At 41.3% G+C, this 144,179-nt stretch overlaps 1 protein-coding gene across 2 annotated transcripts; it reads left to right on the top strand.

The window, feature by feature from the left end:
* Positions 1-30,754: 30,754 nt before the first annotated feature.
* LOC126100207 (uncharacterized) lies at positions 30,755-125,386 on the top strand. 2 transcript variants are annotated; one of them, XM_049910769.1, is made up of 11 exons: positions 30,755-31,176; positions 36,074-36,185; positions 69,224-69,317; positions 71,416-71,470; positions 81,805-81,945; positions 98,772-98,934; positions 99,062-99,158; positions 111,601-111,784; positions 119,403-119,536; positions 123,800-123,997; positions 124,159-125,386. In XM_049910769.1, exons 1-11 carry the CDS (start codon positions 31,062-31,064, stop codon positions 124,210-124,212), a joined length of 1,347 nt encoding a protein of 448 aa, XP_049766726.1. In that variant the 5' UTR covers positions 30,755-31,061; the 3' UTR covers positions 124,213-125,386. The 2 variants fall into 2 exon arrangements, with proteins under 2 accessions (XP_049766726.1, XP_049766725.1); XM_049910768.1 differs by having other exon boundaries at positions 30,764-31,176; positions 111,598-111,784.
* Positions 125,387-144,179: the final 18,793 nt, after the last annotated feature.

Raw genomic sequence — 144,179 nt, 5'->3', positions numbered from 1 at the left:
CGACGGAGGGTGGATGCATGTATCCTTGCTAACGGAGGACATTTTGAAAATTTCCTGTTACAAAGTGTTTGAAGTCACGCTGGTACGTTCTGTTGCTGTGTGTTTCCATTCCATGATTAATGTGATTTGAAGAGAAGTAATAAAATGAGCTCTTAACATATAGTAAGCGTTTCCGGACACATGTCCACATAGCATATTTTCTTTCTTTGTGTGAGGAATGTTTCCTGAAAGTTTGGCGGTACCTTTTTGTAAAACCCTGTATAAATAATTTATGAGTAAAAGAGACCACTCACCAAATAGAAATGTTGAGTCACACACACACACACACACACACACACACACACACACACACAGTGCAAACGAGTTTTCTTTCTTTCTTGTGTGTGCCTGTCATGACTCAACATTTCTGTTATTCGATGAGTGGTCTCCATCACTCCTAATTTATTCACATTATGTAAGGAGGGGAAAGTCACACTGGCCTTTGGTTGAGAGGACCGGGAAAGACCTTTGTCACAGGGTTTTTTACCATTTTTTTTATTTGTGTTCAACCAGTCACCATTTTTAAGGTTTTTATCTTACTGTATCCTTTACTGGGGATTATTTCATCCAATGACTGTTTGTATTGTTTTAAAAAGTACATGGAGAAGTTGTATTGGTTTTAAGGCTGACTGGCCCACAAAAAATTTTTGTTTGCTCTAATAATATAGACTGAGTACACAAAACCCAGTCTACTACTACTCAATTGACAAAGAGGATATTAGAAAGTTAATTGAGGTATTTCTGCAGTTATTTTAATGCCCTCCCTTTTCTGAAGCTTCACAAACATCTTCCCAGATGTGTCATTTTATCATAGGACATAACTAAAATAAGGCTTTCATCAACATAAGGTTGGTCCGGACACCACAGTGCTTGACTAGGCATACTCATATTGGAGGTGGTATTTCATTACCTTCCTCCAACCTTTGAACTGATTACCCAGCCAGTTAATAGGGGGAGCTACAGTTTGACATGGACTCCAAACCAAGCTGCAGCTCTAATTTTTCTCATTAACAAATGCCAGAGGTGAAACAAATGATAAGTGACACATAAAAATCCTAGAACTGAGTGGAAGTCAAACCTGGGACCTGTACATACAAGCCTTTTGAATAGATGTTCTTCAGCTTGGCAACAGCATCATTCTTTGGCACTGACTTTTTCTTATGCTCGACTGCCCCCACAGACATTGTACGGAAGCAAGTTGGTACTGCTCTATTGAAGTAATAATGTCCCAATCTGGTTACAATTCCCTGAAAAGTCATCCCCGAAAGAAAGCTCCCAAAATGGACAAAAGGGAGAAAGTATTAGCCTTTCAAATGCTGAGAGCAAAGGCTCAATGAATGAGTAAAGAAAATGGAAATAGATCATAGCAAGATTCTGAGTTCTTTCTTCTACCCCAGCCCTAAGAGAATGAGCAAAAGGAACAAAGGTAGTAGCTTCCACACAGTGAAAGGTGTTCTTATCACAACTTATTGTGTAGGCAATGAGACCCCCCCCCCACCACCACCACCTTTTTCCTCCAATGTGCCATCTAGTTCTAGACAAGACCTCACGTTTCACAATTGGAATCTATAGAGAAGAGAAGACTGGGTTTAACTGAGTTTTTCACTCCAGTCTGTTCCCTAGTCCATCTGTCTCTTTTCTTTCTCTCCTTACAATTCCCAACATGCAAATTTCAATCTTTTCCAATTGTTTCCACATTAAGATCCATAATTTACTGCCTTAAGTCAGACTGTTTGGAAGCTTTCCCCTTTGATACTCACTAGAATCTTCATTTTGTGAACACTATGTAGTTTACTAAACAATGTAAAAAATTTTCATGCTTCTGTTTACTTATTTTTCTGAACATCCAATTGTTTAAGTATGATTTGAGGTCTACTATCAAACTCAAGTTTCAGTTCAACTGCTTCAGGAAACTGGATATTACAAGGGTCGTTCAATAAGTAATGCCCCACTTTTTTTTCTCAGAACATATTTATTGTTAAGAGTCAGAATTTGGTGAGAACATACATCAAAGTCTTGTCCATGTCCTATTCTCTACTTAGTCTCCATCATGTTCTATGGCCAACATTGCGGAAGAGCATGTATTCCCTGCTGCATGTATTCCCTGCTGGTAAAAGCTCTTGTCCTGTAGGCTAGCCGTTTTCACTATGTGGCTGACACTCACATCATCTTCAAAGTGTGTTCCCTGTAGAGTATCTTTAAGTGGCCCAAGAGATGGAAGTCCGAGGGTGCCAGGTCTTGACTGTAGAGTGGATGAGGCAGTGATATCCAAACCAATTTGCCGATGTGTTCCCGGGTTCTCAGACGTGTGTGTGGGGGGTTGCATTATCATGTTGGAGGAAGATTTCTGCTGGATTCTTGTCTGATCAAACACTTTGGAAACAATTCTTAAGTTTATTCAGAGTCTTCATGTACGCCTATGAATTGATGGTTGACCCTTGTGGCATCACATCCATGAGAATGATGCCATCCCAATCCCAGAAGACTGTCACCATGACTTTTCAGAGGGGTTGTCTTGAATTTCTTCTTTCGTGATGAATGAAGATGATGCCACTCCATGGACTGTCTTTTTGTTTCCGGCGCAATGTGGTGCACCCATCTTTCGTCCCCCGTAATGATTCTTGGCAGAAAGGCCTCTCCATTGGTCTCAAAATGCTCCAACAATTCAAATGAAATAGCCTTTCTCTGAATCTTGTGGTCCTGTGAGCATTCATGGAACCCATCATGAGCCCCTCTTTGAATATCCGAGAGTCTCGATCATTGCAGATGCCCTTCCAATGCTGGCCAACACTTGTAGGGCCACTTGTCAAGCTGTGATGCGCTGGTCAGCATGAATAATGACATCTGCAGGATTCAGCATTTCTGGAACAGTGCCTGTGACAGTACGTCCTGAGAGTGGCTGATTATGGAACTCTGTTTCTGCATTTCATGAGGCTGTAACTTCCTTTAACCATCACCCAACTGTACTCTTATCAACTGCAGCATTGCCATACACTGCACACAAACATTTATGGATGTTCACCACAATTTCTTTTTTTCCACACAAGAATTCAATAACGGCACGCTGCCTGTAACGTGAGTCGTATGCAGACGCCATTTTGATGCCGTACTATAGCTCTACCTTCTGCCAGAACTCTTTGTAACTTCACCGGCACACAGAACAAATATCAAATGTGAAGCACCAACAAGGATGTTTGTCTATGCTTATTAATGGCTTTATAAAAAATGTAGGGCATTACGTATTGAATGACCCTCGTACAATAACTGTAAGTATTTCAGATTCTGTATTATGTATCACTACCAGTCAGTTGAATTTGTACAATTTATTTTTCATTATGCTGATATGTATAAAATGAAAATGTATCATTCAGGGCACTTTGGAATAACATACAGAGTGTATACGACCCGGGACAACCGGGAAATTCGAGAAAAACCCGGGAATTTTTCATTGTTTTAGCTTTCAGTTACGTTTTTGTAATTTTGACTGGTAATAATTGACTCTCTAGCAAAGAATGTTACTATATCCAGCTACTGGAGAATGATACTGCAGCAATAAAATATAAACGAGAGAAAAAAATAAAACTTAAGTGGCAAAGAAAATGCGCAATTTACAACAACAAAACTCCGTGCACGCACAAGCTTCTTCAAATAGCAAAACTATGTTGAAGGCCATAGGGCGAAGACTATGTAATTCTTCGTAACAATAAACTGCTTGCTATGAGCATGACTTCACAACTGTTCACGTTAGGTTCGTTTGACAAGTCCAGCGGGCTGATGCCCATGCGCAGTTGACCCGCCTACGAGCAGTACCTTCTCCGCTTCCCGCTACTTGAAGTGTGGCTGTTAGCTGTATAGGCATTAGCAGCAAGCAGCCAGATGCTAACGAGACATTTTTTCATGCGCGCCCCAGCTACCACATTCGCTCATGCGCAGAGTTGTCTGAGTTGTAGTGTGGAGGGGATTAGTCTCCATGTGACCCGTGTTTACGTTAAGTGATTTCGCTGCTTCTCTCCGTTTACAGCTCCCACGTCAAATGAAAACAAAACGGATTTCTATCAAGTGAATTAAAATACATTCACATAATTACGGAGGGCAAAAATATATTTTTAGTTTCAGTTTTCTGATTTTATTTTATTTCCAAGTTATTAGCAGTCAAGCATTAATCGCCTTGCAGAACAATGAAGTTATTTTTGCCAGTTTGCTAAAGAAATTTGGCTTTATTAATCTTTCACCTGAGGCAATCATTTTATTCGAAACGAAGTGTTTCATTCTACAGCATTTGTTAGTTCTAACTGTTCGCTAGCCATGTGTGGCATTATGCCATAATAAAGAAACAAAAATGAGATGGTAGAGCACTGGTACTCCAAGAAAATTTACATCCCAAAAACCACACTGAAAAAATTAATGTCAGATGAGACCTACTTCATTGTGAATCTGGAAAGAAACAATGTGCACTTCAAGCCAAATTATGCATTTTAGCATGGTTTACGAAATTCCGATGCTCTTGAGAGTATCCTTTGATGCCCTGTTTCTTTTATATTGTAATGTAAGCTCTCTTAGTGCTTTATACTTATTTACATGTGGGCTTCCTACACCACTGCAGCTGCTCATGCGCAATAATGCCTGTTTTCTGGCACTCTCTGGCAACTGGTAAATCGAACCTATGTCTAACAATCTCCAGATAGTATTGTAAAAGGTGGTCCGAAAAGCATTACTTTCAAAGTAAATTTCTTTTCACGCAAGATGAATTATGTTACGTGTGAGAAAGTAGGATGGATTTCTAAATCTCAGAGCGGTTAAAATTGAGCAGTTTGAGGACCAGCCACTTACAAGAATTTCGAGCCCAGACATTTGTCATAATTTTGAATTTACTGGCACATTTGTGTGATGAATCTTAAAGTATAACACACGCAAAAAAATATCAATATTACATGTGAAAGCTTAGCTTTTCTTGTAGCTATCCTATGTACATTAATATAAACCGTTAACTTTTTCTCTTTTTGTGTTTGCGCTACGTAACCAGTGATCTTGCTATTGGCTGACTATAACACGTGTCTTATGCTGTGAATATCTGCTGTCATCGGCTGACGAGATCACGTGGCATGAGATACTGTACGATTGGCTTACGAAAGGACATCGCAACCTCGGTTTCAACGCTTGGGAAACTAATGCGCTGTTTGGTGCAACGAATTTATATTTTCGTAATACGAAAATATGCAGCGTATGTTGCTGCAAATCAAAGGTCTTTCCAAAACTTCTCTCTTTTTTTCATTAAGTCTTTCCAAAACTTATCTCCCCCCGTCTTTTTTTTCCCCCAGGGAAGTTCTACACGAGTGTACAAAACGTTAACCATTCAAAGAATTGATAAGTTTTACAGGTCCGAGGGAAAATTTACGGAAAACCTACTGTCATTTAGCATGGAAAAAGTGTATTTTCGCCCGGGAAAAAGCATATTTTTTAAACAGGATATCTGGGAATAATCCGGAATTTTTTTTCCTTGTCCCCGTACACACACTGACATAGGTGAGCAAGATGTAACACACTACAGCAGTAGAGATAATAGCACTCGCTCTTGTTGAATATATTACAAATATGGTCCTAACTTCTCATTCTTGTGTGGTAAATCTCCCCTAACCCATGGTTCTGGGTGACTTTCCCAAAATCTACCTCTTTTCCTATACCTCTCCAGTTCTTTTCCTTCACCCTCCTTCCCTCCTCTTCAATCCTTCTGCCTGAAGAAGGAACCACTGGCTCCGAAAGCTTGCTAATTACATCAGTCTTTTATGTTGTGTTCTGCTGCTTCTTGGTGAATAGATTTTTTATCTATCCAATTAAATAAATATGGTATTCAGCATAATCACTGGTTAAACTGGGTGAAGTTTTGGAACTGTGAAATACAGGCAAAAGTGTATGAGGCTATTAGAGGTTAGAACAAAGGAAAGGTACATTTTAATGGGATGTTTCAATAGAAATGGTTAATCCTCAAAACAAATAAATGCAAAAAGGAATTGTAAAATTATTTAGAATATTTTCAGTAAAACCACCAACAGTACCTCCATTTTGACAGCTGTCGTCCCTTTCGCACCAAAAAATCCCTCCCATATAGCTTGGCCACCCAGGGACAGCATAACTGCATTGACAAAAACTCCCTTGCTCAGTATGCTAAGGGTCTCACTAAGTCCTTCACAGGGTGGCACTATCTCCCAGACCTAGTCCACAAACAGATCTCCCCTACCATTTTCCCTCACACCCACAACCCTCCCACCATCCCCAAGAACCAGCCACAAAGGAGTGTCCCCTTCATCACCCTAGACCAGAACAACTGAATCAAATCCTTCACTAGGGCTTTTATTACCTATCTTCGTGCCCTGAAATGAGGGACATTCTACCCGAGATTCTTTCCACATCTCCCAAAGTGGTGTTCCACTGTGCAGCCAACATCCACAACATCATAGTCCATTCCTATGTCATTCCCAATCCCTTGCCACAAGGATCACATCCCTGTGGAAGACCCAGCTACAAAACCTGCCCAATCCACCCACACAACACTTCCTGTTCCAGTCCTGTCAGACCGAGCGAGGTGGTGCAGTGGCTAGCACACTGGACTCGCATTCGGGAGGACGATGGTTCAATCCCACGTCCAGCCATCCTGATTTTGGTTTTCCGTGATATCCCTAAATCGCTCCAGGCAAATGCCGGGATGGTTCCTTTGAAAGAGCATGGCCGGCTTCCTTCCCCGTCCTTACCTAATCCGATGAGACCGATGACATCGCTGTTTGGTCTCCTCCCCCCAAACAATCCAATCCAATCCAGTCCTGTCACAGGTTTATCCTACCCCAACAGTGGCCAGACCACCTGTGAAAGCAGCCATGTCATTTACCAGCTCTGCTGCAATCATTGCACAGCTTTTTATATGGGTATGACTACCAACCAGCTGTCCACCAGGATGAATGGCCACCACCAAACTGTGGCCAAGAGCACAGTAGCCCACCCTGTGGCACAACATGCAGCTGAATATGACATACTTGATTTCAATGGCTACTTCACTGCCTGAGCCACCTGGATCATTCCCTTTTCTGAACTGCGCAGATGGGAGTTATCCTTACAACACATCCTCCACTCCCATAACTATCCTGGTTTCAATCTATGGTAATAAACTATCCCCACATCCTCCACCCAACAGTTTCCATCCCCTTTCTCCCATCAGCTCCTCCCCATTCCCATCTTCCACCCTGTTTATTTGCATCCCTCTGCCAATGCTCTGCCCATCTTCCCCACTCTTCCCTTTTTTGTTCCTTTTCTCCCACCTCCCTGCCTCACAAACTCCTGATGCTGCACCTGTTGGCAGTCTAGTCCCTGCACACTCCACCAGACAGCATTTCTCTCTCCCCACCTGTACACTACTATCCCCTCCCCTTCCTCACCCTCTCCAGATTGCTGCTTGCATACTACATGATAGCTGCAGTCCAGCTCGAGATGTCTTCTTTACCGTAAACAGCAACCTGTCCTTTCCTACATTGTTGATATTGCTACCTGGAGCTTCCATTGTTTCAAAATATTGATTGTTATTTTTCCTCTTTCCCACGCATTTTATAGAATATATACTCGAACTGCTCAGCATTGTGCTCTGTTTGGACTTAGGTTTGTATGTCGTCATTGTTCTTAAGTGAAGCCACTTATTATTCACCATTTTTATAATCAGTATAAAAATTTAGAGTGGACAGTTATGTGTGTTACCTGACTCACTCACAGGCATTATTTTCATGAAAGTAGTTGTTTCACATTATCTTATTTGTTATAGTATTTTGATTCAGTGTTTTGTTTTTCATTGTGGCAAAAAATATAACTCTGTTATACAATAGAGTGGACACATCTATTCATCCCATATTCTGAAAGACAAAAACCAAAACATATAACACTCAGCTACTTACTATTGAGGCAGTAGGGAGATGACTGGGAAGTTGTAATGTGGTAGGTTTACAAAATTGTACATACAAGGTGTTTCGTAAGGAATGACCTGATTTTGAATGGTTGTAATTACGAAACATGGGATATGCTGGCTAGAAAATGTGTGTTGTTTGGCAATAAGATGTGTGTTGTCTGAATGGGTGTAGCCTAGAGGTTCAGAAAATTGCTGTTAGATGTCAGTCAGAAGGCATTTTGTTTACTACACTCTTCAGAGAGTGAGTCACTGATTCCGGCCCAGCAAGCTTTTTGTCGGCGTTTTGGGTCTGATCCACCTGCACCCAAAAACATTCCTTGTTGGTATCATCAATTTGAAGAGACAGGATGCTTCTGCAAAGGTAAGAGTCCAGGTCGATGTCACACTTCTGATGACATGGTGGAATGAGCTATCTTCAAATGCTGCAGAACTGGCTTTTTCCTCAACTTCAGAAGGACTCCGAAGATTGCCAGACGTCACCCCATGTGATTTTTGTCTTGTGGGGATATGTAAACAATAACAGCCGCCATAACTTCTGTAAAAGCAGATATATTTTGTAAAGTTTAGACAAATTTAGCTATCATGTCCATGGTGCTGCTGATTGAGCATTTGTAATAGCAAAGCTGAAACTTTGATTTTATGAGTATTTTGCAAATTTCCCCATGTTTGCAGTATGTAGCCATCAATAAAAATGGAGCTTTGAAATCAGGATATTCTTTTTGAAACGCCATGTATTTAAAAAGTGCTTTGTTATCAAAAAACAACTAAAAACTTGACAATTAATAAAATACCCAATTTAATAGTGGGATCACTGATGACTGGCAAATGAGGCAGTTAAACCCAAGGGTCACCACATCAGTATGTACAATTCTTAAGATGCATGGGTGTAAGGTGATAATTTAAAAAAGAAAGATCACTGCAGCTTGGAATAAAATCTCCTTTCTTTCCTCATCAAAATAATGTAACGTAGTAAATAGTTGCAGCAAGAATTATTAATTTCCATATGGCAATGCTCGTTAACAATTATGGGTCAAGAACATCAGTTGATCAAACAAATAACTGCCTTTGCAGCTGCACAAATGGCTTAAGGGCCAATGATTAATGCCTACCACAGCAAAGCCCTTTCAAATAATTAACTTTTAAAAATAAATTTCATAAAGGAACAAGAAGTCTCACCCCCTAAAGACTAGCTTACAGCAACATGGACCACTCTTAGGTAAACAAAATTTCACTACTCAAAAAACTTTAGTAATATTTACGACATACACAGGATAACACAAACAATGACTGGCGGCCAAGTAAACTAGTTTTAAAATTGGTGAAGGTGCTTTAGGATTTATACAGAATTTGGTTAAGAATATAAGATGCCCATTAGTAATTACATTACACAACAGAATTAAAGGATGACTTTTTCAAAACCCTGTAATTGTCTCCCTTTCAGATGCATAAGTTTGAAATTTGGCTCAAAGGTACATACAACCTTCTTCTGTAATGGTGCAAAATCATGGCACCCTGCATCACCCTCAGGATCAATGACACTTCAAATAGCAAATCTGTTCATCACTGTTGACGTGTGTCACAGTGGGAAGGTCGTCAGAGCCCCTCTTAACCACATTTCCTCCCTTCTTTTGTCTCATCGAAATGGAGGTCAGAACGGTGACTCCCAGTGTTGAAATTGCGGTTTTCTTATGAGTGGCTGAGGAAAATATTTCAGACACCCTGCCACTCAGATTGAAACAAAAATGCCTCAGAGGCTGATAATGAAACCACCCCTTTCCCAACCATTTTAAAACTGACAATTTGGTGTGATGAGCAGCAGGAAGACATTCTGGACAATCTTTGATACTGCTGACATCTCCCTAAGACTTAATCCTTCTACAAGAATATTGTGGGCTAGCAACCCTACTGAACACGACCTCACCCCTTTGGAGGCAGTGTAACTACAGTTTTTGCTCTGGTGTACGGAGAGGAATCAGAAGGGACTGTTCAAAACCATTCGACAAAATTTGAATATGAGTCAAAGCAGCAAATGTGCTTATGCTTTTTCAGTGTTCCTGTTTCACGCTGTCCTGTGGCATGATCATTGAGGAGTGAGACATTAACACATGCATGAATAAAATGGCAAAGTGTCCCTCCAATACCCCTCCAGTTTGGCAAAACCCTTGGTGGCACCTGATCACATTTATAGAAAATTTAAAAATGTGACTTTACACAGAAACCCTGTGAAGTAGTACTAGGCCCCTGCAGGTAGGCAACTACTTTGCAGCTTCGATGCCAGTCGCTTGTACAGTCCCCTTGCACGTCCCACATACCCACTGTCTGGCCACAAAGGCGCACCCTTTTAGTGACTCGGAACCACCAGGGCCTCAAGCAACTGAATCACATGCTCCGCCAGGGTTTTGACCACCTCTTGTTGTGCCCTGAAATGAGGAATATCTTCTCCACCTGTCCCACAGTGGTATTCTGTTGCCCATCAAACCTACCCTACTACACTCCAGATCATATCTGTGCAATGGACCTAGATGGAAGACTTTCCCAAACATCCTCCGACTACCACCGACACCAGTCCTATCACAGGCAACTCCTATCCCATCCAAGGCAAGGCCACCTGTTAAAGCAGCCATGTGATCTACCAACTACACTACAACTACAACATTGCTTTCTATCTGGGCATGGCACTCTACAGGCTGTCTGTACACATGAAAGGCCACCACCAAATTGTGGCCAGGAGACAGCTGGACCACCCAATTGCTGAAAATGCTGCCCAAGACAATATGATTCACTTTGATGACTGTTTCACAGGCTGTGCCATCTGGATTGTTCCTACCAACACCAAGTTTACTGAATAACACAAAAGTGGGAACTCTCTCTACAAAAATCTTTCATTTTCTTAACCTCCCATGGCCTCAACCTTCTCTAGTCCCCATCCTCCACTTACCTATCCCCTTCCCTGCTCCCACTCAAGCACTACACATGCCTTCTACCCCAATGCACCTACCAGTCTTTTTCCCTTTCTCTTCTTCTCTCCATCGCCCCCTCTCCCCAGAACAGCCTCCTGACAAGCAGTCCTATTCTGTGCCCACCACATCCCTGATTGCTCTCACAAGTAGCACAGCATCTTATCTTCCCTCACAGTTACCCTGACATCTCTCCTCTCCCTGCCCCATGCCACCTCGTATCCCTACCACCCACCTTGTGAAGATTCCTGCTCATGTCAGACATAGCCATAGTCAGGCTCCAGCACCTGGAGTCAGTAGCTCTCTCTCTCTCTCTCTCTCTCTCTCTCTGTGTGTGTGTGTGTGTGTGTGTGTGTGTGTGTGTGAGAGAGAGAGAGAGAGAGAGAGAGAGAGAGAGAGAGTTGTGCTTGTGTGAATGTGTGTGTTGTACTTCAGAAGAAGGACTTTGAAAGATTATGTGTTTCAGCAGTCTTTTTCATTGTTCCTGTTTGCAATTCAGTGTGTCCTCTATGCAGTGAGTTGCAAGCTACTCTTCCCACATTGTTGAGAAAAGAAATTTGTTTTATTATTGTGTTAGGGAGGCAAGAGTTTGAAAGCAGCAACTGAAGTTGACTGTGTGATCGTGAGAAGCATACTGCATAATATAATGGTTCAACTTGTCCTTATTCCTACTGGTGGGCAAGCATGTTGGTGTTGATGCCTACACAAAAAGCTGTGGTCTGAGTGTGTAATGTCAAAATTATTTATATGTGGTTGGCTGCCTTCACAGTTGACCCTCATTTTAATCAAATAGGATACACCACTGACATGAATGGAGTAGGATGTTCTGGCGGATGCACAGACCACATTTTGTACCAGACTCTGTGGCATGAATATGACGGATGTAGAAGGGGTTTTGGGGAAGGATTTGTAGAAGGTCCCAGAATTACTCCCTCCCATTAATGTCAACGGAGTGCACAAAACAGTAAGAGAAATTCCAGGGTGGAGCACTATATTAGATAAGGGAAAGGCAACCACTCACCTGTAGCAGACCGATGCATGAAGCACAGAGACACACAACAGGAAACAGCATTCACACTAGCTTTGAGCTCTTGCTCTTTTTTTTCCCCCGCAAAACTACACACGCTCACGTACAAAGAGACCCATACACACTCTCCTGCTGTCACAGCAAGACTGATAGTTGATGCTTGGCATTGAAAGCAGTTGCCTGAGCTGGTGGGGGTGGAAAGAAGTTAGGAAAGGATGCAAAGAGGAGAGTGGGTATTGGGAAACAGAACATATAATACCTGAAAAAGGAAGTTGGCTGAAGCCAGAAGTAAGTAGCAATGAAATATTAAATGTTGAAGAGGATATACAAGCAGGGCACCAGCTCTGACAGCATGTTTATTGCTGTAAAATAATTGCCTCGGAGTCCAACAATATAAATTCAGAGTGACTTGGTAATCAACTTTGCACTTGGCCACAGCTTGGAGGTAATGGTGACTATTCATTCGAGCGGACATTTGGTTGTTGGTTGCGCGAGCATTAAAGACTATGCTGAAGTTATAGCAGAGCTGGTACACGATATAACTGCTTTCGCATGTGATCCTGCTCTGATAGGCTAGGATATTCCTATTACAGGACTGGAATAGTGTGTGCTGTGCGAATTCAAAGGACAGATCTTTTATAGAGAGAGGACAGGTGGCAAGGTATTGTGAATAGGTGTGGAACAAGAATAGACCCGAATATTTTGTCTATGTTGATCCATTGTAGAATCAGGATGGTGGCCAGTCATATACAGACAATCAGATATATCAATCCTGCTGTCAGCTGTCAAGCCTTCGAAGTAAAAACTCAACATGAATTCACAGAATCCAGATATTGATGGCTCCAGTACACAATGATTGATATATCTTAGTGTCTGTATATGGAGTGCATAGGGGTCTTGAAGATGGCATTATTGAGATGCTGAAACTGGTTGTCTGAATAAAATAACTTCTCAAAACATACGGCTGTTTGGCTATTTTCCTTGGTAAAGAACATTTTGTAGATTGGATGGGTGGTGGAATAACATTCGGGAGAGGTGGGAGGAATTGTGGGTAGAATGTTCCTCATACCCAGGCACAATACTAGGTAGTTGAAATTCTTGCAAAAAATATAGTAAAGCTGTGCTAGTCCAAGGTGATAATAGGTACTTCAGGAGAGCTGGTTCTTGAGAATGGTTGTAGAGTTCAGCATCCCTGCCTGTGGACATCATGATGGAGGCAGGTGAGATAGCATGGTTATCACAGCAGAGTAGTGCAGACAACTGCCAAGGGAAGCGCACATGATGCACTGTACAGGTAGACCTGATAGAAAAGTTTACCTGCTGGCAGGTGTAAGTCGGGTGGGGCAGTTCTAAGGCACAGTGGCAGACCTTGCCTTGTGCCTCAAGTGATGTGCTGTCTCCGTGTGCTCAGTCATGGCCGTCCGCACCTGCCATGTTTTGTGCATATATACTTGCATGCCTGTTTGTGGTACTGGACTCTCTGCTTCACCAGAGATTTACTTACACAGCAAATTTTCATTTCCTCTTGCAATTTTCTGTTCCCAGACTTGTTGTTGAGCCTCCTTCGGCCCATATAGTACATTGTGCCGACAGTGTTGTTTTGCAGCTTGTTATGACTGTGCAGATACTAAAGTGATGAAGAAGGACATTCTTTTCTTACACATGTGATGCTGCCCCCCCCCCCCCCCCACCCCACCCCTGCCCCCATTTTCATAGAGTTAATTTTGGACCACCATGGGCTTGACATTTCTGCAATGCAGGCAAAAACAGTTGCATCCACAGAAGGAGCAGCAGCATGCAGGCACTGCTAAACCAGAATGTGGAATTGCTTTGTCCCCATGCCACATAAGTAGCGGGCCAGGTACCTGCTGTATAGCTTTCTTCCCTGCCCATGACCATTTCCCAGTTTTTATGAGTCTGCAGAAAGGTAGGGAAATTACATGTCACTTCTTGCTGCACTGCCAGTTAAGGCATATTGTCAATCCTGTCAATAGAGTCACCTTGTTATTGTCCAGCAATGTGGGTTATATGAAGTTGTGCAAAATTTGAAGCCCTCAACTGAGCCTGAGAAACACCTATTTGACAACCTTTGTCTGTTCGTACAGTAAAGCCAAATGGTGGCAGCACAACTGCTGTTTAACCAGTATCACAAGTACCTTGGGCAGCCATACACAACCTGGATTGTCAATTTACAGGGTCTATCATGCAAGTGTCATTTTGAGTGTCCCAAATGTGTAACTTATATGTCGAATCACTAATTCGAGATGTGACTGTCCAGTTAGCACCTGTTCCTGAAGTCCAAACTGGGGGTCGACCTTGTCTGACCCTTCTCTAATCAAGGTTGCCCAGATTGTGGAATCATATAAGCTTATGACAGTGACAAGAGACATCATTTCTGACACCTGACACTTGGCAGGCAAACAGCTCTCGTTACCCCTCAGAGTACCCTGACCAGCTTCGTCTCCTACAGTGCCGGTGTGTGGATGCCTTTGATAACAGTGCAGTGGTGTCATGGTACTGCCCATCTTTGCCTACTTCAAGCAAGGCGGGTTTGCATCCATTGCAGTATCATGATTCCCGCTCACAATGGCTTCCAGGACCTCAGCATCACTCGCCTTCTCTTCATTGGCTAAACTAGTGGTCCTGCCCCAATTGTCTTTTGCTGCATGTTTGACAAGACTGCCCACACGTGGAGACCATATGTGGGGTATGTCGAAAAGTAGGCCATTTGGCAATTCTTTGTGACAGTCAGTGAGTCGTGGGTCAGTCATTGGCTACCTGTATGCTGAGGCTGTCTCCAACACCACATACATGTCATCCCAGTATATTTTTCTGACACTGGTAGTGGATGGGTGACTGGTCGAATTTAGACACAGGAGTGATGCTTAGCCTAATTAACTTAGACACACAGGCTCTCGAGCTGCTTGGCATTGCAACAGCCACTACATTAGGTTGTGTTTTGTAGCAAACAGTGTATTCCTTACTCTGTCTCATCACATTACAAGAATTTGGAATGGCAACTTACATTGTTAGTGGTAAAATATTTTTGGGTTGGACACTTTTTCTGATTTTGACTTCCAGATAGTGGACAAAGTGCAGTTAGTGTCACTGTCAGTCCCCTTTCAAGATTTGGACTCCTTACTGCTATTTTACAATCTGCTGTATGAGAATATGTTGGGCTGGGCAGAAAATTTTGAAGGCACACCGCCGTTGATGGTACCTAAACTTTATCCGCCATGCCCCATTCCCTTCTCTATGCATGACAACATGAAAGCAGAGTTGCAGGCAAGGCATCATTTCTCCAAGCCACCCCTTTGGTGGTGATTCAGAAGCCAGATGGCACCATGCACCTTTGTGGCAACTTTTTAAACAGCTGGCCAATGTGTGACGTGTTGTGGATTTGTATCTCATTCCACAGCTAGAGTTGTGGGCAAAGTTGTCAGGGGAGACAAGATTTTTTATGGCTCGAGTTGTGCAATGCATACTTGCAGTTGCCTTGGTTGCAGCTTCTCGTAATTTCTTGCTACTCAGCACACTCCTTGAGCTTTACAGGTTTAATCACTATCTTTTGGAATGTTGTCTGTGGCAAGAATTTAACAACGATATTGGTTCAAGACATTCCCTGTTGCATAAACTACCTTGACGATATCTGGGTGACAGGCTCTATACAGGAGGAGCATTTATGAAATCTACAGTCAGTTTTTCAATGTCTTTTGGGGAATAGACTTTATTGCAAACTGGAAAAAGGTGCTTTCTTCTCCAAAAAGGTGCATTTTTTGGACATGTGCTTAGCAGAGATGGCCTTACCCCTAAGGACAAGCATGTCAGAGCCATTGTCAACCTGCTGACACCCAAGAAACTGATGGAGCTCCCGTCTTTATTGGATATGATTTCATATTATGCTAAGGTCATACCCCAGACCATGAACATCTGTCAACCTCTTAACCAATTTTGCCAAAAAGGTATTAAGTATGTCAGGTCTGTGAAATGTCAATGGGCTTTCCAGGCCCCCCAAGCAATATTTGCAACCTGCTCCCTGTTTAGCTTCTTTTACACCAGGTAAGCCTTTAAGCCTGGCCTGTGATGCATCACAGTACAGCATTGGTGTGGTTCTGTCCCACTGGAGCCTGGATGCACCTAGTAGCCCATCACTTACGCATCAAAGTCTCTTTCTGGCAACACAGTGTAATTATTCACTGGTGGACAAAAAGGCACTGGTTATCATTTTGGGGAATTAAAAACTTCCATGTTTTCTTCCATGAGTCAAAATTCCCACTGATCAACAACAACAAGCTGCTGGTTTCCTTACTTAACCCTCATGCAAGCTACCAGATGGTACTGCCCACTGATTGCAGAGATGGGCCCTCTTTCTCAGTAATATTGCTACAACATTTGTTAGCAATCCACCACCCACCACACAAATGCTGATAAACTATTACCGTTGCCACTGGGGCTTAATCCAGAGTCTGATCGACAGGAGGATTTTGTGTTCGCGTTGGATGATGAATTACAGCAAACGTTGTTGCATTTTTCATTGACAGCGCAAGAGGCCACAACTGTCATAGCTGCCAGCCGGTTTTTCTTGAAGATCATTTCAGCTGTCTAGGTGGATTGGCTAGAGTGCATCTCTCCAGATGTGAATCCAGTGTAGTGTATTTTTTTCTCCCCTGTGCTAAACTCGGTGTTGTCCAGTAGACTCTCATGGTTACCACCTGCTGCATGTGTCGCACTGGGGTATGACTCATATGAAGGCATGGGCATCACAGCCTCTTTGCACTCTCTGCCATCTTCCCTTTGCCTGCGGCCTCAGGCCCCACTGAGGTTTGCTCCCATTCTGACCAATGTGGAGCCCATCGACTTGACCTACCCTGGCTCTGCCCCCCACCTCCCCCCCATCTCTGGTGCCTGCGGCCTCACCTCTGTTGCTACCAGTGGACCAACCATTGCCTCCACTTCCCCTCCATTCCACCACTCTGGTGGAGCCAGCAGCATTGCCATTTCTCCTTTGGTGGTTGGTCCACTGCTCGGATCTACAGTGCTCTCTCCAGTTCAGTGCCAGAAGCTGCGGCCCAGCCCTGACCATTTTCAGCCCTGCTTGGCCCTTTCAAGGGGGAGGGATTTAGTAAACCTGCCAGTGGGTATCACTACAGAGGCAGACGACCTGGCATGGCTGTCATTGCAGAACAGTGTGGACAAATGCCATGTGGGGTGGGGTGGGGTTGGAGGGGGGGGGGGGGGTAGCTGGGCAGTAAGCCTGGCAGGGTAGTGGCAACACTTCAACACTTGGTTCAACCACCAATGATCTTGCCTCATGCCATTTGCTGTTTCCATGTGCTCTGTTGTCAACCCCCCCCCCCTTCCCCTACACACACACACACACACACACACACACCTGCTGTGTGTTGTGCTTATCACTGTACATGTCTCTACACAGTTTCTGACTATCTGGTTCCCTGTACATTGACTTGCACAGTAAGTTTTCATTTCCTCTTGTGGGATTTCTTTCCCCAGCTTATTCTTGAGCCACCATCGGCCCTTACAGTACCTTTTGCTGAAAGTGTTTAGCAGTATTGTTGTGCCTGTGCAGATACTAAGTAGAGTTAGGGGCCCCAGTGCAGATACTAAGTAGGGGCATGTATGGTTAATGCATGAAAGATCTGTTGGTAGACTGCACTTGAAGGCTAGCAGCTAACTGTGAAGGTCGTAATAATACCTTCAACTTACTAGGCAAAGGATTTCTTGTCACTGCAGATGTGTCATCCATGGGCAACTGAGCTATATTTTGGTTGAGGGAATCTTAAGGCAAGAGACAGTTCCTTTGAAAAAGACATGGCAGATTACCTTCCCCTTCCTTCTTTAATCCATTCTTGTGCTTCATCTCTAATGACCTTCTTGTTGATCCTAATCTTCCTTTTTTATATGGAAGAGACTTTTTAGTGTGCAAGGGATAGTAGATACCAAAGTCGGGGGCTTGATATGGACAGAGGCTCTTGTAAACCATAATAGTAGTCGATGTCAACATCCAGGAAGGCTGGACTGAGGATGAAGAGAAGTGGATGGGAGAGAAGCTATTGAGGCAGTGAAGGAATGAGGACAGAGTGTCCGACACTCAGTGTAGATCATGAAGGTATAATCATACAAGGACTTGGAATCTGAAAGGTTTCGTCTAGATGACTCATAAAATAGTTTGGCATAGGGGAGTGCCATGTGTGTGCCCACTACCCTGCTACAGATTTATTTGTATATCTTCCACTTAAAGGAAAAGTAGTAATGGTTATGGATGTAATTTTGTGTTGTGTATAAGGAATGAGGTGGTGAGTTTGAAATCAGAACAATGGGAGATCATTATTCGATGATGGCAAGATGATGAGCATGGCAGATTTTGGTGTGTAGCTAAATGACATTGAGAGTGACTAGTAGGTATCTAGGTGGTACTGGAGTGAGGATGGTTGAGGGACAGTTAAGGAAATTGTGTGTATCTCTGATATGGGAAGTTAGGCTGTGTGCAATAGGTTGAAGGTTGTAAAGGTGTTGGTCATACAGACTCAAGATTTTTCTGTGGAAGCACAGTAAATATGGGCAATGGAGCAACCACTATGCTGGGGTTTATAGTTTTTAGGAACTGTGTAGAAGGTGGGTGGGATAGCTGTAGTGAAGAGTGAGATGGATTTGGTGTGTAGGTTCTGGGATAAGTCAAAGGATTTGAGTAGGGATTGTATATTATGCTGGACGTTTGGGATGCGGCCACTGTGGCTTAGCCTGTAGATGGAAACCACCTGTTAGGTAATCACTGCAGTGTATCATGACAGGGATGAAGCCTTTTTCTTTAGGGGACATTATCAAACTGGATCTGTGAAAAGGGCAGTCCTTGCTGTGTTGAGAGGTTTGTGTTGTTTGCGGGGAACATAGGAAAGAAGAGTGAGCCTAAGCTGTAGGTAAAGAATTCATTTAAGGGAACCAGGGGTGGTGAGGTGGGAGTAACGTGGAGCCACAGTTGGACTGGGGTATGCACTGGTTTATTGTTGGTTTTTGATTGGTACAGTTGGTGGCAAAGAAATGTTTCCACTGTTGGGATCAAGAGGAGAGTAGCTCTTTGATGGGTTCAACATAACTGAATTTGTGTGTGGAGCTGAAAGTGAGATTTTGGTTTAGAACTTAAACTTTCGAGGGATTGAGGGATTTGTTAGATAGGTTGCCAACAGTGTTTTTGGTTTGTTTATGTTCAGGGTTTTGTGGGGGGTTGGGAAGGGGCTGTTTGGTGCCTGTTATCCCTTCCACACTAAAATGTATCTTCCACACAATCTGGTCATCTGTGGATGGCACATCTGCAGTGACAATCCATTGTCCAGACAAGTGAGCTGCAAACAGCTCTCATATGTGTTATCTGCACATATCCCTGATACTCTGAATGCACCTGTGAACCAGCTGCAAAGGAGTGTCACCCAAAATTACTCTGGACTGGACCATATCCTTTTTCAAGCCTTCAACTACTTATTACCAAGTCCAGAAATGAGGAACTTCCTACCTGCAACCCTTCTCACCCCTCCCAAGTTCTACACTACTGCTAGCCCAATTTAAAATGTACCCTGGTCCCTTATGTCACATCTGTTCACAACCCTTTGCAACATCTTTCATACATCTTTGAAAGATCCAGGTGCAACATTGTCCTCTGCACCCACCCAACACATCTTATTCTGATCTTGTTACAAGCATATCTTATCCTGCCAGAGGCAACATCATTTATAGAAGCAGTCACATCATGTACCAGCTCTGCTGTAACTTCCACACGGCCCTTTATGTGGACATGACCACCGATAAACTGTCCGCCTTAATTGGTGGCTACCTCCAAACTGTAGCCAAGAGCTGAGTTGGTCACCCGGGGGTGGAGCACACTGCTGAGCAAAACACGCTCAGCTTCAAAGGCTGCTTTCATCTGTGACATCTACACCCCCAATTCCCTCCCCAGTACCAACTTCTCTTCTGAACCATGTAGTCAGAATGGTCCTTACAACATATTCATCCATACCACAATCCTCTTGGTCTCATTAACCACTGCCACCTGTCCCACACCCACCCCAACCTCTGTACCAAAGCCTCCCACTTCCCTCATTCTGCAGTCACATCCTGCTTTCCACATCCTTTCAGGATATGTTTACAAGTGTTGGGTTGTTGCTGTCTTTGCTATAGTAGGTAGCAAGGAAATAAAGATTATTCTAAATTGCAAGTGAAGATTCCCCAGGCAACTTATTGAGTACAGGTATGAACTGAGTGAAGCAAGTTTTGGCTCAGTTTAGGTCAGTAGTGTAGATGTGAAGGAATACATTCCACTATAGGAAAAAGTTTTATGTTAAACAATTTCACAGAATTCCAAAATACATAACAATATGAAAAAGAGGTGAAAATGAAATGCTCATAACAGAAAAAGTCTGAAAACCTGGAATAGAAGACATGTGACAACTTAGTGGTCAAGGAGAAAGCACTGGCAACAAAAGCATAGCTATGGGGGGTAGCCGCACGATCTAGGGCATCTTGTCACGGTCCGCCCAGCCCCCCCCCCCCCCCCCTGTCGGAGGTTCGGGTCCTCCCTCAGGCATGGGTGTGTGTGTTGTCCATAATGTAAGTTAGTTTAAGTAGTGTGTAAGCTTAGGGACCGATGGCCTAAGCAGTTTGGTCCCATAAGATCTTACCACAAATTTACAGTTATTTACAGAAGCATTGTTGAGTCAAAAATGAATAGCAACAGAGATCAAGGAAATCAGAAACAGTACACTGCAAAATATAAAAGATGATTTGGGATACACACATGAGATTGTGAAGTTGAAAGCAAATTTATATCAACAAGTTCATTAGCATGCTGCTTGTGCACTGCTACAGAAACAGATGCAGTGATCTATGTAGTTAAAGGTAATCTGTACAAAAATGAATTCATATCAAGTAGTGCCATAACAGATGAGCATGAACTGTTGCTGATAACTCATTTTCAAGATGAATTTAACTGAGAGTGGCCATTGTATGTGAGAATGAAGTTCCTGTCTGTGATGAGCTAAAACACAATCACATTTCTGTCTGTATAAACTGTGATTCCAGAATCACATCCTTTCAGGAACTGCCAAAACAGTGCTGATTCTGCTGTAGAATGAAAGATTTGTTCTGGCAACAACCATTAGGCTGTGGTTAAGCGATTTCTCCACAATGTAATGAACTAACAATATAATTTACTCCACGAGTGCTAGTCCAGCGAGCTAGGCATGAGAGTTCATGTGAAGTTTGACAAGGAGAGCTCATTTGGTGAGAGACTGGCCCATGGGGAGTAGTGTCCTGGTTTGAGTGCCTGTTCAGTACATAGTTTTGATTTGCCAAAAAGTTTCAAAACAGTTAAGACTTCTCATAAGATCTAACAGTATAGCTGTTTGTCTGGGTGCACTACACCCAATGTTTTACCCCTAATGAGACAATGTTTTGATGCAGTTTTTCAGCAGTGCACTTATCCACAACCAGCACTTGAAAGTGTGGACTACATGTGTCATGTTGCCATACACGAACATAAAACTAACACTTAGCAGGGAATGAAGTGCAACAATCACATAGGATCAATCATGAGTAAAGCAGGTATCAGGCTTCAATTTGTTGGTCGAGTACTAGGGAAATGCAATCAGTTTACAAAGGAGATTGCTTACACAACCACTCTCTGGAGATAGAGCCAATGATGCTGGTTGTGCAAACAGCACATGAAATACACACCGATAGCTTGTATAGTGCAAATAAAAGTGTCTGATGAATGGAAATGCAACCACCTTTTTTTTGTGGACTTCCGAAGTCATTTATACTGAGGAGTAGCGTTTCAGTGCTCTCTAATGAAAGGAGAGTGAGTCTGGACGGAATAATGTCGATATATCTCAATGTATATTTACGTCCGTCATGGCCTATTGCAAAATTATGCACAGCAGAGCGAAACACCCCCCCCCCCCCCCCAGCACCAATCGCGCCGTATTTGGGAGGGGGTTTGTCATAGGCTGTCAACGGCACAATTCTATGCCCTCTACCCACGCGAATTAAAAAGAAAAAATACAAAGGGAAATACAAACAAAATTTGCTGTTTAAAATTAAAAATCAAAGGCGGACAGTTAAACGGAAATACATACATTTTAAAAACACATTGCAGGATGGCCAAAATTCTTCTCAGCAGGTCTAGGAGCAGACCACGGTTATAAAACATTATCCTTGCTTGGATTCTGTCGTCCGTGCGGCAGAAAGAATAAACAAATGACGTTAAGACAGAAGAATGACAAGAATGATCTCTAGAAGCAATGTGTTTGGCGCCAGTAAAACACCTGACTGCGCATATTCCACTATTCTGAAAGCAGCTGTTAAGACGTGTGATGGCTTGCCTACTCAGATATCACTTGCTTATTCTCAGTTCACGTGCCTTCTTTATTGATTTTTTTTCTTGTTTTACATTTGCCAGGAATTTACTTATTTTGTACATAGTTTATGCTATTAAAGAGTTGAATACAATAAGCAGGTTCAAAATCGGACTGAAGATAACAACAACGCTGTTTAAATAGAGTGATATTCCTTGCTCATTACGTTAATTAAAAAAACACAGTTCCTATTACGTAAATAATAATACAGATTGAATACGAGAACTCTTAAACAGGGGCTTACAGGAATTTCTCGATTTACATCCCTTATGATCCTAATGATCTTTTTTGTGTTCTGAAAACTCGCTTAACTGTTGTATTACCCCAGAACATGACCTTATAGATACTCTTAATTGTTTTTTCACATGACATCTGAATTTCCGATAACTTGGAAGCTAATGCGCTATATAGCAAGCTATTAAAAGTAGTTTCATCCTTCGCAAATCGAACCATCGTTAAGCGAAAAACAGTTGCTTACATGGTACGCTTTCTTCTGTTATTTTATTTTTTTCCCCACTGCGATTGCGGCACGCCAAGTGGCCAGAAAGTTACGCTATTGTGTTCGGCGAGATCTTGTGAAAGCGAAAGCGAATGGGAATTGTTTACATTGGTCTGTAGAATGGATTTTACAAACGTGAGCGTCTATAGCGCAATAAATTTCTGCAACAACGAGAGGAGGACAACATTTGTCTTCTTTTTACCCTAGGAGGTGTAGACTGCTGCTTTACAGAACAGTTTATTTACGATTTTCTTGTAACATTTGATATTTACTGGTGAATGACGTGTTCTTTAAGGGAAAAAATTGCTAGTAAACAGCAGAAGATCTGACCTTTCGCCAAAAGGCGTTGTATACCTACTAAAAAACGTGAAGTTATTTTCACTACAATTCCAGTCAAATCAGAGAATGTGGAACATAGAAACGCTTATGGAATGCAGCCCTTACATTATCTACCGCAGCAGATACGGTACCACAACTATAGCTGAAGGAAAAACCATGTAGACATAGGGCCTAATAAAAGGGATCCCCAACAGAGAAGAAACCAGTTTCAATATGTTGCTACATCTGACTCACGAAAGACAGTACCTAATCTTAGACACATTCGCTTTTTAAGCAAAAATAGTTACATTTACAAAAATATTTGTGTGTTAGAAAGTCAAGTGAAATGTAAGACTGTGTGAAAATGGCTCAAATGGCTCTGAGCACTATAGGACTAAACTGCTGAGGTCATCAGTCCCCTAGAACTTAGAACTACTTAAACCTAACTAACCTAAGGACATCACACACATCCATGCCCGAGGCAGGATTCGAACCCGCGACCGTAGCGGTCGCGCGGTTCCACACTGTAGCGCCTAGAACCGCGCGGCCACTCCGGCCGGCCGACTGTGTGGAACATTAGGCTTCCTATGAAGTTGTTACAAGTGCTTCTTATTATAACAACAGACAACAAAAAATGAAATATATTCTTCTGATGCCTGAAATGTGTTTTTTTTCTCTTGTTTTACTCGGAATAAGTTGCAATTATACACACATTTGCAAGTGTTTCATCACCTATAAATTGTAGCTTATGCCACTGAATCAGGGAGATTCGGCTGTTTTTACATGTATTTCAGGATCATTCATGTGTCTTTATAATTTGCTGATGCTTGGAGCGCAAAAATGTAATAACTATTTCGCTAATTAACTATAAAATAGTTAAATGCATGCTTTGATTCTTCTCGTCGCTTGGGGCGCTAGTCTTGCACCATCTGTCAGAAGGAAACAATTTTCACAGCTATACATATATTTACATACACACAGTGGAAACTATACTGTACATTAACAGTATTCCTATGGCAAAAGAAAATAACTGGAGCTATTAAAGGAATACTGAATGTATGATTGCATTATATAGGCCACCTTTTTTACAATATTGATTGATTACTATCGTATGCTAAAAAAAGTCTTATCTCAAAAGCAAACAAAAGTTGGGTAAGTACCACAAAGACATAATATACACCGACATGACCCTACATATGGCGGCAGTCTAGATTTCGTTATACACTCCTGGAAATGGAAATAAGAACACCGTGAATTCATTGTCCCAGGAAGGGGAAACTTTATTGACACATTCCTGGGGTCAGATACATCACATGATCACACTGACAGAACCACAGGCACATAGACATAGGCAACAGAGCATGCACAATGTCGGCACTACTACAGTGTATATCCACCTTTCGCAGCAATGCAGGCTGCTATTCTCCCAAGGAGACGATCGTAGAGATGCTGGATGTAGTCCTGTGGAACGGCTTGCCATGCCATTTCCACCTGGCGCCTCAGTTGGACCAGCGTTCGTGCTGGACGTGCAGGCCGCGTGAGACGACGCTTCATCCAGTCCCAAACATGCTCAATGGGGGACAGATCCGGAGATCTTGCTGGCCAGGGTAGTTGACTTACACCTTCTAGAGCACGTTGGGTGGCACGGGATACATGCGGACGTGCATTGTCCTGTTGGAACAGCAAGTTCCCTTGCCGGTCTAGGAATGGTAGAACGATGGGTTCGATGACGGTTTGGATGTACCGTGCACTATTCAGTGTCCCCTCGACGATCACCAGTGGTGTACGGCCAGTGTAGGAGATCGCTCCCCACACCATGATGCCGGGTGTTGGCCCTGTGTGCCTCGGTCGTATGCAGTCCTGATTGTGGCGCTCACCTGCACGGCGCCAAACACGCATACGACCATCATTGGCACCAAGGCAGAAGCGACTCTCATCGCTGAAGACGACACGTCTCCATTCGTCCCTCCATTCACGCCTGTCGCGACACCACTGGAGGCGGGCTGCACGATGTTGGGGTGTGAGCGGAAGACGGCCTAACGGTGTGCGGGACCGTAGCCCAGCTTCATGGAGACGGTTGCGAATGGTCCTCGCCGATACCCCAGGAGCAACAGTGTCCCTAATTTGCTGGGAAGTGGCGGCGCGGTCCCCTACGGCACTGCGTAGGATCCTACGGTCTTGGCGTGCATCCGTGCATCGCTGCGGTCTGGTCCCAGGCCGAGGGGCACGTGCACCTTCCGCCGACCACTGGCGACAACATCGATGTACTGTGGAGACCTCACGCCCCACGTGTTGAGCAATTCGGCGGTATGTCCACCCGGCCTCCCGCATGCCCACTATACGCCCTCGCTCAAAGTCCGTCAACTGCACATACGGTTCACATCCATGCTGTCGCGGCATGCTACCAGTGTTAAAGACTGCGATGGAGCTCCGTATGCCACGGCAAACTGGCTGACACTGACGGCGGCGGTGCACAAATGCTGCGCAGCTAGCGCCATTCGACGGCCAACACCACGGTTCCTGGTGTGTCCGCTGTGCCGTGCGTGTGATCATTGCTTGTACAGCCCTCTCGCAGTGTCGGGAGCAAGTATGGTGGGTCTGACACACCGGTGTCAATGTGTTCTTTTTTCCATTTCCAGGAGTGTAGATTGAATAAATCTTAGTAGTTTTAATTTCACTTTGATGAAGATGTTAATGAGCTACCTTTACCAAATGTGTAGAAAAATATGAGAGTTTCATGTCATACACCAAACGCTAACTGAGAAGTGTTTGTGAGTTTTGAAGATTTTTTTATTTGGTTTAGACCAACAATTATACAACATTAAAATAATTTATTGGCATATATTAATAGTTACATTTAACCCTCAATGTCCCAGGTGTGGTCTCTCAGGCATCTAGCGTTTATTGTTACTCTGTTGCTAATGCATAATAGTGGTGTAGGAGATTACAGTGTTGGGCAGTTGCTCTTTCCCGAAGTTCCCGTGGTTTCCTTTGTTAGTAGCAGCTTGAAAATCACGTGGAATTATATTATTACTGCTTTTTTCGTGCTAGCAGTCTCTGTGACCGCAGCTTGGACTTTGCGTTATGGATTCAGTAGCAGCTCTACGTCTATTGTTCATGTTTAACGGACCCTGAGTTTGGGGATGCTGCTTTAAAATGATTTGAGGACAGTTTAGGAAGTGATGTTGGGTCAGATAGTGACAACGAAATTGAAAGTGAACACAATACGATATAGGGACAGTGCGAAAGTGAAGACGAATTTACTTTGCCACCTGCGAATTCCTTGAATGAAACAGGTGATCAAAGTGAAGAAGACAGGAGCCTGCAGACTGAGTATTTAGCTAGACGTTCTGCTGCAAATACGTTAGATCGAAACAAATATCCCTGCTCGTCGAAGCCTCTTCCAGTGATTGCAAATGGCGTTATTTTTCCACATGTTGGACGTAAGTGGGATGAATGCTTTTGTCCTTCGCAGATCCTACAAAGACAATACTCAAACTCGTTGGTGGCACTGTAGATAAAAATCTAGTCAACAAATGCCATATACCCCATGAATTAACTTTGTGCATCCTTTGCCATGTTTTGGGTGTAGCAGAATCAAGAGTAGAAGTCGTCGTAGAACGATTGGAAAAACGCAGAGCGTGCTCCACCTGTGACCCAAAAATGAAGGGAAAGACGGCTTACATTTACTATTGTTGCAAGAAGCCAATCTGACCCTCTACAAATATTTCCATCAGGTGCAAAGAAAGCTTCTGAGAAGGAAACTAAACACCTAAAAAGTACTAGTTCAATTTTAATTTTTTGAATGTTTTGTGGGAGTTTTTGGGTTTTTATTATTAGATGTGTAATAAACAATAAAAATATAGCAAAAATTAATATTTAGAGTGCAGGGTATTTGAGTTTTCATAGCATTAACATTATCATGTAATATTATGTTCATTTTGCTTGGTTTTCTGTTTAAATGCATTTTTTTGTAAAAACAGACTTTAAAATTTATTTGAATATATATTTTTGTGTGGTATTAATGTAACCTTTTATGTGAAAACTGAACTGTTCCATTGAAATCGCAGAAAGCAATTTGTATGGCTATTTAAATTGTGATCTCTCAAACCCCACCTGAGACAGCGTGAGACCAAAAACTGACCTGTGAAGCTGAAGATTGAAATGTCTGTACAAATATACACTCCTGGAAATGGAAAAAAGAACACATTGACACCGGTGTGTCAGACCCACCATACTTGCTCCGGACACTGCGAGAGGGCTGTACAAGCAATGATCACACGCACGGCACAGCGGACACACCAGGAACCGCGGTGTTGGCCGTCGAATGGCGCTAGCTGCGCAGCATTTGTGCACCGCCGCCGTCAGTGTCAGCCAGTTTGCCGTGGCATATGGAGCTCCATCGCAGTCTTTAACACTGGTAGCATGCCGCGACAGCATGGACGTGAACCGTATGTGCAGTTGACGGACTTTGAGCGAGGGCGTATAGTGGGCATGCGGGAGGCCAGGTGGACATACCGCCGAATTGCTCAACACGTGGGGCGTGAGGTCTCCACAGTACATCGATGTTGTCGCCAGTGGTCGGCGGAAGGTGCACATGCCCGTTGACCTGGGACCGGACCGCAGCGACGCACGGATGCACGCCAAGACCGTAGGATCCTACGCAGTGCCGTAGGGGACCGCACCGCCACTTCCCAGCAAATTAGGGACACTGTTGCTCCTGGGGTATCGGCGAGGACCATTCGCAACCGTCTCCATGAAGCTGGGCTACGGTCCCGCACACCGTTAGGCCGTCTTCCGCTCACGCCCCAACATCATGCAGCCCGCCTCCAGTGGTGTCGCGACAGGCGTGAATGGAGGGACGAATGGAGACGTGTCGTCTTCAGCGATGAGAGTCGCTTCTGCCTTGGTGCCAATGATGGTCGTATGCGTGTTTGGCGCCGTGCAGATGAGCGCCACAATCAGGACTGCATACGACCGAGGCACACAGGGCCAACACCCGGCATCATGGTGTGGGGAGCGATCTCCTACACTGGCCGTACACCACTGGTGATCGTCGAGGGGACACTGAATAGTGCACAGTACATCCAAACCGTCATCGAACCCATCGGTCTACCATTCCTAGACCGGCAAGGGAACTTGCTGTTCCAACAGGACAATGCACGTCCGCATGTATCCCGTGCCACCCAACGTGCTCTAGAAGGTGTAAGTCAACTACCTTGGCCAGCAAGATCTCCGGATCTGTCCCCCATTGAGAATGTTTGGGCCTGGATGAAGCGTCGTCTCACGCGGTCTGCACGTCCAGCACGAACGCTGGTCCAACTGAGTCGCCAGGTGGAAATGGCATGGCAAGCCGTTCCACAGGACTACATCCAGCATCTCTACGATCGTCTCCATGGGAGAATAGCAGCCTGCATTGCTGCGAAAGGTGGATATACACTGTACTAGTGCCGACATTGTGCATGCTCTGTTGCCTGTGTCTATGTGCCTGTGGTTCTGTCAGTGTGATCATGTGACGTATCTGACCCCAGGAATGTGTCAATAAAGTTTCCCCTTCCTGGGACAATGAATTCACGGTGTTCTTATTTCAATTTCCAGGAGTGTATTTAAAGTTATCCCCAACATACCAATAGCATATGGCATGGTCTGCTACATTTATTTTGCGAGAAAAGCTTCAGTACCGTAATATATTTCTCAGTAGTTAAATACTCCTTGATGATCAATTTGACCATGTACGTTACAACATATGTTGACCATTGTTTAAATTTTAGTGTACTTCTACAGCAGGGTCACACACATGCATTACAAGAATAGCATTCACACACTTTCTTTCTGTAAGACGAAAGTTCTTAAGCACAACTGAAATGTAACTAGCACATTATTGTTCCTTTTATTAACAGTCAGCAGTTTTATCATACTCGCTAATTTGTTTAGTGCACATAGACATTTGATGGTTCAAAATGAGGAAGTATACACAACTTTTATAGATACTAGTATGCAATCTTATCCTAACAGGTGGCAAAGTTAAAAGTAACCAGCCTCCCATTTGAAAGCGAAAGAAGAATGTCGACTACTGGAGTGGATTAAACCGTTACAACAATGCACAGTTTTATGCAACAATAGGTTGTTTGCATTCTTCTGTCAGCATTTCAGTTTATTTCATCGGTGAAGTCAGACGTTTCTCTTTGCGGTCTGCAAAAATGACTTGCTTGATAGAAAAAATAATTGAAACTGTTGGAGCATGTGTGAAACAGGTTCGATTAAGGAAACTCGAGGAACTTTTGGGGTATAAGCATCCGGACAGAGGGCTACCAGCAAAGAGAGCAATACAGAGTCTCTATAAAAACTCGTGCATCTATGAATCTGTGCGAAATGTAAATGGCAAAATTCCTTCAGTTCGCATACCAGACCTTATTGCAGACATTCACTGAAGGATTATTCAGAGCCCAAAGAAACCTACGCGTAAACTGGCCCAAGAGGTAGATGTGAGTAGATGAGTTAGCAGTGGATATTGAAAAGTCTTAATTTGAAGCCATATTGTGTGGCGGTTGGGCAGTAAATACGGGAGGATGACATTCAGAAACGTGTAGATTACTGCACATGGCTTTTGAATAATAGCAACGATGGTTTTTGGACCCTTCCATTACATCATGAGGGATGAAGCATGCTTTTATCTTTCCAGAGATGTGAATTCACAGAACATGAGGTACTGAGTAACGGAGAACCATAACATAGTGTGTCAACAACCACTTCATGATGAAGAATCGGCTTTTGGTGCGCTATAAAAGGAACGCGCACTGCTGAACCGATATTTTTTACTCTACCTTCAACAGGGTTGCATGTATGGAAATTTTTGATATATTTTGCGGTCGGCTCATTGAGTATGAAAGACAAATTGCTTCTTCCAGCAAGATGGGGCAACATGACACACATCCTAGATACCTCTGGAACAAGTCCATGCTGTCTCCACTGAGGAGGGAACTGTCAGCAAACGTCCACCATGTTCGCAGGGTCTAACGACATGCGATTTTTTTATGTGGGGACATTTGAAGAGCAAGGTCTATGAAACAAATCCATATTCAATACAGGAACTGAAAGACAACACCACCAGTGAAGTTGCCGCCAAGGATATCTGAATTTTAAGACGTGCACAGCTGTGTATTGGTGTTGCAGGGGGGTCACTTTCAACATTATTTATAAATGTATTTTTCATTGTAAATAAATGGTAAGTCCATTTCAGCTCTTCGTTTCTGTAATTTCACTGCATTTCCTTCATACTTACTCGGGCTACTTTCACCAAGTCATCCTGTACATAGGCTTAGAGTTCCGTGTTAGCTGTTCGTCTATCATTGCAGACAGACGCGTATAGAAGGTAGTCACGTGATGCCAGTTTCCGGTCGGAACGTAAACGCAGCCAGACGTTACTGGCGGGAGACACTCCCTATTCCCTAGTAGCAAGTTGTGGCACTATGACTGGGCCTGTATTTTCAAATAATTGGAAAATTTGGGCTATAATTATATAAAAATAATGTTAATTTGAATTGTATGGTCGTGGTTATTGTACAAGACGAGTCAGTTTCATTAAAATAAACTGCTACAGTGTACATGTGTAACTTTGACATTTCACACGTGTTCACTTTATCTTTGCTGCAGGTTCTGCGGAAATTCGTTTATGATGCGAGATAGCGGTGTTTTAGTTTGTTTAAGCCTTTTGAGTGTAGGCGTTGTCATTTAACCGCAGTCCTGTCGACTGTTAGTTTTGAACTTAGTTACGCGTTATTCGAGTAAACTGAGCGTAGAAGTGAACAGGATCATAATTCTGCGTAATAATTGTCCGCAATTTTTGTTTGATAGTACCATGCCAGTAACAACAAAGTTGAGGCAGTCTGCAAATCCTGTCGATCAGGCAACTTTGCCGATAAACGAACGAATTTTGAGAGAATGTCATAATCTATATACCGACCCTGACAAAGGTAAGATATATGGCAATCAGCTATGTCTCCTACAGAAGAGATTTCTTGCATAGTGTAGAGAAAGGCATTTGGCCTACGAGAAGTAGCGCCAAAGTTTGAGAGCAGGAAGAGCGTGGTCAGAGGGTTAGTTTTTGAGTGAAAAATGAATGATGCCCTAGCTTATGCTTAAATATGATTCATTCCTAATGTGTTGAATTTTTCTGCATCCAAGCTGATGACAGGTTTTCGTACGCACATTTTCAGAGATAACTGAACGGTGTCGTTGATACATCACTGACTGGGTGCATTTTACGTTCTATACATGTTTCTTTCGCTCATAACATTTATCCACCAATTCAAATAGGAAATATTTGAAGGCTCACAACCATCTCGAGTTCATAGCTTGCCGAACGTCACAAGGAAAGACCTCCTTTTCAAACACCATTTGGATTGCGTCCCTGTAATGTCTGCGCTCTCGCCGTTATTTAACAAAAAAATAGTTTCTTTCCGCTGTGGAAAAATTTGAAATAAAAACTCACAATTGGTTCGCTCTGGATAAAAACAACATATGTTTAAACGCTGATGGCACTTAGGCGTGTTGACCAAACAGCATAAGAAGACTGATAGATTTGTAATTTAAGGAAATATATTAATAATAAAGTTAGGTATGAAGACTAGAAGTGACTTATCATTCACAGTTTGGCTGATTTCTATCTGTACCTGTGCTGTCAAAACAAAATTTGGTGAATGTGTAAGGACTAATGCAGTTGTTTCGTTCTGCAGTCTGGCAGAAACAGATGCGTGATTTCTGTGCCTTGTCTTCATTCTGAAGATTGGTTTAATACAGCTGCCCATGTTAATCTAGCCTATTCAAGTCTTTCCACCATGGTGTAACTATCACAACCTGCTTACTGTATTCAACCCTAAGTCTCCCTTTACAATTTTTCCCCTCCTCCCTCTCTCTCACCATTTCCTTTACCAAATTAACAATTCCTCCATACCTCAGGATGCCCTAACAACCGATCCCTCCTTTTAGTCAAGTTGTTGGAACAAGTTAATTCTAACATGCTCACTTGCCTAAACTTCAGCTGTTAGTGACTCTGTGCACTACCTTTTGAGATATGTGAACATTCCGTAAAGATTGCTTCTGATTCCAAGACTTACATGGCACACACTATTGTTAAACAAAATTTTTGTTTGGACTTTGGATTAATGTAGGACTAGTGTTTTATTACCAAAATGAAGATGCACTACACAGCAGTACATTCAGTCTGTACAGAGCTGAGCATTCTATTACTATGATGAGTAAAATGTTTTCCCAGTCAGTGCTCCAGTAGCTAAAATTAAATGTGGAATTTTCTGTCACAATATAGTTTGCATTCTTTTCCTTGGGCTCCATGTTCATAAGTGTTAGCATTTTAAGATGCTGGTGTTTCATTACTTTTAAATGAAAACCCTCAACTTAAAACATGCTATTTTCAAAAATAAAGAAAGAGAAGAGAGAAATGTATTATTTGTTGTGTGAAATAGTTCCCGAGATAAATGGGAAGTTAATGATGGATAAGTTTTTGGTTTAATGGAAATATTTGGTTGTGCTGCTCGCATAATAAACTTCTGTAGCCTAAGATATGCTGTTAGGGTAAAAGTGAGCAAATAATTCCTTTCATATTTAGAAACTCTTAGAATAGAATAGGGTTTTGTGAGGTCTGTAAACTTATTTTTGTGTGCTCAGTTCATTGACACTTCATTGAAGACTTTGAGCCACTGCCAGCCTTAGCAAACTCGCAATGTTTTGTGCAAAAGCACGAGTGTAACCATTACTGCATGCTATATGCACTCCAGTATGCAACCTAGAGGCTGTGTTAGAATAAGGTAAATTGAAATTGAAGTTCTATGGGATTGATGGGGTAGCCATCTAATGGATAATGTCATATCTAAACAGAAGAATGAAGAAAGTTGTATTTAGTAATTCAACCAGTATAATCCAGAGACATAATTCTGACTGGGGAGAAATCACGCATGGGGCCTCCAAGGCTCTGTCTTAGGTTTACTGTTGTGTGTTATACATGTAAAAGATCTTCTGCCTAATGTACAGTAAGCAGAATTAGTTCTTTTTGCAGATGACACTAGCATTGTAATCTATACCAGCACACACACAGAAACTGAAGAAGTGGTAAACAATTTTTTTTAAAGTAACATTGACTCATTTTTTGTGAATGGTCTAACCCTCAGTTTTTAAAAGACTCGACATATTCAGTTCTACACATCTAGGGGTACTACACCAATGAGAAGCATAACACATGATGAGGAAATAATAAGGTGGAAATTTTGAAATTCTTTGATGTCCTTATCGATGGAAATTTTAACTGGAAAAAGCAAATTTTGGGACACCTTAAACAACACAGTTCAGCCACATTTGCTCTTAAAATCATTTCAAATCATGGGAAGACCACAAATTAGTCATGTGACCCATTCTAGGACATTGCTCAAGTGTGGGGACCCATATCTAACATGTCTAACAGAGGACATTGAACATATACAGAGAAGGGCAGCATGAATGGTTAGAGGATCATTTGACCTATTGGAGAGTGTTACAGTGATGCTGAAGAAACTGGACTGGCAGACTCTTGAATATAGACATAAACTATCCCGAGAAAGTGTACTAACAGAGTTTCAAGAACTGGCTTTAAATGCTGGCTCTAGGAATATACGGCAACCACCTGTGTATAGTTCACATAGGGATTGTGAGGAAAAGATCAGAACAATTACAGCACACACAGAGGCATTCAGTCAGTCATTCTTCGTATGCTCCATACTAGAATGGAACTGGAAAAAAACACTAATAACTGGTAAAGTGTGACATTCCCTGTGGCATGCACTTCACAGTGGTTTGCCGAGTATGGATGTAGATGATCAGTAAGTTGAAATATTTTACATATTTTCATTCAATAATGTCACACAGAATAACGTTCTGGGATAACTCATCTTTAATTATTGAACACCATGTATAAAATGTTCTCCTCTGTGCCTTGTACCCATGTAAAACATTTTGGAGTAAAAACAGTTGGGAGAGATCTGGCTTATAGCTTTTCCTGATTTTTGTCAGTTACAAATAAACATGAACATTAGTGTTATGTAATGGTTCCTCATGAAATTTTTCATAGTTGATGTACAATATACCTACGTACACAGAGTGTAATACCAATATTAGATGAACCAATCACTAAGTTCACATGTCATCATAATGAAATGCATTAAATGTGGATCAATAATTGCCGATGGTGAAAGTAGACATTGGAGCAAGCTACTGATCAATCTGTCACCACAACCAAGACTTTTCCTTGCCCCCATTCTCTCTCTCTCTCTCTCTCTCTCTCTCTCTCTCTCTCTCTCTCTCTCTCTCTCTCTCTCACACACACACACACACACACACACACACACACACACACACCTCTACCTGCCATAGTTGTTAGCACACTGGATTCACATTCTGGAGAGGAGACAGCTCAAATCCGTGTCCAGCCATCCAGGTTTAGATTTTCCCTTATTTCCTTTAAATTGCTCCTGCAAATGCTGGGATGATGCCTTTTAAAGACATTGCCAATTTCTGTCTCCACCCTCAAAACATTCCAAGCTATTTAGCCGTAATCTTTCCTCCTGCTGTCATCAGGGCTCAAGACTATCATGATGCCTGGAAATTAGGAACATCCTACCCACAATCCTTCCCACCCTTGCTAAAGTGGTATTCTGCTGCGCACCCACCTTACACGACATCCTGGTCATTCCTGTACCACTCCGCATTGTTTGCAAAAGTGTAATATCCCTGTGGAAGACACAGGCGGAAGACGTGCCTACTCTAATGTAGCACTGTCTTAGGCTTATCCTGTTAAGAGCCCTGTCCACCTGTGAATTCAGCCATGTCATATACCAGCTCTTCTGCAATTTCTGCATAGCATTTGATGTCAGCATTGACCAGTAACCAGCTGCCCACCAAAATGAATGGACACTGCCAAACTGCATGAGAGCAGTGTTGACCACCCAGTGGCAGAGCACACTGTTGAGCACAACATGCTCAAGGCCATTGTTTGCTTCACAACCCGTATGTCTGTAAACCACCTCTCCCCGGCGTCACCTCAAGCATCAGCTTTTATGAACTATTTCGAAGGAAAACTATGCCGACGGAATGATGGAAGCTATTCTTGCAACGCATCTGCCATTCCTGTAATCGTCCTGCCTTTAATCTCTGGTAACCCACTGCAACCACACGTTTGATCTGACAGTCTCTCTTTCCTCTGTCCTATCACCACCACCCAATCAATACCTGCTTGTTGTCATTATCATACACTACATTAACTCACGAGCTCCAGGGCCCATGTGTCGTCGTTTCCTGGCCCATGGATGTGCAGCCTCTCCCTCCCACATTCCTGTCCCGAGCACCTGCTGCCTCTCTGAGATGTTAGCTACCTGCCTCCAATCCCTCTTCCTTCATCCTACTTCCAATCTCTTGGTCCCTCTTCATCTCGGTCTTTAAAAAGATTGGTCCAAAAGCTAGCAAAGTTTTCATTCTTTTTTTTTGTGTCTCTGTCAACAATTCGAAACAATTGATTGTTACTTTGATCTTATTCGAGGCATGGCTCAAAAACATTTAGTTTGGATATTCTACACAGTTGTTGTTTATTTATATAATTTTATTTATCTGTAGAAAGTTTAGTGCATTTGGAACACCTATTTCTGTGATTTTCTTTGCATCCATTATTAGTAAATGACTCATTTCCTTCACACTTTTAACTAATTCATGAAGAGCATTGTTACACTGCTGATAGATTATTAACAGCAGCAGTAAATATTACTGTAATTGAGATGTGTGTGCATGAGAAAACATTGTGTGTTAAAGAATTATTTATTTCTGTTGTTGCAGGATTAATTAAAATAGCAGAGCAGTTTGGTCTAAAATTATTAGCTCCAAGAAAAAAAATTATTGTCCTTTTAATAGGAAATCATTCAGCAGGAAAATCATCCTTCATAAATTGGTGTGTTACATTTAGTTCTGCATGCACAACCTTCTTTTCATTCATTAGATATGCTATCATCTTATTTATATCTTGTCTATATGTTTATGTAGTTGTAGAGTTTATTGTTCATAAATAGAAAGCCTCTTACTGTTTGCTGTCTTTCTTATTTGCATATAGTTACTACACCTTTTTCTGCACATTGCTTGGTATTCGGTGGCAGGATTAATGAAATTCATTTACTGAAAGTATGTTGCTGGAAGAACTAAAATGCCTGTCATCTGTTTGATGGATGCTAAGTGGAACCTCTGTTTTATTGAAATCAGCTGCACAGTCATCTACGTAACAGGTCACTCTCTATTTGTGAGTGATGTTTAACATTTATAGTTAAAAGATAAATTCCTTAAGGACTTTTATTATGAATAATTGTTAATAGAATGCAATTTTGATTTTATAATATATTTTGCATATGTTTATAAAGCGACACAGGTTTATTTGATGCAGTGGCCTTCCATTTAAAGTATTAACACCATTATTCTAATACACTTTCTTATCATATAGATGGTAGTGTTACTTAATGTAGTATAGTTGCTGGCATAGCTTTCAGAATTAAAGTTTATATTGTACTTATTTTATTACTGAGCAAAAGCAGTCATCTCTGACAGTGTGTCTATGATATGTCAGATTTTGTTGAAGACTGTTATATCCATGGTATAAAAGTAATTTGATAATTGACAACGAAATATGGTAGGCATCATTCAAAGCCAACAGAAGTTACATCTGCAGTTGCAGCTTGCCGGAACATGTTTCCATTTCTGGGTTTGATGAATGTTAATTGATTTTGGTTAATCCGGCATTAAGACATAGAGCAGTATTTTAATTAAACCTTTCATAAATAGTAATTAAAAATAGGGAGTGAAAGAAAGAAATGGGTGACACATTGGTGAGATAATGGACTTGACTCTGAGAAGGTTGCAGCTCAAATCCTCACCTGGTCATTCCAGTTAAGTTTCACGATTTCCCTAAATTGCTGAAGATGACAGCCAGGACAGCTCCTTGAAAGAGCATAGTCAATTTGTGAACAGTTTGAGTTCAAACAGCAAGGAGCCTAATCTGCACTATAACTTCATGAAGACAGCCCGGGGTCATTCTATGTCAAGAGACATAGCGTCTCAGCTATATCATCTTCAGTTTTGTTGCGATTGTACAGTGTGTACCTACTATCACTGAATATTAATGAATCAGTTGATACAGAACAAGATACTAGTCTCTTCTCACAGAGTGAAATTGACAATAAACATTTGTGCAGAGTTCTGTTTGATACAACTATCGCACTGCTGGCTCTGTAGAGAGAAAGCTGCCACCTTCAGTGATGATTGCTGACTGAGCTGAGCAGTACTATGTTCAGATAAATCAAGCATGCTGATGCAGTGGTGTATGGAAATTCTTCTAGTCGTGTGTATATCAACTCAGCTCATTCGTCGGTGCGTCTGGCAGTGACTATGCTTACTTGGGTTTCATCACGAGGTACCAACCTTGCTTGGCACCTCATTCTTCGGACGACACCACATACGGGATGTGTGAAGGGACCTACATGAACTTCTGCGAAGTCTTAGCTTCATTAGTAACTTGGTGTAGGTAAAGTAATCACACTAGAAGATGCCTACTGTTAGAAAGGTGAGGAACAAGAGAAGAGGAATGTGCCCTGTACAGATGTGCAACACGAGTAGCACAGTCCTGGCTCAGATGTCTCAATGTTAGCATGGTAAGTGGGTCAGTGTTGGTGATTCAGGCTGTAGTGTCCATGCCTCCTGACATGCCTAAAAGTTGTTTCATCTTCTCCTGGCACAGTGATAGTACTAGAGCTGGTATCACAGGGCCATCTCTCTTCAGAGTGAGGAATGCGCAGGATCCTAAAGTTTGACAAGCCATTGTTCCTGAGGCAATAAGAGAATCTCGAAACTTTTCATTATATCACAGATTTTTGTGCATAACAAAGACGTAATGTAAATGAAAATAATTGAGCAATGCCCAAAGCACTCTCTTTTCAAAATTATTTAAAAATTTGGTTGTGACAAAATATCCTCATATTTTAACAAGATATAAGAGTGTAACACACTCTTAAAATGTCATAATTTGTTGTGTGTAGTCTGTCTGCCTCTCAGTAAATTAGTGACTTGTGAATGTTCTTACAAATGTAATCACAGTATTATCAGCCCATAAATACAAAATGTACAGTGACACCAGCATCAACTATGCTACTGGAAAATCTCTAAGTCTATCAGAAACACATATTTTGATTTTGGTGTCCTTTCTGTGAAAGTATCAAAATGTGATTAATGTAGTGGTCAATAATTTTTCTGTTGCCCATTTCTTTACAAAATATGTCTGAAGAAGTTGCCTTATTTTGTAAAAGTCAACTTATGCACACTGTGAATGGCAGGTTGCCCTGATTCATTCATAACGAGATATTTAAAGGATGCTCTTTGGAAGCACTGCAAGCTGTTATAAGTCCATATTCCAAAGCAAAGGCCTGTCTGCACCATATCAAACTACCGCTTATGCCAAACAGAGACCACAACCTAAACACCGTAGCACACTCACCATGCAGTCCACAGATAGCATTAGACCTACAGTTGGTTCAGACATTCCCTGGACTAGCTTATATGCTGGATTCTAGCCTCAGAGGGCACTCCTGATGACTATTGCCCTCTGCATAGTGGTGCAGCAGTGGTCAGCAGTAAAGTTCCACTAGCTATTCATTTCCCATAACAACATCAGGTGATTTCACCTCCCCCCCCCCTTTCCTAGTAGTGGCCACTGGGGATGAAAATGCAGGTGGTGTACAGTCTGGAGTGACCATCACTGGGAAAGGCTGTGGATCAGTGTCAACAGATGTTGCTGCAGAAGGCTGAGGCACGGTGAGGCTTGCTGGAAAGTGTAGGCACTGCCATGGGATGAGAGGGGTCCACCAGCATGGAGAAACGAGTGGCTACTGACCAGGATGAATTTGGTGGTGCCACCAAAGTTCATGGGCAGGGGCCACGGTATATGTCATGGACTGGTGGAAGGATATCATTTCATGGATCCAGATTGGATCGTGTCTGAACGTCAACAGTCCTCACTGGGGCCACCCACCTGGAAGGACGAGGCCGCAATAACATGCAGTGGTGGTAGATGCATCACGTCACAGTGGGTATGGTGAAGGTGGCTATGAAGTTGCTCTTCGATCAGTGTGGCCTTCAGTCGGGGTGGCTTTGTACGTTTGTAGAACACAACAGAGGTCATTAGGAGCAATTGTTGGATGTCATTCCCTTGTGGGTTGCAAATTGGCTGCAAGGTTGAACTCCAAATATGTTGAAGCCAATTGATGAAGTAATACTTGTGCTGGTTGTATTTTAGACCTTTTGCTGCCAGCCTTTAGAGCAAGAACTCAGGTTTATGGAGATGGTCCTCTGGAGTTTCACTTGTAAACAGGATATCATGAAGGTATGCAGCACAGTGTATAGTATCTTGTAGTACGTGATCCCTAAAACTGGAATATTGCAGTAGCTAGAGAGGTTTCGAAAGATAACAGATTACAACAGGAGAGACCATACGATGTATTGATCCCTGGGTAAGCTTGTGATGGAATCCAAAGGAATTTTAATAAAATGCTTCCAAGAGGTCAATTTTTCTGAATTAGGTGCCTTGGCCTAACTTTGCAAAAACTGTGTCGTGGGTCGGTAGTTTCCAATTCAGCTTGTATGTTCATCATTATATTAAAGTCACCACAAAGTCTTCAGGTTCCATTGGGTTTATGTCCTGTTACTAGTGGAGTGGCCCATTGATCATGGGGAATAGGCATTAACAAATATTCATTAGCGAGTCTGTTCCTGTATGTTGTATGGGTGGTTTAGAGCCAGGGGCACTGGATGAGCATTAAAAAAGTGCAGGGCAGCCATCTCCTTATGAGTGATGTGAACTTGGAAATTAGTTGCATTCTCTAATGTGGATGAAAAAAATTGAGCAGAACTAACTTTAGCCTTTAAGGCAGTGTACGGTGGTCCTGATTGCATAGTGTATGCTGTTTTGTGAACTTTAAATCCAAAAAGTTTATGAGTAAAAATGCAAACTTTTCTGACAAGGGTGTGTAATGTCTCTGTAGACCTGAATATTTGTCTTGGCTGCTTGCAAAGGCATTGGCCCTAAACTTAAGTGTATTATCTTTGCAAGGTCTCAGAAGCACTGGTGTCAAAGAGCAACTTCACCAAGTGTTTGCATATGTTTGATTTAAGTCGTTTGCCGAGTTGCATTATTAGAAGTCTGCACATAGGTAGATTTGTCACTAATTGGGTTCACTTCCACAGAGTGTATTTGCATCATAACTGCTACAACATACTTCTTGCAAGTGTCCATTTTTGCTGCAGCTGTGGCATGTTGTGTGCCAATAGAGGCACACACTGTGTGTGTGGTAACAAGCAGTATTTACAGTTGGACATGATGATGATGATGATGATGATACTGGCATGACCCATTGCTGTGGGTGTAGTTGTTATGGGGTCATCTGGGCTGGAGAAGTGGTGTCCTGCACAATGGCCATGGCATCGTCATCCATCATAAACACACTCTGGGCTTTTGTGAGCAGTTTCATAGGCTTGAGCCATTCATATTGTTTCCATCTGAGAGTGATCTGATTTCTTCAGTGTATGGTTCCTCACTTCAGAGTTTGTGGCAAGACACACATTAATGTCCCTGATTAGTGTGTCTGTGTAGTACTGCCCATACAGAGATTTAATGATGCAATTCTACTTAATCATTGTAAGTCAGAAGCTCAATCTGCATAAGATTGGTTGTATCCCTTTTCGTGTTGCCAAAATTCTAATTCTGTTGTACCAACATATTTCTGCATTGTAAAACATTCTTTCAATAAAGAAAAGACTTCAGGCAGGTCAAGTTCTGCTGGATTCATGAACAGTTCTAGTTTGAGTATTAGATTATACAGTTCCACAATTTCCTGACAAGAGTATTGCCATTTGTCTTTCAGTGGTGTAAGGTTGGAAGGCCATAAAATATAACTGCAGTCTTCGGCATTGTGTGTGTCACTCTTCACTTTGTTCATTAAATGGTGGAAAAGCCATGAACATGGGTGCCACAGAAGACACGCCTGTTACACTCACTAATGCTTGCATTGCCATCAGCTTGTGGTTACCCTGTGCGGTTTGCATTAGTAATTGTTGTGTTTCTTCCATGGTTGAAAAAGCTACTATCTTACCTAATTACAAAAAAAATTCAAAGTCGGACTTGGGCATGTTACAGGTCTCGAATTCTGGCCACTTTTGTGAAAAAACAATCTACACACACAGTCAATGGGGGCTCACTGCGATTCGTGTGCAACTAGGGATACGTACAGGATGTGCCTCAGAAACAGTCTAAGCTATCTTAACTCCTTACTGCATAAGAAAATCCTGTCTAGACTGTATCAAAGTTCTGCCTATCACAAATAGAGTCCAAAGTATAAACACTTTAGCGGAAGTGATAGCACACTTACCACATACTCCACCAATTGCATCATAATTGACTCAGACTGTCCCTGGCTACTGATATGGATTCATCAGAGAGCATTCCTTATAACAGTCTTCTTCTGGGTAGTGGTGTCACAGTGGTCAACAGTAATGTTGCACCAGCTGTTCAGTTCCCGTAGAGACATCAGGTGTTATATGTTGAATATTGTAATGAAGTACATGAAACAATGAATTCAGCATTGCTGACCGGAGTTGTTGGAGTTCGTTGTAATTATGTCAACAATGAATTTGTGATATGGCGGTGCAATATCAATTAAATCCTTGCAGCTTTGAAAATGTTAATTATTTTGTATTTCATTTGTGCAAAGTTTGTAAAAGCCTAAAATAATTTTCTTCAGATGTGAATAACTGCTTAATCGATGCAGTTGTTAATGTTTAGGTTAAGATATGCCTTCATCCTGAAGCAGTGTGCTTACACGTGTATCATTTTACGTAAAGATCACATAAAACATTCATACAGTATCCAATAGTTTTGGAAATAACTAATAAGCTACATTGTATAATGATATCTGTACTACTGTATTAAGACAAGACATGGTTTAAAGTTATTACCAAAAATCTTGGTAAGTTCTTTAGTGATTTACACCAGATTTTTACACAATGCTCTAATAAACTTTTGGATGGACTAGGCTCCATAGTTTTATAAAACACAATGTACAGATTTTTTGTTAAATCTGACTGCCAGAAAGAAAATGCTGCGCTCTGAAAACATGTGGTTTCCTCTTCCTCTTCACATTCTGTATTAAGAGCCAAGAGGAATGTTGTAGTTATGACTTACTGATTTATGATTAGAATACTGCTGTGGAACCTGAATTATCCAAAAGAGATTGAAACGATAAGAAATACTGCCATTGAAGCCACTGTTCTCACAGATCCAGCAGCAGGAGATGTCCCCTCCATACCCCTTAGACTCCATACCCCCTAGATTAATGTCTGTAACAGATTTACCCATTCACCCTTCAGGGGCTCAGCATTCGTTTGTTGAGTACGGGCTTGGCAACCCTGGTGTTCCTGAGCTGCAGATGGGTATGCGCTGCCAACCCTCTGTCATTGTAAGCACTGGGCATGCTTCAGTGACCAAAGTGCGGCGCATTGGTGGAATGTTGTGTGTTTTGGATACCAGAGGTCTTGGCTTCACCACCTGGACTGCGAGGAAGGTACACACCTCTTTAAAAAACATCTCAACCTCAAGGTGTGCTACGTGCTGATGAGGTGAATGTCTTGGGTCAACAGTTGTTTCCCTAGTGTCTCGTGGGATCTTTATAGAACGGTCTCATTAAACTACTACTACTGATGGGTCGGGTGTCCCGTCAGGTAGTACCTTCACCCAGGGACCCCCCCCCCCCAGGGGGTCCACAACTCTTTTGTGGATACGTGCGTAGCGAGCACGGGACCCCGAGCTAATGTGGCCTTCCTTCCTTTCCGGGCTGCATACCTTCCCTTTCCGCATCCTTCCCCATCCCTATCTTCGCCCCTCCTCCCCTCACCTCTGGCTCTTTCCTTCCCTTTCTCCCCATCTGGGAGTATGGTTTGTGCCTCCGTCCGGAGACGGACGCTCGTAACTGTACTGCATTCTTCGCCTTCCTTGCTTTTATGTCTTCTTCCTTCCTTTGTCCTTCTCTTTTCCTTACCTCTTCTCTTTCCCTTTTCTCCGCTGCGGCATTTGAGACCTCTCTTCTTTCCTTTCCCTTTCTCTTTCATCCTCCCTGTGCGTGTCTGAAGGCCAACCCACGCCTTTTGTGCGTAGCCGGTGACGGGGTAACGCGTAATTCCCCGCCCCGGGTAGACAGGTAGGACACGTACGTACCCCCTGGTAACGGCCAGGCCCAGGGAGGGGTGATTACCCGAGCTGATACCTTCCGAAAATGCCGATTGGTCCCTCCGTCCGTTTGTCGGGAGGTGTGACCTGAGGTGTGAACAATCACCTAAGGCGGGAGTGCCCTCAGAGAGGGCCCCCACAAGGGAGGAACGCGCCATCGGAGACGCCGGTAATCATGGGGGATTCTTCCGCAATGGTTTCCTCACCTTCCACTATGTCTGCTCACAAACGTAAGTATACTGAGTCTCAGCCACAGACGATTCTTCCATCGTTGCCACAGTTCCTTGTTGTTTCTCGGACTGATGAAGGTCACGACTTCTCCACGGTCAACCCTTTCATTATTCAGAAAGGTGTCGACGCAATTGCAGGTCCTGTAAAGTCTTGTTCCAGATTACGGAATGGCACCCTGTTGTTAGAAACACACAGTGCCCTCCAGGCACAAAAATTGCTGCGTTCTTCTCTGCTCCACACCTTCCCTGTCCGGGTGGAACCGCACCGTACCTTAAATTCCTCGCGTGGAGTCGTTTATACACGCTCCCTCGATGGATTGTCTGACGAAGAAATTCAGCACTATCTGTCTGACCAGGGCGTAACGGCTGTTCATAGAGTAATGAAACGGGTTGACACGAACATCATTCCAACCCGCACTGTCTTCTTGACATTTGACAAAGTTCAGCTCCCATCGAAAATCAAAGCAGGCTATGAGATAATTTCCATTCGCCCTTACTTCCCAAACCCTACGCGTTGCTATCGATGTCAGCGGTTCAATCACATCAGCCAGTCCTGTTCCAATCCGGCCAAATGTGTTACGTGTGGCAAGGATGCCATGAGGGTGCTTGTCCACCTCCATCCCCTCACTGCATCAACTGTATGGGTGACCACGCTGCTTCCTCTCGAGATTGCCCCGTTTTTAAGGACGAAAAGCTCATCCAGGAAATAAGAGTGAAGGAAAAGGTGTCGACCTTTGCTGCTCGAAAATTATTCGCCAGTCGCAAGCCCACCGTGCCTCAGACAGGAAAATACAGCACTGTCCTTGCTTCTCCTCGGCCAACAAAGGAGGCGGCCACACAGACTTGCGACCTCACCTTTAGTGCCACGGTCGTCAGATCGGCCAGCGCAAAGATCGCTCGTTCAACCTCACCACTTTCGCCTGCCCACTCTATGGCTCACCCTTCGTCGGGATCTGCTAAATCTCGAGCCCAAAAGTCGGACGCCAAGTCTTCGAAAAAAGAGCATACTCGTGAAGAGTTTTTACGTACCGCAACTTCACAACCATCGGTTCCTCCTTCATCTAAACATCATTCTTCCAAGAAGGCTACAAAGAAACCCAGTTCCTCTCCTTCTCCGCCAAGGCGTGTCCCATCTACAGCACCACCTGGCGGAAATCGCCCTCGGCCGTCTTCTGTGTCGCCGAGGCGCACTGCTGGTGGCCGGTCAACCGGCCGATCGCTGGTGGCAGGGGCTGCTCCTGACCAACCTATGGATCAGGATCTTCTGCCTTCGGCTGAATGCCATTCCATGCTGTCGGTTGCTAGCTCCGAGCAGTCTTTGAGTTGACAGCAACTTTGGTCACATTCCTCCATTTTCTGTTCACCCCATGTCCATTATCCACTGGAATATCCGCGGCATTCGAGCCAATCGGGATGAATTATCGGTCCTCTTACGATCCTACTCGCCGGTCATCTTTTGTCTTCAGGAAACGAAGCTGCGTCCCCATGACCGCTTTGTTCTCCCTCACCTTCAGTCCGTCCGATATGACCTCCCCTCTGTTGAAGGCACTCCAGCCCATGGAGGACTCATGATTCTTCTCCATGATACTCTCCATTATCACCCAATCCCCTTAAACAGTTCTTTCCAAGCTGTCGCCGTCCGTCTTTCCCTTTCTGGATACACGTTCTCTCTTTGTACTGTATACATTCCATCATCCACACCAATGGCACGAGCTGATCTCCTTCATCTTCTTGGTCAGCTTCCACCCCCCTATTTGCTGGTTGGGGACTTCAATGCCCACCACCCGCTTTGGGGATCTCCACATCCTTGTCCCCGTGGCTCTCTATTGCTAGACGTCGTCCACCAAGCGGATCTAGTTTGCCTCAACACTGGGGTCCCCACATTTTTGTCTGCCTCCACGACAAATTTATCTCATTTGGACCTTGCGGTCGGTACTGTTCCGCTAGCTCGGCGCTTCGAATGGTTCGCCCTTGATGATACACACTCGAGTGACCACTTTCCATGTGTCCTTAGACTGCAGCCTCCACTGCCATATATGCGCTCGCGACGCTGGAAATTTGCCCAAGCCGATTGGACACTTTTTTCGTCTCTAGCGACATTCGATGACCGTCGCTTTCCCAGCGTCGACGATGAGGTCACACATATTACCGACGTTATTCTTACAGCTGCGGAACGTTCAATACCACGCACCTCCGAATTGCCCCGGCGCCCCCCAGTTCCTTGGTGGAACGAGGCATGCCGTGACGCACTACGTGAGCGGCGACGTGCTCTTCGCATTTTCCGTCACCATCCTACTTTGGCCAACTGTATCCGCTATAAGCAGCTCCGTGCGCGATGCCGTCGCGTCATCCGCGATAGCAAGAAGCCAAGCTGGAAATTCTTTATTAGCTCATTTAACACCTTCACTCCCTCCTCGGAAGTTTGGAGTCGGCTTCGACGGTTCTCAGGCGCGCCTAGTTTCTCCCCGGTCTCTGGGCTCACTGTCGCGCATGATACCTTAGTGGACCCCGTTGCAATTTCTAACTCGTTGGGTCAGCACTTTGCTGAGATTTCGAGCTCTTCAAATTACCCGCCAGCGTTTCTCCCGAAGAAACGTGCAGCAGAAGTGCGACATCTTGCTTTCTCCTCTCAAAATCACGAAAGGTACAATACTGTTTTCTCCATGCGGGAACTCCAACATGCCCTCTCTTCTTCTCGCTCCTCCGCCCCAGGACCAGATGGTATCCATGTCCAAATGTTGCTGCATTTATCAACCCATAGTCTGCGTTACCTCCTTCGCCTTTATAATCGAATTTGGACCGACAGTACCTTTCCCAGACGGTGGCGGGAAGCTATTGTCGTTCCCGTTCCGAAACCTGGAAAAGACAAACATCTCCCCTCTAGCTATCGCCCCATTTCTCTCACGAGTAGTGTCTGTAAGGTTTTGGAGCGTATGGTGAATTACCGTTTAGCTTGGTGGCTGGAATCCCGCAGTCTTTTAACACCAGCCCAATGCGGATTTCGGAAGCATCGTTCTGCAGTTGACCATCTTGTTGCTCTCTCCACTTATATCATGAACAATTTTCTCCGGCAGCACCAAACGGTGGCAATATTTTTTGATCTGGAGAGAGCAGACGATACCTGTTGGAGGACAGGCATCCTCCGCACACTGTTCTCTTGGGGCTTTCGAGGCCGGCTGCCCCTTTTTCTTCGCGAATTTATGGCAGAGCGCACATTTAGGGTGCGGGTGAACACTACTCTCTCCCGTACTTTCTCCCAAGAAAACGGGGTACCCCAGGGATCCGTGCTGAGTGTTGTACTGTTTGCCATCGCCATAAATCCAATTATGGATTGTCTCCCTCCTGATGTCTCGGGCTCCCTCTTTGTGGACGATTTTGCGATCTACTACAGCTCTCAACGGACCAGCCTTCTTGAACGACGTCTACAAGGATGTCTCAATCGCCTCCACTCGTGGAGCATCGAAACCGGCTTCCGTTTCTCACCCAGTAAGACTGTTTGTGTCAATTTTTGGCGACGTAAGGAGTTTCTTCCGCCCTCCTTACATCTAGGTCCTGTCAACCTTCCGTTTTCAGACGTCGCTAAATTCTTGGGTCTTATGTTTGACCGAAAACTGTGCTGGTCCTCCCACGTTTCCTATCTTTCGGCTCGCTGTCTGCGATCGCTTAACACCCTCCGTGTCCTGAATGGTACCTCCTGGGGAGCGGACCGAGTGGTCCTTCTCCGCCTCTATCGCGCCTTAGTGCGCTCGAAATTGGATTATGGAAGCATAGTCTACTCCTCTGCTCGGCCGTCTATTCTTCGGCGTCTCGACTCTATCCACCACCGTGGATTACGTTTAGTGTCTGGAGCTTTTTACACTAGCCCTGTGGAAAGCCTTTACGCTGAGACTGCTGAACCTCCGCTGTCCAATCGGCGAGCAGTCCTCCTGAGTCGTTATGCTAGCCATCTGTCTTCCATGCCTGCTAATCCAGCCCATGACCTTTTTTTCGACGCCTCCTTTGATGTAGGGTATGCAGGCCGCTCCTCCTCCCTACTACCCCCGGGAGTCCGCTTCCGTCAACTGCTCCATTCTCTTTCCTTCCGCTTTCCTAAAACCTTCTTGACAACTTGGGGTACAGCACCGCCTTGGCTCCATCCCCGGATCTGCCTGCTCCGTGACCTTTGTCAATTTCCCAAGGATGGTACCCCTACACTTGTTTATCGTCGGGCATTTGCTGCTCTATGTGCAGAAATGACGGACGCCACATTTATTTACACCGACGGCTCGAAAACATCGTTAGGTGTAGGGAGTGCCTATATTGTTGGCGACACCCCAAATCGCTTTCGGCTTCCCGACCAGTGTTCGGTTTATACTGCGGAGCTTTACGCTGTTCTCCAGGCTGTCCACTACATCCGCCGCCATCAGCGGATACAGTACGTTATCTGCTCAGATTCTCTCAGCTCTCTCCTCAGTCTCCAAGCTCTTTACCCTGTGCACCCTCTGGTCCACCGGATTCAGGACTGTCTGCGCTTGCTCCACCTGGGGGGAGTCTCGGTGGCGTTCCTCTGGCTCCCGGGACACGCTGGTATCTGTGGGAATGAGGCGGCCGATATAGCGGCCAAGGCTGCAGTCTCTCTTCCTCGGCCAGCTATTCAGTCGCTTACCTTCACCGATCTACGGAGCGGTTTATGTCGCCAAGTTGCTCATTTATGGCATGCGCATTGGTCGGCACTTCCCCGTAATAAATTGCGGGAAGTGAAAGCCCTTCCTTGCGCTTGGACCTCTTCCTCCCGAACGCGTCGTCGGGAGGAGGTAATTTTAGCTAGACTCCGGATAGGGCACTGTCTTTTTAGCCATCGACATCTTTTAAGCGGTGATCCTCCTCCACTCTGTCCCCACTGCTCTCAGCCGTGGACGGTAAGACACCTTTTAATTGAATGCCCCTATTTTAATCCGTTACGCTCCCGTCTACAGCTATCGCCTGATCTATCGTCGATTTTAGCAGATGACACGCGCTCAGCCGACCGCGTTCTCCAGTTTATTCGTGACAGTGAAATGACGTCAGTCATTTGAAGCTTTTTTTGGGGACAACCACCCCCTTTCTGTAGTGGATTTTTAAGAATTCTTCTATTTTCTATTTTTAGTTTCTCCAATTTTCTGACTTTGTTCCCATTGCTGCTGGTTTTCACTTTCGATTTTTTACTGTCTTAAGTCACGGGCTGGGCGCTAATGACCATAGAAGTTTTGCGCCCTAAAACGAAAAAAAAAAAAGAAAGATAAAATCACCCAGGGACCAAGCAGCAATTGGTATTGTAATTGTAAACTGTCGAAGCTGCGTTGGTAAAGTACCGGAACTTCAAGCGCTGATAGAAAGCACCGAAGCTGAAATCGTTATAGGTACAGAAAGCTGGCTGAAGCCAGAGAGAAATTCTGCCGAAATTTTTACAAAGGTACAGACGGTGTTTAGAAAGGATAGATTGCATGCAACCGGTGGTGGAGTGTTCGTCGCTGTTAGTAGTAGTTTATCCTGTAGTGAAGTAGAAGTGGATAGTTCCTGTGAATTATTATGGGTGGAGGTTACACTCAACAACCGAGCTAGGTTAATAATTGGCTCCTTTTACTGACCTCCCAACTCAGCAGCATTAGTGGCAGAACAACTGAGAGAAAATTTTGAATACATTTCACATAAATTTTCTCAGCATGTTATAGTCTTAGGTGGAGATATAAATTTACCAGATATAGACTGGGACACTCAGATGTTTAGGACGGGTGGTAGGGACAGAGCATCGAGTGACATTATACTGAGTGCACTATCCGAAAATTACCTCGAGCAATTAAACAGAGAACCGACTCGTGGAGATAACATCTTGGACCTACTGATAACAAACAGACCCGAACTTTTCGACTCTGTAAGCGCAGAACAGGGAATCAGTGATCATAAGGCCGTTGCAGCATCCCTGAATATGGAAGTAAATAGGAATATAAAAAAAGGGAGGAAGGTTTATCTGTTTAGCAAGAGTAATAAAAGGCAGATTTCAGACTACCTAACAGATCAAAACGAAAATTTCTGTTCTGACACTGACAATGTTGAGTGTTTATGGAAAAAGTTCAAGGCAATCGTAAAATGTGTTTTAGACAGGTACGTGCTGAGTAAAACTGTGAGGGATGGGAAAAACCCACCGTGGTACAACAACAAAGTTAGGAAACTACTGCGAAAACAAAGAGAGCTTTACTGCAAGTTTAAACGCAGCCAAAACCTCTCAGACAAACAGAAGCTAAACGATGTCAAAGTTAGCGTAAGGAGGGCTATGCGTGAAGCGTTCAGTGAATTCGAAAGTAAAATTCTATGTACCGACTTGACAGAAAATCCTAGGAAGTTCTGGTCTTACGTTAAATCAGTAAGTGGATCGAAACAGCATATCCAGACAATCCGGGATGATGAAGGTATTGAAACAGAGGATGACACGCGTAAAGCTGAAATACTAAACACCTTTTTCCAAAGCTGTTTCACAGAGGAAGACCGCACTGCAGTTCCTTCTCTAAATCCTCACACAAACGAAAAAAATGGCTGACATCGAAATAAGTGTCCAAGGAATAGAAAAGCAACTGGAATCACTCAACAGAGGAAAGTCCACTGGGCCTGACGGGATACCAATTCGATTCTACACAGAGTACGCAAAAGAACTTGCCCCCCTTCTAACAGCCGTGTACCGCAAGTCTCTAGAGGAACGGAAGGTTCCAAATGATTGGAAAAGAGCACAGGTAGTCCCAGTCTTCAAGAAGGGTCGTCGAGCAGATGCGCAAAACTATAGGCCTATATCTCTGACGTCGATCTGTTGTAGAATTTTAGAAAATGTTTTTTGCTCGAGTATCATGTCGTTTTTGGAAACCCAGAATCTACTATGTAGGAATCAACATGGATTCCGGAAACAGCGATCCTGTGAGACCCAACTCGCTTTATTTGTTCATGATACCCAGAAAATACTAGATACAGGCTCCCAGGTAGATGCTATTTTCCTTGACTTCCGGAAGGCGTTCGATACAGTTCCGCACTGTCGCCTGATAAACAAAGTAAGAGCCTATGGAATATCAGACCAGCTGTGTGGCTGGATTGAAGAGTTTTTAGCAAACAGAACACAGCATGTTGTTATCAATGGAGAGACGTCTACAGTCGTTAAAGTAACTTCTGGCGTGCCACAGGGGAGTGTTATGGGACCATTGCTTTTCGCAATATATATAAATGACCTAGTAGATAGTGTCGGAAGTTCCATGTGGCTTTTCGCGGATGATGCTGTAATATACAGAGAAGTTGCAGCATTAGAAAATAGTAGCGAAATGCAGGAAGATCTGCAGCGGATAGGCACGTGGTGCAGGGAGTGGCAACTGACCCTTAACATAGACAAATGTAATGTATTGCGAATACATAGAAAGAAGGATCCTTTATTGTATGATTATATGATAGCAGAACAAACACTGGTAGCAGTTACTTCTGTAAAATATCTGGGAGTATGCGTGCGGAACGATTTGAAGTGGAATGTTCATATAAAATTAATTGTTGGTAGGGCGGGTACCAGGTTGAGATTCATTGGGAGAGTCCTTAGAAAATGTAGTCCATCAACAAAAGAGGTGGCTTAAAAAACACTCGTTCGACCTATACTTGAGTATTGCGCATCAGTGTGGGATCCGTACCAGATGGCGCGTTTCGTCACAGGGTTATTTGGTAACCGTGATAGCGTTACGGAGATGTTTAACAAACTCAAGTGACAGACTCTGCAAGAGAGGCGCTCTGCATCGCAGTGTAGCTTGCTCACCAGGTTTCGAGAGGGTGCGTTTCTGGATGAGGTATCGAATATATTGCTTCCCCCTACTTATACCTCTCGAGGAGATCACGAATGTAAAATTAAAGAGATTAGAGCGCGCACGGAGACTTTCAGACAGTCGTTCTTCCCGCAAACCATATGCGACTGGAACAGGAAAGGGAGGTAATGACAATGGCACGTAAAGTGCCCTCCGCCACACACCGTTGGGTGGCTTGCGGAGTATAAATGTAGATGTAGATGTAGATGTAGATGTAGATTCCTCAAAGAGAGCTAATTTGGTCAGTCTTTCCGAAAAGAAGTCTTAGAATCATAGTAACTGGGCATTAGTGTGCCATAACACTTTCATTGTAGTCAAGCGAACAGAGGGAACCTTTGAGAAGGTCTCCCTTTTCTATATTCACAAGGCATTGGAAGATATTGTTGGGTCTCAAAAAAAGTGTCAAACAAATTTGTAATGGAACACTTCTAGTTGAAACTGCTAATTCAAACCAAATATCTAAGCTTCTGGGATGTAAGGCCTTAGGTGTCTACCCAGGTGAGGCTGAGCGGCATAACACCCTTAACTGTAATAAGGACGTGGTTACCTGCTCCAATATAATGGAGGTGGACACTGCAGAGTTATGTGAAGAATGGAAAAATATGGGCGTCATGGAAGTACAGACCTATATGAGGAGAGCCAATGGCAAATTGGAAAAATTGGCAACACTTGTTCTAACTTTTAGTACTCAAGAATTACCTGAACGTATCCTTGCCGGCTATACCCGTCTCAAGGTTCGCCTGTTTGTTCCTAATCCAGTGTGATGATACAAATGTCAAAGATTTGGCTACGCCATTATGGGATGTAATGGGAAGGCTACATGTGGCAATTGTGGAGGGCTCAGTTCACAAATCAGGCAATTCTTGTACCCTTCTTCCAAAATGTGTAAACTGCTCTGAGGATCACCCAGTGTGGGGCAGAAAGTGTGAGGATTACCACAAGGAAAGGAAAATCCAGGAATTGAAAGTCAAGAGATGCATACACCTTGGTGAAGCTAAAAAAGCTTTTAAAGCTATGCAACTGTCAGTTTTTGCTACTTCTTTTGTATCAGCCCTTAAGATGCCAATCACTAAGTGTGATGCCTCCACACAAACTTGGACCACAGATTAGAGTACGAACACATTCACTTGTCAATGTACCTATGGGGCAAACATTCCACTTGAAACTGAGGTCGTTTGGAAGCTGTCAGTAATAGGCTTACCACCTAAGCCACATACCACAACTCAACCTCAGGAGCCAACTAAGCCATCCCTTCAACCCAGGCAACCAGCTCCTCCCATCAGTAAAGAAAGTCCTTCGAAAAGTAGTTCTAAGTCCAAGAAAGTGGTAGTTAAACCTTTGGATTGGTGAACTCTCTCCCTTTCTGATGGTGACTATGCTCTTGAGGATATGAACTCCCAGCCGGGGGAAACAGAGAGCAAGGAACCGGCTAAAGTTCTGCCCTGACCTCCCCGGTAAATCACCCCCCTCCGATGGAGAAAGAAAAGAACAACCATCACTGAACAATGGTTTCCATAGGGACTTTTGTGCTGCAGTGGTATTTGAATGGATATCGCTCACATTTGGAAGAATTGCAGCTCCTTGTCCAGGAGAAACCATTCTGCATCTGTTTACAAGAAACGCGTCTTAGTCACCAACACACCTGCATTATGTGGTTACCATGCATACAGAAAGGACGGTACTACTCGAGACAGGGCAAAAAGTGGAGTGGCTGTTTTCACTGATGACAGATGACACTCCTCTCCTGTCCCTCTTACCACGACTCAAGAATTGCTGTGAAAGTTCTCGCACGCTTTAATATCACAGTGTGTTCTTTGTACCTTACCCCTAATAATGCCTTGGATGCAGATGCTCTGGCAGAACTCGTCTGGGTGTTCCCACGCCCTTCCTCCTTGTGGGGGACTTTAACTTACACAATGTGCTGTGGGACTCGCCTACCGATTGCTCCAGGGGTCGGATAATTGAATGACTCGTCCATTCTGGAATATCTGCCTTCTGAACACAGATCAGACAACACACTTCTCCACAGGTACAGGGTCTTTTTCAGCCATTGACTTTTATGTTTGTTCCCCACCTATTGCAGACTCAGTTCAGTGGAAAGTGGCTCCAGATTTACATTATAGTGACCACTTCCCAGGATCTGTCTGCCGACTAGGCTGATGGGAGACCATGCAGATGACCGATACAAAGGGCAAATTGGTTGCAGTACAGTCGACAGGCTTTTTTTTACCAAAAGGATGTGCACAGGAGACGCTGGCCCATATCACTTATGAGATCCAACAGGCTGCTGCAGAGTCCATACCCTGGTCTAGTCGGACGACGGCGGCCTGTATCTTGGGCTAATGACGACTTTTGGTTGGCAATTGGGGCCAGATGAACAGCTCTGCAGGACCTCAAACGCTGTCCTACTACAGAAAATCTTGATGCCTTCAGATCTGCGAGAGCATAGGTGCGGCGAGTGATAAAAGAACAGAAGGGGGCATCCTGGAGGGAATTCATGACTTCCATTAATGCTCCACTTCCACTGCACAAATTTTGGAATCAATAAGATAGATTTCAGGCAAGGGTAGTACGTGTCCTTCTGCGGCCTTGTCAGATAATGGGGTCTTGGTTGACACACCAGAAGACATGGCTCAGGTTTTAGTTGAGCACTTCTTTACTATTACTACATCATCCGAACAAGCTTCTGCTTTTTGGGTGTCCTGTAGGACTGCAGAGATGAGAAAGCTCAGTTTCTTCTTGCTTAATGAGGAAGTGTACAAACTTCCGTTCTCCATGAGGAAACTGGAATCACCTTTGTCTGCAGCCAGTCACACTGCTCCAGGACCTGATGAGATCCGTTATGCCATGCTTCATTAGCTGTACTCTGAAGCTAAAGGATAGCTCCTCTCTTGTTTCAGTCAGATCTGGTTTGATGGACAGTACCCTACAGCTTTGGAAGGAGGCAATATTAACTCCATTCTGGAAACCAGGCAGGGACCGTAGCATCCCTAAGAGTTACAGAGTGTAGCCCTTACCAGTTGTATGGGTAAGACTCTTGAACACATGGTCAACCGTCACTTCGCCTGGCTGCTCGAATCCCAAGGTTAACTGCACCACTCACAGTGCGGTTTCAGGTGCTACTGTTCCACCCTTGACAACTTAATCGTATGGGAGGTGGTGATACAGGAGCCCTCCTTATGCCGAAACAATTTAGTTTGTGTGTTTTTTGACCTCAAAAAGCATATGACAATACTGGGAGGTACAACATCCTTTGCCAACTTTATGAATGAGAACTATGTGGACGACTGCCACTTCTTATCTAATCGTTTCTGAGGACCTGCTTTTTCGATATCGTGTTGGCTAGGCCATGTCGATTGCTATGTTCAGGAGAATGGGGTCCCTCAGGGCAGTGTCCTCAGTGTCACATTGTTTGCCATATCTATCAGTGGCATTTCCTCCGCAGTCAGAAGCCCTGTTAAATGCCCTTTGTTTGTGGATGACATGGCAATCTCCTTTTCTTCCTCTGATCTTATAACAATGATGAGGCAGCTACAGCTGACAATTAGAAGGCTGGAAACTTGGGGCAGGACAACTGGTTTTCAGTTCTCAACTAGGAAGACTACATGTGTCAATTTTAACTGTGCTCGTCGAAGTTTTAATCAGCTTGTGCTCACAATGGGGAACAATATTTTATGTTTTCAAGGTACTGTGCACTTTTTGGGTTTATCATTTGACTCAAAATTAACTTGGCTCCCACACCTGAAAGATCTACGAACAAAGGTCTTGCAGTCATTGAATATTTTTAAATGCCTCCCTGACAAGACATTAGATGCTGTTCACCAGGAGGGCATTCGGATATCAACTGGAGCCTTTCAGACCAGCCCAGTTCAGAATCTGTGTGCAGCGGCTGGTGAACCACCACTCTGGTTTCGGTGACATATCCTTTGGCTTGATAGGCACTGAAAATCTCAGCAGGACTAAGGCAGGTAGGTGGACAGACAGATGGATCACAAAGTTATCCCATAAGAGTTCTGTTTTTATTGTCTGAAGTACAGAACACTACAAATGGGGAAAATTTGCTGCAACAAGCTTTTTAAGCAGTTTAAATAACGATTTCACCACGGGCTTTCCTTTCTGATTTTCCTGTACGTTATTTCTGTGAGGTGCACAAAAAGTTGTGATAGATTGATAAGTTGGAGGATTGTAGCTAAATTAGCCTAGGAACAATGACTTTCCAAATTTGAAAATTTCTTTGTGCATTTCCAATTCCTAAGAAAGGTGCACTCATGAAAACAGCTCCATTACCTAACGTAAGTTTCAGATTGAGCAGAAATTTGGTAAAAGTTCCTGTAAGTCCTTTGGTGCAATCTGTGTGAACTTAATTGAAATTGAAGACAGTTTAGCTGAGAGGATCTTCCAAAATGGGTCACTTGATGTGAAATGATCCCTAGGGATGTTGTTGAAATAATATGCAAATAAAAAAAAGACAACCCTGAACCTTCAGTTTTGCCAATCAATACTAACAGATCACAGTTACACAGTGACTGGGTTGACGCAGCACTCCCAGATCCTACTGCAGTTGTATTTCATTCTTGTGTGTGTACCTGTGAGCTAGCGATCACCACATACAGCAAACCATTGCCGATCTCTATTGGGTAATTGTCCAGCTTAAGACATGCTGTTCCCTGTGATCTATAGCTTTGTATTTCCATGAGGCCTCACACTTCACAAAGTCTATGTATCCACTAGCAGTCTGATGCCACACACAGAACTGCCACTCAGGTGACAAGCCAGCACCAAGCAAACAAGGGAAGCATGTATTAGGTTGGTGCATAAGTTTATAGTGTTTTTCCAAAAGTTTAATAAACACAACATATACACATAACAGAGACTTTAGTAATCAATAATATATTATCCTTCACTATTTACAAGAATCTTCCAACTCTGGGATAGCTTTTAGATTCCATGACTGTAGGAACCACATGGTTTTGAAGTGAAGAACTCATTGAGCCATGTTGAGAGTGGTGCATTTTCATCTGGAAAGGAAATCCCTTGAAGGCTGTTAGACAGAGAGCAGAAAAGATCAAAATCTGAGGGTGTGAGATCAAGTGAATAAGGTGATTTGAAATGACTTCCCAACCAAACTCTTGCAGAGTGTTTTTTGTCCATCTAGCAGAATTTGTGCAGGCATTTCGTGGAGCAGCATCACCTCACAGAGTCATCATGGTCATTGTTCTTGGATTGTATCTGCAAGACATCTCAGTCTTTGACAACAAATGTCAGAAGTGATGTTTACACCTCAGGGAAGCAGTTTGTAGTACAGCAAACTGTTGCTGTTCCACCAGATGCATAACGTTATCTTTTGCAGATGCATGCAGGGCTTTGTATGGGCCCTGCCATACCTTTCTTTTCCTTATGCTAGCATACAAGACACCATTTCTCATCACCAGTAATGATACAGGATAGGAATGGTTGATGATGAGCAAGTGGAGATACACATATGGTCACCTGCTGATTTTTGTGGTTTTGGTTGAGTACACACGGTACCTATACACACAATTTTTTTAACATTTCCCTTTGCAAGCAAATGTTGCACAATGGTGAAATGATTACATTCCCCAGTTCTCGAGTTCTCTGACATGGGTCATTGTGGATAAATGCATTTAAATGATTGTCATCAATGAAGGTTTTCCTGAATGTGGAAAGTCACTATTGTCGAAACAGTCCTCCTCAAAATGATAAAACCATTTTCTTGCCTTGCTCTGCCCAGTGACATTATCCTCATACACAGTGCAAATGTTTCTGGCTAACTCTGGTGCTGTCACTCTTCTATGGAAACTCAAACAGAACAACATGTTGGAACTGTTCAGATTTCTTCACTTAGTACTCCATTTTCTAACATCAACAGCTTCACTCACTATAACCAAATGACAGTATGTAAACTCGAATAGCTACACTGAAGTACAAATGAAAACTGACAAATGATAAATAAACCTACAGCAACTGGAATATCAACATGCAAAACAAAAATGCTACGAACTTGTGCACCAACCTAATAAATAACTTGATGACAGTGTTATGGAAAGGGATTTGTGTGCAGGTGAGAGAGGTGATGTGATACTGTGAGAAAAATTCTACAAAGTACTGAAAGACCTAAGTTGAAATAAGAAACCTGGAATGGATGACGTTCCTTGTGAATTATTAAGATCCTTGGAAGAACTAACCAGGATGCAATGCTCCACCTGGTATGTAGAATATCGGAGACAGCTGCAGTCTTTTCATCCTCCAAGAAGAAAGGATACCAAGAAGAAATTTGGAAAAAGAATTAAAGTTCAGGAAGAAGCAGTAAAAACTTTGAAGTTTGCTGATGACATTGTAATTCGTACAGAGATGGCAAAGGACTTGGAAGCTCTGGTGAACAGAATGTATTGTGTCCTGAAAAGATTGAAGATCAACAAAAGTAAAACCAGGGTAATAGAATGTAGGTGAATTAAATGGGAAGATGCTGGGAACATTAGATTAGGAAATGAGCCACTAAAATTAGTACATGGATTTTGATATTGGGGAATAAAATAACTGATACCAGAAGTAGAGAGGAGGTAAAGTGCAGATTTCCAGAAGCAAGAAACACTTCTGAAAAAGACACATCTGTTAAATTCAAATATAAATTTAAATCGTAGGGAGGTCTTTTGTGATGGTATTTGTATAGAGTGTAGTATTGTACAAAAGTGATACATGGATTATATGCAGTTCAGACAAGAAGAGAATAGACGCTTTTGAAGTGTGGTGTTGTAGAAGCATGCTGAAGATTAGATAAGTAGATCATGCAACTAATGAAGAAACTGTCAAATTGGTGAGAGGAGCTTCATGGCACAAACTGACTCAAATATGGGACAGGTTGACAGGAAATATATTGAGGCATCAGAGAAGAGTTAGTTTGGTAATAGGTGTAAGTATGGAGGAGGCTAAAAATTACAGAGGGAGACCAACACTAGACTACACTAAGCAGGTTCAGAGAGTGTAGGGTACAGTAGTTAACGCAGGTGTTACATGATTTGGACAAAGTAGACTATTATAAAGAGCTGCATCATACAGTCTTGTGTCCAAAGACCATAAAAACAACCATGTGTAAAACCTTCACCATTGTCTTTTCTTATACCTCACCCTGTAAGCTTATGATACCACTTGGTTTCTAATAAACAGTGTTGAATGAAAGTGGCAACCATGGCTGTTTCCCCATCATGGTAATTTAAATATAACTCCTTGTGGCTTGCTATTACAGTTGCACTGTCTTTTTCATTAAATCACATACTTTATTACCCACTCTCTGTTTGAATGCATAAGGAAGAAATTAGGGTTCTGTTCTATATCTCCAGTTAGATACCTGTCCTCATTTTCTTTTTTAAAACTATTGTAGATGTTGAAATCTGCTGTTATTTGTCACTACATGAAATATTTCAATTTTCTGTCTCCTTTATTTTAAGCAGTAGCGAAAAAAGCAACTGTTTTTTATACATTTTGCATCATATACCAATTGTGCATTCTTTCTCATTATGCAATATGCATATGTGTTTTGCCATATACTATTTAAAAAGTTTCTGACACAAAGAATGTTCTTGAATATCTGAAGATGTTAAAAAATTATAGAATGCCAAATTGTTTGTATATTTTAGATTGTGTGCTAAATTGTAAGCTACATAAAGTAGACCTGTGCAAGTAAGATAAAAATTTAAAAAAAGTATTAGATTTAGCACAGAAAGTCCCTTTACTACACCAGTTACAGATTAATTAATTATTGTCAGACATAGCATTTGCTGTTTAATCTAAATCATGTGCAGGTTAACAACTGTAGGAAAACACAGCATGTAGCTTAAATTTGTCAACCAAGTAATCTTTTCTTCTGTGGTTTCCTGTTTGGGAGGAAGTACATCCTTTGCTGCCATCTGACTTGGGATTTGAAACTGGCAGTAAGCTTGTCCTCATAAACTTCCTCTTTGAAATAATACTGTTACACTATTAAGGAAAGTGCTGAAGCAAGTAGATCTGAAGTAAATAAAGTAAATCAAATACTATCATAATACCTTATTCTTGCGTCTGCAGCGAGAAAATGTGAACAACAGTAATGATCAGTCTTAGAGTAGTTTTTCTTGTATAAAAATTAACTTTTGACCTCTCAGTGATTACATGTTTGTTTTTTTTGTCCTGGTCTCATTTTAAAAAAATGTATCAGTTATTAATATTGAATAATTAATTCAGTTAATCCTGACTCAGAAAGGTACACAGTTTTCTGAAATGGATACTAATTTAATAATGATCCACAAGAGGCGCTTTATTATATTTTATTTACCGCCACCAGTTTTGAACAATGGCTCATTCTCAAGCAGTACATTATAAGATCTTAAATATAAATTTTGTAGAAGGAATGAGCCATTTCAAGGAGAATGAGTCATCAATAGAAACTAGTATATAATATATATATATATATATCCAAAAAGAAAGATGACGAGACCCACCAAACAAAAGCGCCGGCAGGCCGACAGACACACAAACATACACACAAAACTCTGCTTTCGCAACCAATGGTTGCCTCGTCAGGAAAGAAGGAAGGGAAAGACAAAAGGATTTGGGTTTTAAGGGAGAGGGTAAGGAGTCATTCCAATCCCGGGAGCGGAAAGACTTACCTTAGGGGGAAAAAAGGACAGGTATACACTTGCACACACACATATATCCATCCACACATACACAGACACAAACATACACACAAAATTCTAGCTTTCGCAACCAACGGTTGTCTCGTCAGGAAAGAGGAAAGGAGAAGGAAAGACAAAAGGATATGGGTTTTAAGGGAGAGGGTAAGGAGTCATTCCAATCCCGGGAGCTGAAAGACTTACCTTAGGGGGAAAAAAGGACAGGTATACACTCGCGCACACACACACATATCCATCCGCATATACACAGACACAAGCAGACATATATATAGGTATATAGGTTATAATAGAGGGAAACATTCCATGTAGGAAAAATATATCTAAAAACAAAGATGATGTGACTTACCAAATGAAAGTGCTGGCAGGTCGACAGACACACAAACGAACACAAACATACACACAAAATTCAAGCTTTCGCAACAAACTGTTGCCTCATCAGGAAAGAGGGAAGGAGAGGGAAAGACGAAAGGATGTGGGTTTTAAGGGAGAGGGTAAGGAGTCATTCCAGTCCCGGGAGCGGATAGACATACCTTAGGGGGAAAAAGGGACGGGTATACACTCGCGCGCGCACACACACACACATATCCATCCACACATATACAGACACAAGCAGACATATGTCTTTAAATATGTCTGCTTGTGTCTGTTCTAATTTGTGGTTGGCCTGTAGGAGGATGCTCTCAACAGCCGGTGTGGATGTGGGAGAGGAAAGATTGAGGACCAGGGCCTCGCTGCGATGGAGCACTTCCTTTCACGCCGACCACCTGCCACCCTACCTAAAACCTCTTTCCTCATTACCTTAGCCAGCTTCATCCTGAGCCACAACTTCTTCACTTATGAAGGCCAGACATACCAACAATTAAAGGGAACAGCCATGGGTACCAGGATGGCCCCCTCGTACGCCAACCTATTCATGGGTCGCTTAGAGGAAGCCTTCTTGGTTACCCAGGCCTGTCAACCCAAAGTTTGGTACAGATTTATTGATGACATCTTCATGATCTTGACTCTCAGTGAAGAAGAACTCCAGAATTTCCTCTCCAACCTCAACTCCTTTGGTTCCATCAGATTCACCTGGTCCTACTCCAAATCCCATGCCACTTTCCTTGACATTGACCTCCATCTGTCCAATGGCCAGCTTCACACGTCCGTCCACATCAAACCCACCAACAAGCAACAGTACCTCCATTATGACAGCTGCCACCCATTCCACATCAAACGGTCCCTTCCCTACAGCCTAGGTCTTCGTGGCAAACGAATGTACTCCAGTCCGGAATCCCTGAACCATTACACCAACAGGTACAGAAGCAAATAACCAGAGCCACTTCCTCACCCCCTCAAACCCACACTTGTGACAGGATACTTTCCGGGACTGGATCAGACTCTGAATGTGGCTCTCCAGCAGGGATACGACTTCCTCAAATCCTGCCCTGAAATGAGATCCATCCTTCATGAAATCCTCCCCACTCCACCAAGAGTGTCTTTCCGCCGTCCACCTAACCTTCGTAACCTCTTAGTTCATCCCTATGTAATCCCCAAACCACCTTCCCTACCCTCTGGCTCATACCCTTGTAACCGCCCCCGGTGTAAAACCTGTCCCATGGACCCTCCCACCACCACTTACTCCAGTCCTGTAACCCGGAAGGTGTACACGATCAAAGGCAGAGCCACGTGTGAAAGCACCCACGTGATTTACCAACTGACCTGCCTACACTGTGAAGCTTTCTATGTGGAAATGACCAGCAACAAACTGTCCATCCACATGAACAGACACAGGCAGACAGTGTTCGTTGGTAATGAGGATCACCCTGTGGCTAAACATGCCTTGGTGCACGGCCAGCACATCTTGGCACAGTGTTACGCTGTCCGGGTTATCTGGATACTTCCCACTAACACCAACCTATCCGAACTCCGGAGATGGGAACTTGTCCTTCAATATATCCTCTCTTCCCGTTATCCACCAGGCCTCAATCTCCGCTAATTTCAATTTGCCGCCACTCGTACCTCACCTGTCATTCAACAACATCTTTGCCTCTGCACTTCCGCCTCGACTGACATCTCTGCCCAAACTCTTTGCCTTTTAATATGTCTGCTTGTGCCTGTATATGTGTGTGTGTGTGTGTGTGTGTGTGTGTGTGTGTGTGTGTGTGTGTGTGCGCGCGCGAGTGTATACCCGTCCTTTTTTCCCCCTAAGGTAAGTCTTTGCGCTCCCAGGATTGGAATGACTCCTTACTCTCTCCCTTAAAACCCACATCCTTTCGTCTTTCCCTCTCCTTCCCTCTTTCCTTCCCTCTTTCCTCTTTCCTGATGAAGCAACGGTTTGTTGCGAAAGCTTGAGTTTTGTGTGTATGTTTGTGTCTATCGACCTGCCAGCGCTTTTGTTTGGTAAGTCTCATCATCTTTGTTTTTAGATATATTTTTCCCATGTGGAATGTTTCCCTCTATATTGGTGGATCATTATTATGGTATATACACTAAATACAATTTGTTGAGGCTGTAGAACGGCAAACGTAGGAAATATTCAACAAAATTTTCTACTTGTTATAACAATATTTTTATGTTTTAGTAATGTAGTCTTTAACGTATGAGCGCAATTTTAACTCAAGTGTCTGTTATTTACTTCAGTGGATTTAATACAGCTTGACAATGCTAAGTTTTGCAAAGAAAGTATCTTTCTATAGAATTTCCAGTTGTGAGTAGATAATGATATTTAAATTATCTTTGCAGTGCAACCAATTGTTAACAATGTAATACTTGTGGCTGCTAGCTTGCAAACTATGTGTTTCTTAAACTTCCTGGCAGATTAAAATTGTGTGCCCGACCGAGACTCGAACTCGGGCACACAGTTTAATCTGCCAGGAAGTTTCATATCAGCGCACACTCCGCTGCAGAGTGAAATTCTCATTCTGTATGTGGTTCTTGAGTTGGGTTCTCTGCGCACTCTGTTTTGGCATGAGAGCTGTCTAATCCTGAATCAGTAGAAGTCACAAGATTCCTGACTGCTTGCGTTTCATGTTTATTCATTGCCAACCATAGCAGTGAAACAGTACTGTGTTCAGCAGAAGTTTCTTAGCTATGCTGCGAGTGGCGTATCTGTGGTAAAATAAATGTTAAAGCACTTCCTGGATCATACAATGATTTTCTATGGAAAAAAAAGCTTACTGCCCACAGTGAGGATTGATGCTTTGTGTCCTCGGAGTCTTTCGTGGCGGCATACATGAATAAAATGTTCTCGGTTTTCCAACCCGTCAATTCGAATAAAATCCTCAAGCTTTTGATGGCTGTCTACGCTATCATCGTCAGGAGTTCACTGACTGCTGGGGCTGCTACGGTTTCTCACTTATATAGGGATGATGACATCATCATCAGCCAATCAGATCGACCTAATGTGGCGCTCGCGCACGTATGCAGACTCGGGCAGCTATCGGAGCTATTGCCCGTGGCAGCACCGGTGACATCCCTTTGAGCACAAGCACCATATAAAACAAAGGGAGCTTGACAAGTCGGCTATAGCACATCATTGCCTAAAAAACGGACTTAAAATACAGTTCGAAAATACAAAAGTGTTGGCTCATGTGTCTACATATTGGGACTCTGTTATAAAGTAAGCAGCCGAGACTCATTTAAACAACAACAATTTCAACAAAGACCAGGGATACACACTCAGCAGGGCATGGGGGCGAGCGTTGGACATCGAAAGAAAGCAAAGACAGATGCGCGGCGCGGGAGCAGCAGTTTCAAACGTAGCGCCTGCCCTTGGTGCCACCTGATGTCACCGGTGCTGCCACGGGCAATAGCTCCAGTAGCTGCCCGAGTTGACTTAGACGCGCGTGCCACATTGGGTCGATCTGATTGACTGCTGATGATGTCATCATGCCTCTATAAGCGAGAAACCGTTGCAGCCCTGGCAGTCTGTGAACTCCTGATGTCGATGGTGGAGATGGCCATCGAAAACTCGAGGATTTTATTTGAATTGACACAGCTGGAAAACCGAGAACGTTTTATTCACAATTGATGCTTGATATAAAATTTAAGTACAGTGCATGCAGTGGCTGAGGGAGGTGGGACCTGTTCTCCATGCACCACTTCTCTCCCCATCCCAAGCTGAGTCTAATGAAAAAGTCACTTATTTTCATCCTTTTGCACTCCCTCCAGCGGCAGTCAAGAAAAAGTGTACATACTGTATTCTAAGAGGATGTCAAATGTCATGGACTGTCACTAAACGTGAAATGGCAAGATTTCTGAATAACTGGTGAATTGATTTCCTTAATTTTGGGCCAGTATGAGATTCTGTTACATTTTCTAGAAAATAATTACTCTAATTTCTTCTAATAATGAAATGGAAATAGTCATGCAAGTTTTACATAACTCATATTTTGAATGCAACAGTATGATAATCACGTAAGGCTTCAGTGCTATCATTATATAGAAAAAAAGAAAGAAAAGCCTGTTATGTCATAGAGTGAACTGCGCACATTACATACATAGTTGCTCATGTAGTTGACAAATGTGGTGTCCTTGCCAGTGTTGGCCATTCGTTCCTCACAACACCTGTCAATGTGCCATGTGTGAGACATGCTCAGAAAGTAAGTGTATTGTGACATAATGAACTTTTTTAGGGTTGGCAACACTATGTGGTAGAAGGGGATCTGCAGATTAGAGCGAGCATTGCAGGACCACAGTAGTATTTAAACACAAGTTGCAGTGCCCAGCTGTGTGGAAGATGTCAGTAAGAAATCCTGCCAAATGCAAGCCATGTGCTGTGATCTGCTACCTACTTGCGAAAAGAATAACACCTATAGAAATTTTTTTGTGAATAAAAATGGTTCATGGAAAATGTGTCGTGAACAGAATGAGTGTGTTTAAGGGGTGTAGGGAGTTTAGCAGAGGCAGAACAAATGTTCACGATACACAGAGGATTGGAAGACCTTCAATTCTGACTGACGAGTTGGTGCAAAAAATCGAGGGAACTGTTTGTGAATACTGCCAATTGACAATGGATGAAATTTCTGTGATGTTTCCACGATTCTTCAGAACTTTCTTATACCAGACACTCACAGAAATGGTGGTATACCAGAAACTGTGCAAGATGGGTCCCAAAACAGCTGACAGAGCAGCACAAGAAAAATCTGGTCAGTAGCACCCATGAAGTTCTTGAACGAGTTGAATTGGAAGGTGAGGATTTTCTGAGCTCTGTTGGTGACTGGAGATGAAATATGGGTGGCTCATTGCATGCCTAAGACAAAAGACAATTGTCAGTTGTGTCACAATAATTCCCCGTTTGCTCAAAAATTATGAACAAAAAATAAATCATAGCCTCAGTGTTCTGTGACTGAAAGGTTACATTTTGGTCGAATTTCTGCCTCAGGGGGAGACCATCAGTGCACAACAATATTGAGAGACCCTTAAAAAAAACTCAAAAGGAGGGGAATGCTGACAAGTGTAATGTGCTTGGTATTAGACTTCACCCATCCTCAAAGAGCCTTACACACCAGGGCACCCTTGGACTCATTTGGTTGGAATGTTTTGAACCATGCCCCATATTCTCCTGGCTTGGTGCCTTCAGATTATTATCTTTTCACCTCCCTGAAGGCACCTTCAAGTGGAATTAAATTTTTAATCAGCGAGCAGGTGCAGAAAAATGTTCTGAAGGGGGAAAGGAGCTGGCGGAAGAGTTCTTTAAGGAGGGCATAAAGAAGCTTGTGCCATTGCTCACCACTGAACAGGATGGTGGTTATATGGAAAAATGATCAGCTAGTGTGTCAACAATATCCTATAACTTATTTTCAAATACACATTTTTCTAAAAGAAATGTAAAAATCTAGTACACTTATTTTCTGAACATGCCTCGTATTGGTTCAGATGTACAAGGTGGACCAGAAGTCACGGTCCGAAAGTATTCAAATAACTTAACATATAGTTTCGTGTGTTATGTGGATCTGGAAATATATTCTAGATGTCGGTAGTACGACTGTCTTCTGGTAGAAGTCACTCATATTGCAATAATGCAGGCAATAATTGTTATGCATCAAACTAAAACAATGCAGGTGTCATTCCACAAATATAAGGCATGTGATTGTTTTGCTTTGCTTGTTGTTCTGGCAAATACTGTGGCATGTGATCGTATTTTGTTTTGCTGTGAAGGTGATACTATTGTATACATTTGTGTTATAATGACTGATACAGGCAGATTTACAATTGAATACCATCTTCTTAGTGTATGGATGCATGAAAAGTAACAGACAGGTGAGACATATCATGTAATTAAGGGAAACATTTTGTAATCATTTCAAGAAGAAAGCCCCAACAGAGGCTAATCTCCAGAAACTGGAAAGGCCCTTCTCAGCTTGGTCTGTGAGAGATGCACAACACAGAGGAAGATCCAAGAAATTTGACAACAATTGTGAAGTAACTGAACTCTTAAATGCACCATTGCTTTGTTCACTAGCAAAATCAGCAAGGAAGTGGTCAGCAAAGATGGAACATTCCTAGAACATTTGTGCCATGTCTTTGGATGAAGAAAGGAGGTCACCATTTATTTTGACCCTGCAGCATAAATGAATTAATTGGTCGTGATAGTAATACCCAATGTGATTTGTGTGAACAGCTACTTACAGCTTTTCCAACATTAGCAACTCGCAGTAAGGTTGTGATGACAGATGAATCCTCTTTAAATCATAGCTCCTGGTCTTGAAATCTTTATATCTTGGCAAAAAAGAGCTGTCATTGTTATGAAGAACTTAACCAACACTCTCCTCATGTTATGTTACGGACTGGTGTTACCCATGACCTTATCATCTGGCCATATTTCTTTGACGGGTCTGTGATGGGGGGGAGGGGGGGGCATTGTACCTCGATGTTATCTCGCTGACTATTACATGAACTTGATAAAGTTGACCTGCTGAACAATGTTGTTATACAACAGGATGGTGCTCCTGGACACTACTTGACTCTTGTTAAAGACTGGTTGGACCACCAGTTTCCATCATGGATTCAATGTGGCCAACCAGAAGTCCATACTAATAAAGTACAATAATTAGCTGTGGTCCTTCTTAAAGGAAAAGAGTTCTGTAACTCATATGAGTTTTGTTGAAGAGCTGAAAGAAGAGATTACCCATATCCTGACAATGACCACTCCCGAAATGCTGCACCAGGGAAGCACACACACATGGCAGTGAATCCAACTCTAAGAATGGTAGTCAGACTCCCACACCCTGCCCCCGCCCTCAGAATTAAATAAAATATTGCAGCACATGGGAAATTCTACAGTTTTTAGTTTATGGTGCTCTGGCTGTACCCTTGGCTGTTTTCTGGCACATGTTGTTTTATTAATTTTTCATGTTTTTAGCATAAGAAGTATGAGTACATTTATAAGTTTTCCAGGCTAAAGAAATTCCTTCAAGATTATGCACTCATTTAACTACTGTAGGCCAGTGGAGTGCATAATAATATGTTTTCTGGCAGTATGTTTTCATATGAAAACTTTGTTCACCACCACTTCACTACTCTATTAATTGAAATGGAAATTAGTGTTCCTAACCACCATTGGTGCTTCAGGTTTGATTGTTTTGGAAAATCTTGTTTCCACTCCCTCTATGCATCACCCTGTACTGCCCAGAATGTTCAGTTGATGATGAATTCTGACATTGTCTTTTTGTTTGTCTCCCAAAATTGCTAGCAAAAAGCTAGAGCATTATCCACTGATCTGCTGCACAGAATGGAAGTTGTTATGTAACAGAACAGTTGTTATTTGTTGTTGCCGTGTTGCAGAACCCTATAATAATATAACTTTTGCATGATGTCCAGAATATGTAATCAGTGTTGTGTTTTGTGGTATTTGCAATCTGAGTCACATGATTTTTTAAACATTTTAATCATTTGTGAGATAAGTGGGAGGCAGAACTTTCCTATTTTATTCATCACCACTATATCACCGCCTACCCAGCACAACATTTTTTTTTTCTTTCTTTTAGTTTGTAACTCAACCTCTTGCTCTGCTGTTCAAGTGTGCTGGTGTCCACATGTAAACTGCTGTGTGCATGTCGTAATGTTGTGTGTCATACTGCAGTTCCCAACCAGCTAGTAAATATGTTTCAGCAGATAACATAAGAAATTCATATATTTCATCCTTTATGGCTTTATCATAAGTATTTTGCAGTGATATATTAAAAATTAAAGGAATAAAGAAATCAAGACTGAAGCCTATGAAAAGATGAGCAATGGAGTGGGGTTTGGGGGGAGCAGATACTGTATGAAATGGTGATTGAGTGGCAAACAAGAGGTAAAATTTGAATATGGTAACTACTTAATGGAGAAAACAATAGAAGATGAAAGAGAACCAGAGAAAACAGAAGTTATAATGCAAGTCTGTCACGAGAGCGATGTATGTTCTTGAAGCCATTGTCCATACTTGCTATTCTAATTTCTGGTGGCCAGAAACATTACACAGAACCATTCTGTCAGATTGTTATAACTGCAGTTAGAGTGTTAAAACAACACATGCTATCTTGTTCTGCAGTAATTGGAAAAAATATTGGGTGATGGTCACTTTGCAAGAAAGTGTGAGAGCTTGGAAATATTGCGGGAACTGCACATCAGAAAAATAAACTGCGTTAATATTGTAATAAAGAAAATATCATCTGGCATCATTACAGATGTTGAAATTGTTACTCACTGTATAGTCAAAATTTCAATTAACGTTTACTTTTGGGTCCTAGAGAGAGATTGTTCCATTTTTTTCTGTGGTGTCAGGATCCTAGTTACCTAGCAGATAGTGTACTTCCAGAACAGTCCACTGACATGAAATCAACATTATTGTTTTAACTTTATATTTTCTGGTAAATGCTGTCTTGTTTTATTTATTTATTATTCCATTTATACTCACCTCTTAGTGTCGGTTCTATGTTTCATCTTTTCTCCAGGTACATTGAGGAACATGTTCAGAAAACTGGTGTGGCAATTGAAACACAAGGTTTTGTGATTGTTACAAGTGGCAGGAAACGAGAGACTCTCATGGTATGATGAAACACATTTCATTATTATTTATTGTTTACTTGCAGTTAGAGTGTTACACTGATTAGGAGATCTTAATTTATTTCAGTCGTGTACTCATTTACTTGCCTCAGTTCTTTTTTATAGTGAGATTTACTGAATATAATCTTGTTTCAGACAGTAAAAGTTATAGAAATAACAAATAATATTTATTGCAAATCCAAATTTTGGTCACTGTGTGGCCAGCTTCAGTCTAAAAGACACACAAAGAAGCAGTTCCAGTGATATAATGTGCATGCCTTATCATATATACAGTTGTATAAGCTTTAAATGTAAGTCAGTTATAAAATAAATACCAGTAAATGTAAGTTCAAATATGAAAACCACTTATATATATATATACAACCCAAACTGGACTACTCATGTCAGAGATTGAGTTCACACTGAGGCTGCTGTTTACAGTTGCAATACAGCTGGCTTCAGTGTACATCACACTGACCCACAGTGCCCTCTTTACATGTGTGGTGTGTTGACAATATGTATAACTTTATTTTACAGTTCACATTTTAAACATCCCAGCAGTCACTTTGATGGCTGTAACAACCTATTTATGATTACACTTCTTTGCATATGAGGACATAATTTCTGGGGACAAATATATTTCCCACATTATTACAGATTTAGTTGAAAGTTTGTTTGGTTGAATACCATACTGTGTAAGCTATAATGTATATTTATGTGAAACCTGTGAGAGAGAACTATTAAGCAGAAAGTTGTTGGGTTCATTTGACGTACCACTGCTTGTATGATAAGTTGAGATACCATTTTTGTCTGTTCTAATCTCTTAAACTGTGTGTGGCATTTAACACTGTTTTAAGAAATTTTGTTAAAATAGGTCTTTTGAACAAATTTTTCTGTAATTTTTAAATGATATTCAACTGTAAAGTATGCAGCAGTAACTGATGCCACTAATTAGTTCACTCAATTACCACCTGTATAACTGTAAAACATTGGTCACTATTTTTAGTTACAATCACTTTATTTGTTTTACGTACATAATTTTTTAAAAGTATAAAATAATAAATAAAATGATTAAACATATAAAGTATAAAATAAATATATCTAAAAACAAGGATGATGTGACTTACCAAACAAAAGCGCTGGCAGGTCGATAGACACACAAACAAACACATACAAACATACACACAAAATTCAAGCTTTCGCAACCAACGGTTGCTTCGTCAGGACAGAGGGAAGGAGAGGGACACACACACACGCAAAGGATTGAACTTTCACAAGCTTTTGGAGCCAGTGGGTCCCCCTTCTGGCAGAAGAGTTGAAGGGGAAGGAAGAGGAGTGAAGGACTAGAGAGGTTTAGGGAAAGGGATACAGTTTAGAAAAGTCATCCAGAACCTTGGGTCGGGGGAACGTACCGTACGGAATGAGAAGGAAAGACTGAGTGTTGCGGACTGCATGGGGCGAGGTTTGAAAACTTACAGAGCTTAAAGGTGGAAGACAGGGTAATGTGCAAGACAGAGATTGCTACTAAAACATTGTGCACGAATTAATAAGTGTAAGAAGCTAAGTGCATTGTACATAACATTGGTTGGAGGGGGCAGTGAAAAAAAGATGGGAAAGACAATGAAAGATGTAGAAAACTAAAATGGAGTGAAGCAAGGAGTCGTGAGGATTTCAAATCTCAACTGCTGCAGTCTCCAACAATCAGTCTTTCCTTCTAATCCCACCCGATAAGTCTCACCTGACCCAGGGTTTTGAGTGACTTTTCTAAACAGTTTCCCTTTCCCTAAACCTCTCCAGTCCTTGTCCTCCACCAGAAGAAGGACCCAGTGTCTCCAGAAGCTTGTGAAAATTCAATCCTTTTATGTGTGTGTTCCCCTGCAGCCACTTGGCGAGTTCTTTTTTATCCATCCATTTATATTATAAAATCTTGTAACATTTAGACAGTGTTATACACAAAATGAAAATGCTCAGATTGATCATTTCCATGCATTAATAGTGATTCCACCCCTCTTCTGTTCAAAGTTATATAAATTTTATATATTTTTTTCACTTCATGAATTTCTGCTACTGTGTAGTACAGAACAATTCACTTCTGTTTCAGGGTAATGCTACTCTGCATTTGTACCCACATTTCAAACCATTGCAACATATACCAGGTAAGAGTCAGTATTACTACTACTACTGCTATTACTACTACATTGTCAGTCTAATGTGTAAATATTGGAAAGTCAGGATGGAATGACAACAACATTATAAAAAGGATAAATTGCTACTTATCAAGTACAGGTGGTGTTGAGTTTCAGACAGGTGTGTTAAAGAAATTACTAAATATTTAAGCTTCTGGACAAAAATTCCATCTTCCAAAACAGCGCATGTGCGCACACACACACACACACACACACACACACACACACACACACACACACAAAGCACAATTCACAGTAGCCATTTGTGTGTGCATGTTGAGCTTGCATGTGGAGTGCACGCATGTTCGTTCTATTTCAGGAAGAGGACCTTATGTCTGAAAGCTTAAGTGTTTATCAGTTGTTTTATTGTGCCTTTCTGGAATGTAATGCCTCCTGTATGTGGTGAGTAGCGATCTTTCGTTTTCATAATAGTAATGTGTAGATACAGAATATGTAACAGGTGCAGATCCCAGAATCAAGACTAAAGCAAGACAGGGCAGCAAAGTTAAATTATAGTATTGATATTTCAAGGTAATGTCTGAATATTGGTTATTTATAGTAGATTAAATGCCTTCATTTATAAGAGTCTATTTGTAAGATTAGCTTCAGTTGAGAATAGGACCCGGTTAAAATGTTGCTATAGTAGTCATTATATTGTATGATCAAGTACAGTTGATAGTTTCGTGTCAGGAGTTTTTCAGTATTTGAAAGTCCATGCTCTGTGCAGTCATTAGGTTAAGGGAAGCTTAACAGAACTGAAGCTGTGAAGAGGAGTTGTAAGTCATGTCTGATGTCTGTATCAGTAATAGCAGTCAGTTAAGAGTCAGAGCTGGAGACTTCATCCGGCACATAGTTTTTGTCCATCAGGATGTTTGACATTGATATGATTCTAAGAGCCCAGTTATTCTTTGTAATTCTCTTCCTTGATGATGGTTACCTCAAATCTCTGTGTTAAAACAAATAAGCGAAAGAGTAATCATGGCAGTAACCATTTTCCATTGCCTCATTTGTAATAGAACAGCATATTTAATTGTGAACTATTTGAGACAGAATGTTCTCAGAAAGCTATTGTGGTGGTAAATAATTTGAGTGTAAAGGGGACCACTCACTGAATAGCAGCAGCATTGAGCCATCAACAGGCACACCCAAAGAGAAAGAAAACTGTCTGGCTTGCAGAAAAAATTATTCATCAAGCTAGAGTACAAATACATAAACAAGACACACGCATGAGCACAAACACCTGCACCTCTACATTGTGCCATCTACAGACACAATGCCAGTATTGCATTTTGGCAATTGGACTAGGATTGGGTGGTTAAGAGGGAGAGGAAGAGAGGTAAGGGATTGGTAGCTAGCAGTTCGGAGGGAAACAGCAAGTTTACTGGCTAGGAATGTGGGAGGGAGGGCTTATAGGCATGTGATACATGGGTATCGGAACCAATGAGGCACAGCACACAATGGACTTGTGGAAGCATGGTTTGGGAGTGGATGACAGGACACAGGAAGAGGGAAACTGTTGGACAAGGGTGAAGGGACAGTTTGTTAGTGGAGGTTGAGGCCAGGAGGATTACGAGAGTGAAGGATGTGGTGTAAGGGTAACTCTCATTTGCTTAGTTGAGAAAAACTGGTGCAGCAGGGAAAGATCCAGATGGCCTGCCTTGTGAAGCCTCCATTAAACTTCAGCACGTTGTGTTCAGTTGCACGTTGTGCCAATGGATGGCCAACATTATTCTTGGCCCTGTTTGGCTGTGGCCATTTATTCTAATGGACAGCAGGTTGATTGTCATACTGACATAAAAGACTCTGCAGTGCTTTCAGCAGAGCTGGTAGATGATATGACTGCTTCCACAAATGGTCACATCTCTGATGGGAGAGGATAAGCCTGTGACAGGACTGGAGTAAGAAGTGCTTAGTAGGTGGATTGGGCAGGTCTTGCACCTGGATCTGCCACCAGGAGGCAATGCAAGTGGAAACGGAGTGGGAGTAGCTTATGGTTGGTCCAGGATATTGTGTAGGTCTGGTGAGCAATAGAATACCTCTTCAGGAGGGGAGGGAATCGTCTTGTGTAAGATGCTGATAGATATTGTAGCTGGTTCTCGGGGTTGGTGAGAGGGTTGGAGATGTGTGAGGTATGGCACAGGATATCTTGAGTTCTGTTACAGGCTTATCATATCCCATTAGAGGCAGGGTCACTTGTGAAAGCATCGATGTCATGTACCAACTCTGCTATAGTCACTGCACAGCTTGTTATGTCAGTATGACAACCAATCAACTGTCCATCAAAATAAAAGGCCACCACCAAACTATGTCCAAGAACAAAATTGACCATCCAGTGGCACAACGTGTAACTGAGCACAGCATGCTAGAGTACAACGTCTTCTTTGTGATACAGGCCTCCTGGATAATTCCCCACTGCATGAGCTTTTCTGAACTACACTGATGAGAGTTATCCTTTGCTACACACCCTGTGCTCCCATCGCCATCCTGGCACCAATCTCCTCTAACCCACTGTTCTCACACCATCCAACTAACAATGTCCCCTTTCTCTGCCCTGTCACCCATGTCTCACATGTCTATCTCAAGTATCTGCCATCCCTCTCTCCTGCATTTCTAGCCAGCAAACCTGCTGCTCGCTCCCCTCCTCCTCCCCCCCCCCCCCCCCCTCCTCCACATCCCTGAATGAATGCTAGCTATCGATCCCACATGACACAACCACCTCTCCTCGTCCTGGTTCAGCTGCTGGAATGCAATCCCAGTGTTGTGTACCCAGCCTGCACAATGCAGGGGTGCAGGCAGGTGTGTGTGTGTTGGGCGATTGTATTTGTACTCTAACTTGACAAAAGATTTATTCTGACAGGTAGCCAGTTTTCTTTCTCTTTTGTGTGTGTGCCTGTTGACAACTTGACACTTCTGCAATTTGGTGAGTGGTCTCTTAAATTGTTCACATTCTGCCAGAACTTTTCTCACTACATTTTGATATTAAATAGTTCATGAGGTTCAGTACAACACATGGTTTCCCATACACACTGTTTTCTATAGTGGCTTTCATTTACCTTCTACAGGATGAGTAAATGAATCATCTCTGTGAGTACATAAGGCATCGTGAAGAAACATCAGCAGATACTTTCATTTATTGAAGACAATGTGTTGCGTTGGAATATTTCCTGGGAGCTTCCTCCTAGATGCTGCCAGAATGCTAGGTGAGCAAGCCAGCAATTATTTCTCTGGCTTCTTGGTGTCTCTTATCAGAGAGAGACTTAAATCATACTTCTTTTGTACCCAGTTATCCAAGTGGCAACAGACAACCTACTATGTCAGATGGGGATTGGGGAATGGTGGGAGGGGGGGGGGGGGGGGGAGTCATGACCCTCCCACCACTACACACACAAAAAATGCATTTATATTTCTACATACTTCAGTTTTCAAATTTTAGCCAAATTCCACAGAATAAAGTAGCAGAAAAGTTGGGGGCCTTGAAAATGGCAGAGAATTAAAGAAAATAAAAACCTATGATTAACTTAGGATACTTTTCAATTGTGCATCTGAGAGCAAGCGCACTTTATCAGACTTGTGACCAATCAATGGTTGACCATCCATATTGCCTTCAGCAAATGCATTGTGGTTTCTGAGTTGGCAGGTAGAACTGACAAATCACAGGATTTGAGTAATGGAATACAGAAAGCGAAAGACCCCGCCACTAAGAGAATAATAACGGGGAGAGTTATCTTTCATTAGCAGGGAACAGCACTTCCCCCATTCATATGTTTGAATAGCCATAGTTTACAGACTTGCGTTCAGTCATATCATTAAGTGAAATTGGTGATGGTGCATCTACACTTTAGTTTTCTCATGTGTAGATTATGACATTATGAAAGTAGTGAGTCTCTTGCTGATATTGTTCTTAAATCAGTTGCATTGAACAAGCACTTCTCAAATTTTAACTTATACTACCTACAGTAATGTACTAAGCACTCATGTAAACAAATTGTAATTATTATACTAAAATATTTTATTGTTACTATTATGAAAATCATTGGCACGTTAAAGCTGGGATGACTGCAAGTAATATTTTGTTATATTTGAGGGCTGGGGAAAAGGGGTAGGGGGCCGCAGTTTTGGTGGGCATGTACGAAGAATATACACTACACACTGAACAGCAAGGAAAAAAACTTGAAGGTATGCACCTTTGACTATATGTACTGAGCATCCCCGGTTGAAACAAATGATTGTCCAGTGATTGTGAATGTTATTGTTTTCTTTGAAATTTCTGAGGCTTTCCCTGAACTTCTTGATTCATTGCTTGTTGATGCTCATTTGAGATCTGCTAATGGCATTTTGTGAGTTTCCCTCTTCATTTATTTATTTATTTATTTATTTTGCAAGTACAAGTGGCCATTATTGTCAAAGAATCGCCCTCCATTATTAGTGGCAGAATGGAGTCAAACTGGTGGCTGCAGATTATATGCACTTACTACACCAACATCTGAGGGCATTTTATCTGATAATTGCTTCTGTAGTGTTTCATTTGTTACCTGCAACAGTCATACACAACAGTGAAGAACCCATGCCCTGTTTATTTCCTCTTTCTTGTTAAAACTAGTATCTTGCTTGTGAATTTTGGTGGCTCCTATGAACAAATGAGCATAGCAGATTTCTTTCACTGTGGTGATAACATGTGTATCAGTTAATTCTATTTTGTGGCCAATCTGACACAGTCCATGCTCCACCACAACCAATTCCTCCAACTGCCTCAACCTGCAATGCCATTTATGTTTGATCCAGGTGCTGATGGATAAGTGATAATTCCAATATAGACTTTTCCTCATCTTTGCACTGTGTTTTTCTGATATACTGTCTGTCACTCTGGAGATGTGTGGCAGAAAGGCTACACCCAACACTTCTTCTGGCATGTCTCTTTGTTGGGTGTTAAAGTTCATGATATTTTTTATATCTTAGTACAATGGTTCGAATCTGTGTCTAGCCACTCTGATTTAGGTTTTCTGTAATTTCCTTAAATCACTTAAGGCAAATGCTGGGATGGTTGCTTTGAAAGGGCAAGGCTGATTTTCTTCCTCATCCTTTCGTAATCCAAGCTTGCACTCCATCTCTAATGACCTCATTGTCAACTAGACATTAAATACTAATCTTTTTTCTTATTTCTTATATCCCTGATGGGGTACCCTTTGTTTCTCATAATCCGTTGCAGGTGTTAAATCTTGTATCTATCCCAGGTGATGGATCTAGCACTGAGATGCCGTGGTTCACATATACAGGATGACACAGTTAAACGGGAACATTTCCACAATCCAATAAAACTAGAAGTGATGAAGGAAAGAAATTGCATTCATAGAAACTGAAACCTTACAATTTTGCCGCTTACGAAACATTGGTGGCATTTATCTCTCTCTCTCTCTCTCTCTCTCTCTCTCTCTCTCTCTCTCTCTGTTTTTTTTTTTTAAGTTATGTCCTTTAGATGGCATCCCCCTTTACAAATACATTCGTGAAATATGCTGTTGAGATTCTTCATTGACTGCTGCAACATCTCAACCTGGATACTGTGAATTGCATCCTGAATTCTCTGTTTTAACTCATCCGGGGTTCTTGGTTGAGTCATGTAGTCTTTGCTCTTGAGGTAGTCCCACAAGAAAAAGTCCCAAATGGGTAAATCTGGCGATCTAGGAGGCCAGGGAATGTTACCAAATCGTGGGCTCACACGGTAGTCAAACAATTCTCGCACGTATAGCATTTATTGCCATGCAATCTGTGATGTCACTCCATCCTGTTGAAACCAGGATTCTTGAATGTTTGGAAAGTTGTTCAATGCAGATCTAACGAAAGTTCGTAACATCTCCACGTAACAATTGGCATTGATAGTGATTGTGTTTCCCCGTTCATTTGCAAAAAAATACGGTCCGATAATCACTTGTGATGAAACAGCACATCATACTGTCACTTTACTAGCGTGTAAAGGGCACTCATGAACGTCATTAGGCTTTGTGTTTGCCTAGTAATGGTAGTTACGTTTATTCACATAACCTGTGAGATGAAAATGTGCCTCATCTGACACCTCAACTTGTTTAGAAATTCTTTCTCATTGTTTATTTTTGTTATAATTTGTTGACAGAATCCTAATCATAACCGGTAATCATTGTCCTTCAGTTGTTGCAACATATGCAGTTTGTACGGAGGAAATTTTAAATCAAAATGAAGAATTCTGCAAACACTCTCCTGGGACATTCCAATCACTGCAGCTTGCTTACAAATTGAATGCCGTGGGCTCCATAAGACAGACTCATGTACAGCATCAATGTTCACTGGAGAACACACACTTCTTGGTCGTCCTGTTGGTTTCTTCTTGAGAGTATATCAAGTCTCTTCAAAGTCATCAATCCAACATTTTATCGTGTGTTTCGACGGAAAGGTATCATGATGTCTTAAACTATAAAAACATCGACATTCCATCTGCACCGCTACCAAACTACCATTGTTTTTATAAAGCATTTTTATGGCTAACGAACACTATTGTCCATTGCACTGATCCATTATTACTGAAAAAGTGGACTGTTTACTCGCTAACTGCCATGATCCTGCAGTGCTGCCACCTGCCCATGGCTGCCACTTCTCATTTCAAACATTCCTGTTATTCTGTGTCACCCTGTACCTCATACGTGCATTACAAGTGTGTTAATGAATCCATGTACACAGTGTCCAGTATAAACTGCAATCTAGGTCTTACTATTCCTTGTAAGAAGTATGTCCTTTCTCACCTCCAAAGCACTTTTAATGCTTTCATGGTGATTGTTCAGATGTTTTAGGCACTTACCGAGCCTTTCCTCACCATGGCTCCCACGATGGTGAGATTCATCCAGAAACGCGTTAAATCTTGGAGTGTTTTGTGTGTCACTGACAGTGAGCAGTGCTGAAGGTCAGCAGTTGCGGATGACAGATTCCTGTAAGTGGCAAAGAATGGTTCTCGTACAAATCAATAAACACACTGTGTACACATGGGACATGAAATGTCTGCTGGGATGATGTTTCACTTTTTACTACTACATTCTTGTGGCTGTAAGGATATTTGTCTGCAGAATGTTTGGAAAAGAGCCCCTACAGTGTCTTTGTGACAAGTTATATCTCTGCATCCAGACATGTAACAAATAACTTGGGGCAACTGCATGCCTCCCCCCCCCCCTTCCCCCCTCCCCCCTTCCCCTCCTGAGGTGCTCTTTAATAAACAGCCAGTCAAACTTTTATGTCCCTGCAGTGCAACTATATGTGTGTGGTTTATTGCTTTATCACTGGCAGTCTGCTCAAATACTGAGACACACTATACTGCTGACTGACATTCCTCAAAACGTGCACAATTATTCCTCCCCACTTATTGTGTGGCACTTGTCTAATATTTTTTGTGGTAATAACATACTGTTTTAAACAGGAAATGTGTGGGTGCTTATTAATCATTTAGATCATCAAAAAGTGTAATTATCTACCTACTAATATTTTATTTAGATACTATTTGAGGTGATACTGGAGTGAACTGCACAGCCAGACTATCACTTCTGCTGATCACTAAGAGCATTGTACTCAGATTGGAAATAGCAGTGAATCAATGTTGGTTCTAATTTTGAAAGTTGTGAAAGAAGATCCAGAGGTGTAGGAATTCTCCTAGCTACTGACAAACAAATAAATATTGTTGATTTTATAGACATAGTTGACAAGTCACTCAGTAGCAGAATTGTTCTTTAAAGATGAACACCAAATTTTTGTGTTCTTTGTCAGTAAATCATTTCCTAGATTGTCTTCATTAAGCATTGGGCATATGTATTCCTTATCCTTTCGATGTTGAGGAGGATAATACAGAGAGCAGAAATAATCGTCTTCAGGTTTCTGTGCAAGTAACTAAATGTACTCCTCAATCTTTCCACCTGCACCACATCAGGGCACAACGCCATCACCACCACCAAGCACACACTTTGCCTAATCATGCTGTACATCTTTTCATCAGTTATCTTGTATGAATGCCCCCTCCCCTGCACACTCCTTTTTCTGTGTGAAATCATATTGAATCTTTTTATGGATTTCCGAGGTTGTACTGATTGACAATGTCATAGACAATACTGTGCGTGCAGTCTTTAGAAAATGTTTTGCAGCAGTTTTATCTGTGTTGTCCAGGCAAAATCAGTGTACCCCCATAGTTGTTTATATTTGTTTTATTAAATTTTAATGTTTAAATGGGAAGTCTGTCTGTCATAAACATCATGATTTTCACTTCCTAATATATTTCGGTTTTTCTTCTCCTTCATTAAGAGTGTTGATACTGTTTTATGCTTACTTGCATTAAGTTTTTCCCCTTTCCAGGTTTATACACTAATGTGTCTGCTTCAGTACATTGTACTTTATCGAACTGTTTGTGGACTGATCTGGAAAATTGATTTTCTATTCTTTGAAGCAATGTTTGGCATTCTTCAGACTCTTTTTCTTTTCAGTTAACTGATGCACTAAAATTGACCATTATACATGGTTTATTCATATATGAGAGTAGCTCTCGGCTGCCTTCCCCCGTTGAGGCATTGCTATCAGCAGTTTTATCACTTCCTGTTGCAGCCACACGCTTCCAGGATGTGGCTTCCTGCAGATGGATGTTATAGCAGCAGGTTGCCCCATCAGTACAGTCCTATGAACTACTCAGTATATGTTGCAGTGCTGTTTCAATGCCAAGGTGTAATGCACTGCAATCACAGATTTAGTACACTCACAACTGATACGTAAATACTAAGTTTGTGTTCTGCCATGCATTCCTCTTTCATGTAATTTATTTTTCGTTGTTTCATTGTTCCAGTATTTAATTTTGTAGCTTTCAGTCTTCCCTATGATGATTTCTTTGACATTTGTTTTGCACTGTGGAAGGAATGGCTGGGGCAGCAAAAAATAAAATAATTTTGTTTTTCATATATTTTGAAATATATTTAGTGTCTTTACAGGAGTCTTTTAGTTGTTTTTGGAGTGATTAATAATCTGTAACAAAAAACATCACATCTCATTTTCTGTTAAGTCAGTATCACATTATTCTTGATTTGTACTCAAGTGCTTTTCACTGTACTTGTTCCCCAAACTGATTCTGTAAGCATTCAGTTAAGTTCCGTGTATGCAGTCCAAAAAGTAACAGGGCAAGTAGCTTCCATTCAACTCAGTCTCTTGTAGAAAGGTGTATTTTAGCTTTATCCGTGAAGGCAGCACTTTACATCTAGGTGTAGGTACTGCAATAAGCAAGATGCACTATTTTGGCCATCTGTGTATGTAAAAGCTTGCTTAACTTCTTGGGCGGAGCTTTCCACAAGTTACGAAAGAACCAACGGTCTTTCACTTCCTGCTTCTAATCACATTTCCTGTGGCCAGTTGGTTGTTATTATATATAGCTTTACAACTCAGTGAGAGGGCTCTTATTGTGTCAGGCAATGGCAAATGAAGGCTTATCAGTGTATCAGGTGAGTCCATTATATCATTAATAAATTATACCCATACAGTCAGGATAGTTGTAAATTTTCAATTGTGGTTTTTTATAATGTGATTGTGCTGTAGGTTTTAGAAGCTGGGTGAATGTCCTTTTGCATCTCTGTAGAAGTCACATTTTGTAACTATATGTCAAGTGCAAAATACCATTTGTGATCTTTCAAGTGTTGTATTTTTTTAGGTTTGATACTGCTTTTTCATTGTTTTAATCAAACTGAAGATTCAGAGTTGATTTTCATTGTATCATGCAATGACTGCATTTCACAGGACTGATATTATGGAATCTGGTGAAGAAAATTGTGGAAGAACTGGCTAAAAGAACGAAGCTTTAGTCTCGGCAGCAGTGCGGCTCATCTCTGGGCACCTTGTATAATGATTAATCACTAGCTGCCTAGAGAAGGGCATCACTGACTGAGACTTTAGTCAACGTGCAGAATAAAAGTAGTTTTATATTGTGGGATCTATTGCCACACAAAATCATCATTGTTATAAGTTCAGCCTGCTGTGTTGTCATGTTTCAAGAACACCTGTTTCATACATTTTTCATGTTTGGATATTACATTTGAATGATAACCATGTTTTGTTATCAAAGTTGTTTAGAAATTGTGCAGCTTTTGTTGTTTCATGTGTGCTTTTCTGTTAAGGTCGCTTATTCACAAAAAATATAATTATATCAAATATTTAATGAAGACAGTAATTGTGAAGTATTTTAGTGAGAAATCAAATTCGATGTCTTATTCTTCTTCTTTTATTTTTATTTCTTTGGATCTTTAAAAAATGTTTTATTCATTACCCAGGTGTTGTGGACTTCTTATCCACGGAGATATCAACTTCAAAGCAGAAAAAATTTAGCCTTGTCACTTTTGTGGACACTCCGGGTCTTGTGGATGGTGGGATGGAGTACCCATTTGATGTTAATGAGGCTGTATTGTGGCTAGGTAAGAAAGAAGAGCTGTAAGATTTTTCAGTTGTCTACCTGTCTCTTTCACCACATTGGAAATGACACACTTAACACACACATTTTAACACAAATGGCGCAATTAATAATTTGTGAGTGCCACATTTAATATTGACAATTTTATGCAAAGGATAGATTGCTACTCACCATATAGCGGAGATGGTGTGTCACAGATAGGGACAATAGAAAGACTTAAACAAATAACCTTTCAATTAAAAAGGCCCACTCACACAAATGCAACTCACTACAATTTTTAGCTGGCTATAGCAGTTTGTGTGTGTGTGTGTGTGTGTGTGTGTGTGTGTGTGTGTGTGTCTAATTATAATTATAATGATCTTTTTGGCCAAAAGCTTACTTATTTGAAAGTTGTTTTGTGGTGCCTGTCTTTGACTCAACACCTCTGCTATATTGCTAGTAGCAATCTATCCTTTTCATAATATTGGCATTCTAAGAGACACTCAAGCCTTTTGATAACAGAGACAACCCCTCTGAGTGCAGTGTCATTGTTCTATTCAGATGTAAAATGGCAGGGCAGGGTACACAAAAGTAATTGTTGTAGTGTGGAAAAATTACATATTAGAGCCACAGAGAGATGTTACACAATTTCATGTAAAGAAAAGAGAAAATGCGTGTTACATCTACACTGCAGTCTACAGTATAGAATAAAATGTACTGGATGTCCCGCATAGTGTGTCATAAAGTGTCTTTTCTTTGACATTTCTGAAGATGATATCAGATTTACTTTCATGATGTGTAGCTGCAATTAGTCAAAAAAAAGCTGCTCATTAGATGTTTTATGCAATGCACAACATCAAAAACTTCATTTTGGTTTCCATTCTGAACAATATTTTGTCCAAACTTTCATTTCATGCGTCTGATTAATACAAAAACCTCAAATTAGTCCATTGTGATATTCAGATCAAGTATATTTCATGACAGCAAAAGGAGAACAACTGTCAGCTCTTCTGACAGAGTGTGGCTACTGTGATACACATCACTGACTTGAAGTTCCACTTTATTTTTGTCAGATGGTGTTGTGAAGACAGCAGTGACACAGCTGGAGACACTGATTCTAATTTTTTGTCTTTTGCTCTTACTGTCAATAAATATTCCTTAACTAAATGTCACACTGGGCTGTTTTGAAGTTTCTCTGTTAAGTTGCAATATGAAATTATCTGTATCTGTTCATACTGAGAACCAGTATCATGTTTTCTGTTCCATGGGCACCGTATGAACAATTTTCAGTCAACCTACATATCATATGCAACATTAGAGAAAATACTCCTGACAGCTCTTCAGGATGGCTACCTGGCATATTGAAACCCGTATGTCCCATCATACTGATCATAAAATCAAAATACTTTGTACAACTGAGAATGTGAATGTGGCACTAGACTTTATAAAAGGTTAACAAGATCACTTATGATGATGTCAAATGGATATACCTTGATAAACAGTTTAATTCTGAAAGTTGAACACTAATTAATGTCAGACAGTTGCAGATAAAATATTCTGTCCAGATATTTATTGTTCCATCTACTGTGGGAACAATGTTGAATGGACAAAATAGAAACTTGTGTCTTAAGAAACTGACTGACGTGCATAAAATTCGTATTTCTTCAACAAACTTTTAATTTGGTGAATGATGGTAGTTTACCAACAGTGAATTTCAGTGGCTAATAAGGCACAAAGTGCCTATATGATAGTTTGTAGAGAAGGTGAGTATTTTTAATATTTCTGAAGATGAATGGTGAGTTGTAAGTAGCCGTAAAAAAAGTTAAAGTTTTGACCCTGTCAAAAACTGGTGTAGTAACAATATTATATAATTTTCTTGAAAGAAATAAAAAAACTAAACTATATTCTTACCCTTTCCTTGAGAGCTGGAGGGGAGGGGGGGGGGGTTACGACCCCCCCCACCCCATGCCCCCTGCCCCTGGGTATGGGCACATTTGTTGATAAATTAGATAGCAGTTGCATGTATTAGTTGAAGGTCATGAAACTGATCACAGATTTTGCAGTGAAGCTTTTATTCTGATCAGAATTAAGTTTTCAAATAACCCTATTACACCAGCTATCATAAATTAGGGAAGAGTAACAGAAATGTGAGCAACTTGAGGAGGAGGGAAAAGGGTGAAAGAAATTGGCATTATCATCATCTTTGTCAGTTTTCTGCTGTGTTAGCAAGTCCTGTGTGTCTTTATTTCTGGCAGTCTGTCACTTTGTTCTTAGTGCTGCTGTCCAGCACATCATCCAGGATCTGGAACCTTTTCCTCCCTCACCTCTTCTTCCATTCCGCATATCCTTCTAAAGCAGTTTTTATAAGCACTCCTACTCTTCTCAGTACTTCTTCATTTTTCATCTTATCCATTTTCCTACCTATCCATTTTTCTTACCTTCAGTCACATTCACATCTGAAATGACTCCAACCTTACTCTACTCTTTTACCACTATACAGGACACTCCATACAAAAATGCTTTGTTAATTTTTCCTAAAATCTTTTTCCATGTTGCTGCAGTACACTCGTTTTATTATAAAATACCTCTTTCATCATTGTTATCCTAATTGTAATTTCTGTGATGCAACTCCAGTCAGTTTCTAATCTCCTTCTAAGGATTCAAAGCTTTGCATCTGTTCTAGTGTCATGATCAGCATTACCGTATTTACTCAAATCTAAGCCGCACCTGAAAAATGAGACTCGAAATAAAGGAAAAAAAAATTCCCGAATCTAAGCCGCACCTGTAATTTTAGACTCGAAATTCAAGGGGGGAGAAAAGTTTTAGGCCGCACCTCCAAATTGAAACAAAGTTGGTCCATTGTAATATGAGAGACAATTTAGGTTGAATGAATGACGATACACCTACAGTAGTTTGGTTCGAATCGTAAGCATAGCAGTTAAGCTTTACCAGGTAGGCATTGCTATGCGTCAGGCGCTCCGTCCGTATTTATTCTGGTACCCTTCCTTTTTCACGTGCTTCGTCTGGTTTGCATCGATTGCTTAGTTTGCTTCGATCTGATAATTGCCGTTTTCTTTGTTGTAGGTGTTTAAGTCACTCTTAAGCTGAAAATGCATTACTGTACTGTGTCATGCATTGTTTGTCGCATTCTGATAGTGCGTGTTTACGGCCTGTCACGGCTCGCGGCATGGCTTGCTTTTGTGCGCGCTACCGCCACTTACAAAAAAAAAGGGATCGTCTCATCAGCGAAACAATGGCAAAAGACTGCTATTTGTTGTTACTTACACTGCTGCTTTCTTTGATAATGATCAACAAGAACCAAATAATAGACTGCCTAAGATAGAACATGTTCTGAACGAGAGTTAGGTGAAAATTTTTCTCTGTTTGAAAATCTTTGCGGCCACTTCTTTAGTACATCAAATTCTGCACAGAAATTAGTCATCTTAGGTGTAAAAATCTAGTCAGTTGCCGTGCTTCATTTCTGACTGTATCGCTATTAGGCATAAGAATAATACGAATATAAACATGACACGATACGTATATTCTTCTGCATTTGCTGTTGTCTCACTCTAGTTTTGTAGTTTATTAGGCAGACAGGATTTAAATAAGATAGCAGCAAACATGAAAAATACGTGGCAAAATATTTGTATTCGTATTATTCTTATGGTGAAGAGAATACTGCATGTGATTCACATTTCATCAGATTCCTGTTAGCAACCATCTCTTCTCACAGGTAGGAAAAAATTGAGAACGTAGAGTTGGCCATATTGACAAACATCCCAAACAGTCTTGCCAGTCAGATTTTCGTAGTACATTGAAATTCTGCTGCATTCGAAGATGAACATTACGGAATTTGTATTTACTTCGTTGGATAATGTATGAAAATGCAGTGGTCGAAACTCGGGGCGGAGAAAAAAAGCTCGTCTTGTACCTACAAAGTTTGCCTGTGTAGCGTTACATATATTCGACGGCAGAAGTTAGTTGTGGCGGCACCTACCAACGTTTTTCAGAACTTCCGCTTGCTTTGCACTTGATTCTAAGCTGCAGCCGGTTTTTTGGATTACAAAAAAAGCGAAAAAAAGTGCGGCTTAGATTCGAGTAAATACGGTATTTCTATCTTTTATTTCCTCCTTGTGTAATTACTTTTGTTTTATTTGTACTGAATTTCTGTCCATAGTTCTTTCGTTTAGCTTTAATGACATCCATGATTTTCTGCCGCACAATTTCATCCATTGCTAGAAGAACCTTTTTGCCTGCAAACCTCAAACCTAATACTGACAATATTATTAAAAAGACAGATTTAAGTTTCCTGCCAAAAGCCTTCTTCTGAAATAGAAAAAAAAAAAAAAAAAAAACACACACACACACACACACACACATTCACAACTGGTGTGTGTGTGTGTGTGTGTGTGTGTGTGTGTGTGTTTTTCCTACTTCAGTAGAAGGCCTTTTGGTCAAAAGCTTAAATTTATAACATTCTTCTTCTGTCCGTGGCTCAACATCTCCTCTATAAAGTGAGTAGCAGTCTATCTTTATCATATTTTCATTGTTCCATCCTGAATTTTTCATTGTTTGAACAATCCTAATAATCTTCTTGCTCCAAGTTTATACACCCTAGTGGGCAGTGTTCAAATATGAACTCTATTCAAAGATTGAAAAGGGTGGGAGACTGACAGCAGCCTTGTCATTCTTCATACTTCCAAAGTGCCGTGCTTCAATAACCAGTTGTTAACCATAGTCTGCACTACTGTTTCAGCTTGGTGATTTGGAATGGCTGTCACCACCAGGTAATCTGAAAATTGATGCCTAATTGTCAAGTATATAATTGTCAAGTACACACTGGTTACCTGCAGAGGTTTGCCTAGAAGGACCTTGAAGGTCCATTTCAATAATTTGAAATAGGCTGTTAGCCTCAGATAAGTTTAGCAATGGGATCTGCTGAGGGTTCAAGTCCTCTTGCTGCATGCATGGTGTGCTGTTCTTTACAAACCACTGCAACCCTATTTTTGTGTTCACCACCATTAATTTTCAATGACCCACTGCTCTGTGTCCTCACCAACTATTTAGACCTTTCACCATTCTACTTTTGAAATGCCCATGCAGTCCACTGCACCCAATTTATGGCTGAGGCCATCTGCATTACCGTGCGTCTTACCCTATCGATGTACGATCTTGAAATCAAATTTGTTGGGCTTGAGTGTCTATTATGTCAGACAGGTAGACTGATCTTTTGAACCTAGTAGCCACTTGAACGCTGCTTAGCCCATTGTTACCGTAAAGCTCATTCTGTATAAATAGTTGCAAAAATATATTACACCACAAGTAAGACTTAATGTGTCCTTTTTTGTGGGGTAATTTTTCTCTGCTTTGTTCAATTGATAAAAAATACATAGCCCAGTGCGTCATTACTTGCAGGACAAAATAAATTGTTTCCTGTTGCTAATGAAAACTTTAAGCTGTCTAAAACTCCCCTGTCAATCAAATTTTATTCCCTTCATGAGTAAGTGCATGAGTGGGCACACTCTCTCAACAAACTTAGAAATAAATTTCATACAGTGTGTTAGACCCAGAAACTCGGTGATTCCTACTCTATGCATGGTGTTTGGAAAATCTCCACTGCCTCTACAATCTTGAGAGCTGCCAGATTCTATCTCGGCTTGCCACATGTCCCTTATACCATAATTCCTCTCCAGGATTAGGGTTAAATATGCTGTGTACAATCATTTGAAGATTTGTACTAATTATGCCAAATGCTCCTGTAGATCCTTTGAAAACATAAAGATGTCATCCAAATAAATCTTGCTTTGTTTCAGTTTTAATATTTCAGATACTTAATCTAGCAAATACTTAATTGAGGCAGGGAAACTCAAACATTATACACTGATATCTACATCTACATGGATACTCTGCAAATCACATTTAAGTACCTGGCAGAGGGTTCATCGAACCACCTTCACAATTCTCTATTATTCCAATCTTGTATAGCGTGTGGGAAAAAATGAACACCTATATCATTCCGTACAAGCTCTGATTTCCCTTATTTTATCGCGGTGATTGTTCCTCCCTATGTAGGTCGACGTAACAAAATATTTTCGCATTCGGAGGAGAAAGTTGGTGATTGGAATTTCGTGAGAAGTTTCCGTCGCAATGAAAAACGCCTTTCTTTTAATGATTTCCAGCCCAAATCCTGTATCATTTCTGTGACACTCTCTCCCATATTTCGCAATAATACAAAACGTGCTGCCTTTCTTTGAACTTTTTCGATGTACTCTGTCACTCCTATCTGGTAATGATCCCACACTGCGCAGCAGTATTCTAAAAAAGGACGGACAAGTGTAATGTAGGCAGTCTCCTTAGTAGGTCTGTTACATTTTCTAAGTGTCCTGCCAATAAAATGCAGTCTTTGGTTAGCCTTCCCCACAACATTTTCTGTGTGTTCCTTCCAATTTAAGTTGTTCGTAATTGTAATACCTAGGTATTTAGTTGAATTTATGGCTTTTAGATTAGACTGATTTATCGTGTAACCGAAGTTTAACGAGTTCGTTTTAGCACTCGTGTGGATGACCTCACACTTTCGTTATTTGGGGTCAACTGCCACTTTTCTCACCATTCAGATATTTTTTCTAAATCGTTTTGCAGTTTGTTTTGATCTTCTGATGACTTTACTAGTCTATAAACGACAGCGTCATCTTCAAACATCTACATCTATATCCATACCCCGCAAGCCACCTGATGGTGTGTGGCGGCCTGATGGTGTGTGGCAGAGGGTACCTTGAGTACCTCTATCGGTTCTCCCTTCTATTCCAGTCTCGTATTGTTCGTGGAAAGAAGGATTGTCGGTATGCCTCTGTGTGGGCTCTAATCTATCTGATTTTATCCTCATGGTCTCTTCGCGAGCTATACGTAGGAGGGAGCAATATACTGCTTGACTCCTCGGTGAAGGTATGTTCTCGAAACTTCAACAAAAGCCTGTACCGAGCTACTGAGTGTCTCTGATGGCTGCTCGGGTTGTCTCCCAAATCATTTATATAGATAAGGAACAGCAAAGGGCCTATAACACTACCTTGGGGAACACCAGAAATCACTTCTGTTTTACTCAATGACTTTCCCCCAGTTACTATGAACTGTGACCTATCTGACAGGAAACCAGAAATCCAGTCACATAACTGAGACGATATTCCATAAGCACACAATTTCACTACGGGCCGCTTGTGTGGTATAGCGTCAAAAGCCTTCTGGAAATCCAGAAATACGGAATAGATCTGAAATCCCTTATCAATAGCTCTCAACACTTCATGTGAATAAAGATCTAGTTGTGTTTCACAGGAACGATGTTTTCCAAACCCATGTTGACTGTGTGTCAATAGACCGTTTCCTTCGAGGTAATTCATAATGTTAGAACACAATATATGTTCTAAAATCCTGCTGCATATCGACATTAATGATATGGGCCTGTAATTTAGTGAATTACTCCTACTACCTTTCTTGAATATTGGTGTGACCTGTGCAACTTTCCAGTCTTTGGTTACGTATGTTTCGTCGAGCGAACAGTTGTATATGATTGTTAAGTATGGAGTCTCGTGTCTGTCGGCCGTTGTAATTTAATATATTATTATTATTATTATTACTATTGTTATTATTATTGTTATTGTTATTTTGATTGTTGCCAACTTACGTGGTGGGCCTTAATAAAAATGATATTTCATTCAATTTTGATTTACGATTAAATGCTTTTGTGATGTTCTCCTTTTTAACAATATTAATCTTAAATTATTTGTTATGTTAATGAATGTTAGACTCGCTGAATCTTAAGACATGAGCATATAAGTTGAACAATGGAATAAACTTTTCATATTAATTTCCTCGGCTAGTCAGTTCACTTTAATAAAAAATCTTTAGTTATTAATTAAAATTGCGGCCCACACACGCGCGAGAGTATTCCTTCTTACCTCCGTTAACCATTGCATCGTAGTCGGAGTCCTGGCTCTGGCTCTCGGCTGTTGTACTGAAAATAAGAATCTTAAAGCTATGTATTTTCTGCAGCGTCGGGCGGCTGTGGAGAAAAATGTATATTATGTTAATAGCGGGCGAGTATTTTGCTTCCGCTAAATTTTAGAAGTTAATATCGCCACGTAATGGCATCGTTGGCTACATCGGCTGCTGCGATTGTTGAACTGTAAATTACTCGAATGCAGGTTAATTCAAACGAAGGTGGACATGAAATCGAGATCACCTCTTTCAAATTAAAAGTGAACAGTGATATTAAATCAATATATTATCTGCTTAATTAGTACAAATATGCTTACATTTGCCAGCACTCGCAAGATGTCCGTCTACACGCAACCAAGACAAGAGAAGAAGTGAGGACGACTATAAAATTAACAAAAGAGCGTATCTTGTCGTCTCTTTAGATCATTTTGTTATATTTCTTTGCACTCAAAACTTACACAGAGAAATTATTATAATACGGAGAAAAAGTTATGTTCGCCTGAGTGGCTAGTGTCCACTTATTATTCAAATTTTAAATCTCTCTTCTTTATAAATACTGTTTTTTAAGTCTTTTCTTATTATTTTGCTGGGGATGCTATAGGAGCTAATTTCATCAGCATACTCCGAAAGGAACCTAATTGGTATACAGTCTGGACCAGACGACTTGCTTTTATTAAGTGATTTAAGTTGCTTCAGTACTCTGAGGATATTTATTTCTGTTACTCATGTTGGCAGCTGTTCTCAAATGCGAATTCTGGAATATTAATTTATTTTCTTTTGTGAAGGCATTTCGGAAGGCTGTGTTTAGTAACTCTGCCTTGGCAGCACTGTCTTCGATAGTTTCTCCATTGCTATCGCGCAGAGAAGGCATTGATTGTTTCTTGCCGCTAACATACTTCACATATGACGAGAATCTCTTTGGATTTTCTGCCAGGTTTTGAGACAAAGTTTTGTTGTGGAAACTGTTATAAGCATGTCTCATTTATGTCCGCACTAAATTTTGAGCTTCTGTAAAAGATCGCCAATCTTGGGGATTTTGCGTCTGTTTAAATTTGGTATGTTCGTTTCATTGTTTCTGCAACAGTGTTCTAACCCGTTTTGTGTACCAAGGTGGATCAGCTCCATCGTTTGTTAATTTATTTGGTATAAATCTCTCAATTGCTGCCGATACTATTTCTTTGAATTTAAACCACATCTGGTTTACTCTTATATTATTAATTTGGAATGAATGGAGTTTGTCTCTCAGGAAGGCGTCAAGTGAATTTTTATCTGCGTTTTTGAATAGGTATATTTTTCGCTTATTTTTTTTGAGGATTTGGGGATTACAATGTTCAATCTCACTATGACAACCCTGTGTTCACTAATCCCTGAATCGGTTTTGATGTTCATTACTAACTCAGGATTATTTGTTGCTAAGAGATCAGGTGTGTTTTCACAACCATTTCCTATTCGTGTGGGCTCATGAACTAACTGCTCAAAATAATTTTCAGAGATTGCGTTTAGCACAATTTTGGATGATATTGGTACTAGCCTGGTGGAACAGTAAATGTTGTTTTCAGATCACCTTCCAATGCTGCTTCGAACTGATTGTACACACTCTGTATATTGGTTAGTTTGTGGGATTGAAGGGACCAGACTGCTACGGCCTTCGGTCCCACTCTGTATATTCATTTTCATAAAGTACCTGCATTTTTCCAAGTTATCCAATGCATTTGTATTGTTCAGGATAGGGTATGCGTCTGTGACTTACCATTTATTCAGATATCTGTAATGGCAACAAAACTAATAGGCTTTTGTTCTATCAGTGTTGTTTTTGTGGACAGGTCACTACCAGTGCACCCAATGGACTAATTCTTTCTTCAATGATTCCATCAAATAATTGCTGATTGACAAAGTCCTCTATCATAGATTGAAAGTGATGGGGTGCCTGATAAGGTTTCCAATGTACGTGTTGTGACTCGCCGATTATTCAAAGTGCCGCCGCGCAATTACGCACGTCCTCTACGTGCGGCGCTGTCTGCCAGCCACGCAGCAGCTGCGCCACCTAAGCGGCCAGCCGAGCAGCGGCCGCTAGACTGAGACCCAGTGTTTAATCGAATGTCAACTTGTACACAGGTCAACTTACTCAGTGACTTATATGTGTTGTTGTCCGAAATATGTGTTAAATTTGAAGATATAAAAATTGGCGACGAGGTAGTGGATTTTTCCTTTTCACCGTTGACTCACAGGGTTCCATGGCTACTGTCGAGCAGCTCTTGCAAAATCTCATTGAACAGCAAACGCTTCTCACGACAGCGATTCGCGATTTCGTCGTGGGATCAAATGCGGGGCGTTTCTCGTCGTTGGCTGTACCTCCTTTTCCACCTTACAACGAGACGGCGGAAGACTGGTCTGATTATGAAAAAAACGTCTTTGACAGCACTTCTTGGCATTTCATGTCACGGACGAACAACCATGTAAGTCTCTGTTCCTTTCCTGGATTTCACCTCAAATGTATCGGTTGTTGTCGCAGTTGGCTCCTTTGAAGGATCCTGCGTCTTTGTCCTTTGCTGAAATGTGCTCCCTTCTGTCTGTCTATTTTCAAAAGCAAACGCATGTGGTAGCCTCTTGTGTTGCCTTTTATCGTTGTCAAAAACAACCAAATCAGTCCTATCGCGCTTGGGCTGCTGAACTTCACGGCCTCAGTCGAAAGTGTCAATTTGTTACTGACGTTCACAAAGAATCCTATGCCGATTCCATGGTACGGGATGCTATTATCCGGTCGGCGCCCGACAAAGAAGTTCGGCAACGTGCCCTTCAGTTGGCGAATCCGACTCTAGATGAAGTTCTCTCCATTGCGCAGTCTTTTGAAATTTCTCGCGCCGCTGGGGCGCAAATAGAAGCGTGGGGTGACGTCGGGGAAATACAACCTCTGTGCGCTGTTGACGACGCGTGCGGCGCGTCCCCGCCGGCCGACGTGGCCGCAGTGCGCTCCCACGCGCAGCCTCGGCCTAGCCGTAAACAACCCACTAAGAAACTGCAGCAAAATCCCCGGCAACTTCCTTCATGTCCGCGGTGTTTTACGAAACATTCACGCGAGGATTGTCCCCAACGTTGGGCTGTGTGTCACACTTGCAAAAAGAAAGTTCATGTGTCTTGCGTTTGTAAATCCGACCGCATACATGATGTTCATGAACATGACGCTGATTCTGATTCTGTGTTGTCTGTCAATTGCACTTCTTCCCTTTCAGGGAAGTTATTCCTCACTGTCCAAATCCTTGGTCGAGATGTTCGCATGCAAGTGGATACCGGTTCTGCTGCCACTATAATTAATTCTCAGACGTATCTTCAGCTGGGTTCTCCACTCCTGTCCCCTGTCACTCGGCAATTACGGACGTACAATAAACAGAAGATTTCTCTCTTGGGACAGTTTAATGCTGAGGTATCTTACAAATCCGTCGTTCGCACTGTCCATATTTGTGGTCGACCAGAAAATCTTTTTGGTTTCGATGCCTTTCGCGTTTTTGGGTTCTCCATAGATGACTCTGTCAATATTGTCTCTGACGCTATTCCTTATGCTCAACTGGATTCCTTGACGACGACATTTTCGTCCCTTTTTTTCCCCTGGGTTAGGCCGTGCAAACGACTTTGAAGCTCATATCACTCTCAAACCCACTGCTTGGCCTAAGTTTTTTCGGGCCCGGCCCATTCCTGTGGCCCTTCGTGATCGGGTAAAACGGGAGTTGGATCGTCTCACTGCTTCAGGGGTCTTGCTTCCTGTCACTTCCAGTGAGTGGTCCTCTCCTGTCGTTGTAGTTGCTAAGCCCAATGGTGATATTCGTCTCTGTGGCGATTTCAAAGCCACTGTAAATGCTCAATGCCTCATCGACACTTACCCTATGCCCCGTCCTGAAGAACTGTTCACTAAACTCGCTGGAGGACAGTATTTTTGTAAAATTGACCTGTCGGAAGCTTATCATCAACTTCCTCTCGACGCTGCTTCCCGGCAGTTTCTGGTCCTTAACACGCCTTTCGGCCTCTATCAATACCAACGCTTGCCATTCGGGGTTGCTAGCGCCCCTGCTCTCTTTCAGTGGTTCTTGGAACAATTATTGCTCCCTGTCCCGGGGTGTATAAATTACATGGACGACATTTTTGTCACTGGCTCCACCACTGAAGAACATCTTCAAAATCTCCGCGCACTTTTTAATGTCTTACAGACTGCCGGTCTTAAGTGTAATCTTCAGAAATCACAATTTTTTCAGGCATCTATCACGTACTTGGGGTTTCAACTCTCTCGGGATGGTATTCGTCCGCTTCAACACACTGTTGCTGCGATCGATGCCCTTCCTCGCCCTACATCTGTTAAGGAACTGCAGGCTTTCTTGGGGAAAATAGCATACTATCACAAGTTTTTACCGTCTGCGGCGTCGCTGGCTCAGCCGTTGCATCGCCTGTTGCATAAAAACGTGCCTTTTCACTGGTCCGCGTCATGTGACGCGGCTTTCCAGAAATTAAAGGCTATGCTGAAACAGGCCCCGTGCCTGGCTACTTATCGACCTGGCCAACATCTTGTTCTTGCCACAGACGCCTCTCAATACGGGGTCGGTGCAGTCCTTGCGCACCGTTTTTCTGACGGTTCGGAACAACCCATCGCTTATGCCTCCAAAACGCTCACGGATGCCCAACAAAAGTATTCTCAAATTGAGAAAGAAGCTTTGGCCATCATTTATGTTCTTCATAAGTTTGGTGTTTTTCTCTATGGCTCAAAATTTCATCTTGTTACGGATCACAAACCGCTTGTTTCCTTGTATCATCCATCAACATCACTTCCCGACAAGGCTGCACACCGCCTCCAGCGTTGGGCTCTTTACTTGTCCCGTTTCAATTATGAGATTCACTTCCGGCCAACGGCTCAACATGCGAATGCTGATGCTTTGTCTCGTCTTCCCATGGGTCCTGATCAGGCATTCGATAGGGACGAACTTCTGTGTTTCCACCTGGATGTTGCCGAGCAGCGGGTTGTGGACGGGTTCCCCATCACTGGGGACAGGCTGGCGGCTGCTACGGGTTCTGACCCTACCCTCTCCCGGGTTTTACGCTGTATTCAGAAGGGTTGGCCAGATCGCCCGTCCGCTAAGACTTCTGATCCGTTGCAGAACTACTACACTTTGCGCTACCGCCTCACGGCTAGGGATGGTGTTATCCTCCTCTCCACTGACAATGCTTCGCCGCGTGTTGTGGTACCTGCGTCTTTGCGTGCTTCGGTCTTGCGCCTCCTTCACCAGGGGCACTGGGGTGTGTCTCGCACAAAATCTCTGGCACGCCGTCATGTGTACTGGCCTGGCATCGACTCTGACATCGCACACATGGTCGCTGCCTGCGGCCCTTGTGCGTCACAGGCTGCTGCCCCGAAGTCATCTTTGTCACCGTGGCCTTCGCCTGAGAAGCCCGGGGAGCGCATTCATGCTGACTTTGCGGGACCCTTTATAGGTACTTATTGGCTCCTCGTAATTGACGCCTATTCTAACTTTCCTTTCATTGTCCGTTGCACGTCGCCTACCACCGCGGCAACCACCAGTGCTCTGGCCCGCATTTTTTCTTTGGAAGGCCTCCCCTCTACTCTTGTTACTGATAATGGTCCGCAATTTGCCTCTTCCGACTTTGCGGATTTTTGTGCTCGTCACGGCGTTACGCATGTCACGGCCCCGCCGTTCCATCCACAATCCAACGGTGAGGCTGAACGACTGGTCCGCACACTTAAGGCTCAGATGCGGAAACTTCTGACTTCTTCTGCTGTTGATGACGCGCTTCTCCAGTTCCTGGCGTCTTACCGTTTCACCCCCATGGGCGATCACAGCCTGGCTGAGCTCTTACATGGCCGACAGCCCCGCACGCTACTTCATCTTCTGCGGCCTCCCACCTCACGGCCGCGGGTGCCTTCACGTGGCCGGTTCACCGCCGACGACCTCATCTGGGTGCGGGGATATGGCAGGCGGCCAAAATGGAGCCTGGGCCGCATCTTACGACACCGTGGCAGACGCCTGTATGAAATCCAGACGGACACGGGCGTTGCAGTGCGTCATTCGGACCAGCTTCGGCCTCGGGTGCCAGCAACGCCTGTCCCGAATGCCGCCACACCACCTTTGGCTCTACCTGATGCTCGGGATCTTGGTATCTCTCAATACTCACAACGCAGCCCTCTCACCGTCATCGCGATGCCAGCACCAGAACGGACACCACCAGGAGACGTGCCCATGCAGGAACCGGAGGACCCGTCCTCTGTCAGAGTACATCTACTCGCCTCCTCCTCCAACAGACGCCGACACATCGCCCATGTCTCCTGTCATATCAACTGGACTTGCCGCAACGGGCAGATTGGTGCAGGGGGCCCCAGCAGATTCAACCCCTACGTCTCCTGTCATCTCAACCCGTTGTCATCGGGGACACTACCGTCCGTACGGGAAGCCTCCTCCTCGAGACTTTACGGCGAGTCAAACAACGCCTATGGACGTTAGACATCTCCAGGACACCTCCATCAAGACCAGTGCAACAATTTCAAAGGGGGGAAAAGTGTTGTGACTCGCCGATTATTCAAAGTGCCGCCGCGCAATTAAGCACGTCCTCTATGTGCGGCGCTGTCTGCCAGCCACGCAGCAGCTGCGCCACCTAAGCGGCCAGCCGAGCAGCGGCCGCTAGACTGAGACCCAGTGTTTAATCGAATGCCGACTTGTACACAGGTCAACTTACTCAGTGACTTATATGTGTTGTTGTCCGAAATATGTGTTAAATTTGAAGATATAAAAGTACAGGTAGTTCATTCCCAGTCAGGATACTGTGTTATGTTACTGGGGCTCCTGGTAATGTCTAGGGTGAATTAAATAAGTCTTTGTGCTCTGCCAACAATTATTCCATGTCTTTTTTATGTACTCCCTCTAAATGAGCTACTTTTCCATGTGATACTGTGAAACTGGTGGTGTACTCCAGCTTCGGCTTGAAATTTCCTCTGTCCAAATCCTCTTACCGTAAAACCTTTAAATCAGCTATTAGTAATCTCTTAGGTAATTCTATGTCTATGACAAAAATGGTCTATCTCAATGGATACTACCTAATTCCCGTTTAACTCTTCTATGCATATCACACTACAGCACACAAAAGTCACATCTTACTAAGTTCCTCATTTTCCTCAAAAGGTTCTGCTACACAAAATCTATTCACCTGCTACACATAATCTATTCCAGGCAGATTTTCTCCTACGTCTACCTAGACTACCTTCCCTGTATCTTAACGGTACACTATCCTACAATTAACTTTCAGTGGCTGTGCTCGCAGTTTAAATGGCTTCTCTTGACTTTGAGATAAACCGTGTGGCAACCTGGAAACTACGCATTTCCCACAGATGGAATGATATTCCATCAAGCTCCGCTATGCCCTGTTCAGGGTTGTTTTTAGGGTGATGCTAAGAGTAACAAGTGAAATTCCAGTATCAACTGCTTGCATTGCTTATTGAATGCAAAATTTCCGTGCAAGCTCAGAACTAATTCTCTTCTACCTGGAAATGCTAAACTGCTGTTCCCAACAAAGTACATTATTCCCTCCTACCCCACTCAGCCTGTGATACGGATGGTTCAGCTTTGTAGTCATTGCCATGGACACCTGTGATCTTGTTTCCAATAAAAATACATGTTCTTTATCCCCACTAACATAGTGAAGCAAAATTCTGCCATTGTTGTTGCACATGGTTTAATTTTGTTCATATTTGTGGTACAAATGCAGAATCAAGATTTGAAATATCTGCAGTATTTTTAGTACAACGCATCTGTAATATGTATTCACTCAGAGTGTATGTGGTACTATTACTCCTACTTGTCAAACTGCAAATAGAATTTCACTTTGTTTTTTCATCAGTTGTAAGCAGAATGTAACTGAAATTTTTGAGAGAACTTCTGTTTTGTAAATCTGCTTGGCTGTTGGTGATTGAACTTGGTTGATATTAACAATGAATAAAAACCTTAATCTTTTCTCTAATATTAATTCCCAGTCTGTTCTTTGTGTGGTGATGGATTTGGAGCTTCTTATTAGTACTTCACATCAGATATTTGTTGTTCATAATGTGCAACTTGCAGGCGCTTGCAATAGTAGTGGGTTTTGTGTGTTCTTTAAAACAAAACCGAAAATTTATCTAGGTTTGCCCAAGATACACTGTGTGACAACTATTGTAGTCAGTTCTGTGTATTTCCAAGTTCTCTTCTATTGATGGTGTATCTTTTATTTTACTTTTAGTACAGTTGTCAGTACAAAACCCAATTTTGACTTTCATGTTTTCAAAGGTTTTGCTATTTCATTAGAAGTGTTACTAGAATATGATAGAACCTCAGACTTATATTCTCTCTCTCTCTCTCTCTCTCTCTCTCTCTCTCTCTCTCTCTCTCTCCCCCCCTCCCTCCCTCCCTCCCTCCCTCCCTCCCTCCCTCCCTCCCTATCCACCACCACTACCATCACTACCACCAAAGTTATCTTGTTGTCAGCTGTTCACTTTTAAGCTTCTTTTTATGTATTCATTTAGTTATTTGTGGATCAAAATTGTTTACTTTGGGTAATTTTATTAGGATTTCTATTTATTTCTATTTATTTATTTCATCAAGTTAAAGATTTGTCATTCTATATATCACTGCATGAAAGTACGCCTTTTTTATGGATTGCTGGATGGCACAATCTGTTACTCACTGTCTGTCTGTCGGTTTCTGTAAAATACTAAACATGTACATTAATCCTGTTTTGGTATTTATATTGATTTTTGCAAATGATTCACCTTTTTCTCCTTTGCATTAAATAATGAAGTTTTGTCTATCATGTTGTACTTATTTTTCTGTCTTTTTACAGGAAAGATGGCTGATTTGGTATTCGTTTTCTTTGACCCAATTGGCCAGGCACTTTGTAAAAGAACTCTCAACCTAGTTGAGGCCTTAAATAAAACCCAAACAGAAAAAATGCGTTTTTATTTGTCCAAGGCAGATGATGCTGGGGATGAGTCTGATCGACAAAGGTATGAATTCTGTATGATTTTTGTAGTCACTTTCTAGTAACAGTATTTGATACTACATTAATCCCACTTCTCCTCTAATCTCTCTCTCTCTCTCTCTCTCTCTTTTTTTTTTTTCTTTTTTTTTCAGAGTAATGATGCAGATTGTTCAAGAATTGTGTAAGCGGCCTGGTCTGAATAGGACTGGATTTGACATGCCTACTATTTACATACCAGAATTAAACAAGGTACCATTAACTGTGTATAAGGAACTAGAATATCTGCTTTCAATTTAAGAAAGAGTTAAAATCTGTATTTCTCAGTGTTCATAATTAAAATTTTTCTTCTTGAAACTACACTGTGTTAGGGAAAAACAGAAAAGCTTAAGGCAAATGTTATAGAAGGGAGACATAAATCAGATTTAAAAAATCTGAGTTCAGGTAAAGAGTTGAAGGTAAGTGTGAAATGAGATAGGCACAATAGAAATTTCAGAGCATGTACTGGTCTTCAGACAGCTGACAGGTTTATTACTACAGGTGACTAAGGCACATAATGCTGGCTATTGTGGTGCTATTAACACTGTACATACAGCAACAAGTAGTCACCATTCAAATATGTTGAATCTTTTCCAAAGCCTTTACTGGCAGGAAGCACCCTCCCTCCTTGTTCCACAAAAAAATCCCCCATGTATTATTCTTATTTACTCGTGACCCCTGCATTGTGACTGACTAGTCACAAAGTAGTACTCTGCCTAAAATGGAGTATTATCTCTTTCTTGAATATATCTGTTGTGGCACAAAACACAAATGAACACTTTTTTTATAATTTATGCAGTACAACACATGACAGCACACTGTACAATAACATGAAACGGGCTGGAGGTGATAACAAGTCAGGAGCGAAACAACATCCAAATATTAAGGTTGTGGACATCGGAGGCTATGTCATGATGACATCTGGGCTCCAGAATGGTGGCTGCCTCACTCGTGCAACCTTTCGAGATGACCCTGGCTGCTGTAAATCAGTCCAAAGCACTGGTCTGCCTTGGGATGCAGAATCTGGTGACGAGGCCAGACTCACCCCTCTGGCCATACTTTCCTGGAACAACAAACAGTGGAATTATAGGGAGGCAGGTGGAGGAGGATGGAGGAGCAGACTCAAGCATGAGGTCTTCTTCCATCAAAGAATGAGGTGTGTGGAAATATTAGGATAATAAGACTGGGGGCCACAGTTCAATAACCGGGGCTGGTTCTGGTGTTGAGTGGTGTTCTGGTCCCTGGTATCAAGTGTAAAAACTTGTTGTCCATGTTTCTGACAAATGGTGGCTGGGAATCACTGATCTTGTTGGCTGAACCTGTAGTCTCGTGTACCAGATTGGAATTTTGGAGAGGCGGGAGAAACTGTGGGGAAGGGCAGGGGCCCGAGTGCTGGCAGCAGTAAATGCGGGAGTGAACAGCTCTGATGGGCTCTTGTGAGCAAATGATGTTGCCCGATATGTCACTGCATCTTGGGTAGAAGGATCCTGGACAAATGTATTAATGTGCTGTTTTAATGTCTGAGTGAATCTCTCAACCTCTCCATTTGATTGGGGATGGAAAGGATGCAAACACATGAACTTCACTCCATTCTTAGTGCAGAAATTCTCAGCAGCAGGCCATCGATGGCGGAAATCTTTGACAGCACCGTCACTGTATTCTACTGTGGTTGTATGGCAGTTAATAATGTACAGGAACTTGGAAAAAATGTGTGACGATGAGCCACATAGTGTTGAGGAACGGGCCTGCAAAATTGAAATGCATTCATTCCCAAGATTTCGTGAATACTAGCATAGGCTAAAAGGAACCTGACATGGGATCATCTGTTGTTCCACACATGTGTTGCATTAACAGACAAGGCTCTCTATTTCTCACTTGCTGTCCAGCCAATAAGTGTGGCACTGAGCGAGCAGCTTGATCCTGGAAGTGCCCCCAATGCCCCTGATGCAGTAAATGTAGGATCTGCTGCTGAAAGGTTGGTGGAATCACAGCATACAGTGCTGTGTGGTCTGTGGTTAAGAGAAACCACACCCACAGAGGCATGGTGTCATTACCCACAGTAATGCTGAAGAGGAGGAAATTGTTGCCTGGCCAATAGCTCTGGCCACACCCTCAAGATGAAGGTGCAAACTTGTTTGAGAGCAGTGTCCACCTCTGTGGTGACAGCAGTGCGGTCTCCCGGAAAAATTGCCAATGGCCTGTTGAGCCTTGATGTCCAGCTAGAAGCAAAGAATTTCCTCTTTATTAACTTGTATTATGGCCCAGGGGTAGGCAGGAAAGGGTGTCAGGGTTTGCATGCTGGGATGTGCTTCTGAAGTGGCTTACATAGGTTTATCTTGATAGGAACAATGCTCCGCACTGGAGCGAATGAGCAGAATGATCTGGGACTTGAACTGTTGAACTGAATGATGATCTCAACAGTGTATGGTCTGCTACCAAGTGGAACTTGGTACCATAAAGACGTATGAAATTTATTCAATGTGAATACAATGGCCAGTATTTCTTTTTCAATTTGGAAGAGGGGCAGCAGCCTTTTCAGTAGTTGCAGGGGCAACAGTCTGGATTATTGACTGATCTGGCCTTGTAACACTAACCAAAACGGCCTTGCTGTGCTGGTACTGCGAACGGTTGAAAGCAAGGGGAAACTACAGCCGTAATTTTTCCCAAGGGCATGCAGCTTTACTGTATGGTTAAATGATGACGGCGTCCTCTTGGGTAAAATATTCCGGAGGTAAAATAGTCCCCCATTCAGATCTCCGGGCGGGGACTATTCAAGAGGACGTCATTATCAGGAGAAAGAAAACTGGCGTTCTACAGATCGGAGCATGGAATGTCAGATCCCCTAATTGGGCAGGTAGGTTAGAAAATTTAAAAAGGGAAATGGATAGGTTAAAGTTAGATATAGTGGGAATTAGTGAAGTTCGGTGGCAGGAGGAACAAGACTTTTGGTCAGGTGAATACAGGGTTATAAATACAAAATCAAATAGGGGTAATGCAGAAGTAGGTTTAATAACGAATAAAAAATAGGAGTGCAGGTAAGCTACTACAAACAGCATAGTGAACACATTATTGTGGCCAAGATAGACACGAAGTCCATACCTACTACAGTAGTACAAGTTTATATGCCAACTAGCTCTGCAGATGATGAAGAAATTGATGAAATGTATGATGAGATAAAAGAAATTACCGTATTTACTCGAATCTAAGACGCACTCGAATCTAAGCCGCACCCGAAAAATGAGACTCGAAATCGAGGAAAAAAATTTTCCCGAATCTCAGCCGCATCTGAAATTTGAGACTCGAAATTCAAGGGGAGAGAAAAGTTTTAGGCCGCACCTCCAAATCAAAACAAAGTTGGTCCATTGCAATACGAGACACAATTTAGGTCGAATGAATGACGACACAGCTACAGGAGTTTGGTTCGAGTCGTAAGCTTAACAGTTAAGTTTTATCAGGTAGCCATTGCTATACGTCAGGCGCTCCGTCCGTATTTATATGGGTACCCTTCCTTTTCACGTGCTTCGTCTGGTTTGAATCGATTGCTTATTTTGCTTTGATCTGATAAGTGCCGTTTTCTTTGTTATAGGTGTTAACGTCACTCTGAGCTGAAAATGCATTACTGTACTGTGTAATGCATTGTTTGTCTCATTCTGATAGTGCGTGTTTACGGCCTGTCGCCGCGCGCGGCATGGCTTGCTTTTGTGCGCGCTACCGCCGCTTACAATTAAAAAACAAGAAAAGAGAGGAATCGTCTCACTAGCGAAACAATGGCAAGAGACTACTATTTGTTGTTACTTACACTGCTTTCTTTGATAATGATCAACAAGAACCAAATAATAGACTGCATATGATAGAATATGTTCTGAACGAGAGTTAGGCGAAAATTTTTCTCCGTTTGAAAATCTTTGCGGCCGCTTCTCTAGTACGTCAAATTCTGCACAGGAATTAGTCATCTTAGATTTAAAAATCTAATCAGTTGCCGTGCTTAATTTCTGACTGTATCACTATTAGGCATAAGAAAAATACGAATGTAAACATGACACGATACGTATATTCTTCCGCGTTTGCTGTTGTCTCACTCTAGTTTCGTAGTTTATTAGGCAGATAGGATTTAAATGAAATAGCAGCAAACACGAAAGAATACGTGGCATAATGTTTACATTCATATTATTCTTATGGTGAAGAGAATACTGCATGTGATTCACATTTCGTTAGGTTCCTATAAGCAACCACCTCTTCTCACAGGTAGTAAAAAATTCAACACGTAGAATGGCCATATTGACAAACATCCCAAACAGTCTGGCCAGTCGGATTTTCGTAGTACATTGAAATTCTGCTACATTCGAAGATGAACAATACGGAATTTGTATTTACTTCGTTGGATAAGGCGGAGAAAAAAGCTCGTCTTCCACCTTTTTTTTTTTAATTTATTTACTGACGCAGAGATTTTGGCGCCAGTATTTATCTCTGTGCCTACAAAGCATCCCCTTGTAGCGCTACATATATTCGAAGGCAGAAGTTAGTTGTGGCGGCACCTACCAACATTTTTCTGAACTTCCGCTTGCTTTGCACTCGATTCTAAGCCGCAGGCGGTTTTTTGGATTACAAAAACCGGAAAAAAAGTGCGGCTTAGATTCGAGTAAATACGGTATTCAGGTAGAGAAGGGAGTCGAAAATTTAATAGTCATGGGTGACTGGAATTCGAGAGTAGGAAAAGGGAGAGAAGGAAACATAGTCGGTGAATATGGATTGGGAGTGAGAAATGAAAGAGGAAGGCGTCTGGTAGAATTTTGCACAGAGCATAACTTAATCATAACTAACACTTGGTTCAAGAATCGTAAAAGAAGGTTGTATACATGGAAGAATCCTGGAGACACTAGAAGGTATCAGATAGATTATATAATGGTAAGACAGAGATTTAGTAACCAGGTTTTAAATTGTAAGACATTTCCAGGGGCAGATGTGGATTCTGACCACAATCTATTGGTTATGAACTGTAGATTAAAACTGAAGAAACTGCAAAAAGGTGGGAACTTAAGGAGATGGGACCTGGATAAACTGACAGAACCAGAGGTTGTACAGAGTTTCAGGGAGAGCATAAGGGAACAGTTGACAGGAATGGGGGAAAGAAATACAGTAGTAGAAGAATGGGTAGCTCTGAGGGATGAAGTAGTGAAGGCAGCAGAGGATCAAATAGGTAAAAAGATGAAGGCTAGTAGAAATCCTTCGATAACAGAAGAAATATTGAATTTAATTGATGAAAGGAGAAAATATAAAAATGCAGTAAATGAAGCAGGCAAAAAGGAATACAGACGTCTCAAAAATGAGATCGATAGGAAGTGCAAAATGGCTAAGCAGGGATGGCTAGAGGACATATGTCAGGATGTAGAGGTTTATCTCACCAGGGGTAAGATAGATACTGCCTACAGGAAAATTAAAGAGACCTTTGAGAAAAGAGAACCACTTGTATGAATATCAAGAGCTCAGATGGAAACGCAGTTCTAAGCAAAGATGGGAAAGCAGAAAAGTGGAAGAAGTATATAAAGGGTCTATACAAGGGCGATGTACTTGAGGACAATATTATGGAAATGGAAGAGGATGTAGAAGAAGATGAAATGGGAGATACGATACTGCGTGAAGAGTTTGACAGAGCACTGAAAGACCTGAGTTGAAATAAGGTCCCGAGAGTAGAGAACATTCCACTGGAACTACTGATGGCCTTGGGAGAGCCAGTCCTGACAAAACTCTACCATCTGGTGAGCAAGATATATGAGACAGGCGAAATACCCTCAGACTTCAAGAAGAATATAATAATACCAATCCCGAAGAAAGCAGGTGTTGACAGATGTGAAACGACCGAACTATCAGTTTAATAAGTCACAGCTGCAAAAAACTAATGCGAATTCTTCACAGATGAATGGAAAAACTGGTAGAAGCCGACGTCTGGGAAGATCAGTTTGGATTCTGTAGAAATGTTGGAACACGTGAGGCAATACTGACCCTACGACTTATCTTAGAAAATAGATTAAGGAAAGGCAAACCTACGTTTCTAGCATTTGTAGACTTAGAAAAAGCTTTTGACAATGTTGACTGGAATACTCTCTTTCAAATTCTGAAGGTGGCAGGGATAAAATACAGGGAGCGAAAGGCCATTTACAATTTGTACAGAAACCAGATGGAAGTTATAAGAGTCGAGGGGCATGAAAGGGAAGCAGCGGTTGGGAAGGGAGTGAGACAGGGTTGTAGCCTCTCCCCGATGTTATTTAATCTGTATATTGAGCAAGCAGTAAAGGAAACAAAAGAAAAATTCGGAGTAGGTATTAAAATCCATGGAGAAGAAATAAAGACTTTGAGGTTCGCCGATGACATTGTAATTCTGTCAGAGACAGCAAAGGACTTGGAAGAGCAGTTGAATGGAATGGACAGTGTCTTGAATGGAAGATATAAGATGAACACCAACAAAAGCAAAATGAGGATAATGGAATGTAGTCGAATAAAGTAGAGTGGATATAAAATGTAGACTGGCAATGGCAAGGAAAGCGTTTCTGAAGAAGAGAAATTTGTTAACATCGAGTATTGATTTAAGGGTCAGGAAGTCGTTTCTGAAAGTATTTGTATGGGTTGTAGCCATGTATGGAAGTGAAACATGGACGATAAATAGTTTGGTCAAGAAGAGAATAGAAGCTTTGGAAATGTGGTGCTACAGAAGAATGCTGAAGATTAGGTGGGTAGATCACATAACTGATGAGGAGGTATTGAATAGAATTGGGGAGAAGAGGAGTTTGTGGCACAACTTGACAAGAAGAAGGGACCAGTTGGTAGGACATGTTCTGAAGCATCAATGGATCACAAATTTTTGCATTGGAGGGCAGCACGGAGGCTAAAAATCATAGAGGGAAACCAAGAGATGAATACACTAAGCAGATTCAGAAGGATGTATGTTGCAGTAAGTACTGGGAGATGAAGAAGCTTGCACAGGATAGAGTAGCATGGAGAGCTGCATCAAACCAGTCTCAGGGCTGAAGGCCACAACAACAACAACAGTATTTCATATGTGGAGAGGTGAGGGGTTTTCAAGCATTAGCAGAGGCGTTCTCTGAACCATCAGTCTCTCAGTGAGCAAGGATGGCCCCCACTCCGTGGTCCAATGCAAAAGCTGCAGCCAGTGTTTTTGTCCCAGGTTGGAACATTCTTAAACAAGGTGCTGATAGTAGACACTGTTTGAGCTCCTGAACATTGTTTCACGTGCAACAAACCACAAGAAGACCACTCCCTTTTTTACACAAATGTTGTAAACGATGAGCTATCCAAGATGCCACCAGAATGAATTTTCCATAATATATAATTTTTTTCCAGAAATGCTTGGTGCTGCTTGCGGTTCTCAGGCTGAAGCACGGATGCAATTGCTTAGGTGCGTTTCTGCATTGCTATTATATTTTCGTGAGGAAAGACGTGGCCTAGGTACTCCAATAAGCTGAAAAATTTCACTTTTGCTGAGATTGAACTTCAATCATGCCTCCTGCAAAACTAGAGTGTTCATGTTCGCTAAATGTTACTTGGTGGAACGTCATGTGAGTGCGATGTTTCCATATATAATCTGTTCATCATGAGAATAAACCTGTTGTAAACAAACACAAACATGATGATTGGTGAGAAGCAGTAGCACACGTACACGGATGGTGTTACGCTCTTGGAAGTAGGTCCTTCTTACATATTAGATATATTAGTACTAAGTTACATTAAATGAAAATCTAAGGTGTACAACTGTACTTACGACCATGAGCTTAATCACACTTTAGCTAAGTAGTATTTATTTCAAAAATCGTGTACAGTCAAAGGCTCTGCAGTGTTGTGCTCTGATTGTCGCGCTGTTAATGCGCTGTACGAAAATGGCTGAGGCTGCTTTCTGTTCTGTAGTGAAACGTGTGTGTGGAATATAGTTAAAAAATGCTGAGAAATAGGCTGTTCTTAATGTTTTTCATAAATTTACAGAGATAATCAGCTTTGATATTTTCTCAGCCACTGTATGTAATACAGTTGATTCATTAGTCCACGTTGTACATGTAGCTCAGTTGGTAGTGTAGTGGAATGTAAATTTAATGCAGGTAATAGTTCATTGGTTCAAAACGCCCCAGTATCATTCCCCACCCCCCCCCCTCCCCCCTCCCCGTCCCCCTCTCGTTCAAATTGAAATACCTACATCTCATAATTATAGAACTCATCATTTTTTATGAATAATATGCATCTTCTTGTTTCTGATTGCGTATTGGATGTGAAATTCCTGTTTTCATTTAAAATACAAATTCTTAATTATCGATGTTTTATGAAAGACTTCATGAAAGTTGCTTAAATTAAGGAAACATAACAATTTAATTTTTAAGGCAAAAATGAAAAACCAAATCCTCTTTATCTGGACTGTGTCCATTGTTTCATACCACAGAGGTAGATAAGTACCGTAGAAACATGAAAAACAATAATTTTCAAAGCATTGAGCACAACATACAAATGCTGCATTTTTACATTTGCTACTGTACCATTACAATAAGAACCCAGCAGAACTGATCTGGAGCAAAGTTGTGGGATTTGGCCCGAGAAGTAACAAGACTGTTAAGCTGCCAAATGCACTGAAACTAATGCATGCAGCTTTTTCACATGTCACTGCCAAACGCTGGTGGGATATAGAATGGCTCTTCATAAAAGAAGGAGAGAAAATGAGGCTCATGTTTAGCTTTGTGTATTCTGTTGTTTAAAGGCTCATTATCAATGTAGCAGGTGACACGTCCATAAGTGAAATGTATTCCTCAGGTCGAATAAGGAAGGAGCTAAGAGATTACCAGACAACTGACTGTAGTTAACCCATTAGTGCCAGAATTAATTTTTTCGTGATTATTTTTTTTTTAATTGCGTTATGTCTGTAAAAGGCATAAGTTACACAACAGAGTTGTTTTGACGAAAGTCATTACTGCCATTAGCGAGATATTTGATGTTGCCATATGGCAACGCTAGGCGCTTTCACTACCTAAATTTATATAGATTACAACTTCAATTAAAATAAGTAGGTTATTGAAATTTCTTATTACATATACAAGTTTTGCGCAAATTTATTGTTCAGTCTTCATCCTAAAATTGATACTTTATAACACAGTACTATTAATAATCAAAAATCAAACCTTGAACTCAGCATTATTTTACATGAAATGGAATAAAACAGTCAATACACAATCCCACATTACACTTTGAACACATTGTTCTCACAATAGATTTACAGTCCTTGTGTGCACATCTTTTCTTCTTCTTTCCTTCTGTGTGCTGAATGAGGTGGTCCGTCTTATCAAATATAATTGAATCTGATATGCAGCTGTCGGAACATGCCCTTGATGCAGATGGTCTCCCGGCTCCTTTTGGTAAAGCTTGGTGTCTTTGCAAGTACACTGTTGCTACTTCTCTCTTGAAATCAAGCTGAGAAATAGTTTGGTTACTTGCTTTATTATACAAAATCCAACTGTTTTGTATGGCAACATATAACATTCATGTAAAAAGACACCAGTACGATTTCTTGCTTCTTATTGCGATGTGATAGCACGCTAGATTCTGATCCATCTGATCAGTACCTCCCATATATGTATTATATTTGGCTACCAGTTTTGGTCTGGGAATCATTATATTTCGCTTTCTTAGTTGCGAGAATCTCTTGACTTGGCCAACTTCTTGTGCACCACATGAAGAAGAGATCATTGTGACAACTGTGTTGTCCAGCCACCGCACATACAATAATCCATCATTCTTCTCTATTGCTGTCTCAAAATATCCCCAATCTTTCTTGGAAAATAATTTTTTGTTTTCCAGTGGACATTAGGAATTCTGTCTACCGATGGTAGAGTATCCACAGTACTTGAGAAATGAAAATAGAGATGCCCCTGTAAATAGATTGTCCATGTAGAAGTTGTAACAAAGTTTTCTCTTCACTTCAGGAATTTCATCCAATAAAACAAGTAACGGACTTGCTGCCTTGCCAAACAACTGCTCATAGACTGCCTTTCTCTTAGGACCTTTTCCCTGATACAGTTCATAATTCACCAAATATCCATCTTTAGTATTTAGGCTCCAAATTTTATAGCTGAGTTTAAGTGGCATACCATGAATGAATTGTTTGCATCCATGGCGACAGTAGTACTTCAACATACATTCGTCATATGACAGGTGTTCTTCAGGTACAAAATTCACAATGTAGCGCTTCAACATCTCCATAACTGGACGAATTTTCCATGCCTTGTCATTTTCATCGATCTTAGTGTTATCTGCACAGTGCAGAAATCTACATATTTGTGGAAATCTGTCTCTTCTCAGAGACTGAGACACAGCCGAGTTTTTCATGTCATCTTTTGAGTCCCAATAATTTCTTTTAGAAGGTAACTTATTGTAGCCACTAACATACAAAATGGAGATGAAACACCGTATTTCACCTGCTGTAATTTTTGGGTCCTGACAATTGAGAAATAGTGCATAATGCTTTGTTTCTTTCGCTAAATGCTCAATAAATTCCTGGTCAATGAAACATTCAAATATGTCAATGATCGACATGTTTTCATACCTTGAGTAGTCAGGTTTTGGAAATGTAGAGGTAATTTGACTGTCAAAATCAGCTCCTTTCTCCCACCGCCTCCCAAACATATCTTTTTCAGAAGCCCAGTTCACGATATTGTCCGATAATAAGGTAGATCTTACCTCAGATACAGATGGCTCTGGTATATTTGGACATTGTGTAGCTGTTTCAGGTACAATTGGATCTTGTGCACTACGCATTGGTGGTGTCGGCGGATTACAGTGCTCATAATTAACACCGATCCTTTCGTTATTTGGCATCCTTATTTCAGCATTAGCTCGTAGTTGACGAGAGGACAGGTTGTCTAATAATTTGTAAAAATAAGAAATGAAACAGCAAATCATAATAAAGTCGGCATGAGTATACAAACAATTACAAACCAAAGATAGGCATACTTACCCGCCAACATGTTCATTTCCCGAATTTTCATCTGTGTCTACATTTGGATCTGGGGCTCAACAAACACATCACCTTCAATATCGTCATTATAAAGAATCTGCAGCACCTCAGCAGGCGAGAAACCTCTTCTAAAACAAAAAAGAGAAAATTCGTCCTTTTACTGAGTACAAGCACCTAGCGTTGCCATATGGCAACACCGACGTTCTAACGGCCCAAATGCACGTAATTTATTTCACAGCAAGCAGTAACCTCCAAAGAATATATATTTGAGTATTTAAAGCACAACCATACTAAATATCCAAATTATATATCGTAAGTTACTGTGTAAAACATACTTACTCAAACTTATACTCCATTTTTCTTCGTCATTCAGCAAACGACGACTTCCAACACTGTTTACGCTGCAGAATTTAAATGTATTGTTAAAACTGTTGCAGTGTAGTGATCTTTACAGTCTTGCGGAACGGAATCCAGTGCTGCCAACACTCTCGCTTCGTTGATGTCGTGGAATCAACGATTTTAAAAAAACTGTGACAAACGTTGCCATATGACAACGCATGGCGCTAATGGGTTAATACACAGCAGGATCATTTGAAAATCGAATCATAAAGTAATTCTAAACATGTTTTCAAATTTGGGGCAGATGTAGAAGCAAATATCACATAGGTGGTTGGAGAGTGTATAGATCAAAAGTAGTAGTGTAACTGGACCTTGCAAAAAAATACAACATATACCCCTGTAATTCTATGTCAGCCAATTTAAGAAATTAAAAATTAGGAGTGTAGGTCAAAGAACTGTTGTATTTTCAATTAGCGCAAATTCTGAGTACTATGTGAGTCATGCAGCACTAGTAAAGTGAACCTTTGAAGTCGGTGAAATACATTTGTCACAGTTGTAAAAGGTATCTTCCTCTTGATTATCAGATGACATCATATTGATTATAAATAACTTTTTTTTTTTTTTTAAATGTGAGTGCATCCAGTCTGTTTGCATGTTTACTGCTTTCCCTCTCTTTTTCTTTTTTAGAGTGCTGTGGAGCATATCAACAAAAGTTTGTTGCTGCTGAAGTTTTAGACACACAGCAACAGACTTCTACTATATAGTTGTAACACTCTAACTAATGAAAATGGCTTTGGAAGGAAGGCTTAAACAACTATACCATAATCGGGGGGGGGGGGGGGGGGGGGGGGTTAGAGAATGAAGACACACTTACTTTGTTATAATTTTCTCTGAAATTTCAGAGCAGGTATTGATGACACTTGTAACATAAATACAGACCAGAAGTAGCCAAGTTTTTTTTATTTAAAAAAAAAAAAAATTTTTTTTTGAAGGTGAAATTAAGGCTAAATACCACGAACATGCTAAACAGAAATTATCAGGCACAGAGTCAGTTTCCAAAATATTAAAGGGAAGCAAAAGGGAGGAAATAACAGGCATCCAGCTCAAAATTTGCATTGTTATGTTACTGAAATTTCTCTCTGCTTGCATCATAAACTATACTCTCACACTTAAGAGCCTGAGAATTACCTGCTGAATAACATGTGAAAAATGTTTCTTGTTCCCCTTCCAATAGAATTTTTAGTGTTATTTTAGACATAGTCAACTCTTGGGGGGGTAAATGTAAAATTCACTCTGCCAACCATTTTACAGCAGCAGACAAGATGTGCCAACCAAATTGAGAATGTGTGCAAAGACATAGAACGCACTATTAACCAAACTATACAAAATACACTGAATACTTTAGAGAAAGACTGTGAAGCTATTTCAAAGCTTGTGTCTGAACGACTCCAGAAAGATGAAGAAGATCGTAATTTCAACTACAGAACTTCTGGCCGTGGTAAAACAGTTATTTAATTGTAGGCATGTGTGTCGGTAATAGCCTTTGTTTACACTTTCTGTATAATGCACGCTGTTCAGTTTTTTTACTGCACATATTGCTTTCTCTTTGAGCAGATATGTTTACAAAAGTATGTGTGTAGGGTATGCTTTTTGTGTATATAAATATGAAAGAGCATGGGAGTACAGGATTTATTGTAGTATATTGTAGCTTTCAATGCAGGTAGAAATTGGGATCCTTCTTCTGCTTTCTCACATTAGTCAGTTTATCACAACTTTTAAGTTTCTTTTTTAGTATCTATTTCTTGTGCTTATACAATCAATTTGGTAATGTTCTCATTTCGTTTTTATTTTTCTTTATTCTACCTCTTCTAAATCTGGTGTTTTTTTAATAATAATAATGATGATAATATTGTGCTTCTCAAATTAATAATGAAAGATAAGAGCCCTGCACTGAGAGAGACAAATCTTACAATGATGTTAAGAGAACCACACCAGGGAAAAAATAAGTTTTTTGAGCTACTCTATCACAAAGACAACTGAAATGATGTTCTGAAAGGAGTCATGAGGATGCAGGCACAAATTCAGGTTTACCAATGAAGAAAACTATATAATCAGTGTGTTCATCATCATTGCCATAATTGTGTTATATTTGGTGTACTTGTTACTGTTTCTTTTGCGTTACGAGAAAATTTATGAGAGATAACCTAAAGAGGATCACCATGGTATAGATAGCATTTTTCCAAGTATTTTTCTTCAGATCGTGCACAAGTTAGCTTATCCACTGTTTTGAATTCCGAAACAGACATCTTATGTTTTAAGTATATTTCAGGTGGGGAGAAATTGGTTTATTGAACAACCAGAGTAAGACTAGTGGACACAAAAGTGAGAACACAATAAAATATGTAGCTTTAGAAGTCATAGGGAAAGCACAGATAGGAAATAACAAGGGTAGGAGAAAAGATGAAGGGTGGTAAGGTGTTGGGGACAGAGGAAAAATGTCACTTCATATCCTGAAGACACAAACAAACACAGTTACTTCTTTCATTTTGCCTTTGTGTTGTTATTCCATATTTGCTGAAGATTATATAAATATTATTGAAAACTTAAAAGATGTTGTTGTTTCCAAATTAATACATAATTATCATCACTTACTTACACTGCAGTAAGAAGAGAATGTGAATTTTTGCACATGAGCTGCTAAAGTAAAGTTTACAGGAGTTATGTAGACCCATTTAGAGTTAGATGCACATAAGTCAGTGGTGAGGCTATGCACAGCAATTAGGGCCTGATGTACTATGTACATATTTGTCTGCATCTGTACCTGTCTGCAGCCAACACTTCAGGGTGTGTGTATAGATCTTCAGCATTGATTTTTGTTGTAGTGTAGGTATTCTGAGGCTATTCAGCCATTGTGGATTCATTCTGGGTGGCACAAAGCAAACCTAACAAGTATTACATTAACAGGTAGTAACTATAGTTTTCAGAACGTACACAATATTTTGAAAGGAGAGTTAGAAGGACTGTCAGACTACATGTCTCCATGTGGAGCATACTCCGTTGCCAGGTGAGAGAACACTGCTATCTCTCTCTCTCTCTCTCTCTCTCTCTCTCTCTATATATATATATATATATATATATATATATATATATATATATATATATATATATATATATATAGTTATAATAGAAGGAAACATTCCACGAAGGAAAAATATATCTAAAAACAAAGATGATGTGACTTACCAAATGAAAGTGCTGGCAGGTCGACAGACACACAGACGAACACAAACATACACACAAAATTCAAGCTTTCGCAACAAACTGTTGCCTCATCAGGAAAGAGGGAAGGAGAGGGAAAGACGAAAGGATGTGGGTTTTAAGGGAGAGGGTAAGGAGTCATTCCAGTCCTGGGAGCGGAAAGACTTACCTTAGGGGGAAAAAAGGACGGGTACACACTCGCACACGCACACATATCCATCCACATATATACAGACACAAGCAGACATATTTAAAGACAAAGAGTTTGGGCAGAGATCTCTGCCCAAACTCTTTGTCTTTAAATATGTCTGCTTGTGTCTGTATATATGTGGATGGATATGTGTGCGTGTGCGAGTGTGTACCCGTCCTTTTTTCCCCCTAAGGTAAGTCTTTCCGCTCCCAGGACTGGAATGACTCCTTACCCTCTCCCTTAAAACCCACATCCTTTCGTCTTTCCCTCTCCTTCCCTCTTTCCTGATGAGGCAACAGTTTGTTGCGAAAGCTTGAATTTTGTGTGTATGTTTGTGTTCGTCTGTGTGTCTGTCGACCTGCCAGCACTTATATATATATATATATATATATATATATATATGCCTGCAGAGTGTATTGTGCAGCCATCTTCATACTTCAGTAGCACCCCAGCATTGGCAGTGTTGCTCTATCTAATATGGTACTCTACCTGTAGATACTTCAACAGCCATTCATTTTCATGATTTTTTTTCAAATGCAGGTAGCATGCCATAGTTACATATGCATGAATCCACAAGAAAGAGTTAGTGATCTAAGAATGTTGCCATTTTACTTTTGGCTACCGGAGATTTAGCATTTAGTTTTTAACACTTTCTCAGTCCAATTGTAAACCCACATATATGGTGAGTACAGCCTTTTATTCTGGTCTCAGTGGCAGCTGTATGCTTAAAACAGTTTTTCACATTGCACTCACTATGTTAAGCCCGTTTAATGGTTTATCAGTTGAGAATGTAGTTCATGATGTCATTTTCTAAAGAACAGTAGTCTCGGTATCTGATACTTGAACCTAAGTATATAGCATGCTCTTATTGTATAGCATGAAACAGTACATGTATCTGAGATAAAAGTTGGTGTAATATTTTTATATAACTATAATACTTTGGTAATGCTGTTTCTAACACACAAGCAGGAATCTCAAAAGACATATTAGTGGCAACACTGTAATTCTATGCATTAGTCACTTACATATAATTTCATCATAGTATTGTAATGGTTTTTGAAAGAAACTCATGTTTCATGGTGAATGTGATAGTTTTTGCAGAGATTCTATATGTAATAGGATATCCTACTCATAAATGTTCCACCAAACTGGACTCTGATTCATTTTACAGACGATTTAAGTATTTTACAGTCTCCTTGCTTCTCTGTTGCAGATAGCATTTGCTCATGTTCACTACTCTTTTTCAGTCAGTAGTCTTCCCGCAATTCGCCCATTACATATTAGCTAAGCACTTCATCAAGTTACCTTTCCTACTTTTTTTGCTCATCAGTTACTTTTTTTCCTAAGAAATTGAGATTTACCGTATTTACTCGAATCTAAGCCGCACCTCAAAAATTAGACTCGAAATCAAGGAAAAAAAATTTTCCCGAATCTAAGCCGCACCTGAAAGTTGAGACTCGAAATTCAAGGGGAGAGAAAAGTTTTAGGCCGCACCTCCAAATCAAAACAAAGTTGGTCCATAGTAATATGAGACACAATTTAGGTCGAATGAATGACGATACAGCTACAGTAGTTTGGTTAGAGTCGTAAGCTTAGCAGTTAAGCTTTACCAGGTAGCCATTGCTATGCGTCAGGCGCTCCGTCCGTATTTATACGGGTACCCTTCCTTTTTTCACGTGCTCTTCTGGTTTGAGTTGATTGCTTATTTTTCTTTGATCTGATAAGTGCCGTTCTCTTTGTTATAGGTGTTTATGTCACTCTATGCTGAAAATGTATTATTTTACTGTGTCATGCATTGTTTGTCTCATTCTGATAACGAGTGTTTACGACCTGCTGCCGCTCGCGGCGTGGCTTGCTTTTGTGCGCGCTACCGCCGCTTAAAAAAAAAAAGGGATCGTCTCATCAGCGAAACAATGGCAAAAGACTGCTATTTGTTTTCTTTGCTCCTTTCTTTGATAATGATCGGCAAGAACCAAGAACAAATAATAGACTGCATATGATAGATGATGTTCTGAACGAGAGTTTAGCGAAAATTTTTCTCCATTTGAAAATGTTTGCAGACGCCTCTTTCGTACATTACATTCTGCACAGAAATTAGTCGTCTTAGATTTAAAAATCTAGTCAATTGCCGTGCTTCATTTCTGACTGTATCACTATTAGGTATAAGAATAATATGAATATAAACATGACATAATATGTATATTCTTCCGCGTTTGCTGTTGTCTCACTCTAGTTTCGTAGTTTATTAGGCAGACAGGATTTAAATGAGATAGCAGCAAACACGAAAGAATACATGGCAAAATGTTTATATTCGTATTATTCTTATGGTGAAGAGAATACTGCATGTGATTCACAATTCATAAAAGTTCCTATTAGCAACCATCTCTTCTCACACGTAGGAAAAAAATTCAGAACGTACAGTTGGCCATATTGACAAACATCCCAAACAGTCTTGCCAGTCGGATTTTCGTAGTACATTGAAATGCTGCCACATTCGAAGATGAACAATACGGCATTTGTATTTACTTTGTTGGATAATGTATGAAAATGCAATGGTCGAAACTCGGGGCGGAGAAAAAAGCTTGTCTTCCACCTTTTTTTAAATTTATTTACTGACGCATAGGTTTTGGCTCTAGTATTTATCTTTCTGCCTGCAAAGCATGCCTGTGTAGCGCTACATATATTTGACGGCAGAAGTTAGTTGTGGCGGCACCTACCAACATTTTTCAGAACTTCCGCTTACTTTGCACTCGATTCTAAGCCGCAGGCGGTTTTTTGGATTACAAAAACCGGAAAAAAAAGTGCGGCTTAGATTCGAGTAAATACGGTACGGTAAGTCTCATGTTTCTGTGTTCTTGGTATGGTTCTAATGTATTGGTATGTGTAGTTTCTCTCTGTCTTTAATATAATTCGTAGCTTTCACTTTACATTTACTTATTTTTTTATTTTTATTTTATAGCAATATTATTGTTCTGTGTTTATAAATGTGGACTTATAAGTGAATGCTAATGCACATTAGCTAAGATAGTTGTGGGACAATTTGTCAGCTTTTCAGCATTTCCAACATTTACTCCAGTGGAGTTTTCTTTTGTTTTGTTTTAGACAGTATAAAATCTTAAGTGAAATTCAGTGACAGGTTCTGAGAAAAAAATCGTAATAATTTTTTAAAATGGCAAAATGTGAAGATCTGTGTTCAAAAGAAAAATATTAATTTAGACTGCCACTTGCAAGCTGAACTGAAAAAAAACATTGCTTTGTGAAATATAAATAAGTAAATCAAAGTTAACCCTCACAACACACGCAGGCGTGCTGCACACTTTTTACACATGCTGTCCTTATATTACTAAGGTAAATACTTTGTTTACTTCAACAATGATAAAATAAACTTACATTAAGTGAGCTAAAACGCTGTTTAATGAAACAATAACAAAATAAACTTTTATTATATCACTGTTGCCGCATACAAGTATTATCCCACAGTAATGAACCACTCGAAGCATTAAACAACACAGATACGTCAGATCCTTGCCAACCACTTATTTGATTACTAATAATCTCGTAGATAACTGTCTTGATGTGAGATTGTGCTACTAGCTTGGAATCTGGATCATTTTCTTGCACAGATCATAATTTTTTTTCACCTAGCCCAATGTTTATTTTATATTACTGCTGCTCATTTGAATGTATGACAACACAACTTATCACGGAGTTAGCCAAAGCAATAACAAAGGAATTGGTACAAAACAATGTTGTTGTGGATTGCACACTTTATACATACGTGCACCCACTTGAGAAGTAAGATCTCATATTTTTAGTGTTTTATAATGTGTAAACAGTAATAGGGCCAGAGTTTTGAGACTTGACCTCATAACTACCGAAGATACTATGTGACTTGTCTGCTCAAGTTTATTGATGATGTCTTCACGGTCTGGATACAGGCCGAGAACTCTTAATTCTCATTTCTCTACTGCCTCAGTGCATTCTGTTTCATCTGGTACTCTTCAGCTGTGCATCTCACCTTCTTTGATGTTAATATCTAGTTCTTGAACAGCTCCATAAAACCCTACATATATATAAAGCTTGCCACCCATCAACTGTACCTCTACTGGAATGACTGCCATCCCTTCCACACTAAAAAGTTTGTGCCAAATAGTCTAGCCACCTGTGTAAGGCAGATCTGCTTGATGAGCAGTCCCTCTGCTTGATGAGCAATCCTTTTCCCAGTGTGCTGAAGTTCTTGCTAAGGTTTTCACAGATGGGCACTGCCCTCCAAAGCTAATCCACAAACAGACCTCTTGTACTGTATTCACACAAGGCCCTGATTCTCCAATCAACCACATGAAGCAGCTGGAAAGAAGCATCCCTCTTATTACCCTGTTATCACACTAGGCTAGAACAGCTTCACCACATTCTCCACCAGAGCAACTACCATTACCATCTTCAGATGCACCTTATAGCATATATCTAATCAGTATTAGATATTTTTCCCAGGATCACAGCCACACAAGTCTGCTGTCAGTCACTGACATGTTATTTTATGTGGTGCTGGGAACAGAGGTCCTGCATGTTTGCTAATCATTGATGATAGCCAGCTGTGGTTCCGGAAAAAGCAACCTAACGTCAATTAGATGTGTACTATAAGGCGCATCTGGAGATGGGACTGGTAGTCCCAAAATCGATTATGCAGTAAAGAAAGTAAAAACTGTCCTTACAGCCACAGGCTTGTTTATTTATATTTGCAAATCTTCACACAGCTGCTCTTCCACAATCCATTACAAAGAAAAGCCAAAATAAATATCACCACTATACATCAGAGTAAAATGTCACCCACAGTTGCGGAAGAGGACAAGTCATCTTAAACTTGTGATCATGTGAAAGACAAGGCAGAGTAATATAATTTAGGTTAGGTCTTTTTAGATTCAATATTTTATTCAGAATGTATGTAATCGTATAGAAAAAAAGGCCTACTCACCAAGTGACGACGAGAGAACTCGCATATGAAAGATATTAAAGTTTGAATAACTTTTGGAGCCAGTGGCTCCTTCTCCTGGCAGAAGGGTTGAAGGGGAAGGAAGAGGGATGAAACAGGTTTAGGAAAAGGGGTGAGTTCAGAAAAGTCACAGAGAACCCTGGGTCAGGAGAGACTTACCACACAGGATGAGGTCTTTCCTTCTCATCCTGTCCGGTAAGGAAAGCCTCTTCTCATCACGTCTGGTAAGTCTCCACTGACCTGTGGTTCTGGGCTACTTTTCAGATCTCTACCCCTTTTCCTAAACCTCACCAGTCCTTTCTCTTCACCCCTCTTCCTTCCCCCTCAACCCTTCTGCCAAAAGGAGCCGCTAAAGTTAGCAAACTGTAATACCTTTTATATGTATGTTCTTCAGCCACCACTGCTTCTTTATCTATCCAGTTCCTAATATTTTTAAAAATTATTTTTGTTGTTATTTTATTGTTGAGAGAGAGGAAGTCTATTGTATGTAATTAGTGTTATATTTGCTTGAGATATAATTTGCATTATTTCAAGTAAACTTCTGGAAATTGTGTGTCCAATATGATCAGCATAGAGGCCTTATTTAACATTGTTTGTTCCAAAGTTACAAAATAGTGATACTGGTATATTATTCCATCTCTTGACTTGCTTACAGGTTGCCTTTTCCTTTGATTTCAGCTTTTTTATTGGGTTCTACAGCAGCATTTGTTCCATTTCTTCTTTTTGTTAACATGGTGATATCACTGCTTGGAGAAAAGAGAATAAAATCTCTCATTGGCAGTGAGAAAGCTGATAGTTTACTTCACTACATGGTTGGTATTCATTTGTGTGTTACACAGAATTATATATGATTATCCCTTTTTATTCTTAGTACAATTTTATTGGTAGCTATTTTTGCATCATTTATCCCATTAAATGTATGTAATGTATTAACTTATTTTAGCCAATTGCTTCGCTCAGGCCCTCGACAAGTCAGTACATTTGCAGCTGATACAGCTCACAGGCATCTTCTGCATTAACACATCTGGATTTAATATTGTACACCTTGCACACACTCTCACAATGATTGTATGTACTGTCTAAACAATGTAAATAGCAAATATTCTGAAAAATGTTAGTTTTAAATCTAGAGGGGTTTGGGAATTCTGAATTTATAGTTTACTGTGATGCTTATTGTTGTGGATGAAAAGTGATTGAAGAATGAACCACAAAAAGATATATAGAGATGAGATCCTTTTATGCTCGTGAGCCTTGAATTGTTTCTTCTAACCTGAAGATCTTATGGTGACCAATATGAAAGTCCAAAATGGAGATTCTGCTCTTAGAACTTCTATTTCTATAATGCCTGGTGAGTTCAGTTGAAGAGAAAGGTATCAATAAACAGAATATCAATTCAGAAAGATAGCAGTAGTTTCATGGATCGGTCAAAAGGCCATTGGTATTTTCTTTTAGCATTTATCTGATAATAAATATGCAAGCAGTAGCTTTTTTACAGTTTATTCAACCATGAACATCTTTTCGAGCCACTGCAGGCTTATCTTCAGATGGAGGTGTTAAAAGAACATTATGTTGTGGACTAAGTGTAGCTAGATGCAGTGCTGGTGCTGCTGGCAGAAATAACAGAAATTTAGTAATCAGTTACGAACTGTGTATGAATCCGAAAGTTTTTTATGTTTTAGGTTCTTACAGTGCACTGCCTTGTGGCATTCACATCAGATTGCTTCTTATAATGTGCATTATTAAGATATGTACACAAATAAACACAGTATTGGTTTTACTCTGGCGCACAGGATGTAAACATTCGATGTTTTTATAAAGAATATGGATATGACAGATACTGCACTTAATACATAAGTCTTTGGTAAGAGATGCATTGTATTATGATACAAATGTTACTAGTACAGATTTTACATTTCAGTAAATGTTGCTAGTTGCATACAAAAGGTAAACAGATAGAAGTGAATATTTAATATGTAATTAAAAACTTTTTGTAAATTATTGCCGTTTTTGTTGTTTTGGTGCCAGGATCTCCTGGAAATTCTGGAAGAAAAGGTTTTGTGTTGACTCAGTCTGTTCATTCAGTAATTCATCTTCCTGCCTAAATCTTGTTCTTCTTGGTGTGTAACTACTATGGTAGTCTGTAAATTACAAAAAGTTTTTTATTATGGATGAAATATTCACCTCTGGCTGTTTGCCTTTTGTATGCAGCTAGCAACATTTAATGAAATGTAAAATCTGTACTAGTAACATTTGAATTATAATACAATGCATCTCTTGCCAAAGACTGTTGCATGGTAAAGTGCAATATCTGTCATATCCATATTCTTTGTAAACACATCGAATGTTTACATCCTGTGAGCCAGTGTAGCACCAAGTGTAGCTACATACTGTGTTTGTTTCTGTACATAGCTTAATAATGCGTGTTATAAGAAGCAATCTTATGTGAGTACACAAGGCAGTGCACCGTAAGTACCTAAAACATAAAACATTCGGAAAAGTTTTGTCACTGATTGCTAAATTTCTGTGAGCAGCACCAGGACTGCAACTAGCGTTTAATGAAATGTTCTTGTAACACCTCCATCTGAAGATGAGCCTGCAGTGGATCGAAAACATGTTCATGGTTGAATAAATCGAAAAAAAGCGACTGGTTGCTTATTTATTACCAAATAAACGCCAATTTAAATCACAGTTGCAGTTCATCATCCACAATGGATATACTGAAAATAATTTTCTTTTTCTTCCTTTATTATTATCATTATTATATATTATATTAATAAGAAAAGAAACAAGAACTGTATACTCAATTGATTGTAGCACCTAGCCATCAAAAAGGAGTGCCTAACATTTAAACGAAACAAAACATGGGGCACTTGTGCTGCCCCGCCCTCCCCCCCTCCCCCCCCTCCACCATATACCAGGGGGTATCCAAAATGAATGGGAATTGGGCTGTGGTGGGGTGGGAGAGTGGGGGAACCCATTAATCGACCAGGTGTCTGTTACGATTACGCCACCTGAGTCAGTGTGTGAATTTGTGTTCCTGTGAGTGCATCTGTTCACCCATGATAAGTTTTTTTAGTAAAACAACTTTTTCAATTTTAGCGAAAATGTGATGGCAGATTGTTGAGAGCAGCAGAGTTGGGGAAATCGGCTGCGGAAACTATTGTAATGCTTAAGACTGCTTATGGGGCTGCTACAATAAGTAAAACCAGAGTCTACAAGTGGTTTTCGCGTTTTAAAAATGGAGGTATGCCAATTGAAGACCAACCTCATTGCAGACGCCATCAGCTTCAAGAAGTGACTGAAATGTCGACAAAATTGATGCACTTATTCATGAAGACTGTCGCCGAACTATCGATCAACTCTGTGAGATGTCTGGAATATAATGGAGTTCAATTCAGATGGTTTTATCTGAGGATTTACACATGAGAAGGGTTGCAGCCAAATTTGTCCCTTGTCTTCTTGTACACGAGCAAAGGGAGCATAGACTTCAGGCATGTTTTGAGCTTCAAAATCAGCTCAAAGAGGACCCCTCAATGTTTTTCCAAGATGATTATTGGTGATGAATTGTAGTGCTATTGATATGACCCCCGAAACAAAGCAGCAATGAAGCCAGTGGAAGACAAGTGGGTCTCCTCATCCCAAAATAGCTCATCAAGGGAAATCGAACATCAAGACAATGCTCAATTGTTTCTTCAATTGCAGAGGTGTTGTGCACGCAGAGTTCATTTGTCTCCCCTGTGTGCTGGACTTGCCCTTTCAGGCAAGAGCTGTACCAACCAAACGACCTAAGCACAACTCACAACCCATTCTCACAGATAGGAGACCTTTACTTCCACCAGTACCTTATCTCCTACCTACTATTAGGATGGGTCGTGAGTTTTGCTTGGGTAGCTCAGTTGATAGAGCACTTAGCTATGAAAGGCAAAAACCCTGATACACAGATTTAATCTCCAGAAAGTTTCATATCAGTGCACACACCTCTGCAAAGTCAAACATTCATCCTGGAGTGTCAAACTTAATGGAATTAAAAATAGAAACAGGGACAATTTAGTAAATGGACTAGCTGCTCCTGCAATTTACATTGGCCATTTTTAGTTTGACATCCCAATGACAGGTATATTCATTAAATTCTGTCACATGGAGGGATTCAGCACACACCACCTATTCATTTCTCTACGTGACTGTTTACTAATAATTTGAATTTTTTTATCATTGTAGTGAGAGTAGAGCAGGTACTGCCCCTCATTTCCAGTTTTGGAAACAGTGTTACACACTTCCTCACCCCCCCCCCCCCCACCACCACCACCACCACCACCACCACCACCACCACCACCACCATCCTTAACACTCTCTCTCCTTGTATAAGTGTATGTATATCTCTCATGTTGCTGTAGCGTTGATTTTTGGAGGCTTCATAATAAAATCAGGTGGCAACAGGCAATATGCTAACCTACAGTTAGTAGTGTGACCAACGTAGATTAGTCGACTACATCTAGTTCTTTAAATTTATGTTTAGCTAATTTGCTAATGGAAGTAGTACAAACATTGAAGAGCAGTAGTAGAATCAGTGATAGTCAGCAAATGGTGCCATCAGTATCATTGTTAAATAACGTATGCTATGTAGTCTCAAACTGAAATCTGCTGTCTTATTCAGCAAAGGGTGACGCCAATATAAAACAGCTGTCACAGAATATGTGATGCAAATGTGACACACTCTGCACATTTACAACACATGGTTGCTGCTTCTGTTCTCTCTGCACAAAAGGGGAAAACATTTTGGGGTCAACACCATACACCCTAAACACTGCAACAAATATGCATAGCTTTTCATTTACATGTTTACTTTATTGCCCATTCGCTCCCCCCCCCCCCCCCCCCCCCCCGCCCTCCCACCCCACCCCAAAAAAATGAAAAATTACAAATACTGGTGCTTCTGTAGATGGGTGACAGTGTTGTTTCATGATATTCCACGTCAGTTCTGCAACTTTTGTAGACTTCATTATCACAGGTAATTCATCGGATGATATGTAAAACTGCATGTCTCTGATTTTTATAAATTGCTTCCTTTTTTGCAGTCACCAGTACGTATGCTGTGGTCATTTGTCCCAGAGCATCATCAGTGGAAGCTACTTATAGTTTTTGTCCTGATGTCAGTTGCTCTCTTCTTCCTGACTAAATGGTCTATTGGTCTTCGTCCAACTTTGTCACGTAAGCAGAAAAATTACTTCACGGATGTCAGGAACCATGTGGATAAGGTAGTTGCAGTTCGGAAGGTAAGATAATGAGATAGTTATATTTTTGTCGTGTGTTCCAATTATTTACTGCATTATATTGTTAGAAAGCAAGAAAGGTACATTTGCTGATGTTGAAACTACAGATTTTTTTAGTATTTAAATCACATTTTGTTTAATTTTAAACTTTTTTCGTTTTTCAGCAAGAACTTTATCGTGAGTATTTGATGCAAAGTGTTGGAGACCAAGATATGTAGAGAAGATAATTTTTTAAATCACGTGCAAATGTCAGTTTGTATCGGTTTAGAATGTGTGAAATTAACAGCACTAAGAACAGTGCTACAGTATGAGCTATCATTATGTTATGTTACTGAGGTATGCAGAAGATTGATGCAGAAGATTGTTTCTGGGGAAAAGATTTTTGTACCCGCTTAAGTATATGCATTTAGGTTCACAATTTGCCTTCCATGCAGTAAGCATGTATTACTATAAAAATAAAATGAAAGCTTATTGAAGCACATGACTGTGTCTTACAGTGATTTCTTGTATGCAAAGAAATTGGCTGAAGTAGCAAAATGGATCAATGTTCCTATCTGATTCTGTGCTATGTTTGACTGAATGTCATAATCACAAAAAATGTGATTATCTGAAACAACTGACTTCCATGGGAAAATTTACTTCAAAAATAGCAACTGAAAGTAAAGTATGCTAGTTTTAAATTCAAGTCATATTCTGTCATTTTGTTTGAACAACACAGAAATGGCTGCTTACAAGAGGCATTCCATTTAGTGCTTTGTTATTAAACCATTAGTTTAAAGATAAAACAGTGTATTGTGTATTTTAAGTAAAATATCTGTTCTGCTTTAGTACGAAGTTTGTCATTTTAAAATGAATTGCATTTTATTGTTACAATTAGCAAGTTGTTATACATCATTTATTCGTAATTACATTTTCCCTTTTTTCTATAGAATGTTTATTACATTGTTAACTCAAAACTGTGTGTGAGTATTTAGTTTCAAGTGAAAATGTATTAATGAGGTGCTACACTAGTGCATTGTTATAATGTCCAAAATGTTTACTCAGAATGTAATTTTGTACTGCAGGTGTGTGAGTTAAATGAATCCCTATGTTGAAAATCACTTGTTACAAACAACATTTTAAAATGAAACTATCCTTGTATATTTTCCTATTTTTGTATGTATACAGCAAGAGGAAAATAAATTAAGTCAAAACCTCCTAAGGATCTTGATGTAAAAGTGTGCTGCTATTTTCAAACTTAGTTTTGCAGTTGCTATGTTAATGTTTTATGATGTGGTTTATATGAAATTGTGTTTTGCAACAATTTAAATTTGTGTAATTGGTTCTGAAAAATGCCATATATATTTCATTGTGTTAGATCCTGATAATATACAGCATGATTTCTTTAAAGTAGTATGGTATTTAAATTTTCATTTCAAATTCCTGAAATGTTCTGTATTTTTGCATCATCTGACATACTATTGAAAACTTCAGAAACTATTATTCAGTATGAAATATCCCCAGCAAAAATAAGAATTAAAACAAATTCAATTACAGGAGTATGAAGTGAAGTCTGAAACACACAAGGAAAGTACAAACAAATGAAGAAGATGTGATAAAGGACTGCAACCAGGTTGAGGGGGGAGAGACTAATTGAGGTTGCTAATGGTTGCCTAAAACACACATTATTAATATCATTGCCACTACTAATACTACTGTATTTCAGCCTGTCATTCGAAACCTACAATTACCCTTTTCACAGCATTACCAAGTCATCATCAGATCATCTGTTTGCAAAGAAAGAGAAAGGTGGTAGTAAAATACTATATAACTAAATTCCAAATCCAATTATTTCTGTAAGCAACTGTACATACTTGAATATGTTCCAAAGTAACTTGTCGATTCAATAGGTACAAAGACACACTCCCTACAAACGTATCAGCTCACTGACTGTTGAAACTGAAAACTGTGGTTAACTACATAATAGTATCAGGCTCTTTACTCTTAAATCACAAATATAAGATTAAAATATTCACAGTGTAAAAGTGACTGAGAGAAAAACTTCCCAAAGTGAAAAGTTGTAAAAAACCTTAAATCCTGGAGTAGATTTAAGTGATTGCTTGTTTTTTCCCGCTCGCCACCCGAGAGTGGAACGGTAGAAAGACAGCTTGAAGGTGGTTCATTGAACCCTCTGCCAGGCACTTAATTGTGAATAGCAGAGTAATCACTTAGATGTATAGATAAGCTAGTTGTAAATTAGAAGCAGGATAAATGAGACCTGCCTGCAGTTGTCAACTGTAGCAGCACACTAGCTGCTGGCTGTCACATGTGTCAACTAAACCGTCAGTTAGAAAGAACTGAGAAATCAACTTACTGTGAGACAAATGTGAGCTGATAGGGAAGGGAGCCTCAACAGATGGAAAAAGGGAAAAAGAACAGAAAAGAAATGATCATTGATCATATGGTATTATTGGCTGGGAGACCCTGTTTGGCTGCCTGGTGCAAATTTCTATTTGACACCACTTTGGCGACTTGCATGTTGAATATGAGATGAAATGATTAAGACATGACAAACACTCAGTCCTGGGCTGTAGGAAATCTCTAGCCCAGCCAGGAATTGAACTGGGAGCTCATAATCTACAGGTAGTGATGCCAACCAATAGACACGAGCTGCTGGCAAGAGAGATCATAACAAATCAGACACCAGTTCGACAAAGGCTTTGTCATGGAAATTGCTTTGTTCATTTACCAACTTCTGTGGGTACTTTTCCAAATTGGTAAACATTTCAATTACATCCAAATGGCATCCTTTATGACCATGACATGATGTTCCTTTATGAAGACAAGATTATGTCAAGGTGTTGATCTAGGCATCCTACTTTATGTGTGTGTGTGTGTGTGTGTGTGTGTGTGTGTATATATATATACCTAAAAACAAAGACGATGTGACTTACCAAATGAAAGTGCTGGCAGGTCGACAGACACACAAACGAACACAAACATACACACAAAATTCAAGCTTTCGCAACAAACTGTTGCCTCATCAGGAAAGAGGGAAGGAGAGGGAAAGACGAAAGGATGTGGGTTTTAAGGGAGAGGGTAAGGAGTCATTCCAGTCCCGGGAGCGGAAAGACTTACCTTAAGGGGAAAAAAGGACGGGTATACACTCGCGCACACACACACATATCCATCCACACATATACAGACACAAGCAGACATATTTAAAGACAAAGAGTTTGGGCAGAGATGTCAGTCGAGGCAGAAGTGCAGAGGCAAAGATGTTGATGAATGACAGGTGAGGTATGAGTGGAGGAAATTTGAAATTAGTGGAGATTGAGGCCTGGTGGATAACGGGAAGAGAGGATATATTGAAGAGCAAGTTCCCATCTCCGGAGTTCGGATAGGTTGGTGTTAGTAGGAAGTATCCAGATAACCCGGACGGTGTAACACTGTGCCAAGATGTGCTGGTCGTGCACCAAGGCATGTTTAGCCACAGGGTGATCCTCATTACCAACAAACACTGTCTGCCTGTGTCCATTCATGCGAATGGACAGTTTGTTGCTGGTCATTCCCACATAGAATGCATCACAGTGTAGGCAGGTCAGTTGGTAGATCACGTGGGTGCTTTCACACGTGGCTCTGCCTCTGATTGTGTACACCTTCCGGGTTACAGGACTGGAGTAGGTGGTGGTGGGAGGGTGCATGGGACAGGTTTTACACCGGGGGCGGTTACAAGGGTAGGAGCCAGAGGGTAGGGAAGGTGGTTTGGGGATTTCATAGGGATGAACTAAGAGGTTACGAAGGTTAGGTGGACGGCGGAAAGACACTCTTGGTGGAGTGGGGAGGATTTCATGAAGGATGGATCTCATTTCAGGGCAGGATTTGAGGAAGTCGTATCCCTGCTGGAGAGCCACATTCAGAATCTGATCCAGTCCCGGAAAGTATCCTGTCACAAGTGGGGCACTTTTGTGGTTCTTCTGTGAGAGGTTCTGGGTTTGAGAGGATGAGGAAGTGGCTCTGGTTATTTGCTTCTGTACCAGGTCGGGAGGGTAGTTGCGGGATGCGAAAGCTGTTGTCAGGTTGTTGGTGTAATGCTTCAGGGATTCCGGACTGGAGCAGATTCGTTTGCCACGAAGACCTAGGCTGTAGGGAAGGGACCGTTTGATGTGGAATGGGTGGCAGCTGTCGTAATGGAGGTACTGTTGCTTGTTGGTGGGTTTGATGTGGACGGACGTGTGAAGCTGGCCATTGGACAGGTGAAGGTCAACATCAAGGAAAGTGGCATGGGATTTGGAGTAGGACCAGGTGAATCTGATGGAACCAAAGGAGTTGAGGTTGGAGAGGAAATTCTGGAGTTCTTCTTCACTGTGAGTCCAGATCATGAAGATGTCATCAATAAATCTGTACCAAACTTTGGGTTGGCAGGCCTGGGTAACCAAGAAGGCTTCCTCTAAGCGACCCATGAATAGGTTGGCGTACGAGGGGGCCATCCTGGTACCCATGGCTGTTCCCTTTAATTGTTGGTATGTCTGGTTTTCAAAAGTGAAGAAGTTGTGGGTCAGGATGAAGCTGGCTAAGGTAATGAGGAAAGATGTTTTAGGTAGGGTGGCAGGTGATCGGCGTGAAAGGAAGTGCTCCATCGCAGCGAGGCCCTGGACGTGCGGGATATTTGTGTATAAGGAAGTGGCATCAATGGTTACAAGGATGGTTTCTGGGGGTCAGGATGAAGCTGGCTAAGGTAATGAGGAAAGATGTTTTAGGTAGGGTGGCAGGTGATCGGCGTGAAAGGAAGTGCTCCATCGCAGCGAGGCCCTGGACGTGCGGGATATTTGTGTATAAGGAAGTGGCATCAATGGTTACAAGGATGGTTTCTGGGGGATCAGGATGAAGCTGGCTAAGGTAATGAGGAAAGATGTTTTAGGTAGGGTGGCAGGTGATCGGCGTGAAAGGAAGTGCTCCATCGCAGCGAGGCCCTGGACGTGCGGGATATTTGTGTATAAGGAAGTGGCATCAATGGTTACAAGGATATATATATATTTTACTGAGAACGAAAGCAGTTTTATTATTAATGGTACAATGTTCTTTAAACTGGACATCAAAAGACCTTCTCATCTAGACAGGTGTCACATTTTATTACCTGACTTTGAGTATTTATTATAAACTAAACTGTTTTTATGTTGAAGCGGATTCTCTGTACAGAAGATTCCTCTTTTTGTTCTTAACCATGCAGTAGGTGCGTGCTGTATCATTACGGGGTTAGGGGTGTGAGGGACTCCTGTCCCCCATTTGTGTTTCTTAATAACTCATTGAAATGAGTATCAAATGTTCTTTAGTTGCTTTTTCTATGTTTGTATATGTATAGGGATGGAAATAAAACACATTTCCAAAAAAAATTTCAATAATTTATTTCAGAGACAGTTAACACATACAGTATGCAAATGAGGCAAACGCATCCACCTTTTATATTTATGACACCATTTTCTAGTTGACTTGTTTTTCTGCCTTCCACACTCATAGCGACATCCTTTGGAACCTTCTCTGGGATTGTCTCGTGGTGTAACTGTTGAATTTATGCCCAGTAAAACATGTGCATGCTGCCATAATTCAATGGGAATTTGAGGGACAGCTGATCTGTACTGAATTTGAGATTTTATAATTTCCCAGGCCAACCTCTGCAGAAACTGCATTCTTTTCAGAGGTTTGGGTGTCCTAGAATTTGCTCGGTACATGCACAGTGCATTCATGGCAGAAACATTAAGTAAATTATAGGAAACAACCATAGACCACCTATGAGTGTTTCGCGACACATCTTTTTTGATCAAGTAAATCAACTCCAATCTTTGTCATATTGTAAAAAGTTACTATTTCTGGTTTCAGTGAATCTCGTGTCTTTTTCAATGGTATCACCATGATGTAATGTAGATATCAACAGAACAGTTTGATTAACTTTAGGGTAGTATGAAACTGGTGTACAATTCTCTGGGAAGCCAAACAAAGAAGAATATTGAGGTCTTTGCTGATTAGGTAAGAACTCCTTGGTGATTTCCTTCTTGTTTTTCCAGAGCATTCCAGCTATGTCCCTTGTCTTCTAGTAGCTTCTTAGCCAGTGGTATACTGTTGAGCCAGTTGTCACCAGTAATGTTACAGTGAGTCCCGCTGACAGGTTCCACTGATCTCATTTCTACATCTGTGGGAGAATTACTGTGCTCGAAATAGCCTTCTGGCTCAGTGCCAGCATATGTTTCTAAGTTGGAAGTATAGGCAGTTTTAGCATCTACCAAAGCCGATGTCTTAATGCCATATTTGGCAGGCTTTTTAGGAAGATACTGTCTGAATTGGCATTTTCCTCTAAAAGAAAGTAACTGTTCATTGGCAGTCAGATATTCACTTGGAACAAAGTTTTTCGAAAAATTATGAACAACAGTCTCAAAATATGTCTAATTGGGGCTAATTTATCAATTGATTTTCGAAGGCTTCTGTCCCTTATGTCATTAAAATGTAAACATCTCAGAAGAAATATAAATATTTTTTCACTCATACTTAGGTAACAGGTTTCTAAGCCGTTTCCTCTAGAGGTATCTCAGAGCATACTAGTGTTTTTTTCTAGAACTTCTTAGGTTTCCTATTAGGTAGAGTATGCCAAAAAGTGCTCTTATTTCAGTCTCATAAGTGAGTCTAGCATCTCTGTGTTTCTGAAATTTGCTTTACAAATTTCTTACCTAAATATTTCTGCAGTTAACTATAATTTTGTAAACACTGCTGTCTAAGAAAAGCTCTTATAACTTATCTTCAGAAAGTATTGCTGACGCTTGCATCTTAGGGCCAGGTAGATGAGTTGTTATATTCTCTGACCTTGTTCTCATGTTGTTAGGAAAAAACTTAAACCATTTCGTTTTACTGTCCTTCGCAAGATAATAGGAAATACTAGACTCGCCATTCTTGCTATCTTATTCATCTGCAGATTGTTCAGTATCATGATCACTTTCCGTTAGATGGTTGGGTCAGATGACTCGTCCACTTTTCTTCGGATCTGTTGTTGTTGTTGTTGTCTTCAGTCCTGAGACTGGTTTGATGCAGCTCTCCATGCTACTCTATCCTGTGCAAGCTTCATCATCTCCCAGTACTTACTTCAACCTTCATCCTTCTGAATCTGCTTAGTGTATTCGTCTCTTGGTTTTCCTCTACGATTTTTACCCTCCATGCTGTCCTCCAATGCTAAATTTGTGATCCCTTGATGCCTCAGAACATTTCCTACCAACCGGTCCCTTCTTCTAGTGAAGTTGTGCCACAAACTCCTCTTCTCCCCAGTTCTATTCAATACTTCCTCATTAGTTATGTGATCTACCCATCTAATCTTCAGCATTCTTCTGTAGCACCACATTTCCAAAGCTTCTATTCTCTTCTTGTCCAAACTATTTATTGTCCATGTTTCACTTCCATACATGGCTACACTCCATACAAATACTTTCAGAAACGACTTCCTGACACTTAGATCTATACTCGATGTTAACAAATTTCTCTTCTTCAGAAACGCTTTCCTTGCCATTGCCAGTCTACATTTTATATTCTCTCTACTTCGACCATCATCAGTTATTTCGCTCCCCAAATAGCAAAACTCCTTTACTACTTTAAGTGTGTCATTTCCTAATCTAGTTCCCTCAGCATCACGCGACTTAATTCGACTACATTCCATTATCCTCGTTTTGCCTTTGTTGATGTTCATCTTATATCCTCCTCTCAAGACACTGTCCATTCCGTTCAACTGCTCTTCCAAGTCCTTTGCTGTCTCTGACAGAATTACAATGTCATCGGCGAACCTCAAAGTCTTTATTTCTTCTCCATGGATTTTAATACCTACTCCGAATTTTTCTTTTGTTTCCTTTACTGCTTGCTCAATATACAGATTAAATAACATCGGGGAGAGGCTACAACCCTGTCTCACTCCCTTCCCAACCGCTGCTTCCCCTTCATGCCCCTCGACTCTTATAACTGCCATCTGGTTTCTGTACAAATTGTAAATGGCCTTTCGCTCCCTGTATTTTACCCCTTCCACCTTCAGAATTTGAAAGAGAGTATTCCAGTCAACATTGTCAAAAGCTTTTTCTAAGTCTACAAATGCTAGAAATGTAGGTTTGCCTTTCCTTAATCTATTTTCTAAGATAAGTCGTCGAGTCAGTATTGCCTCACGTGTTCCAATAGTCCTGCGGAATCCAAACTGATCTTCGCCGAGGTCGGCTTCTACCAGTTTTTCCATTTGTCTGTGAAGAATACGCGTTAGTATTTTGCAGCCTTGGCTTATTAAACTGATAGTTCGGTAATTTTCACATCTGTCAACACCTGCTTTCTTTGGGATTGGAATTATTATATTCTTCTTGAAGTCTGAGGGTATTTCGCCTGTCTCATATATCTTGCTCACCAGATGGTAGAGTTTTGTCAGGACTGGCTCTCCCAAGGCCATCAGTAGTTCCAGTGGAATGTTCTCTACTCTCGGGACCTTATTTCAACTCAGGTCTTTCAGTGCTCTGTCAAACTCTTCACGCAGTATCGTATCTCCCATTTCATCTTCTTCTACATCCTCTTCCATTTCCATAATATTGTCCTCAAGTACATCGCCCTTGTATAGACCCTCTATATACTCCTTCCACCTTTCTGCTTTCCGTTCTTTGCTTAGAACTGGGTTTCCATCTGAGCTCTTGATATTCATACAAGTGGCTCTCTTTTCTCCAAAGGTCTCTTTAATTTTCCTGTAGGCAGTATCTATCTTACCCCTAGTGAGATAAGCCTCTACATCCTTACATTTGTCATCTAGCTATCCCTGCTTAGCCATTTTGCACTTCCTGTCGATTTCATTTTTGAGACGTTTGTATTCCCTTTTGCCTGCTTCATTTACTGTGTTTTTATATTTTCTCCTTTCATCAATTAAGTTCAATATTTCTTCTGTTACCCAAGGATTTCTACGAGCCCTCGTCTTTTTACCTACTTGATCCTCTGCTGCTTTCACTACTTCTACTGTGTTTCTTTCCCCCATTCCTGTCAATTGTTCCCTTATGCTCTCCCTGAAACTCTGTACAACCTCTGGTTTTGTCAGTTTATCTAGGTCCCATCTCCTTAAGTTCCCACCTTTTTGCAGTTTTTCATCAGTTTTACTCTACAGTTCATAACCAATAGATTGTGGTCTGAGTCCACATCTGCCCCTGGAAATGTCTTACAATTTAAGACCTGGTTCCTAAATCTCTGTCTTACCATTATATAATCTATCTGATACCTTCTAGTATCTCCAGGATTCTTCCATGTATACAACCTTCTTTTATGATTCTTGAACCAAGTGTTAGCTATAATTAAGTTATACTCTGTGCAAAATTCTACCAGACAGCTTCCTCTTTCATTTCTCTCCCCCAATCCATATTCACCCACTATGTTTCCTTCTCTCCCTTTTCCTACTCTCAAATTCCAGTCACCCATGACTATTAAATTTTCGTCTCCCTTGACTACCTGAATAATTTCTTTTATCTCGTCATACATTTCATCAATTTCTTCATAATCTGCAGAGCTAGTTGGCATATAAACTTGTACTACTGTAGTAGGCATGGGCTTCGTGTCTATCTTGGCCACAATAATGCGTTCACTGTGCTGTTGGTAGTAGCTTACCCGCACTCCAATTTTTTTATTCATTATTAAACCTACTCCTGCATTACCCCTATTTGATTTTGTATTTATAACCCTGTATTCACCTGACCAAAAGTCTTGTTCCTCCTGCCACCGAACTTCACTAATTCCCACTATATCTAACTTCAACCTATCCATTTCCCTTTGTAAATTTTCTAACCTACCTGCCCGATTAAGGGATCTGACATTCCACGCTCCGATCTGTAGAACGCCGGTTTTCTTTCTCCTGATAACAACGTCCTCCAGAGTAGTCCCCGCCCGGAGATCCGAATCAGGGACTATTTTACCTCCGGCATATTTTACCCAAGAGGACGCCATCATCATTTAACAATACAGTAAAGCTGCATGCCCTCGGGAAAAATTATGGCTGTAGTTTCCTCTTGCTTTCAGCCGTTCGCAGTACCTGCACAGCAAGGCCGTTTTGGTTAGTGTTGCAAGGCCAGATCAGTCAATCATCCAGACTGTTGCCCCTGCAACTACTGAAAAGGCTGCTGCCCCTCTTCAGGAACCACATGTTTGTCTGCCCTCTAAACAGATACTCCTCCGTTGTGGTTGCACCTACGGATCTGATATCACTAAAATAAAAACAAGTTTATGAGTATTAGTTTCTGTAAATTGTAGTGCATGTGGAAGACTGCATAAGTAATCACTTAAGTTAACATACTTATTTTATTCAGATTATATTTTTTTAATATTATACTTACAATGAATTTGGTATGAAACTGTTAAAAAAGAAAACACCTACCTTGAGAAATTTACATAGATAGGTGTGTGGTAGACCCCAACTCACTTCAACGTCCTGCTGCTATCTGTTTAGCTGTCCAACTGACGTTAGCTGTAATGGATCTTCAACAATGCACCCATTTGAAAGGTACTAAACATGGGAACACTGCAACTTTGTACCCCACACGCCCACTCCAGGATTAATGAAAGAACAAGCAATGTATTCAGATACTTGCCCTCTGTAAGTCAATGTAATGATTTTGTTTATCGTTAGCACTGCTCGTCTACTTGTAAATAACCAAGAGTTAGGCCAATGTAACAAAATGAAGAAATCAATACCACTTTTGGACTTGAAATTTTTGATGAAGCACATGATACATTGAAGCTTATACAGCAACAATAATTTCATTTACTGTTTGTAATTGGCAAGAACATTCCTGTTAGTCACAATTTGTAAACATAATATTCCTCAGAGGTGGTTGTCCTATTAATTTCACTTTAAAGTGGGGAATAATAAGTGAGGACATGATTCTGAAGATAAATATATGTTGAAAATGCTGTAACTTTCCATTATTTAATTTGCTTAATGTGATGGCAAATTCCATGCAAACTAGTGGAATCATGAAATCTATTTAAGTTGTTCTAGACCACAATTTTTTCCCCCAATTCGTTTTGGCCTACTAGGGACCACAGGACTCGTCTTAACTGTCAGCTAGGGTCTTCTGTTTTTTCCTGGTCCAGTATGCCTTCAGCTTCTGGCTGTGACCCTGCTTCCTCTCCTTCATCCACTTAGGTCTGGTGGTGCCTGTACACTTATTGCTTGTGAGAGACAGTGGGAAGATTCCCTGCAGGATGGCCTGTCGGTACTGAGTTCGGTTCTCAGTTGTCTGTAATGGGATCTGCAGTTCCTCTAAGTCTGGTTTAACAGAGATGATCCACTTGGCTTTGGACACCTTTCCCCTACTTGTCACTGTGAGTATCCTGTTGCTGAGCCTGGAGTGATTCAGGCAGGTCATGTGCCCATAGAAGGTGAGTCGCCTTTTCCTCATACATGTGACTATGTCTTCCTGATGTTTGTAGAGCTCCTTATTGTGTCTGATTCTGCAGGTACCATCTTCCTCCCTTATGACTCCTAGTATTCTCCTCAGGACCTTCCTCTCTTTAAGTTCTAGTTTCCTGAGTGGGCCTTTTCGATTCATCGAGAGGCACTCAGAGGCATGAGTACAGAGGCTTTTACTACCAAGCTGTAATGCTTCAGCTTTATGTTCTTGGGTAGGTACTTGGAGGTATAGATGTTCTACAGGAATTATGGGCCCTCTCTAACATGTTGCACCTGGCATTTATGGTCAAAATTTTGCTCTCGCGCACTGAGATCCATTCTCCCAAGCACTTGACTGCAGGAATTTCACAGATAGTATCATTTCCTAGTTGGATTGTAGAAGCAGCCTGCGTGATATTGGCGAACAACTCAGTCTTATGTATGTTGGCCCTCAAGCCGGTTTGGTGAGTAGCTTCCACCATGATGTTTGCCAATAGGATGAGATCAGCAGCAAAGGCTCAACAGGGTACATTGAGGTTATCCTTCTTCTTCACTGTCCCAAGTTACTGATGGCCTCTGTGATGTTGGGTATGTGCTATGCATCTGTCACTGACCTGTTATTAATATGATGGTAGTGACAGCAAAATCTGTAGACTTCTTAGGCATGACTACAGCACCTGCTTCCCATGGACTATTGCTCTTCTCTCTTATCCCATTGTCACAGCAAAATCTGTACTTCTTAAGCATGAGTACATCACCAGGTTGCCCAAGACAATAGGCACTTTTGTTCTTCTCTCTTATCCCATCAGCTAATGGCTGGTTGATAAATTCCTCGATAACTGGTTGTAAATATCAAAGTATCTGATAACGTTTCAAGTAGACTGGTGCTTCGTATCCTGTTGGAATTTTTGCTATGAATGAGCATCACTAGCAGTGAACCCCAAGGAAAATACAAATCTTCAAACTTAAACAATAACTCCCCCATCCATATTGTTTTTACTCCCTTTAAATGCTCCACCATTTTATGTAATGTGGCCTATGGCTGTCGATGTTTACACCCTCTGTGAACCAATCATCCTCCTCCAGAATGTCCCAATTTGCTGCTAACATCTGCTTCATCAACTTCATCTCTCCAGAGCCAAAATGATCCAGATTCACTGGTACTTCCCACCATCTCTCCCATGTCTTAACAAAACAACTCACTGAATCTAACACATCGTTCCACTACAGTAGCTCCAATACACACTACATAAGTGGCTTCACAGTCATCCAAAGTGTTTTTCCAGTGCCATCTGGTACACAGTCATGTGAATTGAGGCTTAGTGTATTTGCAAACAGTTCAACCCGATTGCCCAATGTGATAGACACAGCTTATACTAGCAACATCTTCCCCTAGCTGCAGTCCACCACATATCGCTGAAGGTAAATTTTGGCCTGATGGGCACAAAATGTCCAACCCCAGGCTCATATAGTAATCCTCACTCACATAAGACACTACTTTCAAACTCTGCTTAAACTGAACTGCTTCCACTCGAAAATCTGTCTCCACTGACCCCAGCGGTCTCACATCATTATCTCCCAACCCACCAACCTATAAGATGGTGGGTTCCTTCACCTCTGACCCATTGTGTCTCTATTGGCTACTGAAACATGCGCCCTGTGTCCATCAAAAACTACTTCTTCTTATCCTCTAAAACACCTAGCGCATCCTGCCTTTGCATATGTACTCACTGCACTCTTTAAGTCTAGCAGGAATGCCTTTTGATGGACTTGACTTTGCTCTTGCATTTAACAGCTGCTTATTCCCTTCCTGCCTACCAGTATTACTGTCATTCCATTGCTGACATCCATCACCTCCACCCCACTGACAAGGAAATATCACCAACTTGGCCACATACCTTAAGAAGAAAAAAGCACATTTGCAATTATCAGCCCCAGCAATCGCTCACGCACCAAAAGTTTGGTCCATACTTCTGACAGTACACAGTTATGACTATCTGAAGGTACAGCTTTTAAACTTTCATACACACATCTGTAGTTTGTCACTTGCTCCACCCCAGTGCAGTCATCTAATATCCAAGTGTGAACTACTGGACAGTGGGCTGTGTAAAAGATTTGTGAACTACTGTTTTGACACTGGTAATGCTTTCTTCACTGCAACAGAGTGCTTGGTTTCTAATCTACAGCTGGTATTTGAGACCTCTTTGCTTTGAACATTTTTATGCTGTGGCGCACAAACATTTTAAAGCTGGCTCTGTTAAAGTTTACTACGTCTGGAGGAGAAGTGCTATTCTTTAATGAGATTGTATCATTAAACTGTAAAACAAAAATTATTAACTTAATTTCATACTGATTCTTCAGTTGCTTAGATTTATTAATTTTGGTTTTGAGGCTTATATGTAGCTGCAGTTTATCAGTACAATAACATAGTTAAAATAATATTAAAGGTATATATGTGTGATGCTGACATGTTACATACTTATATTAATTAATTTTTTTCACGCGGAATAACAAGTGTTCTCAGACAAGATTTCAAAACACATTGGACAGGTGTGTCCATCTTCCCCTCCTCTTTCCTCACCTTCAACATCCTGTAAGTTGCAGGACTCTCATTCTCACTCCACTATACAGTACTTTGTGCTTGGGCATTAGCCAGCTGCAGTGGGGCAGGGCATACGACAAACAATTGTTGCACGTGAAAGTTTCAAAGCTGTACTTTCAGAAAGTTAAAACTGCATATGGTCAGAATTAAGGGCCCAAATTTTCATGCAGGATTGATTGGTGTGGCTGATATCTTTCAAGTGTAATTTTCTGTTCTAAAAATATAAAGTCAAGTTAGTGATGTTTCCCTGCGAAGTTGGTGGCACGGCCTCTGCATGTACCCTGTCCATCCACATCTGCAATATCCTACATTTGTGCAGAACACTCTACACCTATCATGTAGACCCAGTGACATACCAATCTTCTCACATCCCATTGCCGAACCAATAGCAAAATGCAGATCCTGTGGAGAACCTGTGCGAAACTTTCTTAACATATCAGGTGACAAGCCCCTCAGCAAAGCACCAAGTATTCTTTGCAGCAAGACTGTGTGTCATCATTTTCCCCCAGCTCATATGTATGCGCATTTACCTTCTGTATCCTATCAGCAAAATCCTCCAAGGTTTACATATGCCTCTTCGTAATAGTACTCAGTTGTTCCCAAATGAATCTTACATTGTTCTATTTCTGACACTTCTGCAGAAGCCCCTGCTTCAACTGCTCAGACATCTCCACATTTCTCAATATCTCTATACATCTTAGAAAAGTTTAAGTTTTCACCTCTTCCACTGCAGGTAATTTTGCCATCCATAACAAGTGACTACTGAACTAACCACCCATAACCACTGATGTAGTCAGATTCTCCATGAACACTACCATATCTTCAGACCATCTTCCTGAAAAGGGAATGATTAGGCTGGCAGCAGCTGGATCCACCTCATTCTCTGACATCTGAAGCATTGCTATTTGCCCATCTTTAAATGCAATTTGCTGCTGCAACTCTGTGTTATATGTCAACAGTGTGCTACATTTTCCATCAATAAGTGTACAACACCCGACTCCAAAACACCCTGTGTCCCTGACTCTGCCATTGTGAACCATTATCCTTCTTTCACGCAGAGTACACACAGTTACACAACAACTTACAGAATGAAAATTACCACCAAATCACATTTTATGTTTTATCGTTAACCACCTTGATTCCCTACATTGCCTCACAACATGGCCATATTGGTGACATGTAAAACACTGCTGACACGGAGTCTATACATGGTGCAATATACCCAAGCAGATTGCACAATGAAAATCTAACATGTTGCAAGTACTGCTCCCCACTGTTCTCCTGAAGTTCAGAAACATCATCCAGTTCCTCTGGCCTAACCAAAGTAACATTCTCACTTAAAATCCTATGTCTGTCACACACACAAAAATAACCAACAGTTCACCCATCACCCAACTGTGAAGACTCTGCAGACCATGTGCGAGACATCATACTACGTATCTAAAAACAAAGATGATGTAACTTACCAAACGAAAGCATTGGTATGTTGATAGAGACACTAACAAACACAAACACACACACAAAATTCAAGCTTTCACAACCCACAGTTGCTTCATCAGGAAAGAGGGAAGGATGTGGGTTTTAAGGGAGAGACTTACCTTAGGGGGAAAAAGGGACAGGTGTACACTCACGCACGCGCGCGCACGCACACACACACACACACACATCCATCCGCACATATACAGACACAAGCAGACATATGTAAAGGCAAAGAGTTTGGGCAGAGATGTCAGTCGAGACGGAAGTACAGAGGCAAAGATGATGTTGAATGACAGGTGAGGTATGAGCGGCTGTAACTTGAAATTAGCGGAGGTTGAGGCCTGCTGGGTAACGGGAAGAGAGGATATATAGAAGGGCAAGTTCCCATCTCCGGAGTTCTGATAGGTTGGTGTTAGTGGGAAGTATCCAGATAACCCGGACAGTGTAACACTGTGCCAAGATGTGCTGGCCGTGCACCAAGGCATGTTTAGCCACAGGGTGATCCTCATTACCAACGAACACTGTCTGCCTGTGTCTGTTCATGTGGATGGACAGTTTGTTGCTGGTCATTCCCACATAGAAAGCTTCACAGTGTAGGCAGGTCAGTTGGTAAATCATGTGGGTGCTTTCACACGTGGCTCTGCCTTTGATCGTGTACACCTTCCGGGTTACAGGACTGGAGTAGGTGGTGGTGGGAGGGTGCATGGGACAGGTTTTATACTGGGGGGCGGTTACAGGGGTAGGAGCCAGATGGTAGGGAAGGTGGTTTGGGGATTTCATGGGAATGAACCCTCTCCTTCCCTCTTTCCTGATGAAGCATCTGTGGGTTACGAAAGCTTGAATTTTGTGTGTCTGTTAGTGTTTGTTAGTGTCTCTATCAACATACCAACGTTTTCGTTTGGTAAGTTACATCATCTTTGTTTTTAGATATATTTTTCCCACGTGGAATGTTTCCCTCTATTATATTCACATCATACTATGTGGATGATGAACTATCAGCTGCCCACTGACCTCTTCTGACTCCAACTATAGCTTACCATTGGGGTGGTGTGGTGGCTGTAGTGCAGAATGGCTGGTGGCAGAGAGTTGAAGTGGGATTCCAGGCCAGTGGCGGGTCAGAGAAATTTGGCTATTAAAACACACACACACTCAGACACCTGCACTAGGCTGGGGTGGAGTAGTGACCCACTCCCTACTGCATGTGCCGAAGGTCATGTGACTGGACAGTGATAGACAACATCCAGCTAGTTGGCTGCAATGCACATGCCCAGGATCGCTGACAATAGTGCTCATTGTGCAGTTTGTGACTTGGTTGCGTGAGTTGCACCCTGCGTCAGTCGCACTCCGGAGTTTTGCAGTGGTAGCCAGCTCCATGGTGGTCGTGACCAATGAGATGTGGTTCAGTGCCACCTACACCACAATGGCAGAAGATGGATGCTAAGCCCAGGATACGACCTGCTGTCCCACCTTGGACAGGAGCCTGGCTTGTCGATGTACAAGCCTGGGATGGCTGTGCTGCTCTGTGGCAATAACTCCAGGAGGAGGACTCAGTGCAGGAGCCAGGTAACGCGACAGAGACCTTAACTCATGATGGCTGCTGGTGACTCAATTGTCATCCTCTCTCTGGAGTAGCCCCCACACTCTGGTAGAACTGCTGGGCTGTGAATGAACCTGCTATCAAAATGCCAAAATTTATACAAGAAAGCAGCACACTTCTTATGCCAATGCAGTGCTTCTAGTCGCACTCTTGACCACACTACCACAACCCAATGGTAGAAAAATCCCTTGCATGTACTGCAAGAACTGTATGTTATATCTGTGCTGCCACATTTGGCCAAGCCAAGCCTGGCCCATCTCACAATACATCAACAGTTCTGTTGCTGTAATCAGAATGCCAACAGACCATACTCGTTAGCTACCAGTGGCTGCTGCAATTCTTTAACACAGTATTCTCACAGCTTTGCCCATTACATAGTAGTGGCACTACGAGCAAAACACAGGGTTGCTCAGTGAGCAATGAAGAGAGTGCAAAAAACCAAGGCTGACTGTGGTTGTCAAACATCAATATTCTCTCCCCTGTGCTGCCAGGTTTGCTAAACTGGGATCCTGTCTGATATCTCTCTGCCTTATGGCACCCTATGAATCAGCTTTAATTTCCTGCATAATTAACCTTAGATGTTTACTTAATCATAATTACCATTATTAAAGTAGCTATTAGAAAAAAAGATAAATGAGGAATTTACAACACTATTCAAATAAGACTCATATTGAGATACAAATAAATCAAAATTTTCAGTTATCTATGTAGGGAAGTTGACTAGAATTATGGAATGCATTTTATGGCCACATATTATGACCATTTTAGAGACCGAAAATCTCTGTATGGCCAACATTACCAGTCTTGTGAATCTCAGCTCGCCCTGATCATCCATGAGATGCACAAGGCAGTACAGAATGGTGTCCAGCTTGACTTTCAGAAGGTATTTAATGAGCTTCTGCATTGTCACAAAATACAAGTTTATTGAATATTGGAGTAGCTATGTGACTGGATTTACAACTTCCTACCAGACAGTACTCAGTACACTGTCCTTCTTGGGTCAAAATTGTCAGATGTGTAAAAGTAACTCTAGGAATATTGCAAGGGCATGTTATTTCATTTCATTTTTAGTTGCCCTTCAGATAATTTCCACACAGTGTTTGTATTATATCTACATCCACATCTAGATGTACATCTACATCTACATGTACATATAGATGTAGATGTGTTTGTATTATATGACACAGGATATATTAATATTACTAAGTAACAACACTTGATTTATGAAAGTATGGGTATTTTTGTAGTTTTAGAATGCATGAGATAGAGTTTTATAAAGTCCATCAATCAACTATATAAAGCTATTCTGTGGCAGAATAACTATGAGTTGATTTACCAGAATTTAGGCAATGTTAGTTGAGCATGCGGTCCTAAGGTATAGAGCACAATTAATTGTCAATGAGATTACATATATACATAAGTAAAAATAAGCACATTTAACAAATTATTACAGCTATGAAAATTATGGGCCTGTGATGGAATAGTCCAAAAATAATTTAACAATAAAGTGTTAGAGGATATCATAAATTACTGTTAGACCTCCAGGCATTGTGAATGGCATAAAAACTGTTTTAAATGAGATTTAAGTCTTGAATCTCATTTTTTAATTTTATTTCTGTGGAAAACAGATGTTATGGTACTGTTCATGACATACAAGTTATCAAGTGAATAGTACCGGGAGATGTTTTACAGTTGATCATGAATATACATAATCATAACAAGTTGTTCATAAATAGATGCCAAGTTAGTCCCACAGCTCGTGAGTCAAGACCAGACAGACCTTCACTTTGCAATCTGTGAAGGTCTTCCAGATCCCACAAATGAGAATGAGATGTTCCTTAAGAGAATCAAAACTGGTGATGAGGCAAGGGTCTATGGTTATAATGTTGAGACATTGAAAGGACAAAGATTTGCAACAACAGATGACATAAAAGAAAATTCGCAGACAGCACTCTGAGCGATGCAGCAAGAGGCATACCGAGACTGCTTCCAGAAATGGAAGAGTGTATCAATTGTGGAGGAGAGGATTTCGAAGGATATCATGCAGAATAAGTAAAAGGTAAGTGCAGAAAAATTTTGTGGACAAAGTTCCGGAATTTTTTGAACAGACCTCATATAATAATGATTTGCTCTTTTGGAACAATGAAAGTACAAAACATGTCAGCTATCCTTCACTCAGACACTCCATTAATACAACTGCCTCTTCTGGACTGACTATTATGAAAATAAGAAGGCGAAACAGTTGACTTTAAAATCCATTGTTTTCTTCCTCTCATGTGTTTTACACTATTGGCTTTGGTTAACAAGAATAAGATGATAGCTCAAGAATATGAAATTAAAAATTATGCAGTATGGTATAAAAAAGTAAAACTATTAATGTAAACCAAAAAAGTATGGACTTGAAGGTGTCCTGTCATACTCATGTGGTGACATGAGACAGCTCTAGAAAAGTAGGGAGAATCCCAACAAAATCTGGAGAGGTGGCAACACTAGTCACAAACATAAAATGTCGGGGTGTAGAAAACTTAAGATGAAACAACCATATAAAACTAGGTGTAGAAAAGTCAGCTGCCAGACAGATTCATTTGTAGAATACTATGGAAAGTGATTCATCTATAAAAGAGATGGCTTACAAAACACTCATTCAACTGATTCTTGTGTACTATTCATTAATCTGAGACCCTTACCTAGTAGGATTAATAGAAATGTATGTCCAGGTCCAGTGAATATGAGCCTTTGATATCTTCTGTATATTACAATGTAAGCAGCTTCATTGTAGTCAAACATTCAGAACTGAAACTTATGATTAAAATGTGTTTTGTTTTGGATATTCATGTGTTCTTATTGGAGTGTGCCCACTGTGGGACACTTCAGTTAGCGATTAGGACTAAACAGAACTCTGTGCACCTGTTCCAGGCAGTGAAATTGTACATTGCTTTTTACTGCTATAGCTATAGCCTCCAATCCAGTGGAATTGACTCACTCTGTGATCATTCTTCTCCAAAGGATGCAACACAATTGAATTTTTGTTTGAACAGTTGGCAACTATCACACAGTTGGTGCCGGAGTTTGCTGGACATCTCACCCAGATTGGCATATC

This window comes from Schistocerca cancellata, chromosome 9, assembly GCF_023864275.1.
Source record: "Schistocerca cancellata isolate TAMUIC-IGC-003103 chromosome 9, iqSchCanc2.1, whole genome shotgun sequence".
Classification (NCBI taxonomy): domain Eukaryota; kingdom Metazoa; phylum Arthropoda; class Insecta; order Orthoptera; family Acrididae; genus Schistocerca; species Schistocerca cancellata.
Note: the sequence above shows the minus strand (reverse complement) of the source record. Positions and strands in the feature narration are given on the sequence as shown.

Bases quoted from the DNA above. Each gene is read 5' to 3' on its own strand.
- LOC126100207 (XM_049910768.1), top strand. From the start codon at position 31,062: ATGCCAGTAACAACAAAGTTGAGGCAGTCTGCAAATCCTGTCGATCAG. The intron at 31,177-36,073 runs GTAAGATATATG...CTGTTGTTGCAG, and splicing joins ATATACCGACCCTGACAAAG to GATTAATTAAAATAGCAGAG. The intron at 36,186-69,223 runs GTGTGTTACATT...TCTTTTCTCCAG, and splicing joins AAATCATCCTTCATAAATTG to GTACATTGAGGAACATGTTC.